At 38.6% G+C, this 144,179-nt stretch overlaps 1 long non-coding RNA gene and 1 pseudogene across 2 annotated transcripts; both read left to right on the top strand.

Annotated features, from left to right (window-relative positions):
* The first annotated feature begins 36,272 nt into the window (after positions 1-36,272).
* On the top strand, positions 36,273-129,824 carry LOC311615347. The gene is made up of 3 exons (XR_014793763.1): positions 36,273-36,319; positions 51,020-51,108; positions 129,351-129,824. It is a non-coding gene; the product is annotated as an uncharacterized lncRNA (long non-coding RNA).
* Positions 51,249-52,251, top strand: LOC311615401 (obg-like ATPase 1; annotated as a pseudogene). The gene is made up of 2 exons: positions 51,249-51,257; positions 51,362-52,251. The product of its transcript is annotated as an obg-like ATPase 1 (transcript).
* Positions 129,825-144,179: the final 14,355 nt, after the last annotated feature.

The raw sequence follows: 144,179 nt of genomic DNA, 5'->3' as shown, positions 1-144,179 counted from the left end.
ACAAGATGGCCAGCAGGGGAGGGCAGTTGGGATGGACCAGGCCTGCAAGGGAGGGCAGTTGGGGTTGTCCAGGCCAGCAGAGGAGGGAAGTTGGGGGCAAACAGGCTGGCAGGGAAGCAGTTAGACATCAATCAGGCTGGCAGGGGAGTGGTTAGAGGTTGATAAGGCTGGCAGGCATCAGCTGAGCAATCAGGAAGGCAGACAGGAGAGCAGTTGGGAGCCAGCAGTCCTGGATTGTGAGAGGGATGTCCGACTCCCTGATTAGGCCCAATCAAGGTGTCTCAGATTGGAGAGGGTGCAGGCTGGGCTGAGGGACACCCCCCCCCCACCCATGCACGAATTTCATGCACCAGGCCTCTAGTTTACTATAAAAGACTAAGGACAACCTGAATCAAATTCACACTAATAAATATTAAAATAAGAGCTCCCTGATTTCAAGATGATCAGTCTATAATTTAATAGCAAGCCAGATTTGGCCCATGGGCCACAGTTTGACAGTCCCTGCTAATAGGATGAGAGAATATTATCCTATATCGTCTCAGGTTTCTTACATTTTATATTAAATAATACAATATTAACTATAAATTGGCTATAATAATATAGAGACTACTCATTAGAGCAACCACTAAGAATAATTAAAGACATCTAAGTAAAAAATCATTAGCAAAATTAAAGTGAAATTCTAAAATATATTCAAATAATCCCATCAAATGTATTAAAATGGGAATATGTGGAAATAATTTAAAACAGATAACAAAAGTAAAATAATAAAATTGACTGCATAATAATAATAATATCAATATTAATAATTACAGTTAAGTATTAAACACAGATTAAATTGGAGATATTTTTTAATGTAAAAGAAAAAACACAGTATATGCTGTCTATAAGAGAAGCACTTTAAATATATAGATGAACTCAACTGAAAATAAACCCTGCTAAAAGTATATAAATAAAATAATAAAGACAAGAGGACTGGATTGGCTATAAAAATGTAAGATTGCCCAGCCAGCATGGCTCAGAGGTTGAGTGTTGATCTATGAATCAGGAGGTTGCAGTCTAATTCCGGGTCAGGGCACATGCTTGGATTGTGGTCTTGATCCTGTGTGTGGGGAGTGCTGGAGGAAGCTGATCAATGATTCTTACCACTGATGTTTCTATCTCTCTCTTTAATTCTCTTTTCTTCTATAAAATTAATAAAAGTACATTTTTAAAATATATCAGGTAAAATAGATTTTTAAAACAAAATGTCTTAGTCAATAAAAAAGGTATTTTATAATGACAAACTATTCAATTATCAGGAAAAAATAGCTATCATGAATATATATATGAATATTAATGGAATTTCAAAATATGTGAAGTAAAGTTTGACAAAACTAAAAGGTAAATGAACAATTTCACAATTATGGTTAGAGATTATAATACCTTTTCTCAACAATTGATTAAACAATTAGACAAAAAGTTATTAGAAAATAAATACAAGCACTAGAAAGCACCATGACCTAATTGATACATATATACAATATATACATTAATCCATAAAAATGCATGAGGCTCATTATATTCAGGAGAATTTAGCATATGTTGAAGTATAAAAAATTACTTTTAGGGATAAGGACATATATGTAATACCTTAATCAATAATTTAAAAAATATCAAAAGAGATGGACCCAATACCAAATAATAATAATAATAATAACAATAATTACTTTTAAAAGATTGAAATCATATAATAGTTTTCTGGCAAAAACAGTATTAAACCAGATATCAATATTGACAAGATACCTGAGATAGAACCAAATACTTAGAAATTAATGAACATACTTAAATAAGCCATAGATCAGAAGAAAACAGAAATAATATAAAAATATATTTTTTAAGATTTGATTTTGTATTGGTTTCAGAAGTATAGCTTAGTTTTTAAATAATCATATATATTTTTTTTCTTTTTTAAATCTTTATTGTTCATATTATTACAGATGTTCCTCTTTTTCCCCCCCTCCGTTGCTCCCCTCCACCAGGTTCCCACCCCACCCTCTGCCCTTTCCCCACCTCCCATTGTCCTCATCCATAGGTGCACAGTTTATGTTCAGTCTCTTCCCACATCCCCCTCTCCCCTTTTCCCCAAGAATCGTCAGTTCACTCCCCTTCCATACCTCTGATTCTATTATATTCAACAGTTAATATTGTTCATCAGATTTTTTTTTAATTTCCTTGGTTTTTAGATTCACTTGTTGATAGTTACGTATTTGTTATTCATAGTTTTTATCTTTGTTTACTTTCTCTTCCAAAAGGACCCCCTTCAGCAATTCATATAATTCTGGTTTGGTGGTGATGAACTCCTTTAGCTTTTTTTTATTGGTGAAGCTCTTTATCTGGCCTTCGATTCTGAGTGATAGCTTTGTTGGGTAGATTATTTTTGGCTGTAGGTTCTTACTATTCATCACCTTGAATATTTCTTGCCATTCCCTTCTGGCTTGCATGGTTTCTGTTGAGAAATCAGCTGACAATCGTATAGGTGCTCCTTTATAGGTAACTACCTGCTTTGCTCTTGCTGCTTTTAATATTCTCTCTTCGTCTTTTGCTCTTGGAATTTTAATTATGATTTGTCTTGGTGTGGTCTTCTTTGGATTCCTTTTGTTTGGAGTTCTGTGCGCTTCCTGGACTTGTAAGTCTAATTCTTTCACCAGGTGGGGGAAGTTTTCTGTCACTATTTACTTCAGTATGTTTTTGATATCTTGCTCTTTCTCATCTTCTGGGACCCCCATAATTCTGATGTTGGTTCGCTTGAAGTTGTCCCAGAGTTTTATTATATTATCTTCAACTTTCTGAATTCTCTTGCCTTCTTGCTTCTGCAGAGGAGTGTCTTCTGGCTCTTTATGTTCCAAATCTTTGACTTGATTCTTGCTTTCTTCCATTCTGTTTTTAGGACTTGTATAATAGTTTTTATTTCAGACAATGTATTCTTCATTTCTTGTTGATCCCTTATTATTTCTAGTTGATTCCTTTTCATATCCTCATAGGTCTCATTTATTTTATCGGCCTTTTCTAGGAGATTCTTGAACAACCTTATAAGTGTGGTTTTGAACTCTATATCCAGTCGCTTTTTGTCCTCCATTTCTTTCATTTGTGATCTATTTCCTGGTCTTGGCATTTTCGCAGCTTCCCTGATGGGGCAGAGTTTCAGGGTGGAGCCTACAGCCTTGGCTTCAGTCAGCCATGCCCTATGCAGCTCCTGAGTCTCAGTATTCCTCAGGGTCCTTCAGTACTAGCTGCAAGCACCTTTGAGAGTGAGGTGTCCTGGAGTTTTGCCAGCTACCAAACAGTCTAGTCTCTTCCCCAATGGGCCTGGAACTGGGGTTCAGTTCAGTTGGAAGTAGGATTGGAGGTGGCGTTCAGAGCAGTCTGGAGCCCCTGTCTCCTTCCTGCCAGGGCAATCCCGGGGCACAGCCAACCGTCCTTTCTATGCACGCAATGTGCGCGCCTCCTGGGGCTCTGCCTTTCGCCGCTCCCCCGAGGTTCCGCCTTACAGCCCAGCTACCTCTGTACCAGCCTGAATCCCCAGGGTCTGGCCTAGAACTGGGGTTCAGAGCAGTCGGAACTGGGGCTCAGCAGTCTGGAGCTTTTGTCTCCTTCCCGCTAGGAACGCCAGCCAGGCACTCAGCCTCCCCCTCCTCTCGGGCTCTGTCCTCTCCGCGCGCCACGTGTCTCCATACCTTAGGCTTTTACAGCTCCTCCACTCTTCCTTCTGGTTTTCTCCTTGCTTCTCATTGTAGGATTTCCAGTCAGTCGACTTTCCTGTAGTTCTGGGTAATGTCCATTTTATATTTTAGTTGTATTTTATTGAAATTGTTGTGTGCGGCTGCGGTTAGGTGTTTACCTGTGCAGCCATCTTGGATCCTCTCCAATAATCATATATTTTACAAAGTGTTCCCCTTGATATTTTCAGTACCCTAACTAGCACAATACATAGTTATCACAATATTATTGACTATATTTTCTATGCTTTAATTATTTCCCTATGAGTAATATAAGAATATATTTTAAATAAAATTATAATTATATGTAACTAATCAAATTTTGTGAGAATAGTTAAAGCAGCATTTGGAGGTTAATTTCTAAATCAAAAGCTAATTTTTAAAAGTCAATAAAATTTATATATATATATATATATATATATATATATATATATATATATATATATATCTAGACTGGTCATGAAAAATGAAAGAATACCAAAATAACATTCAGAAATAAGAAAAGAGGCATCATTATAGTTCCTAAAACAATAGAAGAAAAAATAAGAATAAAAATAAGAATATTATTAACAACTTCACAAAAATACATTTGACATTTTAGATAAAATGTACATATTTTTGCAATGATACAAATTACCAAAATTAACTCCAAAATAGATACATGAACTATATATATATATATATATATATATATATATATATATATATATATATAAAATTTATACAGATGTACCCTTTTCCCCCTATTGACCCCTTCTAGCCCAACTTGTACCTCTACCCTAGGCTTTTACCACTATTGTCTGTGTACATGGGTTATGCATATGTTCTTTGGTTAATCTCTTCCCACCCACCCTGCCTGCCCTCTTAGATTCATATGTCTGTTCCATGTTTCTATGACTCTAGATCTATTTTGTTCATCAGTTTATTTTTGTTTAGATTCCACATATAAGTGAGATCATATGATACTTCATATTAATGTAACTGGTGTTTCAAAACTTTTCAACAAAGAAAACTCCAGGACCACAAAAAAGATATAGCAATTATGGGATTAATAAAGGTGTTAGCTAATGCCGCAGCACTAATCATCCTATATAATAAAGAGGTAATATGCAAATTGACCATCACTCCAACATACAAGATGGCTACCCCTATGTGGTCAAAGATGGCCACCCCCATGTGGACACAAGATGGCTGCCACAAGATGGCCAGCAGGGGAGGGTAGTTGGGGGCAACCAGACCTGCAGGGGAGAGCAGTTAGGGGTGACCAGGCCAACAGTGGAGGGCTGTTGGGATAACCAGGCCAGCAGGGGAGGGTAGTAAGGGGCAATCAGGCCTGCAGCGGAGCAGTTAGGCGTCAATCAGGCTGTCACAGGAGTAGTTAGGGTGTGATCAGGCTGGCAGGCAGAAGCAGTTAGGGGCAATCAGGTAGGCAGACAGACAAGTGATTGGGAGCCAGCATTCCTGGATTATGAGAGGGATGAGGCCTGGTGGGATTGGGCCTAAATGGGCAGTTGGACAACCCTCAAGGGGTCCCAGATTGGAGACAGTGCAGGCTCCAATTTAATTTCCAAATAATTTCATGCATCGGACCTCTAGTGTGTAATATATAAGTGTGTCAAACCAATACCTTTACAGTTTAACATTATATAATGTTGTATGTCAATTATATCTCAATAAAGCTGAAAAAAGAGATAAAAACATGATGAAATTACTTTTCTGTTAAATTCAACCAAATGTTTATGTTGAAAAAGCAGTCAATGCTATAAAAATTTATTAAGAAAATAATATACTTTCAAAATATTTTTATGATTATAATATTGGTGATAAAATCAAACAATGATAGTCACTATAAGGAGAAGTAACAGACCAACATTCCCCAAGAATATAAGTGCAAAAAATGTTTAGATATATAATCATTGTTACATTGTACATGATTTATTGAATAGTTTTACTGTTACACATTTAGGAGTGACCTTAATATAAATTGGTTTTTATGTCTATTTACTTCCAGAAAGTAGGGCTATTAGTCAAAGTCATCATTTTTTGTAGTTATAACCCCAATATTTTAATAATTTACTTCTAACAATCATGTCAGTTCATTCAGTCTCTGAGACATGTTCTTGTACTTAGCTTGTTTATAAAGGTACACCAAAACTTTTTTTTTTGTCATTAGTTGGATATGGAGGTGATTAAATAAAAAATTTTGAATTAATATGTGATGCACAGAGGTCAACACAGTGAGCAAAAATGCAATAATGAAAATTATCAAATTGAATACATTTATAACATTATGACTTTACATTATCCCAGGAAGGCAAGATAGATTTATTCTAAAAATAAATAAATCAATTTTATTAACTATGTAAAGAATAAAGGAGAAATACCATATGACCATTTTAATTGATGCAAAAAAGAATTTGATTGAATTTAACACTGGTTAATGGGGGGAAAAATCTTGGAAAACTAAAAATAGAAAGGAATATCCTTAAACTGATTAGCAGTATTTACCAAAAATAAATAAACAAGCAACAACAACAAAAATCCTACATTTATATTCAGGTGAAAAACTGAATTACTTCTACCTAAATTTAGAAATCAATTAAAGGTGTCCACTCTTACAACTTATATTCAATATTGTACTATAGTTTCTTGCTAATAAAATATGTAAGAAAGAGAAATGAAGTACATTAAACTAGAAAATTATCTTTATCTGCCAAAAGCATAATCTTGAAGATAGAAAATAAGATATTTATGAAAACAAAAAAGGTCATAGAAATTTTAAGTGAATTTATAAGGTTCACCAACTACAGGTAAATGTACAAAATCAGTTTCATTTATATGAGACATTATTTCTCTCTATACTCATCTATGTGTCCCATACAATTAAGTAAATACCCCAAAAGAAATTTTGAAAAACAAAGTTATATGACTTACATTACCTGATGTTAAGATTTACTCTAAAAAGATATTTAGATTGGTATTGCCTTAAACTTAAACAAATAGACTAAGGGAACAGAATAGAATCCAGAAATGAAGTCACTAAATTTTGTCAGAGGTTACAAGGTAATTCAATGGCAAAAAGATAGTCTTGACTATTTCTCAGTAATAAGAAATAATGAACAAATAATATATGCAACAACATGGATAGATCTCAAAAATCCTACCTAATAAAAGAGTAATATGCAAATTAACCATCACTCTGCTCAACCCATGCCCACTAGCCATGCCCACCAGCCAATCAGAGCGAGTATGCAAATTAACCCCAACCAAGATGGCTGCAGCCATAGAGAGCAGTTGAGAGGCTTGGGTTTCCCCAGCAACAGAAGCCAAGCTTTCCGCCTGCCCTAGCCTGCCTGGGCCTCCACTCAAGGATACAAAGTTTCAATTATAGAAGATAAATCCCAAGAAAAATGGTGGCAGCCACTGAGCTGGAAAGAGCAGGCTAGGGTTGCCCCCAGCATCGGAAGAAGCAAAGCTTTCCACCTGCTGTGGCTGGCCTAGGCCTCCACTTAAGGCTACAAATTTTCAATTATAGAAGGTACATAAAACCAAACAGAAATGGCAGCAGCAGGAGTGAGCAGAGGGCTTGGCTCCGCTCCAGGCCACAAGTTTCAATTGTAAAAGGTAAATAATTTCCAGATTCCAGGGCCTCCGCTTGGATCACCGGGGGCATGGCCAGCCTGAAAACCACCACAGACCCCTCATTCAGGCCTCCCCATGCCCCAAGGGAACCCCCAACATGAATTAGGACAGCCTTCAGGGCAAACCAGCTAGCCCCCACCCATGCACCAGGCCTCTATCCTGTCTAATAAATGGGTTGGTCAGCATTTGGTCATGATCAGTCATTACAACCCCGGCCTTTTATATATTAGATAATACTGGAAGTCTTAGCCATAGCAACCAGACAAGAAGAAAAAATAAAAGGCATCAAAATTGGAAAGGAGTATGTGAAACTGTCATTATTCCCAGATGACATGATATTGCACATAGAAAACCCTAAAGACTCCATCAAAAAAATATTACATTTAATACATTTGGCAATGTAGCAGGATACAAAATTAACCCAGAAATGAATGGCATTTCCATACACTTACAATGAATTATCAGAAAGAAAAACTTAAAAAAAAATTAAAAAAACAATCCCATTTACTATTACAACAAAATAAGATATTTATGGATACATTTAACCAAGGAGATAAAAGATTTGTTCTCATGAAACTAAATGCTTTTTTTTTAACCTGCTTTGCTTTAATAACTAAAGATGCTGATTTTCCAAATGGTTACTATTCAAACATCATCTGATATACTAGTAGATATGGTCCCAAATGTTGAAGGGATCTTAAGGGACTACAGCTGCAGCCCCCCATAGATAACCTCTAATCCTAGTATATGCCAATTCAGCAAAATGATGGTATACTCTCATAATTAGCTCTTTCTTTATAAAAGTACCTGCATACAAAATGTTACCATTCAGCTACATCCTCTCTTGCAAATTTGAAGAAATATACTTCTCAATAATAATAGTAACTACTATTTACTGAACACTTTCATCAGGCACTGTTGTGCATTGTTTTATTTTATGCACCAAAAAATCCTATTAGATAACAGAATATAATCATATCCACTTCCCAGATGAAGAAACTGAGATTCAGAGGGATGACACAATTAGTAAGTGGCAGGACTGGGAATATACCTCAGACTGAATTGACAATAGAGCTGTCACTTATATACTAAGCTATGCTGTTTTTATGTTAAATATTCATCAAGCCCAAAGTTTAGGTTTGATTAGAAAAGGAGTTTAAATGCAGCCTCTGATATTTCTTAGTAAATTCATGAAGGGAGGAGAAAAGCAGAGGTGTGAACATACTTGGAAAATTATTTCAAATAACAAAAAAAGGGGAAACAAAGGGGGAAGGATCACTAAGAGAACCTAGTTAGCAAAATATTTACCTGGAGCCCTGGTCAGTGTGACTCAGCAGTTAGAGTATTAACCTGAACACTGAAGGGTCATGGGTTCAATTCCTGGTCAAGAGCATGTACCTGGGTTACAGGTTTGATCCACAGCCCCATTGGGGCAAGTGAAGGCATTGTGAAGGCAACCAATCAATGCGTTTCAGATACAGCAATGGTTCTCTATCCCCTTCCTCTCTCTAAATTTAATTTACAATAAATTTTAATAATAGATAATAAATAATAATGAAAATGATTTTTAAAACTTCTACCTTTAAAGATTCTACTCTTAAATAAACAATGGAACCATCATTTTAAAAAATAAGAACCCACTTCAGTTCGTGACACCTATATAAAGAAGAGTTTTTCAAGTTTTCCTGAACAGTTTTCAATATTTATTGCAAGAATAGAATACTACTAAAATTAACCTCATCCATTCAGGTATTTAACATAAATATATTCTCATTCAGAGATAAAAGGAGCTTTTCTATTAAGAACTGTTCTTATCTGGTCAAATTTCGCTAGGCAGACCATAGGAAGTTGTAGATGTTAGCACTTCCCGGATATTAGACTTTCTCCCACATCTCTGCCTGGGAACTGCCAGCTGAGTTATTGCATGTCGGAGAATTATGCAGTGTGTCTGGATTTTGAGGTTATCTGATCAGCACAGGCATTGGTGAGTAAAGTTTATTTTCCTTCCAGCCAAAGAATTATAAACTTTGAGTCTTAGGGTTGCAATAATCTAAAAGGCCATCTTGTCTAACTTCTAGTCAATGCTTGAATCACTTGAGCATCATATTCAGATTCCTATAATAAAAATAATAAAATATTAATAAAATTATTGAGTGCTTATTGTATACCAAAAATAATTTTGTATGCATCATCTTTTTAATATTTATAATAGCACTTTAAAACAAACATTATTTTACAGATGACAAAACTAAAGTCCAGAGACTTTAGATGGTTTGGCCAAGGTTACATGGAAATGGCAGAACTAAGGTTCAAATTCATGTCTATATGCAGAGTCCACACCCTTAAACAGCACATTGTCCTTCATAAGTCAATTGTTGAATATTCCATCATGGTTTTTCTGAAAATCAACTTATATTGTCAGAATACCCATATCAGTGTTAGATTTATAAAAATTGAATTACTAGAGGTTTTTCAAAATGATGGCCGAATAGACAGATCTGCCCTTTGCCTTCTCATGGAGCATATAGAAGGAACAACTAAATTGAATAACATCCACCCAGAATTGGAGAATTAGACACAGCTAGTGAGACAATCCATAGCTGGAAAGGGCAGAAGATACCTGGAGAATGTTAGAATAAGAGATCTGGGCTGGAGAGAGACATGCAACCACAAGGACAAGAGGTTCAAAAGGAACCTGCATTGCACCAAGTCCATGTCCATTGGGGGCATGCATAACACCCAACTATGGATGGGAGTGCACAGGGATGCTGACAGCCAGGGCATTTAGATATAAATCCACAGCCATGAGAGACTGAGCCCAGAAAGGCAACCTGATGAGCTGCCTGAGCCCTACAGTACCAGGGAGTAGGGGAAGGAGAGGGAGAAACTCACAATGGCACGGTTATTTTGCCTCTATTTTGTCTTTGCTTTTATTTGTTAAACCCTTTACATAGGAGCTTTCAGTTACAAATACCTAGGCTGCGGTGGAAGTGGAGGTGCAGATTTTGTAGGTTGGGAAAAGGCTGTGAAGGGGAGCAGGACAAGGATAGGTAACCAGGAACCTGTCACTGAGACATTCTATGCCTTCCAAACCTAAACAGCTATTTTTCTCTTGAAGAGCCAGCCCCTAGTGCAGCAGCCCTCAGCCTCGACCTTTGCAGAGGAAATAAGGGCTCTGAATTGCCCCAAGGAGCCCACAGGGATTGGGTTGAGTCCCACAAACTCAAATTTGTTTTCAGTCCCACAAACAAATACAGCAATACCCCCATGTATAGCCTTTGTCAGTCAGAAAAAGAAGGTTGAGTGATTAAGACTGATAGCAGGCAGACAGGCAAAGCAGGCATATTGGACCCGCCTGTTTACAACCATAGCTGTGGAGACAGACACAGAAGAGTGGTGGATCACTGGGAAATTCAACAGGGTGCTGACTACCTAACAGGAAACTGAGAAGTGGCAGACAGAACAGTAGAGTAGGGTCTTAAATCAGCCCCCATGAGGCATTAAAACTCAGTTGAAGAGAATGACACTTCACTTTCTTATTTTTTATTTTTATTTAAAAACTAGAGGCCTGACACATGAAAATTTGTGCACTGGGATGGTGTCCCTTAGCCCGGCCTGACCCCTCTCACCGGGAGCCCTTGGGGGATGCCTAAGCCACAGTCTGGCCTCTCTCTGCATGAGGCGACTGGCCCATCAGGGGAAGGCACAGCCCCCATCACCCCCTTGATCCTGCTGCCTCTGGCCTCCTTCTATGGGAGGCAACCAGGCTGATCAAGAGAAGGCGATGCCCCCATCACTCCTCTGCTGCTGCCACTGCTGGCCGCCATGGCTGCCTGAGCTTTGGCCCTAGTAGCCAATGCGGCTTGCCTGAGCCTTGGGCCGGCCCTGGCAGTGACAGCTGCTATCTGTGACCTGTCTGAACATCAGGCCATTGATGCATCTTTGTCTAGAAGGACATCCAGAAGGAAGTCAGAAGGATGTCTGGAAGACATCAACTCTAAATAGCATATTATCCTTTTATTATTATATATTTTTTCTTTATTTTTTATCTTTTATTTTCGTATTATTTTTCTTCATTTTATTTTTTTCTCATTATTTTCTTTTATCTTATTCTTTTCTTTTTTTCCACCATTTTCCTCCTCAGTTCTCCATTTTTCATCCTATTTCTCTTCTCCAGTCCCAGCTTCAGTTTTTCTCTCTTCTTTTTTACCCCTTGTTAAAAATTGATCTTCTTTATCTGCTTTATTGACGTGTTATTTTTATTATAGCCTTGGTTGGCTCACTCATATATCTAATTTCCTCTCCCCTGCTCCAAGTCCATGCACACTTCTCTTTTCTCTTTCTTCGGTAGCCAACTTTTTATGCTTTTGTTTTTCCTCTCCTCTCTTGCTCTTTTCTTCTCCTAATTGTTTAATTAGTTTCACTCACTAAACTCAAACCTATCTGTTCTCTATTTTCATTTTCCAAAAATAGATGAATAAGTAGATAGATAAATTTTAAATTGTTTTGATTTATCATTTTATTTATTTTAATTATTGAAATCAGAAACTCAATCAGAAAGGATATATGCACCCCTATGTTCATAGCAACATAATTTACAATAGCTAAGATTTGGAAACAGCGTAAGTGCCCATCAGCAGATGAGTGGATTAGAAAACTGTGGTACATCTACCCAATGGAATACTAAGCTGCTGAAAAAAGAGGGAACTCTTCCCATTTGCTACAGCATGGATGGTCATGGAGAGCATTATGCTAAGTGAAATAAGCCAGTTGGAGAAAGATAAATATCACATGATCTCACTCATTTGTGCAACATAATGAAAACATAAACTGATGAACAAAAATAGATCCAGAGACAGAAGCATCAAACAGACTTTTCATCCTCAGAGGGAAGGTGGGGAGGGGAGATAAGAGAACAACCAAAGGACTTGTATGCATACATATAAGCATAACCAAAGGACACAGAAAGTAGGGGATTAGGGCATGTGCTCAGAGGTGAGATTGGCCGGGGAGAAGTCAATAAGGGGGAAAGGAGACATATGTAATACTGTAAACAATAAAGAATTTAATAAATAAATGTATAACTAAAAAACAACAACAGCAAAAATCAGTCACCATGCCTCTATCTTCTCATTTTCTCTTTTACTCTGTAAACCAAAAAATAAAAATTAAACCTACTTTGATTTTTTTCTTTATTTATTGTTTAAAGTATTAAAATAGTAGTATATGTCTCTTTTTCTCCCCAATTGACCTTCCCCCAGCTTCCCCCCCCCCCGCCTGCATATGCCCTCACCCTCCTCACAGTGTCTTGTGTCCATAGGTTATGCTTATTTGCATGCATACATATTCTTTGATTGATCTCTTAACTTCCCCCACAGACCCCTAATCTTCCCCAGACTACTTTGATTTTTAACGTTAGTCCCCCTTTCCATGATGAGAATAAAATATATTGCTTAGCATAAAAGCCTATCTTAAAGACAATACAGGAAAATTGGGATGGAAGATAAACCTGTCATAAGCCATTATTAAATAAACTCCAAAAGTTTCATAAAGTTTACATTTCAATAGACTCAAAATCCCCTGGTTAAAATGAAGCTCTCAGTTGTTCACTGAGTTCTATAACAGATTGGCAAGACTTATTTGTCTAGATTAAAGGTATTTGTATTCAGAGCTCCTTCCCCTTTCTACCTGCTGGATAGTGACTTCTCCCAGGGCAGGGAGTGTCTTTTATTTATCTCTTTTACTTTTATTTATCTGTTTCTTTTTAAGTATTGATTTATCCTTCCAACATTCAGCATATATTTGTACTTGGCACTGGGTTGAGCACTGGATACACTTGAGAAAAAACACTCTGACTGACTGTAGTGAGGAAACCAAACTCTAAACCAACAGCTGCAATTTAAAACACAGAGTGCTTTCATAGAAGTATGTGCAGAGTACTGTAAGAACATATTGACAGAAATATTACTGGATTTCAGTCTCATGTTATTTCTCTCTCTCTCTCTCTCTCTCTCTCTCTCTCTCTCTCTCTCTCTCTCTCTCTCTCTCTCTCTCTCAAAAAAAAAAAAAAATATCCTTACTCAAGGATATGTTTCCATTGATTTTTTTTTTTTTAGAGAGAGTGGAAGAGAGAGGGAAAGACAGAAGAAATATCAATGTGAGAGAAGCACATCCATTGGTTGCTTCTTGCATGAGCCCTGACCAGGGCTGAGGCAGGGAGGAGCCTGCAATTGAGGTACATGTCCTTGGCTGTAATCAAACCCAGGATCCTTTAGTTTGCAGGCCAACACTATTCACTGAGCCAAACCAGCTAGGACTATTTGGGTGTCTCTTTCCAGATTTGATGCTGTGGGCTGGGTAGCCCAGCATGGGATTTAGCCTACACACTCCTCCAGGGAACCTTTGGACCTGAGATATCCCTCCAGAATTTCAGTTGCCACCAGTGGGATCAGGGCCAGGCCTTTTCATGTCTCTGTTCTTCCTACCAGTCTCAATGTGTCTTTTTCTATAAATCCTTGATTAAAAGACTTCTGTTAAGTTAGTCTTTAGTTGGTGTTCAGGTTGATTTTTCTTTATTTTAGTTGTAATTCCAGTTTGGCCTTGAAAGGAAGTGAGTGCAATATCCATCTACTTTGATGCCATCTTGGATCTCCCATCATCTCTCTCTCTCTTCCTCTCTCCCTTCCTCCCCCTCTCCCTCCATCCTTCCCTCCCTCCTTTCTTTCTTTCTTTCCTTCCTTCCTTCCTTCCTTCCTTCCTTCCTTCCTTCCTTCCTTCCTTCCTTCCTTCCTTCCTTCTGTTCTTTCCTTCTTTCTTTCGTAAAATATATTTTTATTAATTTCAGAGAGAAAGGGAGAGGGACACAGAGATAGAAACATCAATGATGAGCGAGAATCATTGATCAGCTTCCTCCTGAATGTCCCCAACTAGGGATCAGGCCTGCAACCCAGGCACGTGCCCTTGGTAAGAATCAAACCTGGGACCCTTCATCCCACAGGCTGACACTCTATCCACTGAGCCAAACCAGCTAGGGCTTATTTATTTGAGAGAGAGAGAGAGAAAGAGAGAGAGATCAATTTGTTGTTCCACTTTGCTGTGCATTCATTGATTGATTTTTGTATGTGCCCTGACCGAGGATTGAGCCTGCTACCTTGGTGTATCAAGATAAAGTTCTAAACAACTGAGCTACCTGGCAAGGATGACAACTATTGGTATTTTCATAGTAATTGCCTTGAATCTATGGATTGCTTTGAGTAATATGGACATTTTAACAATGGTCATTCTTCGTATTCATGTACACAGTATATACCTCCATTTATTTGTATCTTCTTCAATTTCTTTCTTCAGTGTCTTATAATTTTATGAGTACAGGTCTTTTACCTATTTTTATGTTTAATTTATTTCTACATGTTTATTTTTTAATGTAATTGTAAATGAAATTGTTTTCTTAATTGTCCTTTCTTATAGTTTATTATTGTTGTATAAAATGCAGCCAATTTCTGGATACTTTTTTGTGTCCAGCTATTTTTCTGAATTCATTTATTAGTTATAGTAGTTTTTCTTTTTGTTTGTTTGTTTGTTTGGTAGAGTATTTAGTGTTCTGTATATACAGTGTCATGTCACTTGCAAGTAATGACAGTTTTGCTTCTTCCTTTTTAATTTGGATGGGTTTATTTCTTCTTCTTGTCTAATTGTTGTGGCTAGGACTTCCAGTAATATGTTGAACTAGAGACCCGTTGCATGAATATTCGTGCAATAGGCCTTCCTTCCTTTGGCCTGCAGCATTGATTTTCCTCCGGCACCTGGGACCCAGGCCTTTGCTTCAGCCAGAGTCTGCCATCTTTGTATTCACTGCAGACTCAGGCCAGAGTCTACCTTCTTCATCTTCACTGCAGACTCCAGAGTCTGTCTTCACTGCGGCACTCCACTGCTATAGATCCCTTTGCCCCCTGCCTTTCTTCTCATAGCAGGTGTCTGGCCCCATCGGGCCCCTCCTTGCCTGGAGCAGCTGGGTGGCCGCCATTTTTTGCCATCTAATTTGCATACTCACTCTGATTGGCTATGGGTGTAGTGGAGGTATGGTCAATTTACATGTTTGTGTATTATTATGTAAGATAAGAGTGATGTGAGCAGAGGAAGTGAGTATACCTTCTACCAACTCTGCTGCCAACTTAGGTCATTTCCTCTATTTTGCCAACTGTAAAGAACTGCCATAACTGCTGAAACCAGTTTTGCTCAATGGTAGAGCGTTGATCTGTGGACTGAAGGGTCCCAGGTTCGATTCCGGTCAGGGGAATGTACATTGGTTGCGGGCACATCCCCGGTGGGGGGTGTGCAGGAGGCAGGTGGTCGATGTCTCTCTCTCATTGATGTTTCTAGCTCTCTCTCTCCCTTCCTCTCTGTAAAATATCAATAAAATATATTTTTTTTAAAAAAAAGAACTGCCATAACTTCCTATGGTTCCAAGTAATTTTCAAACTCACTTGTTCTTATTATCTAGTAGAGGATATCCTGATGTTTGCCTTTTAGGTTCCTTGTGCTCTCTTATTTCTATGCTAGAGGCCTGGTGCATGAAATTATTGCATTGGGGGGTCCCTCAGCCTGGCTTATGCCCTCTTGCAGTCTGAGAGCCCTCTTTCCTTACCACTAGCCTCCTCACTGCTCCTTACTGCTCAGCTCGCTGCTCCTTAGCGCTGCCACAGAGGTGGGAGAGGCTCCTGCCACTGCTGCTGTGCTCACCAGCCATTAGCCTAGCATCTGACTGAGTGGTGCTCCCCCTGTAGGAGCACATTGACCACCAAGAGGCAGCTCCTGTATTGAAACTCTGTCCCCTGGTGGTCAGGGCAAATCATATTGACCAGTCATTCTGGTCGTTCCACCATAATGGTCACTTAGGATTTTATTACATAGATTGCTGTGGCTTTTCTGAAGATTCATTCTGTAGAGGCCAGATTCCTTTTCTACCTGTGGCTCCTCCACTTGACTGTTGTCCTACTCTACTATGGGACAGAAATCTTCACGTACATGGCCCTATACTCTCAATTTACCCACAATGAAGATAATATCATTTTAGTATTGTGTGGGGGCAGTAAAAGCCATGCTGAACCCACTCATATATACTCTGAGGAACACGGATATGAAAGATGTCCTAATGAAAATGTTCAAAGGAAGGATAATGGTCTGATGACCTTAGACATCTTGTTCAGCATCTTTTTTTTCCCTATGAATCACCAATCCTTTGCTCTTTCACAGTTGTCCAGAAAGCAAAATTAAATAAAAGATAAACCTATCTCAGACCCAATAAAATGAATATCCGTTGTTCTCATGACTGCTTCATCCTTAACAACGTGAATCCTAAAGATGTGCATGCCCTATTTAATCTAGGAAGCTGGCTTTCTCTAATTCCCAGAAAGTTGGCCTGGCCTATTCAGTACTACTGAGTTGAATGGATAGTAGTATCATGGGATTTAATTCTGCATAGGTGGAGCTGCAGCATAAAAAGTATATGTTTATATATTAAAAGCAACAGGGACACTAAGCTGGTGCGTTAAATCAACATGCATAAGGAAAAGTGGAATTTCAGACCCTTGGTTGAACTCATATACTATCAAGAAAGGCAAATCCAAAGAGTAAGGGTCAGAGATTAATTTAAGGAACCCAAAGAAATGCAGGATGGGTCACAGGAACTAAGTAGTTAAGAAGATTGAAATAGATTGATTTAAAAGAGCAAGTTAGTGTAGATCCTTTTTTAAAAACTTCAAGAATCACTTGGGTTATCTTGATAAAATACAGATTCTGATTCAGTAGGTTGGGGCTAGAATAGAGAATTCTGGATTTCTAGCAAGGTCCCAAGTGATCCTACTGCTGCTAAGATGTGAACCACACATTTGAGTACCAAGAGTGAATGTGGACTATCCTATCTCCAAAACACTGATATGGTAATGTGGATATCAAATAACATCTTAATGGGGATGGGCAAGGAAATGTTTACATACATAAAAGCACATAGAAGTACTTAAACAATTAGACATTTTATTTTAAAATCCTTATACTTTTCTCTAACAATGAAAATAAAGTTTTTCACAAAGAAAATATTTCTATCCTGGATATCATTCAGGACTCTATAGCTTGCATGACATTATTCAGTGATGCTTTTCTTAATCCTTAATGAGCTGTTTTAAAAATGATATCTAAACTGGGACTTCCCCAGAGGATAATGAAACATCTGTTACATAGACAAGGGGCTTGTAAGCCACATTTTTAACATTAGGCTATAAAGAACAAAGCAGTTGCCCAATAACCTAACATCATAAATATATAAAATTTGTTTACATTATTATATTTGAAACACATGCAAAGTTTAATGCATATAATATAATAGTGCTTATATTCCCCTCAGCACTAAAAATTTCTTATAATAATAACTAACAATCACCTAACATTTAGCAATTTACAAATTGTTTGCACATATATTACTATATTCTATACTCACAGAAAAACTGTGAAGTAGGTGAAACAATATTAGCCCCATTTTAAGAGTGGAAAAGAAACTCAGAGAAGTCCAATGACTCATTAAAAGTTACTATTTACAGTCTGGTATCTTCATTATAAATCCAATGTAACGTCCATCAGGCATCTAAGATTGTATCGTAAAGTAAATTGTTGTACAATAAATTCCTGATTATTATTCATTTTGGTAGCATGTTTAATAATTCTCATCAAATAGGTGAAGGAATTATTGTGGGCAGAGTGAAATGCTAAACTGAGAAATATGCAATCTGCATAAGGAGTATATTACTTATTTCACCCCACTTACCAAGACAGTCGTCATGTGTAGGAATGCTGCCTTTCTTGTCAATTTCTGTTATTCTCAGTCTTTGAAACACTTTTTTTTCCCACAGAGCAAAGATTATTTTGCTTACCCGTCTACATGCGAATCCCCACCCCATTTTAAATCTTGAACTTAGTAAAGGGGTATATAGGAAACTATAAATATGCTTGTGATTCAATATCACGACATACAACTTCTATTTCTTATTTAACTTTGCCTCCCAGTTGACCTCCACTACTTTTCTTCTGACTAGTTCTTTAAGTCACTGTTAACTGCCTAGTCATCTAGGTCCTCTAGGAGTCACAAGTAGCTCCACTACCCTTTCAGATATTAGAATCCTACCTGACCTGGAGTAAAACTTTCTGATGTCAAAATTCCTGAGTGATGATGCCTGCCTAGACTACTGAGTACTAAACTGACACAATCAATCAATTTCTGATCACCATGCCTCATTAACATGTCTGGATAAACTTCCATTATTACTAAAGCCCTGATTCTGAAACTTCTGGTCTATATCTTCTATTTGTTGAACCATGCTTGCCTCAATTATGTCTTGCCTGCAAGGTCTTATCTCATGTCACTACTTAGAATTGAGGCAGAATCATTATATGCAGTTGTTGTCTTTGGAGTACAGTTCCAGATAATAAGGAGGGACATCAATAGTGAATGAAGGAAGTGAGTTCAAAGACATCTTATTGGGTTGGCCTCAACTAAGTGAGACTGTTTGCTTAATTTTATTAAATTTCTTCAAACAGCTGTATAAACTCAGTCCCAGTCATGAGTGGAAACAAGGGGGGTGAATTTCGCCAACATCTCCTATCCTCCAATAAAAAGTTCACACATTCACCCAGTTCTTCATTCTTACAGGTTGTCTGCATGAAGGCATCAAGGATAGTCTCACGGTAGTGCTCACTAGTAAGTCTCAGCCCAAGAATAGAGAGGCATACAATGAGAGTCTGGGGTGAGGTATTGTCAGATTGCACCCACATAAAGCATTTGAACCCCACACAACTGATAATCATAGTGACAGCTAGAATAATGTACAGGTGAAGCCAAGATATACAAAAGAGAAGTCTAATATACCCCAACAACTCCTGAGGATGGTCTTTTCTCCCTGTGCCTGATCCACCCAAATGCCTGAATATTGTTTAAAGTCATTTCCTTTTGTTGCTACATCTTTAATTTGCCCATATCGAACCATGTCAAATCTCTGTGTGTTAAGGCAGTAGCTGGTTACAAATGACAATGGAAAAAAACCGAATTCAAGCTTTCAGAATAAATATGTGTAACATCTTAGTTGACTTTTTAGAAAATATAGAATTCCTGTCTTGTTACACTCCCACCCCAACTACAAGCCAAGTAGAACAAATGTGAAGTTGTCCTGTTTTCTGCACAGTTAAGAAATGGGAAATTTAATTTGTGTTTACACTGATAGCAATGTTAAAACAGCTCATGCAACATTGCCTTATGAAGTATAACAGAGACATAAACACTATTCTTAAAAAGATTATTTTAGAATAAATGTATGAACTGAATCATTTACTGAAGTACTGTTTGAACAGATGGTGTGATTAACAGCTAGCATGTAAGCCATCTTGGGAGCTTAAGGAAAAGTAAACAAGTGGAACTGAAAATAATTACTTCATTCCCTCAAAATATTCATTCATTTTGCCAGAAAAATTAGAAAGTCTATGTTTTGAAGGCTGTGTTTCCTTGGGGGATTTTTTTTTTTTTAAGAGCAAGACAGTAGCTCTGCTGAGTTGAGTTCTGAATTCTCCTCTTAAAGGATGAGATGGGTCTGGGCAGCCAAGACCTTCAGCATAGTGGATCCTTCCAGGCACTATGGACACTCTTCATTCCTGTTTGTCCTGAAAAGCCTTATTTATCCATGGGAAGAGAAGGGAGTTAAGAGATGGGAACCAGTTATGTAACAGGCACCATGCTAGGAACATTACATGCACTCTTTCCTCCAAGGCTAGCACACAATGGCCCTGGGAGTCTGCTATGAGGCAATTTTCCCATATTGTGGAACTGCCATGGAGACCCTGGCTTGTTGAGTTTCAGAGCTCTTAGGAAGTACATTTGATTACAGAGGGAAGAGCATTGACCAGGTTGTCTGGAGACATGGGTATAAAAGTCTCCTCTGCTCCCATATGTCTTAAGGACAGCAGTTGTCACTGATTATGCAACTATTTTTCCAGCTTTATAATGTGGACACTGTTTTAAATGGGCTTCAAGGTCCTAACGTAGATATGAAAATAGTATGAGAATAGTAAGTTGGCTTCCCCAGCCCTATATCTAACCTCTCTCAACCGATATAAAAAAAAATGTTGGCACAGTGGTTCGGCTCTAGCCATTGTCACCCACTTGAACAAATCTCCAAGACTGGCTGACCCTTGGCAGAGCTCACTCCCTACTGCTTTCACCACAGCACACTCCATTAGTGATGACCAACCACAGGTTGTCCTAGTCTTCTTTCATTTGTATAATATTTATGGAGTGTGTAGTAATATTCTATGCACTGTGCTAGATACTGTGGAAAAAATGGTGGGCAAGAAAGACACAGTGTCTCTCCTCCCAATGTTAGACACAGTAATGGAGACACACAAGTTAACAAATAATTAAGATATAGACAGGAGAATGTGAGCATAAGAAATGGGAACAAGAGTTCTACCTGAGGAATCAAATATACTACCCTTTTGCAGCTATGTTGACACCAAGCTAAATACATTTTTTTTATCAATCACCCAGATATTTAGAATAATCCAGGTGATTCTTTCAGATTTGCTTGCCTTATATCCTGGCATTTGGTATCACTTAGATCTACATGTTGGTTTCCCAGGTCATTTATAGCTAAAAACTGCAAGGGCAACAATTAAATATTTTATGTTTCCAAAGATCTATAGAATTAATTGTGTTGGAAAGCAACTTTAGGGTTACTAATGCAAAAAATAAACTCCTCCTCTTGGACAGATTCTTGTAAATACTTCTGAACTCTTTCACATGAAGGGCTTTCTGATTGCTTCTCTGGGACCTAATCCTGGAGTCTTTGAAAAAGTTTCCCTTTGAAACTTTGAAAGCTGTGATATTGTTTTCCCTGGCAGGTATGGTTCTACCTCCTTCCCTGGACTTTGGGAGTGTTTCTCTCCATATTTAGTAAATGAGCTCCTGCTTTTGAGTTATATTTGGAATTCACTTCAGATCTTTACTATATGGACAGGAAAAATCCACTGCATGTTCTGCATTGATACTTAACATTGCTCAGCCCAAGAATTCTTTCCTGGAATATAATGATACATTGGAACATTGCTCCAGATCAATAGAGGGAACAAATTTTAGTTATACCTCAGATTCCTGTCTGCTAGAATACTTACTACTTTGTACCTCACATATTCAAATGTTACCCATAACACCCCTACCCAATTGTGTTGTTCCTACAGTAAGGTGACCAGATGTCCAGTCCTGATTTTTAAGAATTTGTCCCACGCCCCGCAGTGTTTTTAAAAAGTCCCAATTAATCTTCCCAAAAATCGGGACTTTTTTTTAAATGCCGTAGGACATAGGACAAATTGTTAAAAATCAGGACTTTCCCTCCAAAAGCGGGACATCTGGTCACCTTATCCTACAGGCAACAATCATGACCTGGTTTTTCTGAGATGCTACTACCTAGAACCAATGCATTGCATGTAGGAAGTGCTTGTTCAATATTCAGTCAATGTCCAAACTCCCAACATTATTTTATTGTGCTCTCAATCATATTTTATTGTCACATAAAGTCTGCCATAAATTATCATCAAAAGCAACTATTTACCACATATCATCAATATTATTTTATCATTTTACCTAGTAGTAAAAATATACACTCTAAATTGCTTTATTTAGAGGACTTTCGGGTTCTTAAAACATATTTTTTCATCACCAGTAATTTGTCACAAAAGTTAACTTCCGACTTTACTGACAATATCCTTCTCTTAAGGGATAAATGATTAGCGCATTATCATAGGATAACAAATGGAAATAAAGTACTGCAATAATTTCTTCTAAGTCCATAATGATTTTACTTTTAGAGTTGTTCCATTTAGTTTCCATGAAAATCTTTATATTAAATTGGTTTTTGTTTAAAAAATCAAATATGATTCACCATGTTCTTTGATAGTCTTTATATTTCTCATAAGAAACCAGCTATACTGAAATCATAGAGTTAGATGAGTTGTGAATGATTTTTCTAGTGCATGAGAAAATGCTAATGTGGGAAAGCAGGTCACAACATTGTCTATTGTGTAACCTAATGACTGAAAAGTATTAGGCATAAAAATAGAGAACCAAATGCTGTTAATGGTCATTACTAAACAGTAGATTTTTAAATAGTTTTAGTTCAATTACCCATAGTGTTCTGTGGCTTTCATTTTTTTCTGTTTTAATTGGGAAATGTTTATTTAAAATTATTATTATTTATTTATAACCATAGACTTTACAGAAGAGAAAACTAAGTCCAGGATGTTCTGACAAAACTCGGACACAAAATCTGACCTCAGGACTTTTAGACTAAGTCATTTTTTGAATTCAAATTTTGGAAAGTCATAAACTTATAAATTTATTTTTCAATTAACCTAAAAGTTGTGTAAAATAATAATTCTATGAGTTTTAAAACCCAGTAGTCATTCTAAAATCAAATAGAGAAATGTGCTTTTTAAAAATATATATTCTATTGATTTTTTTACAGAGAGGAAGGGAGAAGGATATAGAGTTAGAAACATCAATGAGAGAGAAACATTGATCAGCTGCCTCCTGCACACTCCCTACTGGGGATGTGCCCGCAACCATGGTATATGCCCTTGAGTGAAATCGAACCTGGAACCCTTCATTCAGCAGGCTGATGCTCTATCCATTGAACCAAACCGGTTAGAGCAAGGGAAATGTGATTTTGCATGAGCAATGAATACTAGACTTTGACTCTCTTTCAGTGGAAGAGTCATTTGGACACATAATTTTGTGTAAATTTGACATACTTTCTAGTTACTCCTTTCAGTCATCTGCTCTTCCCAAGTTTCCATTGACAACAGTGGATTCAATCATCCAATGATAGTTATAATCTCTGGTGCAAAAGATTAGTCTGTTTTGGAAAATTACTGGCTGTGTATCCAGGTATGAGCTAGTTTCATTTAAATAAATCTGAACTTTTACATTACAGGTGCTAATTTCTGCTAATTGCTCTCACCTCAAAATTAGATTGACAAAAATTTCACTCAAGGGTCAGGGGATATGAAAACTGGCAGGCTTAAAAGCAGCCTTCTCAGAGGACTATGAGAATGGTGTCTATGAGGTCAATAGGATATTTCCAGGCCATAATTCTATGATGTATTCAGAGAACACAAAGAATCACAAAGGAATACTTTTAGACAGAGGTTACAAGACCTGTGTATGTGTAAGGAACAACTTTTTGCAGTGACCTATAGGTTATGGGTGGTCTCTAATTAGTACAATGCAAAAAGCCAATGGAAGGTGGTAAGGTGATGTCTAGCTAGACAATATGATTTCAAGAATAATCACCATCCCTTCTAGATCAGCAACTGCTAAATTACAGTTGCCAAATTTAGTCCACTGACTATTTCTGTAAATAAAGTTTTGTTACAGTACAGCCATACCCATTTGTTTTCATAATCAATGTTATTGCTTTTGTACTACAATGAAGAGCTGAGTACTTGCAACAAAGACATATGGCTTGAAAAATCTAAAATATTCCTAATTATAGAAAAACTTGCATAAACTTGTTCTAGATCATAAAATAGAAACATTAAAAGAAATAATCCTGTGGGGGGAAAGCCAGGATAAAATGGAGTTAAAGAAATCCCAGCCCACCGTGTTTAAAGCTTAGTAATGAAAAAGCATAACATAGAGAAGGGTAGGTGAAAACTATTCCCAGACTAAAATATGCACATCTGAGGATATTTCTATAAGGGTTATTCACAAACATCTGTAGCTGATGTTAGCAAACTACAGCCTGCCAGTCTAACCTGGCCAACCATGTATTTTTTATAATATATGTTTTATTGAAACAGTCATATCAATTTGTTTATATATTTTCAATGGCTGTGGAACTATTAACAAAAAAACTTTAGTAACAGGCTAAAACATTGATCTCTTCATTTTCCCCCAAGCCCACCCCTGTCTTCTGGTATTTCTCAAATTATGACCTCTGAATCAGCTATGAGGCTATTTTTCTCCTTCCTAGATTTACCTACCCTTCTCCACCTATTCTAGTCACATTTATAGTTTTATCCATTATTTCCATAATTCTGAAAGAGCACATGAAAGAAACTTTATTTTCAGTCAATATTTTGGCCTCATAAATATATGCCATATCCCAAAATATGGGTAGCACAGCAAGCTTAAAAATTTAAACTTTTGTATTTGCTTACACAAATTTCTTCTAACATATTGATTAATTAATTGTTATGTTGGAAGAATGCCCCCATTGGCATGCCCAGGGCTCTGTTTTGTTCAAAAATTTTACCATATTATTTAGATGGAAGCCCAAAAGACAAATTTGTCAAATTTTTGATGACATGGAGAAATTATGAAGTGCTTAGGTAACGTTTTGGGTACCAGAATTTGCATTCAAAAAGACTTCAGTCAAAGGGAACTCTAAGTGAAGCTGAAAATTATGAAGCAAATAGTAAAGCTGAACCTTGATGCTAAAAGAAAATCAGTCTTCCAGGTAAAGGAAGTGGACAAATTATTTTAAGTCGTTTGTGGGGGGAAATCAGGGGTAGTGGTCTTACTTCTTTGCTAAGCATAATCATACTAAAAGCAGCTGACTAGCCTGGCAGGTGTATCTCAGTGGTTGAGTTGTAGCTCAGTGGTTGAGTGTTAACCTATGAATTAGGAGGTCACAGTTTGATTACCAATCAGGGTACATATAGAAGTTGCAAGCTCGATCCCTAGTAGGGGACATGCAGGAGGCAGTCGCTGAATGATTCTCATTGATGCTTCTATCTCTCTCTCCTCCATTCCTCTCTGAAATAAAAAAAAAAATACATATATTTTAAAAGTAACTTGTTATTGTAGGGTGATTTAGTATAAAAATTCTGCCAAAATTTATTGTTTCTTCATGTTGGACACTGGTCATTCCATGCACTCAGAAAGATGTCTAGTTCAAAGGTCCATTCTTCAAGAAGAACCTGTAAATAAATCAAGTATATTAACAGGAGTAGATCTTACTTTGTGATTGAGATGTCTTGATATTGACTATATCAACTAAGAAACTAAGGGGTTTCCTGGGACATAAAACTTTCAATGGTAAAACAGAAAATCCAGAACAAACCAGGATGATTGGTCAATCTACACTATACTTCAGCCACATATATCTCCTATCTACTCAGCAAACAGTTTCCTCTTTCTGGAACTCTCTTTCCCCAAATTTTCACATAATTCCTTTGTGTAACTTTGATCTCAATTCAAATATCACCTTCCTTAAAATAAGACATCTATGATAACAATCTTGTTCCACCACTCTCTTTCATGTTACCATTTTATTTTCTTCATAACAGTTACTACTTTCTGAGTTATTTTATTTGTTACTTGCTTCTGTCCATATCATCAAATAGAATATAAATTAAATAAGAAGAGAAACCTTGTCTGTTTTGCCCTTGAGCAACTTGAGCAGAGCTGGACACCTAGTAAGAACTCAATAAATATTTGTTGAACAGATAAACAAATAAGTGATTTTGCATGACCATGAAGCTTATAGATTGAATCCTTCCATATAAACATGAATAATCGCTGAGAAAAAAATAAGATACTTGGTAAACTTTCAGATTAGGCTATACAGATCAGTACTATAGGGCTGGACCTCATAGATTCCAATTACAAGGCAAGAAACTTACTGTCAATTAGGCCTTATGAGATCACTATTGTATATATCCAGGAGAGCTGAATCTGGGCTTTTTGCATGTTCTATGCTGTTCTTCTACAGAGAAAAATATTTTTATCTTATAAGTCTTTATCTCTGGTCATGTCATCATTGGCGAATTTAAGAAATTTGGAATTAAAAGATTTTAATATATATATCATCTTCACAGCCAACTTCCCTTTTAGAAATATTGGCCACAGAACTTCTTTCTATTATGAAATCTCAAATGATGTGGTTATTTTTTCCAAAGAGCCATATCCATTCTATCATAATTAAGTCTATAGCATCATTTCCCCTCAATGTCTTTTTCACTTTGCAAGAAATGAAATTGTCATCAAGGCAAATCCCAAATATATCAGATAGCCAGCCTTTAGCAGAATAACACCTCCATCAGAGACTGGACAACTAAAACGTAATGTAGCTTGCCTCTATGACATTTTTATAAACTTCACTAAGGAAGAATCAACCATGTCTTCCATGGAGTATTTCCTTAAGGGCACTGCAATTTCTCTTAATTTATATGTTCTTGCAGGTGTTCACTATCTTATTCTTCTTTGCATTTTTGTGGATTTATACACAAGTTTAATATATTTTTAATATAAGGGATTAAGAAGATTGCTTAAATAGAATCAGAAAGAAAATTCTTGAGGAATGAGTATCGCACTTAGAACCTTATCATCAACCCTCTGTGGAAGGAGTAACCAAGGAAAGCCCAATTTAAGGTATCAGGCCGAACGTCCTCCTCTTCTGTTGTCTTGCTAAAAAGCACCTCTCTATCAGTCAAAACCTTTATTTTTGGTGCCAAGAAATTGATGAGTAAAACTTTCAGGAGAAAAGGTTAATCAGGGTCAGATGGTGAAAAAAAGGTATGAATAAATACAATATAAAAATACCTGGATGGATAAATCCTAGAAACATACTATCAAAACTAAATCAAGAAGAAATAAAATTTAAACTAATTACAACTAATGAAATTGAAGTAGTAATAAAAAATATGTTAATAAGCAAAAGTCCTGGACTAGATGGCTTCACAGATAAATTTCATCAAACATTAAAAGAAGAACTAACATCTATCTTCCTCAAACAATTCCAAAAATTTCAAGAGGAGGGAAGACTTCCAAGCTCATTTTAGAAGGCCAGCATTATCCTAATTGCAAAACCAGAAAAAGACACTACAAAGAAGGACAATTGAAGGCCAATATCCCTGATGAATATAGATGCTAAATGCCTCAACAAAATATTAACAAATCTGATTCAGCAAAATATTAAAAAGATCATACAACATAATAAAGTAGGATTTATTCCAAGGATGCAAGATTTACAAACCAATTAATGTGATATGCCACATAAATAAAATGAAATATAAAGATCAAATAATCATATCAAATAACTCACATAAAGCATTTAAAAAAATTTAGCATCCATTTATAATAAATAAAAAAATCAGCCTAAACAGGTTTGGCTCAGTGGATAGAGCATCGGCCTGCGGACTGAAAGGTCCCAGGTTTGATTCCGGTTAAGGGCATGTACCTTGGTTGCGGGCACATCCCCAGTAGGGGGTGTGTAAGAGGCAGCTGATTGATGATTCTCTCTCATCGATGTTTCTAACTCTCTATCCCTCTCTCTTCCCCTCTGTAAAAAATTAATAAAATATATTTTTTAAAAAGCATCAGCAGCCCAGCCAGGTGTGACTAATTCCTAGTCAGGGCATATGCCCAGGTTGTGGGCTCAATTCCAAGCAGGGGGAGTGCAGGCAACAGCGAATCAATAATTCTCTATCATTGATGTTTCTATCTCTCTCTCCCTCTTCCTTACTATCTGAAATCAATAAAAAATGTATTTTTACAAAACATCAGCAAAGTGAGAATAGAGGGCACATATCTCAACATAAAAAAAAGTTATATGTAAGACCCACAGCAAACATCATACTGAATGGGGGAAAGTTAAATGTGTTTCCCTTGACAATAGGAACAAGACAGGGATGTCCATTTTCACTATTATTATTCAACATAGATCTGAAAATCCTAGATGCGCAATCAGGCAAGAAGAAGAATATCCAGGTCCATCCATGTTTTTTCAAAGGGTAAGATTTTTCTTCTTTTATTATGGCTCAGTAGCATTCCATTCTGTAAATGTACCACAACTTTTTTACCCACTCATCTACTGATGGGCACCCAGGCTGTATGTGAAATTTAATGGGAAAAATAATTTCACAAACATAATAAAAACAGAAGTGTGGATACATAAAACATACTGATAGCTGTCAGAGGGGATGGAGATTGGGGGTCTCAGAGAAAATGGTGAAGGGATTAAGCAATATATATATGGCACATAGATACAGGCAATAGCCAGAGGAAAAGTGGAGTAGAGGAAGTGGAAGTCACAAATAGAGGATGAGTGGGGACAGAAAGAGACTTGAATTTTGGTGATGAGGGATGATGCAGTATGCAGATGATGTTTTGTTGAGTTGTACATTTGAAACCTGTATGGTTTTAGTAACCAATATCACCCCAATGAATTTAATAGAAAATATGGACAAAGGACCTGAACAGACACTTCTCCAAAGAGGACATACACAGGGCCAATATGTATATTAAAAGATGCTCAACATCACTAATCATCAGAGAAATTTAAAATTAAAACCACAATGCAATATCACCTCAAGCCTGTCAGAATGGTTATCACCAATAAATAAATAAACAAGTGTTGACAAGGATATGGAGGAAAGGGAACCCTCATGTTCTGTTAGTGGGAATGCAGATTGGTGCACCCACTAAGGAAAACAGTATGGAGTTTCATAAAAAATTAAAAAGTGAACTATACTATGACCTAGCAATTCCACTTCTGTAAATATTTTCCAAGAAATCCTGAAACACTAATTCAAAAGAATATATGCGCCTCTGTGTTCATTGAAGCATTATTTACAGTAGCCAAGATTTGGAAGCAGAATAGAGAGCTAAGAAATAAACCCATACCTATATGGTCAATTAATCTTTGACAAATTATGCCAGAGCATGCAATGGGGAAAAGATGATTAACTCAATATATGTGTTGGGGAAGTGGACAGATACATGCAAAAAAACAAACACCACACACACACACACACACACACACACACACACACACACAACACAAAAAATACTATATCACCTTCTTATACTATGTATAAGAATAAACTCAAAATGAATTAAAGACTTAAATGTCAGACTTGAAGCGATAAAAATCCTAGAAATCTCAGATATCCCCAGTAGTAATATTTTTGCTGTCATCTCTGTTAGAGCAAGGGAAATAAAGGAGGAAAAATAAACAAACAAGCTGCAGCAAACCAAAAGTCTTCTGCACAGGAAAATGAACCATCAACAAAATGAAAAGGGATCCCAGTAAATAGGAGAGCATATTTTCCAAAGATATATCTGAAAAGGGGTTAATATCCAAAATTTATAAAAAGTTCATACAACTGAACACCAAAATAAACAACAAAACAAAATAAAACAAAAATAAAAACAATCCAATTTAAAAATTGGCAAATGATATGAATACAGCTTTCTCCAAAGAGGACATACAGGTGGCCTACAAACATATGAAAAGTTGCTCAATGTCACTAATCATCATAGAAATGCAAATTAAAACCACAAAAACATATTACCTCACATCTGTCAGAATGGCTATTACCAATAAATCAACAAACAAGAAATGTTGGTGAGCATGTAGAGAAAAGGAAACCCTCGTGTACTGTTGGTGGAAATGTGAATTTGTGCAGCCGCATGGAAAACAGTGTGAAGATTCCTCAAAAAAATTAAAAATGGCTTGTCTTATGACCCAGTGTTTCGTGTTTCTCCTCCTTAGTATATAACTGAAGAAATCCAAAGCACTAAATTGAAAAAAAACACAAAACAACATATGCATCCGTGTGTTCATTGCAGAATTATTAAATTAGCCAAGATATAGAAGCAATCCAAGTGCCCATTAATAGATAAGTGGAACAAAAGGCTGTGGTACATATATACAATGGAATATTACTTGGCCATAAAAATAGTGAAATCTTACTATTTGCTACAGCATGAAAGGACCCAGAAGATATCATGCTAAGTGAAATATGTCAGTCAGATAAAGACAAATACCATATGATTTCACTTATACGTGGAATCTAAAAACAATATAAATGAACAAAGTTGAAACAGACTAATAGACACAAAGAGCAAACTGGCGGGGACCAGAATTGGGGTTTGGCAGACTTGTTGAAAGAGTTGAAGAGAAGTTGAATATCTTTTCATATATTTGATGGTCATTTGTATGTCTTCGTGAGAGAGGTGTCTATTCAGATCCTCTGCCCAGTTTTTAATAAGATTGCTTGTTTGTGTGGTGTTAAGTTTTATGAGTTCTTTATATATTTTGCATATTAAAACGTTGTCGAAACTGTTGTTTGCAAATATAATCTCTCATTTATTTGGTTGCCTTTTTGTTTTGTTGTTGGTTTCTTTTCCTAGTGCAGAAACTTTTTAGTTAGACACTAGTATCCTGGTGCATGGATTCATGTACATTGAAAGGACATAAATTAGAAGATGGCCAGTGGGGCAGGACTAGGTTAGATGGGCCAGACACACCATGGAACCAACCTCCTATAGTTTCTCCCTGGTATCTGAAGAGTGACCAGGGTCCCTCCAGCAGGTGGGTCCCTTGGCCTGGCCTGTGGGGATTGGGCAAAAACCAGATCTCTAACATTGCCCGAGGAGTCCTGGAGTGTGAGAGGACACTCTACAAAGTTGCTGTCATACAGGATGTGTAAGGCAAATGCAAGTGTGCAGTAAACCAGATTTGGGGCCAAACAGTACCCCAGTAACAACATAACCCATGGCCAAAGATGAAAGTGTGCGGCCCTGAGAGGAATTGGGCTCCCTCCTCTCTGGTTTCAGGGTGCATCACCAGAGAACTGTATCTGTCAAGTCACTGCAGCTCAGCAGCTCCTATGTTGAGCATCTGCCCCCTGATGGTCAGTGCACATCATAGGCACATCATAGAGACCAGTCAGATGGTGGAAGGGACACTTAACATTAGTCTTTTATATATATATAGACAGACTAGTGGCCGAGTGCACAAAATTTGTGCACGGGGAGGTGGGGGTCCTCAGTCCAGCCTGCAACTTCTCCAATTGGGGACCCCTTGGGGGATGTCTGACTGCCTGGGATAAGGCCTAAACCGGCAGTCGGACATCCCTCTTGCAATCTGGGACTGCTGGCTCCTAACTGCTCACCTGACTGGCTGCCTGATCTCCCCTAACTGTGTCTGCCTGCCCATCTGATAGCTCCTAAACCTCCTGCCTGCCTGATCACCCCTAACTGCCCTCTCCTGCCAGCCTGACCTTGCCCCAACTTCCCTCCCCTACCGGCCTGATCTTGCCTCCCTCCCCCAACGGTCCTCCCCTGCTTGCCTGATTGCCCCTACCCCCCTGCCAGCCTGATCTTGCCTCCAACTGCCCTCTCCTGCTGGCCTGATGACCCCTAACTGCCTCTGCCTCAGCACCCACCACCATGTCTTTGTCTGGAAGGAAGTTAGACATCTAGAAGATGGCTGGTTGACCCAGTCTAATTAGCATATTAAGATTTTATTAGTATAGGTAGATTATATAGGATAGGATTGCTTAAATGGGGGGTGACTTTTTCAGTAGGAGGAGATGCTCTTTGCAGACAATAATACATAATCCCTATATCTGGAATGATAGCCAGCCATATGCACTATACTGCCAAACTGGTCATTAAAAAATTGAACTGCTTTCTTACACCTTACACGAAACACCTGTTGCCCTTAAAACCCCTCCTCAATTCCCACCTTAATTTCTGCCTTCACAGTTCAACCAAATTAGGTTCTGATTGGTCCATTTCTATGCCAATAAGTGTCACAAGCTCTGCCTCCTAGGCAGCCATTGGCTCCTTACAGTTCACCCAGATTTGGTTCTGATTGGTCAGTTTCTATGCCAGTCAGCATCTCTGGGCCTATCTCCAGGCCTGATCAGAGATGTGGCACTGATCAAGAGCCACCCCAGGCTGCTGGTGAGCAGGCTGAACTGCTGATCTCTTGAAGAGAGAGAGGTGCAGCTGCTGGCAAGGCCCCAAGAGAGAGAGAGAAGCAGGGTCTGATCCTCGAGGCTGCAGATCAGACCCTGCTTCTGTCTCTCTCAGGGCCTTGCCAGCAGCCACAGTAGCTGATGATCAGCCCCTCCTCTCTCTCTCCCAGAGAGATCAGCAGTTCAGTCAGCATGCTTGCTAGCCTCCACCCACTGGATCCTGCTGTATGCGCAGCCTGGTGTTTGGTCAAGCCTTCAATCATTATGGACCCTGGGTTGGGTTGGGTTTTTATATATTAAGATAGTCCCACTTATTTATTTTTGCCTTTACTTTCATTGGCTTTAGAGTCAAATTCATAAAATGTTCTCCATGATCAAGGTCCATAAGTTTATTCTATGTAATTTATTGTTTCAGATCTTATATTTCTAATTAATTTTTGTACATGGGACCAAACTGTAATCCAGTTTTATTCTTTTGCATGTGGCTTTCCAATTTTCCCAGTACCATTTATTGAAGAGGTTTTTTGTTTTTTTTCTCCCTGTATTTTTTTGGCTGCTTTAACAAAAATTATCTGCTCATATACATGTGGTTTTATTTCTGGGCTTTCATTCTATTCCTTTGATCTGTGCGGACACCGACAGCAGTATGGTGGGTACCAAAGGGAAGGGGGTGTGTGGAGAATGGAGGGGCCTAATATGTGGTGACAGAAGATGGTTTTACTTTGGATGGTGGACACACATTGCAACATACAGGCCTTGTATTATAGAAATGTACACTGGAAACCTATATAATCCTATTAACCAGTGTCATGCCAATAAACTTAATAAAAGTTTTTTTTAATATGTTTTTATTGATTTTTTTGAGAGCATGGAAGAGGGGTAGAGAAATAGAGAAATCAACAAGAGAAGAACATCATTGATTGGGTGCCCACTGGGGATCCAAACTGCAACCTGGGCATGTGTCCTGACCTGGAATCAAACCAGCAACCTCTTGGTTCCTGGGTTGATACTCCACCATTGAACCCCATCAGCCGGGCATTAATAAAAAAATTAAAGAAGAAGTGAGAAATTTAGCTATACAGTTGTGGATATAAAGTAAAGCATAGGAAATACAGAATAATATTGTAACAACTATGTCTGGTGCCAAGTGGATACTAGAAATTTCAGGGGTAAAACTGTGTATAGTATATGATTGCCTAACCACTATTTTGTACACCACTATTCTGATGTTGAATATAACCTGTAATTTAAATATTTTTAAATATACCAAATGGAAGAATCCACTTAGTCTCAGTGAGAGGAGCTTTTATTTCAGCAAAAAGTCATTCAAGACTTTCTCTGTACAAAGTAGTCTGCTGGAGAAAACAGAGGTAACTCAAATATGCCTGCTAAATCTAAGATCTTATAGACGCCAAAGTATATGCTTATTCTTATTTTCATTATATAAGGGCCAAAGTCCCTCAAGTTAAAAATAAATAAATAAAATACAAATTCATCTAAACTCTGTTGAACTCATAATCATACTTGGAAGTGAACTGGATTGACCAACATAGCATATCATTTGCACAACCCAGCAAGCATAAAAGTTGTTATACAATCACACTATGATGTGCATCTTGATCTCCAAAATTCCTCAATATAAATTCTTCATAACACTACCTGATCATCTAACTTTCTAGCTGGCAATTAGACAAATAAAGAACTGCACAATTAAAAAAAAAGTTTCTTTTTAAGGAAGACTAGCCCTTGTTCCATGTACTACATATTTACTGACCAGAATTATTGTTATAGGGAACATTTGCTAAAATTTTTCATCAACCAAGTTAGGACAAAAATGAACAATATTTTAATGAGCTAAATATAGCAGATGGCTCCTCCTCATCATTTTTTTCCTCTCTCCCTAATTGTGTTAGGCAACTTAATTACAAAACTGGGATATCCTCTAAGTTCCAAAAGTGGAAAGTGCTCTTCAACACAAAAGTTATGAATTCTTAAAACTCGACAAGATTATCCAAATTCCCAAACTTCCTTCTGGCATTTACATTGTGGCTTCTTTTAACACTATTTAAATGTTTTTGGTCTGTAAGTAGACTATACATTTTTGGCTAACACCATTATTTTAAAATATCTCATTGTATTCAGAAGGACATCTCTTCAATTTATTTTCAGTGGCTGGGAACAAAGCAACAGAATTTTGGATACCGCAAGAAGAACTAGCATTTTAATATTTGTACAGACAAAGAAAAAATGCATGTCATGAACTTACACATATCTTATTATTATGCTAGAAAATGATTTTTTAAGTTTTTTTGGACATCAACCTTCGATGTTTGCCTTATTACAAGCCATCTCTGTGTAAATAAAAGAAAAATACATTTAACTAGTAGAAATAAATGTGCATGATTCACCAGTGCAGTTAACTCAAGATTTTCCAGCCTTATAACTACACTGATAGAAAGATTTATTACCACAGCTGCTTGTATTAAATTTCTTTTCCTTGCAGTTGAAGGAATCAAATTTCTACTTGGAGATTAGTCATATGTGGGGGTGTCACCAACTGCAAAATGCTTCTGTTATGAATGAGGTGCACTCTGTTGCTGTCCTCCAGCCCTAAGTCAGTGAGTAATTTTCATCTCTTTATGTGTCTTTTTCCGCCTACCTTCAGAAACAAATTTTAATGACTTAGTCAAACTTTCTTTAGTTGTTACTCAAGCCTAAAACTTTAGATGGTATTGTTTTTGATAACATGATAAACTCACAAAGAAAGGTAAAATGAAATGATATTTTGACACATGTTTACAAGGATAAAATCCAAGCTGAAGGAAAGATCTAGATGGGGTGTGAAAATGGGAAGAGAACTGACATATAGTGGGTGGCTATAATTGTGATGTGCACTCTTCTAGGTTCTTCATAGAAATAAACTCATCTAATTCTTTAAACAATCTTGCAAGAGGCTATATAATACTCCCATTCTCATATGAGGAAACTGATATTCTCAAGATTGTGTAGTTATTAGTAACTGAGCCAGAATTTAAGTTTAGATCCAGTTGACTTTCTTGCTTTCTTTCTGTATTTCAACATACTGCATTTGGGATGCCCCATTAATATATAGTATGGAGAGATTTGATTCTATGTCTAAATTTAAAAATTCTGAAGGTAAAAGAGACTTTAGTGGGTTATATATTTCACCCCCGACCAAAATCACACTTTTGAAAACATGTATTCCAAAATTTGCCATTTCCCTGTTGACAATTTCTAGTAACTATTGTTTTCATGAAATCCTTTTATTTAATACAAATTTGCCATCACCCTTTAAGCTCTCATTTGGAACTATATGGAGATTGGATCTGCACATAGTAAGCTTCTGTCAATTGAAGATAGATGTCTGGACAATTGAACAAAGAGTGAGATTTTAGAATATTCATTATTTGCTTGGTCTATTTCATTTCATTTTGGCTAGGGTTGTTCTTTCATTTAATTCACCGATTACTTTAGCTACATATATTCTAGTACTTTCTAAGTTACCATTCTTAGGTGGTTTTAATGTAAAATAGAAGAAAGGGGAAAATGTTGAAAAACAAGTATTTCAAGCATTTACAAGTGAATTATTCAGCTTAAACTTAAAAATTATTACTTGTTAATTGATGGACCAATTAAATAAAGCTGGCTATCAATGTACATTTTTGGTGGGAAAATGTAGAATATTTGCTTTTTTTTTTTTTTTCAAGGATAAAGTCCATTATCTAGCTATGTCCCTTTATGAGAGTAACAATTGTGTTTAACCCAATGTTAATGATTATCTTTATTGGATAATAAGTATCTCTAATGGAAATCTCACTGTCCAAACAACTTAATCAGCCTTTTTTGATCAAATAATATTTTACAAAACAATAAAAAAGAGCCAACCTATATTTCCATCATCATATACTTGAACAGCTAAACCTAACTCAGAAAATCAACTGACACAATAATTTTAAAAAGCTCCAGAACATGAACTCAGAATATTGAGATGCTGTTTCTCTTAGTTCCTCATATAGGTAATATCATGTTTTGTCTTCTTTTCTAGTACTTGAGACAACTAAATGGGCAGTCTAAAGAGAGAAAATGCCTCTAAGGTAATTGACTCCATCCTTGGATTTTCCCAACAGCCTCAAATACAAAATACCTTCATCTTGGGACTGCTGTTTTTATACCTGGTCACAATACTTGAGTACAGCCTTATGATTGTGTTAGTGATGGGATTCTCGATTTCATACCCTCATGTAATTTTCTTGAGTAATTTATTGTCCCTTGACATATGTTACTCCACTACCGGGGAGCTGTATGTGTTGGCCCAATGACTCAGGGACTCCCCGCCATTTCCTATGCCAGCTGTTGTGCCCAGATAACTACATCCCACTTTCTGGGAGTGACAGTCTCCTCCTTGCTGCCATGGCTTATGACAGGTTTGTTGAAATTTCCAATCTCCTACATTATATCATCATTATGAACATTCAGGTTTGCATACAGTTGGCCATAGAAACCTAGGCTGGTGCCTTCTTAGTAATAGTTACACCAATTATTGCAATTACTGCTCATTATTGTGAATACAATATCATTAACCATTTTTCCTATGAGATTCAGGCCCTGCTGATGCTTGTCTGCTTAGACACCCATGCCAGCCTGATTCTGGGGCTGGTTATTAGTGTATTCATACTGCCCCTGCCCTTTAACTTTATTCTCATGCCCTACTTCCACATTGTGGATGCTATGCTGAAGATTCATTCTGTGGAGGCCAGGCTCAAAGCTTTCTCTATCTGTGGATCCCATCTAACTGTAGCCACCATATTTTATGGGAGAGTCATCTACATGAACTTGAAACTCAGTCAAAGGAATCTCAGGAAGACGGCAAATTTTTCTCAATATTTTATAGTGCAGTTACTCCCATGTTTACACCCTAAGAAATAAGGATGCAAAACGCATGCTTAGGTAGTTAGCCAAAATAAATGAAAAATCCTAATGGCTCTTTTTAAATCTCTCCAATGTGCAGGAAAAACAATGAAAATTTTGCCCATAAAATTTAACTTTATATATTTTTTTAAAATAACCACCACCAACAAACATCTTAGTGAACATTCAGTTTATGGTCACCACCAACAATTCATTAACAAGTTTACCATGAATTGTTAACATTTTTTTCAAACCACATTAACACCTAAACTCATGAATGTGCCCAAAATAGTTCAGAGAGAAAATAATTGTAGCTGTATTTTAAAAACAAATTCTACAGCCATACTAGCCTATCAGAGAGAAGTTCTTTTCTGGGGTATAAAACACAAGCTGTTTTGTGACCCAATATCTTTTTACTTGCCACACAAGGTGGATATAATTCATATATAAATCAAAAATTATACAATCATCGTATAGCATTTGCTCTTTATATCACATATTTAGTTGTCTTGGCCAATCTGAACCTAATGGAGAAAAGGTTCCATATTTAAGTAATAACATCTCATTGCAAAAGTATCTTTTTATATAAAGCACTTGATCCTTTAATGAGTGTTTTTAAATGTTATTCTAGTTTACACTTGCAATTCTTATTTTAAAGTAGTTTGAGTATTATACATATTAATAAATCTTTTTAACATTGTTTCTACAAATATTAAATTTCCATCATATCTATTTCTTTTAAAAATGTCTAAACTAAAATTTTTTTCTTCTGCCTTCTCCTATTTCTCTGCTTTCTCTTCCAGGATGTGCTTTACAAACCCCCTGGCCATTTCTACTCCTTCTCATACACATTCATGAGCTTTTGCATTTCTGCTCTACCTAGAGTCTCCATGGATAAGATTATTATTTTTTCCTTATTTCCAATTTAATAAAATGCATATTCACTTTCTATGGTAACATTTATTGTAGACTTTATATCACAGTTTATTGTTGATTCTTTTTCTCATGTTAACTTTGACTGACTCCATAATTCTTCTGTTATGCCACAGTATATTTAGAAGATAGTCATGTCTTCGAAAATTTTATTTCTTTCTACAGACTTCACTATGGTCACAACATTTTCTATCCTTGCTTTTTTCCAATAAGTCTTTTATTCCATAAGTAAATGGAGTTCAGGGCCAGGTGAAAGACTTCATCAACTACACATTGTACTTTTTTGGTAGTTCCATGTATATAATGGAAGTTATTTTGATTGTGAGCAATGTAGAAATTATTTTGATTGTAAGCTTGGATTTAAATCCACTATTTATTAGCTATGGAATCTTTGGCAAATTACTAAACTGCTCTGTGTGTCAAGTTTCCCATCCATAAAATGAAGATAATAGTACCTTTCTTATTGTGCTGTTGCAAGATTAAATTGATAATCTACATAAAGTTTTTAGAGCAGGCCGTGGCACATAGTTCAGATATGTTGAGATTTTCTTTAAAAGCTTCTAAACACTTCCATTCTTTCATTTCTTTCATCAATTCTCTTCATGCATCATCCTCTCCAGAGTATACAATAAGAAGCTTCACCAGCTCAAACTCTAATTTTAGAAATACTGTAATATCATATTTCTCCTTTGGCTCTCACTTTTATGACTTTACTTTTAATCTGGTTGACTCCTATTCCAGTTCCTCTGACCTATGCATGGTATATTTTAAGTAGAGACAGCCCCAAATTTAGGAATGAGTTATGTCCAAAAGTTAACTCATAAGTCATCAGGTTGGAACTCAGAGCACATTTTCCCCACTGGGACAGGGCAGCTACATTCCAAGGGCAGCTCACTAACACCTATTTAGGTCATCATTCTGTCACTAGTAATCCTAAAGGCCCTAGGAGAATTTCTTTAAAGTGTGTTTATTTGCAGATAAGTTTTGAGTCCCATTTGTATTCTAAAAACACAGGTACCGTTAGATGGCATTACTGTTTTAAAAAATGTACAATGAGGATCTGTGCATCCACCCTCATGCCTTGATGGTTATATAAGGAAATATGTGCAAGATATAAGAATGGGACTTTGGCTCCAGCTGGTTTGGCTCAGGGGATAGAGTGTTGGACTGCAGACTGGAAGGTCCCGGGTTCAATTCAGTCAAGGGCACATGCTCGGGTTGCCGGCTCAATCCCCAGTAGAGGATATTCAGGAGGCAGTTAATCAATGATACTCTCTCATCATTGATCTATATCTCTCCCTCTCCCTTCCTCTCTGATATCAATAAAAATATTTTTTTTAAAGAATGGGACTTCGGAGCTTCTCTAGAGACTACAAAAGTAATAACTTGCTTCTATGTATGGTTTACACACAATTCAGAGGACAGCTGATCCTCTCTTCATTTCTTTTTATGTTGTTTCCAATGTTAGATGACCTGTTAACACAATGCCTGGGCTCATTCAGTCAACAAACATTTACTCAATAGTTACTATATGTTAGGAATACAAATTGAAGTCATTTTCTGCCTCCAAAAGCCTCACATTTGAGTTGGGAAGTAAATAAGCACAGTAAAGTACTACAAATACTATGATACATATTTGTGTAAATTACAGAGATTACTTCTAACTGGGAAGTCAGGAAATATTCAATAGAAGATATTACAGCTTTAGTAGAGTCTTGAAAGAGAAGTACGATGTGAATAAGTGCAGAGGTACAAAACCCAACTTGGTGTACTTCCAGATACAGCCAACAATTTAGTTCCCACAGCAGAGGGTATGGTAAATATTTTAATAATATATAAGACTTGAAAAGAAAGCAGTAGGCCAGAGTATGTAGAGAATGTCATACTATACTAAGGAGCTTGCACTCTATAGGTCAACAAACTATGGCCTCAAGAGCGAAATCCAGCCCTTAATTTGTACAGCCCGTGAGTTAAGAATGGTTTTTAAGTTTTTAATGGATGTAGAAAAAAATCTAAGAAGACTATTTGACAAAGACTACGTGTGGCCTGCAAAACCTAAAATATTTTCAATCTGGCCTTTAACAGGAAAAAAAAATTACTGAACCCCGGTATAGGTGGTAAGTAATAATTGAAGATTTTTGAGCAGATTACTAACATATTTAAAATTGAGATTTTAAAAGCTCACTTTTAAACACAAGAAAATTTACTGAAGAAGTATAATATTGGATATAGGGTAAATTAGTGGGCTACTAACAATAATCTGAGACTTGATACAAACCTGAACTAAGGCTTTATCAATTGAGATTTTGGGGGAAAGTTGAGTCATCAGAATACCCTTTCCTTTTTCCTTTTTATATGTAATTTCATTCACATTCAATATGTATTTTCTCAGAAGCAGGGTCTTAACACAAATATAATAAGGGGCCTCAGAGGTCAAGTGATCTCATTCTCAAAATCATGCATTTCTTTCCTAACATTCAGCGAGCACAGAGAGAAATGGAGAAAGTAGAGTTAAAAGTCACATAGTTGTGTTTTATTCATATTTTTCATTCCCTGCTATGACTCAGAATAGCTTTGAGTGGCATATAAAATTGCATTTTGTTCAAACAAAATGTGTTTATTTAAAGATTTATAAATATCCTCTGGCTTATTGCATGATCTCTGAGTTCATTGATCACCTGCCACTTCTTTGGACATACTGTTGCAACTTATGCATCATGAATAGTGCCACAAAGAGCTTTAATAACATATTTCTAAAAATATTTTTAATAATGTCAGTAACTTAGTTTCTAAAGTTTTTTAAATAAAATATCATTACCCTTCCTTGTTTTAGCATATTGATTATTTCCTTTTTATCCCACATATCATAGAAACAAGCCCACAGATATAATCATTTTACAATATATACAAATATATGAAATCACTTTGCTATACACCTTAACTTTAATAAATTGGGGTGGGGGAAGAAACTCATAAATAAATGTTTTCTCAGACCATGCAAATAAGGCCTAGAATAATAATATCTAAAATTTTTCAAAGTATTTTCACAAATATTGTCTTGTTTGAACTTCACAACAATGTTAATTCACTTTACAGTTGAGCAATTCAAGGATCTGGAAGCTAAAAAGATTTGTCTAGGGTTGTATAATTGGTAAGTTGTAAAAGTAAAACTAATTTCTGACCCTATAGCTTGTAGATTTTCCATTGTGCTGCAACAGATTCAGTTTTTCTCATCAGAATCTTGTTTGTGATGCTCAATTACACTTGAGCTGTGAGATCTGTTGTTGAGTCGTGCTTTCATTTTCTGCTTGTTTTAGCAAATCCTTGTATTAGCCTATACCCTTTCCTGCATTAAAGCTTCACAAGGTATTTTCAAAACTGGCTTAAAATCACCTTAATCTATTGTATAATATTTCACACACGTGGTAATCTTCTTCTCTTCCTGCACATGAGAAAATGTCAATAGCTTTGTTTGCCTTTGCTTCTTTCCTATTTTACCCAGACTCTATCAGTCAATTACAGACATTTATCATTTGCTCTTTGATTTTCCCTATTTATCTTTTAATTTCTTTTTCTTTTTTTTCTTAATCCTCACCCAAGGATATTGTTTCCATTAATTTTTAGAGAGTGTGGAAGGGAAGGATGGAAGGAGAGAGACAGAGGGAGAGATAAGGATTGTTGCCTTCCCCATGTATCCTGACTTGAGCCAAGGATGGAACCTGCAAGGCAGGTACATGTCTTTGACCAGGAATCTAACCCTTGACCCTTCCATGCACAGACTGATGCTCTAACCACTGAGGAAAATAAGTATGGCTCTTTATTCTTTTTCTGTGTTCTCTATAAGTTTTTTTATAAAGTAAAAAATATGCTTTTCCCTTCAAAGAATTTGGCTCCATTTCTTTCCTTGAGAGCTTTCTTCAAATTATTTTTTATCTGTACCAATCCTCTCTGACAGCTTGAAATGAAAATTGGGCTTCTCTCCCCTTGACCATTCCTCATTTTTTTCAATTCCTTCTTTTATATGAATTTGTTCATCCTCCATTTACATCTGATAAATTTCCAAGCTTTTAAGAAATTAATTTCAGCTATTACCATTACATGAATAAAAAAAGTTTTTCTTCCATTTTATGTGTCAGACATCTACTCTTTCTTGCATATAAATTCTGTCAACCCTACTGGATCACTTTCCTTTTATGTAAGCATAATGCAAAGTGTTAGTATATGCTCCCAAGTAATCTTTCAAGTCTATAGTTTTGCACATAATTTTCTAAGTATTTAGCTTCACTGGTCAATTTCCAATTTTCTCTGGCCCTCTTCCTTTTTCTGAGATGTAATTGCAATATCCCTCTATTCCAAAACCACTCTATTTTATGAACAATGAAGAAAAGGCACCACATCTTTAATTTACAAACCCAAGCTGTTCTCCTCCTTAATTTACATCCTTGATCATGTCATTCAATTCAGGTCTCCTTTTTCAAAGGAAGATTTACATAATGATATTTTACAAAAAAATTCTCCTTTCTGTTGTAGTCTCTTCCTCCTTTTCAACAGCAAAAATCTCAAACAATGGACAAATACTACAAGTAAACAACAGTATGTTATAGATAGAAAGAAAGCAGATACATTATTTTTGTACAATAAGAAATGTGGATTATTTCTTTAAGAAGAATGTGAGGTATGCTTAGGAGCATAGATAAAATTTTAATAAGCAAAGTATGGTGTGGGATACGGTCATATTCCAAATGGTAAGAAAACCATATACACAAGTATATATTTTAGGTATATTTTCAGAATGACAAATTCCTTTTGGCTGAGAGATGGGATTCAAGTGTCATAAATCAGGAAAAGTAAGTTGGAGGCATGTTATAGAGCATATTATTGACATAAGAAGTTTAGATATTATTATATAGTAAAGAGTAAGCTATTAAAATTATAAAAATAAGATTAAAATAGACTCTCAAGTTACCAAAAGAGTACATGAATATGAATGAAAAATAAATCTAAAATGTTTTATTTGAGTGACTAGGAAGATAACAATACTCTTAACCAAAAAAAAAAAAAAAAAAAAAAAAAAGGAAAGAAGTAGACCTGATGGTTTTGGTTAAAGTGAAATGGGTTCAGCTTTGTATATAATTGAGCATAAGTTGCTTGAAAGCAATCCAAATCAAGTTGTTTATCAAAATCATAGATATATGCAGGTCTGGGAGACTAGAAATAGATATAAAGATGGAAAGTGTACCACATAGAAAATATACCTAAAATTATATGGATAAATGAAATGCTCAAAGAAAAAATAACAATTAAAAAACAGGATTATGCATGGAGAATACCTACACTTACTGGATAAGAAGAGAAAGAAGAAAAAAATGCATTGCATAGGAGTTAGAAGAACAATGCAGAAACTAAAATGTTATTAAAGCCAAACCAAAAAAGAATTTAGAAGTGGGTAATTGCCAATGCCAAATGTCATATTTAAGATGTTTTAGTGCACTAGCAGGTGCAGAAGCTAGATGATAGACAGAAAGTAGAGACATCAATTGTAGACTACTGTTCAGTGATGTTTGGTGATAAAGGAGGAATAAGAAATGGATAGCTCATTAATTTATCAGGGTTATGGGGAAAATATTCTTAGAATTGAAAAAAGCTCTATGTGGTTGTAGGCATAAGGAAAGGTGTTTGGTATTTGGTACAAAGCAGAATTAATGAGAGAGAGAGAGAGAGAGAGAGAGAGAGAGAGAGAGAGAGAGAGAGAGAGAGAGAGAGAGAGAGAGAGAGAAGGAGATTAGGATGCAAAGAATAGGGTAAAATTGGTAGCAATTGGTAGCATGGAAAGAGAGAACAGGTACTAAAGCTACAATAATATCATTGGAAAATGAAGAAGAGGTGAAAATCAGCTAACTATGCACATGCAGTACTTAGTTCTGGCAGAAAAGCTGGTGGAAGTTTCTTCCTCAAAGGCAGAAAATAAGTACAGGTTTAGATACAGGAAAGAGTTAAAGTTGAAAGGAGAGAAAAGAGCAAAAATTTCTTATTCCTCTTTGATCAATCTAAATCTCTATTATCCATTTCTTTATTCCTCTTACTTCTATGTCTTGGACTCCATCTTCAGGAATCCTGTAGTATTGATTTCTTGTGTGTTTGTCTCTTTCTTTCCTGCTCTGAAGATGTTTTATGTAGCAACCTTACATTGTCTTTTTTCCTTCAATATCCACTAATTTACCACTCTGGATTTTGCTGCCATTCCACTTTTACTGTTTTTCTTTAGTCCTTTCTCTATCCTTACCTAATATCTATTTTTATTCATTCCATCACATAAACCCAACATCCACACACATTAGTTCCTAAATCTCTAACTCCTTTTTTAATAGACCTTTCCTGATTATTGAAGAATATAGCTACTGATTACTGACTGCTGCCTCCCAATTACTCACCTGCCTGCCTTCCTGATTGCCCCTAACTGCTTCTGCCTGCCAGCCTTATTACCCCCTAACCACTCGCCTGCCAGTTTGATTGACGCCTAACTGCTCCCCTGCCACCATGATTGCCCCTAATTGCCCTCCCCTGCAGGCCTGGTCCCCCTAACTTCCCTCCCCTTCAGGCTTGGTCTCCCCCAATTGCCCTCCCTTACAGGCCTGGTCCCTCCCAACTGCCCTCCCCTGCTGGCCTGATCACCCACAACTGCAGGCCTGGTCCCTTCCAAATGCCCTACCCTGTTGTCTGTCTTGTGGTGGCCACATGGTATCCACATGCGGGCAGCCATCTTGTGTGTTGGAGTGATGCTCAATTTGCATATTACTCTTTTATTAGATAGGATGTCATCTATGAATATGTTATATTCATATTTTCTTAATCATGCCTCACACAACTACCTGAAAAAGTTCCAAATGAAAGAATCCCCTCAAATCCCATCACTTGAGGGGCTCATCCAAAAAAAAAAAATCCCAACAGGCAAGACCCTATAACTGCATCATGAGCAGCTGTCCCTGAAATGATATCTGCCAATTGGGTGGCTTCCAACAGAGAGTGCCCTTCAAATAACCTTTGGTATGTGGTTGTACCTTTAGTTACACCCTGTGAATGACAGAAATCCTTCCACATGGTGGCTGTCCTCAGATTGTAATAAAAATAGTTTACTGTTTTCTTCTAAACAAGTCCAATATGTTTCCTTTAATAGGAATAAAACGTTTGGGGTTCTTTCCTTAGGAATCTACTAGATTGTTGTTCAAAAGAATTATCTTTCCAGAACAAGGCTCAATTTTAAGTGATAACCTTTTTAGAGGTACAAAACAGTTAATGCATGAAAGAAGATCAAAATGTCAAGGATTTTCCAAAATTTCCCTTCAGCCTCAGATCTAAGGCACTAAATTAATGTGACCTCTGATAAGACATTATTAAGTGCTCTTGACTACGTTCTTAATCAGTCAAATATTATAGATTATCCTCTTGCCCAAGCTAAAACTTGGTTCAATGGCATTCTCCATGCTCTTATTTTCCCCATTGTACTGTGGAACAACTTGCAATTTCCACGATTTGAGGCAAAATAGGGTTGTGAGGAGAGGGAAGAAAAGTGGTCTATCAAGTACTGATCCTAACCGCATCTCTCCCTGAAATATCTACAAACCTGTTCTTACAGAGAAAAATTTTCACATAATGGAGACCTTTAAAACATGTTCAGAGTCTGCTTGGCTGTGATAGAAGGAGCAAGGAGTTTTAAATAACAAAACAGGAACACACGTTTCAATAAAAGCCAGCAGACATTCTGTTAGCCTGTAGATTTCAAGGATATTTATGACAGCAGCACCCAGTTATCTTACTATTTGAAGAACAGCATATGGAATATACAATAAAAATAATTGCCTTAGTAATTTTAATACATTCTGTAACCAATGACCGAAAAATAATCCAAAGGCTACTCTCAGGGGCAAGGACAGATAAACTATGGCAATGAGTGTCTCCACTCTAGTTATAAGAAGGGTTGTCCTGCTTTCCTGCAACCCTCAATGTTCCTTTGTCCTTGAGGCACATTAGGGTTAGACTATCACTGCCTAATATTCTTCCAGCACAGGTTATTTTATTTTATGTCCTGCTAGTATACAATGCAAAGAAACTGTGCATAGTGATGAATTTTAAGCATTTATGCACACTAGTAAACAAAACAACCTTATGTTTGTATTTCACTATAAAATGGGACCTTATGTGGCTTTTTTGCTATCCATATGATTATTTGTATATTTGTGTTTTTGCATGCATGTGCGTAAATAGCAAGTAACAAGCAAAAACAAGGCAGTGCCCTCTTGGAACTAAAGCATTTAGTTTCTACTGGGTATGATTTTATAATCACTCTGGACAGAATAATGTTGAAATTGCATAGCATTTTTACTCTAGAATCATCAAACATTTGCCAGCATCTTCCTAATCCATTGGCTTGAGTAGCTGGACCCCAGGAATCCAATTACCTGAATACTATAAAACTTACTTGTAAAGTTAGAATAAAATTGGTTGCTCTAATGTAACTAGATGGAACCAACTGGAATAGAAGGTTGTGTAAGGCTATACATGGAGGTTTCAGTGAGTATATCATTCAAACATAACTTTTGTTCAAATTTTAGGAGGTCATATATAATATTATTTAAGAAATACTAAAATATGACTGGAACCTTCAATAAAACAAAGGATGTGACACTGTAATTGAAATTATAATATTTGTTTCATCTTTAGCCTTTTGAGTACAGGAATTCACTGTGTGTCCACTTTAAAATCCAAATTGGAGAATAACTTGGTCCCCCAGAGTTTGTTCAGAAAGTCATAGATGAGGGAGTTCCATCTTCAGTCTTATATCATCATCACTTTTCAATTTCTAGTGATTGGTCAAAGTGTCTCCAGCATAGAATATTAAAAGGCAGTTAGATGAACCTATTTCGTAGTTGTTTTTATTTTTTATTTTTATTGACATGTCCCTTGTACTTTTAAAAACAATGCTGGGTAAATAGCTAAAAATAAATAACATGTGTTTACTGAGATGGCAACACTGGTAAATGAGCAAGTCTGAGGCAGAGAAGGATATGATAGATGAGGTTTTGAAATCAGATGAGAGTTTGGGGACAGTGGGTGGCAAAGAGAGTAAGGAAAATATTAGTTCCATTTTGGTAACAATTAATTTAAAGTGTCTGACAGGTATTCAAGTGGCTATATATTCAGTAACTTGTTGAATATCTATCTATACATATGAATCACAGAGAAAAGACCTGGAAATATAGGCGTGGGAATCTGCATACTAATGATAGTTGAAAGTATATGTCCCTTTTGGTTGGCTCCTTTTAAGTCTCTTCTCTTGCCCATGGTCCAGTGTGCTCTGCCTAAAAAGTTAGGCCACCATTGAGTGAATTCCTAATCAGTATTTAATCGTTTTCCTCATGACCTCTAACCCAACCCAGGTCCTAGTGGCACCATCTGATAAATCTCTCAGATGACTGATAAAATTCTCTGCATCCCACACTTCTGATACCTTCAGCTCTTAACTTACAGCAGCACAAGGGTGCCCTCCAGTGTTCAGGATGGTGCGTTCCAGGGCAAAGAAAAGAGTTAAGAACCTTTTCTTTTAAACAGCATCACTCTCACTTCTGGGGAAGTTCAGGAGCAACATGCAACTGTTAATTAAGAAGGGTTGTAGGTACTTTAAATCCTGATAGAACATGAAGAGAGTTAGGCAAGTTCCACTAATTAGGACATCGTCTTTAGTGTTATTTGTTGGATAGAATGAATAGGCACTGCACTTTAGGTTCTCAGTAAGTCTCAAGGAAAACCATAAGATGGAATAATCAGCCCTACTATTTTTTTAATATATTTTATTAATTTTTTACAGAGAGGAAGGGAGAGAGATAGAGAGTTAGAAACATCGATGAGAGAGAGTCGTCGATCAGCTGCCTCTTGCATACCTCTTATTGGGGATATGCCCGCAACCAAGGTACATGCCCTTGACCGGAATCAAACTCAGGACCCTTCAGTCCACAGGCTGACACTCTATCCACTGAGCCAAACCAGTTTTGGCAGTCCTACTATTTTTTAATAAATAATAAGCCTCAGAGTATCAATGCAGATGTGTAGAATGAGAGGAACAGAGAAACCCATGCCATGGGCCACATACTTGCCTCTGAATATGTACCAAAGCAAGGTTAAACACTTTATCCACAGGTACTACCTCCACCACTTTAAACTTCTTAGTATAATATCCAGGGTCCTAGGGTGAGAGTGGATGGTCCACCTTCCATCCTTACCTGCAAAGGGCAATGGGAAGGGTATTTCATGACATGGATTTCTGTGTGATACTCTCCGGCCTTTACACTGATAACCATGTTCCAAGGTCATCCTAGTTTAAATGTATACTCTTTTGGATAATCCATGTTGGGAGGGATAGAAATAATTGAATTGATATGCTCATGAGATAACATGTAAAAAAAATCAGTATTATCAGTGTGTTACTGCTCATACCCACTCTCGTATGTATTGCCTTTATAGATGGAGATACAAATGCCTCACTACATCCTAAGAAACCATGTTCTTTATCTTATTTTAAATTTCTGCCTTTAGTTCTAGTTATTCCCTCTATGGCCTTATACCATCTGCCACTTCTTTACTAGGATTCCAGACAAGTGTGTCACTTAGAAGAAGGCACTTTCCTTAATAAAGTAAAAATTGCATGCAAACATGATAATTCAAATGGTCCCATGGTTACATCAAGCACTTCAGTTATTCCTCTAAGCCTAAGGCCAAGTCCTTTTGATAACATATAGATAACAACTTGTGACAGAATTACATTAAGCTTCTGCACTAGTTTTATATAAGATGGAGAGTTCTGCAGCTAAATGTGGAGACAAAGAAGCAGGCCCAAAATGAAAGAACAATAGAAATCTCAAGGAAAAATTATAAATGGATGTATGCAATTTATCAGATATAGAGGTCAAAGTAAAACTTATGAGAATGCTCAAGAGCATGAAAATGGTCATATAAAACATAGAAAAGGACCAGTCAGAAATTATATATATATAATATCTGAAAAGAAAAATACACTGGAAAGAATAAAAAATAGGTTACATGGAATAGAGAATTGAAAAAGCAATTTGGAAGACAAAGTAGAAAAAAACACCAAGCAAAGCAGCAAAATGAATTTTTAAAAATGTAGTTCAAGGGACCTTTGGGACTGCATGAAGAGCAAAAACATTTGCATCTTAGGAATACCAGGAAAAAAAGATAGTGAGTTAAAAAATTTCCTAATCTTGTGAAGGGAAAAGACATACAAGTCCAGGCAGTTCAAAGAATCTTAAGCAAGATGAACCCAAAGAGGCCCATACCAATACACATCATAACTAAAGTGGCAACAGTTAACAATAAAGAATCTTAAAAGCCACAAGAGAAAGACAGTTAGATACCTGTAAGAAATCTCCCATAAGAATGTTAGCTGAGCCAAAACTGGTTTGGCTCAGTGGTAGAGCATTGGTCTGGGGACTGAAGGGTCCCGGGTTCGATTCCGGTCAAGGGCATGTACATTGGTTGCAGGCACATCCCCAATAGGGGGTGCGCAAGAGGCAGCTGGTTGATCTTTCTCTCTCATCAACATTTCTAGCTCTCTATCTCTTTCCCTTTCTCTCTGTAAAAAATCAATAAAATATATTTTAAAAAGGAATGTTAGCTGATTTCTCAATAGAAACATTTAAGTTCAGAAGTCATCCTATCTAATAAAATAGTAATATGCAAATTGAGCATCACTCCAACACAAAAGATAGTTGCCCCTATGTGGATACCAGATGGCCACCACAAGATAGCCAGCCGGGGAGGGCAGTTGGGGGCGATCAAGCCTGCAGGGGAGGGCAGTTAGGGGTAACCAGACCTGCAGTGGAGGGCAATTAGGGGCAATCAGCCTGGCAGGAAAGCAGTTAGGCATCAACCAAGCTGGCAGGGGAGTGGTTATGGGATGATCAGGCTGGCAGGCAGAAGGTGTTAGGGGCAATCAGGAAAGCAGGCAGTGAGCAGTTGGGAGGCAGCAGTCCTGAGAGGAATGTCTGACTGCCTGTTTAGGCCAAATCCTAGATTTGCATGAACTATTCAGTGATGAAAAGCAAATACCTACCATATAATCAAGACTACTTTACTCAGCAAGGCTATCGTTTAAAATTGAAAGAGAAATAATGAGCTTTCCAGACAAAAGAAGAAGAAGAACAACAACAACAACAACAAGAGGAACAAGAAGATGAACAAGAAGAGGAACAAGAAGAAAAACAAGAAGAAGAAGAAGAACAGGAAAAAACACAAAGCTAAAGGTGGCATTACCACCAAACCAACATTGCAAGAAATTTTAAAGGGAAAGTCTTCTTTAAGAATAAGAAGATAGAATAAAACAGAAGAACATAGATAAAAGAATAAAAAGGCAATAAATACGAACTTATCTTTAATAAGTTTAAATGTAAATAGTTTAAATGCTCCAATTCCAAGACAGAGGGTAGCTGAATAGATAAGAAAAACCCAATGTCTCCCAGCACCCCAGCCTCAGACTTGCCCCGCAGTTGCCCGCACCACTGGTTGCCTCAGCTCAGGACCCAGCAAGCCAGGGTATAGCCCACACAGTTTCTCTCCATATGAGCCTGGGTCCTTAGAGTCTCACCCAGAACTGGAGTTCAGAGTAGTTGGGAGCTTGTGTCTCCCTCCCAATTGAAAAAGACAACAGTATACCCAGCTGCCAGCCCCTTTCGAGTGTGTCTCCATACCTCCACACTTCACTTCTGCACCTCCTCTGGGACTTAATGTGCTTTTCTCTTTCCTTCTAGTTGTAGAATTTCTACTCAGCCAGCCTTCTCATGGTTCTGGGTGATATTGTCTTTTAGTTGTAGTTTTAATGTGGTTGTTCATGGCAGCAAGTTCAGGTGTTTACCTATGCCACCATCTTGGTTTTCTCTCCTCAGACTCATTAACTGTGACACTCAACCCCAACTATGATGTGCAAGTTGCTAAGCAGGTGCCAAAAACATGATGCTGAAATCATCCCAACAAGGTAGGTGTCTCCTGAGACATCCTTTGGATTTGCTGCTTATGAAGCTTATTGGATCTTGCACTAAAGTTGTCTGAAGCAGGCCACTCAGTGTGTTGGTCCTGGGGCCTCCATGGAGGGACTCTGGTGCAGGTCAATGCAAGATGCTGCCTGTGACTGACCCTGAACAACCTACATGGAGCTACAAGCAATCCACATCTGTGGCTGTCTTTACTGGGTTTGAGTGCATACAGGAAGAACCAAACTGTGCCCCAAGGCTGGAATTAAACCACCCCAATCATTGGAAATTGGTATTTTTGTATTGACAAACGTTTGGAACTCTACATTTGTCAATATATTCACTAACAGTCAATCATCAGCAGAAAATGTCCCCTCCTGCACTATTAATCCCAATGAGAACAGAATACCTACGCCAGATGAAAGGTTTGATTTCCTTTGCCACTATCACAAATCAGCATGCAATAATTCTGCCTTTCTGAATGTAGTTGATATTCCTGGTCTTATAAAAGGAGCTCACAATGGACAAGGTCTGGGAAATGCCTTTTTATCTCATATTAGTGCCCGTGATGGAATCGTTAATCTAACACATGCTTTTGAAAATGAGGCTATCATGCATGTTGAAGGAAGTATAGGTCCTATTCAAGATATAGAATAATACATGAAGGGTTTCAGCTTAAAGATTACTAAATGATTTGGCCCATTATAAATAAACTAGAAAATTAGTTGTAAAAGGGTGAGATTAAAAACTATAACCTGAAAATGGCATAATGTGTAAGGTTAAATCCTGGGTTATAGATAAAAAGGAACCTGTTCCCCCTATCCTAATTGGAATGAAAAAAAAAAAGATTAAAGTGCAGAAAAAAAACACACCACTTGTTTCTGACTTCAAAAGAAATTATATATTTGGTTAATCTTTATGAAAAGTACTACATTAAAAAGAAAAACAAATGGTTGATAAAAATTAAAGAGTGTGTGAACAGGTATGACCCAGGTGCCTTGGTCATTCCTTTTAGTGGGGGCCTTGGAACTCAAATTGCAAGAATTGAGTGCTGATAAGAGAAAGAAGTAAATATGACACAAAACACTTTACCAAAGATCATTAAGGCTTGGATTGCAGAACTGCAACTAGAATACCTGAGACCCTGAACACCAAAATTGCAGAACCACCCAATCCACTTCCAGTGGCCTTTTTCATACAAATGGGCTACCTTGGGTCATGGTGATGAGCTTCCCAAAAATTTTTTAAAGGTTTAAAAATCCCAAACAAGCAACGTTTTGCCTTGGTGTGCTCCTTCAACTTGCTATGCAGCCCCAATGTAGGCACCAGAGGTAGCCAACCTTGATTCACAGCTTAACCTTGCCCAGGCACCTCCAAGCTAAACACAAGTGGAAAGCATCTACAGATCACTGTGTAGCTCATACCGTGTGGCCCTAGGCCACTGAAGTGGATTGGGTGGGTCTGTAATTTTGGTGCTCAGGGAATCACCAGGGCAAGATGAATGGTGTGAATTAGGTTAATGAATACTCAGAAATGATGCCTGTATTGCTTGCAGTTAGGAGGAGGGAGGACTCGGCAAAGGAACAATGGCTTCTGCTGGCACTTTTGTCTGGGAGAAAGCTGCCCTTCCAAATCCTGCCCTAAAGCCAGACAGTTCAGTTCCTCCATGTATGAAACTTTTCAAGCTGCTGTCCCAGCACTGGAGCTCAGATTAAGTCCATTAGTGAGTAAGCACATGTGCAGGAAGCCTTCTATCTCACTCAGCCACAATTACTGCTGTTTTTTACAACCAGAAATTATTACTTCTATATTTTTATTGTGGTCATTACACAGTTGCATATATTTATTAAAAAAATCATAAACCTGTATGTTTAAAATAGGCACATTTGGTGTATATAAATTATATCTCAATAAAGTATATTTTTTAATTAGACAAAAGAATACCAAGAAATGCCCCCTCCTATTGTATAACAACAGCTCCACCTTTTCTTCATGATCAGAATAAATTTCCCCTGCCAGTTTACCAGTTTATAAGTGTTTCCTTGGGAGTAATGATATGAGCAGCCACAATTACACACACACACACACACACACACACACACACACACACACACACATCTAGTTCTCAGACCTGTACACTGTACCTTTTGTGGACAAACCTATTATGATCATTTATTTAGGGTTCTGGTAGGTGGGTCCCCATTCTTGGAAAAAAATATCTACAAGTGAGTCTTACAGATGTATGTTCAACTGGCCATTCCATCATTCTGAGCCCAGCAGTTTCTATGTAGCACAATATGTGATATTTCTAGTAGATCCCACAGTCATGTGCCCATTGTTACATCTCCTTTGTGGAGAAGCAATTCTCCTGATCTGGTGTAATATTATAAAAGACTAGGTGCCCAATGCACAAATCCGTGAACCTTGAAAGAAACTGTAGGCCACGAGGTTGTGGTTGGCATAGGAATGGGTCTCAGCCCATCCTCCATGCCACCACCTAACCCTCTCACTGCAGCCCCTGGTCCCGTCTGCCAGTAGCCCTGATCCAGCTGCTGCCGCTCCCACATGCTGATGGCTCAGAGCAATTGGGGCCAGCACCAGCAGTGGTGTGAGGAGTGCTGTCACCATCAGTGGGTGCAAGCGAAGGCTGCTATCCCGATTGTCCCTCAGGAGCAGGGAGAGGTGGAGAAAACCCCAGGAGTTATATGGGCTGGCAGCCACTGCTTACACTCACTGACTATGCCAAGAGATCGATCTAGACCTGCATCGGGCACCAGCAGCAGGTGTAAGCAGCACATGTGGTGCCGAGCAGGCCAGCACCAGCAATGGATGAGAGCAGTGGCTCCTGCGCCTGCAGTGGGTGTGAGTGGGCCCAGCACCGGCAGCAGGAGCAAGTGCTGGGCAGCACTGCAGCACGTAGAAGCAAAGAATTTTAAGTAACCACCAGAGGCTCGCTGGATGACAGTGACTGGTGCCCTTCCTTGATCTGGCGCCCCCACTCACCTTCTCCACAATGGCTGATGTCCGCTATTTCCAAGCCCTGGTGGTTAGTGCACGTCATATCGACCAGTTGTTCAGTTCTCCTGCCATTCTGTTGTTCCGCTGTTCGCTCTATTTGCATGTTAGCTTTTTATTATATAGGATCCCATGCTAGTGGGTGAAACACTCTGTAAGTCCTTGAATAGTGGTGCTAGCCGAGGCCTTTCAAGCAGGAAATGCAAATCAATACCCATAATATGCATCAATGCATTAATTCTAGTGAAAATTGTCTTTTCCAAAGATAAAGAAATTTAATGTTATTAACTTGTGCATGTATCTGGGTGGGCTTTTCTCAAAAAATGATGCCATATTAGAATATCTGCAGTGGCTCATGGTAATTTCTGATTAGACCTTTGAAGTGGCTTAATCTGCCTAGGTGAGTGAAAGCCAATGTTGTTGGACCCATGCATAGTGTCTATCCCTACTACAATGGCTTCACCATTCATGAGCCCATTATGCTAGATTAGGGTGGCCAGTGAGAGACTGACTTACTGAAAATTTTTTCTGTCAACTTTATTTCCTCTTTTGTAATGTTTTGTGATGTATGTTTTTGTAATGTATGTTCATGTGATGCAAAGAACTGCACTTCATAGATACATCTAAATTCCATTTCTTGCCCAGCCAGCATGGCTCAGTGGTTGATCATCTTCCTATGAAATGGGAGAACATGGTTGGATTCCAGGTTCGGGCATATACCTGGGTTGAGGGCTCAATCCCCATGGTGGGCATGCAGGAGGCAGCCAATCAATGATTCCCTCTCATCATGATACTTCTCTCTCTCTCTCATCCTCTCCCTTCCTCTCTGAAATCAAGAAAAATATATTGTAATAAATAAATACCATTTATCTTGTCCTTTGTTAATCTTCTGCTTCTGGAGTGCATGTATCTTAACAAAGTCTCAAAAATACTACTCATTTATTGTTCATCAGCTAATTTCAACATATTTTCATATATTGTATATACAATACAAATGTAATGTTTTGTGAAATGTCTAGATGCTCTATCTCAGTGCAGGATTATAAATGTATGTTGTTTACTATCCTAAGTGAATGCAAATTGTTTCTGATCCTCATTTCTGATAGGGACAAAATGAATGTTAAACACATAATTTACCATTTACCATGTGCTTCAGGTAATGTTAATCTGCTGAACAGAAGATACAATATTTGCCCCAGAAGCTGCAATTGAGGCTACTACTTGGTTGAATTTGTAGTAATCCATAGTCATACTTCATGTATTATTGTAGGAGCCTACTGGTGAATTAAATAGAGATATGATGAAAACAACTACCCTTGCACTTTTTAGGCCTTTAAGGTTGACATTATTCTCTGCCATTCCCCAGGAATACAATATTATTTTTTATTCAAATTTTAGTCTTGGAGCTGAGGTGGGGAAGGATCAAAGGTTTCCAATTAACCTCCATTGTGATAGCTCTTACCCTACAAAAAGACCAATGAGGTAATTCTTCCAACTATTATCTATGCCTATTTTTTCTCATGGTCATTCTAATAATACATTTAGAGACTGGGAAAATGATCACTGAGTAGGTCTGGGGCCAGTGGATTCACTGTGAATCAAACATAGAACAAGAGTTCTTCTAATACTTATTTCTCAATATGCTCCCAACTTAAAGTGCTACATGGAGGTATTTCAATTATCTTGAAATCAATACCAAGTCAGATCTTTTATCTACTAGTGTTTGAAGTATCCAGGTATTCAGTTTTCCACCTCTGTTTACAGATACCATAATAAAAAGTTGTAGGGTTCTTTGGAAAAAATTGTAAAAATCATTATAACAGTTTCTATGGTGTTTCATTATCCTTTCTCCTAGAAACTCCTCCTCTTCCATAAGTGTCTTCTGGTCTATAAACTGGCTCAAATCCAGAAACTTGGAAAGATTTTTGACTATTTATTGAGGTACTTCTGTACCCTCCTGATTACCTATTCATAGTTTCTTTTGATTATATAGATTTAGTAAGTGCCCTTGATGGCTGACTATCTTTCTTGCCCTCTATGGATACTGTGCCATATTACCCATATCTATAGATTTACAGAGGTCAGATTTGCACTCTAGCCTTGTTGCTCATTGTGATCATTTCATCTACCTTGTTTCTGACATTTAAACATCACCACTTCGCTTCTATTATTTAAAGATCCTAATACCCCAGAGCCCAGTTTCATAATAACATAATCTACCATATTTTTTTCTTCTATAAGATGCTACTTTTATCTAAAGTTGTTAAGACTGAAAATCGAGGTGCGTCTTATACAGAGTCAGCTGAAGAGGGAGCCATAGGGGTGCATAGCTGCCCATACCTTATCAAACAGGCTTCCTCCAATCATAAGCCTTATTGTTACTGATGTCAGCTAATGTCATAATTGGAGATGGAGGTAGAGAGTGACAGGGACGGGAGCATTCTGAGCCCATAAAGATGTCAAAAAATAAAAAGATAAATACCGATAAGCAATTGTGTTACTCTGCAAAATTCAAACAATGTAATCAGCTATGCAAAAGAGCATGGAAATAGAGTTGCAGAGAGACAATTTGGATCTCTCTCCACTGAGTGTATGATCAGACAATGGATAAAACAGGAAGAACAACTCCTTAAAATGCCAACAAAGAACAAGGCCTTATGAGGAAAATCAGCAAAATATTTAAAATATTGATTTCTTAATTTTGGGTTGGAAAAGTGGGGGGCATCTTATACATGGAGGCATCATGCCAGTTATTAATCTTGTGATAAGGAGAGGAGGTAAGGATAGATTCTAAAAGTGGGGGAACAGCTTGTCTTTCTGTGCTTGTTTACAAGCATCAGTATTTTACATGAAGAATTGGTCACTTCTGCAGACTCAAAATGTTCAGGGGATCTTGATATTCAGCATTTTTGTGTGTATATTAACCTTTTTATCCACATCTCATTTCTCAGGGTTTCACTCTTGAATAAGGTTTCTGACCTTGGCATAGCAGACTTGCCAGAACTGAGAATTCAACATTCTCTGCTTTGCTACTTTTATAATTAAGTACTGGGCCTGCTCTTCAGTTTTTGTCAGTCCTCAGGCTGAATTAGATGAATATTTTAATATGCTGCTGAGGAGGATCTCTGGCTTGGACACTTAGCCTTTAATTAGTGCTTGATCATGTTCAGCTTTCCAACATCTTTCTCAAAAGTATAAATAACCCCAATAATAATCATCCAATTTCTTAATATTTTAAAACATGTTAATTTATTTTAGAGAGAGAGAGAGAGAAAGGGAGAGGGAAAAAGATTAACTGCCTCTTGCATGCTCCCCCATTGGGTGTGAAATCCACATGCCAAGTATGTGCCCTGACCAGGAATTGAACCGACTTTTCAGAGCATGGGACGATGCTCAACCAACTGAGCCACACCAGCCATGGCTCTTGGTCTTTATATGAACTATTTCCCCCATATCTCTCCAATATTAAAGATGCTGTACCTATTAGTATGTGCCTTGTGTTTATATTCCATCCCAGTTTACCACCACTAAAATTTTTAACAAATGCATGATATAGGCTATCAATGTTCCCATCAGTGATGGGTTCTTTGTCAGAAGGTCAGCAAGCGTAAGGCTGAAAACCCCATTTTAGTGCTGCTTACCATGACTATTCCCAGAACTAACTACCACAAGATGGGTTTCCTAGAGTACAGATGCTGAAAAGGTAATATAAGTGTAGTATGTATATTGGGGAATGTTCTTAGCAACAATTATGAAGGAGTAGGGGAAGCAGGACTGAGGAGTGAGAAAAGCTGAACTGTGTTGCAATCACAATGAAGAACTCAGTCAACACTATAGGGAACTCTAGATCTGGGATGGACTTAAAAAATTGACACACATTGAGGCAAGGAGTCTATATACTTCTACTTCACCAGTCAATGGATATAGGCGGCTCCTGGAGTGGAAGTCATAAATTAGAACAGGTAGCTCCATTTGTCTAAAAACAATTTTTGTGGAGGAATTCATATATGAGCTATCAACATGCAAGCGTACTGGAATCTGGGATAAGTGCCTTGATCCTGAAAAGGCAAAAAATAACACATACAGCATTCAGTACAGTGTACATGTATTAATATAACAACCTGCTTAATTCCTTCTTAAGCACTCCTTTCCACAACTTTCACCTTTATACATTCCTCTAGCATCATATCCTATTCTAATTTTTTATTTATGAGTTCACTTTAACTGCTTCCATATCATATCTGAGATATTCCTGATTAATTTGGAGCCATGGAGAGGGTGTCTACCACATTATCCTAAGAAAACTTAGGAGGATAGACAGTAACAACTTCAAGTTTACCTAAGTTACCCAAGATAGGTGTCTTCCAAAGCCCTACCTTAGCAAGTACTCCATATGAGTTTGGAGTGAATCCAGCAGAGTCCCTGTCCAGAGGACCCAGTATGTTTACGTAGTAGAGTTTGGAGACTTGTCTGGTTCTAATGAGATATCTCAGTGAAGAGTATAAACTATGGTCGATGAGGGAAGCTGGAAGTCAGAGCCAGAAAAGTAGCACCTATCATTGAGGTGTAAGGCAAGGTCTTAAACATGAAAAAAAATAACCAAGGCAATAGTTTATTTGGATTTTTTTTGTTTTACAAAGAACAGCATGAGGAAGCTGTGGTCAAAAGGGCAGAACACTTAATCAAGAATCAAAAAAAAAAACTATCTAGAGAAATTTAACTCTGTCACTATTAATCATATCACGTAGCCTAATGGAAACTCACATTTTTCTCATATCTAAGGTGAGACAATGAATATAGTACCCATTTTAAGTAATTGTTGTTGGGATTTAATGAATTAGCAAATAGGGCAGTGTTTGGTTTCACAATAGAATCTGCTTTTACACAGATCTATTGTATAAGATGCTACTCCTAAGCACCATAGGCCATCTATAAAAGGAGCATTTTATTTTTTTATTCTTTATTGTTTAAAATATTATAAATATCTAATTTTTCCCCCATTAACCTCTACCTGGCCACTCCCACCTCCCAGCACATGCCCTACCCCCGCTACTGTCTGCCCATTGGTTATACTCATGTGCATGCATGCAAGTCCTTTGATTGATCTTACACCCACTTACACCTTATCCTCCCTTCCCTCTGAGGATTGATAGTTTATTCCATGCTTCCAGTGGGATTGGGCCTAAACAGGTAGTAGGACATCCTTCGAGGGGTCCCAGATTGAATAGGGTGCAGGCTACCCCCCCCATGCACGAATTTCATGCACCAGGCCTCTAGTATATATATAAACATAAACAAATAAGCTAACCTCCTTGCTCACTAAGCCTTTATTGCTCCCACTGCTTCTTAACAGTCTGTGGCTCCTCTACTGCTTACTTTTTCTAGTTTATAAACAAATTTACCCTGATTTCCAGTTCACAATCTTCCTGCTTTATGTCTGTATTCTGACTAGTGTTCTCTTTCAATTCAGAGGGGACAGGCCATTTCAAAAAAAGAGACCTGCCCTTTGGTCTTTTCCATGCCCTCAACTATTCTAGTATAAAAGAACAGTAAATGTATGCCTTCTTCTGGAAGAAGAGTGGAATTAGTCACAGACACAATTCTAATACAATCCCCAGACACAACCATGTACATGACCTTAGCTGGTCTCACTGCAAGCGTCTCCATGGAAACCAGAAAAAGTATGCATTTTGGGCAGCCTGAGGTCATGTCCCTGTGGCACATATATTTTCTACATTGAGTGATTCAGGTGAAAGTGACTCAAGTAACAGTGATGTAGGCTAAGTCCTAGATGGCCTGCTTCTCCCTAGCCAACCATCAAAGGTCGCCCTGAGGTTTCTCAATTTGCCATACTACTACCAACTGACAGAGTATTATCACAAACTTTCTTATGCTCACTATCCAAATAGCTACTACTCAAAGAGAAACAAGCTTTGAGAATTGATGGTCTATTTTCTTCATCACCCAAGCATGAAATGCACTGACCCATTCATCCATTTATAATTTGAACCATTTTGTGCTAAAATAATCTTCATAATTGTACACTGTTGATTGCACTTGCCTCTCCCTTATGTAAACATCATTCAGATTAAATTTATGAGTGTTGTAGATAGAGCCACTGTTGAGGTGATGATAACATACGGTTGTTCATCATTTTGGTCACCCTTACAAGAAGATCAACCAGCAACTATGTATAGAAAAGACTCTATTGTAGCCGAAACCGGTTTGGCTCAGTGGATAGAGCGTCAGCCTGTAGACTGAAAGGTCCTAGGTTCCATTCCAGTCAGGGGCATGTACCTTAGTTGCGGGCACATCCCCAGTCGGGGGTGTGCAGGAGGCAGCTGATCGATGATTCTCTCTCATCTATGTTTCTAGCTCTCTAACCCTCTCTCTTCCTCTCTGTAAAAAATCAATAAAATATATTTTTTTTTAAAGAAAGAAAAACTTAAAAAAAAAAAACTCTATTGTAAAACGCCCAGAACCCAAAGGTGATACTGTAGCACCTCTCTTATCCACAGAGACCAGGAAAGACTATATTAGAAGGGTAAGAGGAACAGTTTCACTTTAACTACATCACCCTTCCCCCATGCCTTGCACATTGCTGCACTGAGAAGCCTGCACCAAGGCTATGGTTTCTTCACTAAGAAAAGAAAGCCTAGGTTGTACATCCAGTTCACCCAGTATTGAAGGATAATTCCTGGAGGCCACCTCAAGTCTCCCTCATGAGGATCACTGAGGGAATTTGTGGAGCTCAACAGCTAGGGATTAAATAGACACTGAGAAAGATGGCAAGGCTTATTGCAGCCAGCACTCAGTTCATACCACTCAATAACAATTTAAAAATCCAATTTTAAAATGAGCAAAGTACCTGAATATATTTTTCTAAACAAGATATATGGATGACCAATAGGCACATGAAAATATGTTCAAAAATTATGGAAATTTAGGTCAAATTCACAATAAGATTATCACCTCACACATATGAATAGGGCTATTATAAAAAAGACGATCGATAGCCGAAACCGGTTTGGCTCAGTGGATAGAGCATCCGTCTGCGGACTGAAAGGTCCCAGGTTCGATTCCGGTCAGAGGCATGTACATTGGTTGCAGGTACATCCCCAGTGGGGGGGGAGCGGGGGGGTGCAGGAGGCAGCTGGTTGATGATTCTCTCTCATCGACGTTTCTGACTCTCTATCCCTCTCCCTTCCTCTCTGTAAAAAATCAATAAAATATATATATTTAAAAACAATAGATAAATACTGGTGAGGATATGCACAAAAGGGAATGCTTTTACACTGATGGGAATATAAATTGGAATAACCACTATGGAAAACAGTATGGCGATGCTTTGAAAATTTTAAAACAGAACTATTATTATACTAGAGGCCCAATGCACAGAATTTGTGCACGGGGGTTGTGGGGGGGTGTCCCTCGGCCCAGCTTGCACCCTCTCCAATCTGGGACCCCTCGAAGGATATCCTCTGCCAATTTACAGGGATCAGGCCTAACCCGGCAGTCAGATATTCCGCTCTCAATCTGGGACTGCTGACTCCTAACCACTCACCTGCCTGATTGCTCCTAACCATTCTGCATGCTGGCCTGCTTGCCCCCAACTGCACCCCCCACCAGCCTGCTCACCCCCAAATGTCCGCCCGCCCCCTAGCAGCCTGATCACTTCCAACTGCCCCCTGCTGTGCCAGTGTGTTCATTCCCAACTGCCCCCCTGCTGGCCTGCTTGCTTACTCCCACTGCCGCCCCCTGCTAGCCCCCAACTGCCCCCATGCTGTCCTGCTCACTCCAACCCCCCCCACTATCCTGATCATCTCCAACTGACCCCCATTAACATCCTGCTCGCCCCCAACTGGACCCCTGCTGGTCTGCTTACCCCTAATGGCCCTGCACCCCACCATCCTGATCATTCACAACTGCTATCCCATCCTGGACTGATCATCCACAACTGCCCTCCCCTCTTGACCTCTATCTGCTTCTACTTCAGCCCTGCCACCATGGCTTTGTCCAGAAGAAAGTTGGGAAGGTATCCTGGAAGGTCTCCCAGTCTAATTAGCGTATTACCCTTTTATTAGTATAGATAGAGGCCTGGTGCATGGGTGGGGGCTGGCTGGTTTACCCTGAAGGGTGTCCCAGATCAGGGGTTCCCTTGGGGTTTAGGGCAGCCTCTGTGAGGGGCTGAGGGCTGTTTTCAGGCTGGTCAAGCCCCCCAGTGGGGACCCTCACCCCATGGGAGTATGGTCAGCCTGAGTGAGGTGCTGAGGGCTGTTTTTGAGCTGGCCTCACCCCCTTCAGGGTGGGGGTCCCCACTGGGATGCCTAGCCAACCTGGGTGAAGGATTGATGGCTGTTGGCAGGTTGGCCAAGCCCCCCAGCAGGGACCCTCAACCCATGGTAGTGTGGTCAGCTTGGGTGAGAAGCTGAGGGCTATTTTCAGGCTGGCCACGTCCCTCAGTGATCCAGGCTTCCAGCACCTCCTTTTGTTCTTTTTCTTTTTTTCAGTGCCTTCTTGAGCAAAGGCCAGGTCTGGCTGGAAGCAGGTATCTGTGATTTATTTATCTTTTATAATTGAAAGTTTGTAGCCTTAAGCTGAGACCAGGGCCAGCCAGGGCATGCAGGAAGCTTGGCTTACTCCATCACCAGGGACAACCCAAGCCTGCTTGCTCCAGCTCCATGGCTACCACCATCTTTGTTGGGTTAATTTGCATATTCTCTCCTGATTACCTGGTGGGCATGGCTGGTAGGTGTAGTGGAGTGAGGTCAATTTGCATGTTTCTCTTTTATGAGTGTAGATAATCCAGCAATCCCCTTTTGGATATTTTTCAAAAGGAAATAAAATCACTGTCTTGAAGAGATACCTGCACTCCCATGTTTATTGCAGCTTATTTTCAACAGCCAAGACCTGAAAACAATCTAAGTGTCCATAGAAAGATGGATAAAGAAAATGTGGAATATAATACATAAAATGGAGTATTTAGCCATAGTAAAGAAAGAAATTCTGCCATTTACAACAACATGGATGAAACTTGAGGGCTTTATGCTAAGTGAAATAAGTCAGACAGAGAAATACAAGCACTGTATGATTTCACTTATATGTGAACTTTTTAAAAACTGAACTAACAGAAACAGAGAGTAGATTAGTGATTGCCAGAGGAATAATAGAAATGGTTAAATATGGACAAAAGGTATAAAGTTTGAGTTATAAGGTAAAAATGTAATGTACAACATGGTGACTATAGTTACCAGTACTGTACTGTATACTTGAAAATTACTAAGAGTGTATATATTAAGGTTTATTCACAAAAATGTATTTATGAAGTAATGAATTGTTAATTAACTGTATTGTAGTAATTATATATATATATATATATATATATATATATATATATATATATATATATATTAAATCCTCAATTCTTACACCTTAAACTTACACAATGTTACATGTCATTTATGTATCAATAAATACACGGTGAAGGAGAAAATGAGCCACTATTTTTTGGAAGAAAATTTTAAAATACTCAAATGATCTACAGAGACCCTGGGTGGCATACATCTAGTACAATATGTTCAAGTTATAGAAATGCATGATTCACCAACATGGAGGGCAAAGAAAACCCAGGGGAAACAAAATACCTAGGGTTGTTTTTTTTCCAATTATGGCCCCAGGGGGCCCATAGGTTATGGTTTCACTGGACTTTATTTTCATTCAGTCTAGGTCTATGTTCCACTTTATCATAGTGAATACACTGCTCAAGACTACTCTTGACCTGGGATGCCTTATTATATCAGCCAGGTTTCTTAAGGAAAACAGATATAGTCATGCTGGGAAATTTAAGACTTTAATGAAGTGATCGTTAATAAAAGTGTATGCAACATTTAGAGAAACTTACCAGATTTAGTGTAGTATTCCATTACTGACAAGAGGGAAGAGACATTACCAAGAGAGCTGAAGGGTTGGTAACTGGAATCCAGAGAGGGTCTATGTATTCAGGTAACTCGACAGGAGCTATGGCTTTTAGTAAGCAAACTGATGCCAACAATGGTTCCTCAGGGAAGGAGCCAGGGGAGTAAATACTCTCTCTTCAATTTCTCCCCACTTTCCAATGTCCTGCCTATGTCACCCATTGGACAAACCCAAGTGGGAACCAAAAGGTAAGGAAGTCCTTTGTTTTAGATTAGGGGTGTCGAACTCAATCAGAGAAGGGGCCAAAATCTAAAATCCAGCCTAAATCACGGGCCGAATGGTTTACTGAACAGTCATAAACTGACAATGTCATAAACTGACAGCGGAGTGCAGTGATGACAGCGCGGTGCGGGCCACATTGCAAGGCCTGGCGGGCTGGATTTGGCCCGCGGGCCTTGTGTTTGACACATGTGTTTTAGACAGTAGAATTCATCCTGTTTGTGTCAAGAGCAGCAAGGGGAAAGATGCAAAATAAATCTGGAAAGAAAAGTGAAAAATATCCAGCATTGCACACTCCCTAAATATGGATTACTTCTCTGGACTTCCCTGCCTCTCTGCTGCTATCATTTCACAAGCAGCTGTTAAAAGCTTGTTTTTTCACCTTGTTTCTCCCTACATTGTCTATGGTGAATTCCTCTTCCTCCTGCAGAGAAGAGAGCAGCAATATGTCTTCCTCACTTTCCAGACTTTAGTCTCTTCAGCTCACAGATGTGTTTGTTAAAACTGATTGCATACTTTAATTGGTATGTTTTGGTTTTATAATAAGAGTGACAATGTCATGAGACTTTCTACATCTGAAATAGTAGCGGAAATTAGACTAGGAATTAATTTTAAAGATAGAACTAACAGGATTTTATGAAATATTGAATGTGTAGTATTAAAGAAGACAGGAGTCAAAGATGGTTGTTTTCAGCCTGAGCAATTGGAAGAATGGAATTGCTGTTGAACTGTAATGAGACAGACAGTGGGATGATCATATTGGGGCTGAGAGAGGGGTAGAAAAATGCAGAAATGAAATCTCTTATCTTCAGAAATCTTAAATTTATTTGTTTAGATAACATTATATTACATTGATTAAATAGTTGCTACAACCCAGACACTATGTTAAACTGTATATCTGAACTGATTTATTTAATTCTCACAAAAAGCAATATGAAGTAAATACTATAATCACTATTAATTTTGAACATTAAAATATAGACTATTAGAAAGGTGATGTGACATACACAAATAATAGTAGCTGAGCGAGGTTTTGAACCAAGACTTTCTATATCCAGAACTTATGCTTATGTTAAAAGGTTTAATCTCCTCTACCACATATGAAACAGGAGTCTATAAGTGCAGCTGACCTCCTAATTCATCAAGACTGTTTTTAACTACTATTGTTTTACTATTGTGTAAAACTTTCCTGCCTAGAAGAGTTATAGTATCACTTCATCCCTTTTCACCTTTTACAGTTTTGTTTCATGCTCTCTACAGACCACATTAATCAATGACCTTGACATCTGGGCTTCTCTCTTTTTCTAAGTTCTGTTGTCCAATCCATCATCCTGAGCTCTCCATATTTTTTTATATCAACTGTAGGACTTATCTGCAAATCAATACCACTTCAGTTACCCATATTCATGCCACAGACCTTGTCATCACCAATTATTCACCCAACACGTAGCTATTCACCAACTTAGACATCTTCAGTCCCCCAACCACCCTCCATTTCGCCTTTTTTGTTAGCCTCTTCCTCTCTCACTGCTTTCCTTCCTTCCTTCCTTCCTTCCTTCCTTCCTTCCTTCCTTCCTTCCTTCCTTCCTTCCTTCCTTCCTTCCTTCCTTCCTTCCTTCCTTCCTCATTCTGAAGCCTGCAGCTGTTCACTTTGCACTATATTCACCAATACATGCAACTGCCTTTTATGCTCATCTAGGATAAAGTACATCTCCCTTTCTATAACAAACCCCAGTATTAGTATCATATCCATATTTCTTTTTTTCCTGTGTCTGAGTTTCTAGACACTGCTGAAGAAGAACAATTAACATGTCATTTGGAATTTAAGGTCTCCAAACTCAGCCGAGCCTCAATGACCTTGTCTTTTGACTTGTTTCAGGTTCCATTCAAGTACTTCGGAAGCTAATATTCCAAATGTTTGTAACTCCCTGTATGTCCCTCACCCAATTTCTAACTCCTATATTCTCACCCAATAACTTTGAATGTGGCATCATTGATATAATTAAAGTGATTAGGTATAAACTTATTCAACTTCCCTCCACATGCCACTTATTAAACTATAAACTTAGGCAGCTGCAACACCCAGTTTTGCATGATTGCATTTTCTCTTTTTCACTCTAATATATCTATTTGTCTTCCTGGTCACACCACCTTCCTTCTCTTCCAGGACTTCTATTTATTAATTATTTGCTTTATTTCCCATAATTCCAACCTATCACTCTCTATTGGCTTCTTCAATGAGAAATTTAGCTTTACTAAAATTACTCAAGTTTCATTTACTCCAAATGTACAACTTAAACATCCACAATAATAGCTTTCAGAATGTTGAAAATGTCTTCCATATTGCATTGTGATTGAATATGCTTCAGCCCAATGTTACTTGAACTCTTATAACCTTAGAGAGTGTTATATATGACTGTTTACAACTTTCCTCTTCTCTGGGCTCCATGACACCACCATCTCATGATTTTCACTCTTATCTCCTTTTCTTCTGAGTTTTCTTCTCTTTTACTGGAGTCTCTTTTTCTCCCCATTACATTGATTTTGATATTTTCACAGTCCTTACCTTTCGGAACTTCTTATCTTCTCAGGCTATAACAGATATTTTTAGCTGACTATGCTTCAAAATCCACTTGTGTAGCATTTTTTAAGAATCTAAAGAACATGCCCTAATCAGTTTCGCTCAGTGGATAGAGCATTGGCCTGTGGACTCAAGGGTTCCAGGTTCGATTCCGGTCAAGGGCATGTAACTTGCTTGTGGGTACATACCCAGTAGTAGGTGTGCAAGAGGCAGCTGATCGATGTTTCTCTCTCATTGATGTTTCTAACTCTCTATCTCTCTCCCTTCTTCTCTGTAAAAAACCAATAAAATATATATTTTTTAAATCTAAAGAACAATACTATAAATTAGCAAACAGAAACAGATACAGAAAATCAATGGATGGCTGCCAGAGGGGAGGGTAGTTGAGAAACTGGGTGAAAAAGGTTAAGGGTTGAGAAGTACAGACTGCTAGTTACAAAATAGCCACAGGTATATAAAGTATGGTGCAGAGAATATAGTCAATAACATTGTGATAAGTATGGACAACACCAGGTGGACATTAGAAATACCAGAGGGAACACTTTGTAAAGCATATGATTATCTAACTATTATTGTACAACTAAAACTAATACAAAATATTGAATGTAAACTGTAATTGAAAAAAAAAATAATGCTAACCAGACTCCATTCCTGAAAACTGTGATCAACTCACCTTTCTTTCTTTCTTCCTTCCTTTCTTTCTTCCTTCTTTTCTTCCTTCCTTTTCCCTTATTTTATTTCTTCTACCATTCCACCCAGCCTCCCTCTCATTCTCCTAAACTTTTATTCATATTATTTCTTCCTCCCTCTCTTCTACCTAAACTTATAAATATTTATTGAACACTTTCTATACATATTAGATACTGGATTTTGCACAGTGGGAATGTAACAAAGAGTAAATTTATGTACATTGCTTTATAAGACATTTAAAAAGTATCTAAAATTGAACATGAAATTCTCATTTTGTACATCAGTGAAATTTTAGTTACTCTGATCATGAGCATACATTTGAACCTAGATTGAAATGTCAAGGCTAGTGCCTGGGATGCTATCCCTCTAGTTTTTGTTTTGTTTTTTGTTTTTAAATTGGTGAAATAATGAGGCATGCGAATTATGGGGCCAATTCTGCATAGTTTGCTAAAAAGCAGAAAAGTGTAAATGTATAGTTGAAGTCTTTACCACAATTCTGAGTTTCCCACTAACAAACTCTGCAATAGAAGCAGATTTATTTCCAGGAACTTGAGAAAAATAAAAAACACAAGTAGCATGAATACCTCACACCCACTATTTTAAAAAAGCATGAAGTTACAAGTGCTGGAGAGATTATTGAAAAATTGGAAATCTTGTGCACTGTTGGTGAGAATGTAAATGGTAGAAATGCTGCACAAAATAGTAGAGTGGTTCTTTGAAAAATTAAAAACAGAACTTTATTCAGCAATCCCACTGATAGGCATATATTCAAAATAATTGAAAGAAAGGCCTTAAACAAATACTTGCACACTCATGACCACAGAAGCCTCATTTATAATTGTGACAGGTGAAAACAACCCAAGTGTTCAAAAATAGATAAATGGATAAATAAAATTCAGCATACAAATGATTGAATATTATTCAGCCTTAAAAAAAACCCCAGCCAGGGTGGCTCAGTGGCTGAGTGTCAACAGATGAACTAGGCAGTCACAGCTCGAATCCCAGGGAGCATGCAGGAGGCAGTCCATCAGTGATTCTCTCTCACATCAATATTTCTATCTTTCCCTACATCTCTCTAAAATCAATAAAAACATATTTTTAAAAAGATGTTGAAATCATTACTGTGTGCCTAGCATAGAGCACAGGATCTAGTGCAGAGCAAGCATCCAATAAATATTTGCTGAATTAATGAATTAATTAATCTGGAACAATTTTTGAAAATGACAGAACATAGATCTAAGTTTGTCATTACACAAAACACTTTCCCAAATCATTTAATTTGGCTAAACATTTTATATATAAATTGGCAAAGCTTGAACTCAAATATTTTTACCCAAAGCCCAGAGCTTTTCCTGAGTGTATATTCTGACTCATCTGATGGTTTGCCTATGGCATAAGGTGAAATATTAGGAAAAAATTTTTAATTCTCTCATTTTTTTGACCCAGGGCTAGGTAAAGTAGTCACATCTATTGAATTATTTAGCAAGATGAACAGACTTCAGCAGAATTTTATAGACCTAAAGTTGTTCTTTATCAAAGTAAATCCATTCTATATAATAAAACTCTAATATGCAAATTGATCAAACAGTGCAATGACCAGTTGCTATGATGTGCACTGACCACCAAGGGACAGATGTTCAATGCAGAAGCTTCCCCTGGTGGTCAGTGCACTCCCACAGGGGGAGCACCACCCAGCCAGAAGCCGGGCTCATGACTGGCAAGCACAGGGGAGGTAGTGGGAGTGCTAGGGACCCTTTGGGGGGTCCTGGACTGCAAGAGGGCACAGACCAAGCAGATGGATACCACCCCAGTGCACAAATGTTGTGCACCAGACCTTTAGTTCTATCATAAAATAAGATTAAAATAGCCATTATTTTAAAGCAAAGTTGTAATCAATACTAGCTGATGTATTGGATCGTCAGTATGTTAAAGAGAGTAGTACCAAGCATTGCTAAAGTCCTTACCTTTGATATTAAAAGATCATTCATTTTCCTGGGTAACTATCATAATCTTTTGAAATTGTCCTTGGTAATCTTCTGAGTATGACTTATTAAATGTATATCTATTAAATGCATGTCTCTTGTTGAATCTTTAAAGCTCAATGAAAGTGTTATTCAAGTATTTTTCCAATCAGACAATTAAATATAATGAGGCTCTAGTTAGTTTCTCAGTGGTTAGAGCATCAGCCTACAGACCAAAGGATTGTGGGTTTGATTCCTGGTTAAGGACACATATCTCCATTGCAGGTTTCCCAGCACCAGTCGGGGTGCATGCAGAGGCAACCAATTGATGTCTCTCTCTCTCCCACTCCTCCCTTCATTCCACTCTTTGTAGAAATCAATGGGAAAAACATCCTCAGGTGAGGAATATATATATCCAAAAGAATGGTAAGAAGGTATTAAAGAAATATTTGCATTTTATATAATAAAAGCCTAATATGCAAATTGTCCCCTTGACAGGAGTTCCACTGGGAGTTCGACCACTTGACAAGTCACTATCATGCCCACTGACCACCAGGGGGCAGACACTCCAACCAATGGGTTAGTTTGCTGCTAGCACCGGTGGGCTGGACTGGAAAGTGAGGTGTGAGGTGAGAGCATTCAGGAAGCTCCCAAGGTATGGCCCAAGCCCAGGGCGGAGTTGGGCAGGGGCTGGAGCCAGGAGGAAACTGAGCGGCATAGGAGGCTGCTACACGTGATCTGTGCAGCCCTCCACAGCCTGTGGCATTCTCAGTGGGCAATTTATAATCTTCAGAGCTGCTTATTTTTGTTTTTACTAACTACTCCAGGAAGTGGGTAGCACCATTACAGGGGGACGGATCAGGTGCACCTGCCCAAGGCCAAGGGGTCTCCTCGGGCTCCCAGGGATGCAGCAGAGAGAGGGGGCAGGACTGAGTCAGAGAAACCATGTCCAAAACTTGAAAGGAATCATGAGGTAGCAAGGGGCAGAGGGTGACAGCTGTGCAGGGGCCTAGAAAAGCTGCTGGGTGGGGGCAACAGAGGAGCCCGGTGCCTCTCCCATGGGACAGACTCCACATCCCTCCTTCCTGCTCCCTGTGACCTGTCACCTCAGCTCTCCTCCAAGGCCCTGCCTGGGCTCACGCTGCATAGCCTTGCCTGCACTGCTTCACCTGTTCTGTATAGCCCTGCCCTGCCCCACACAGCCCCACCCAATCTCACACAGCATTTGGGGAGCTCCACCCCTAGAGGAGAAAAGGAAAGGCTGCAAACAGGAGGTCGCAGGAGGAGGGGGCAGAGGAGGGCCTACCAAGTCAGATGGAGGGGAGGGAGGGAGAGATCCCACAGGACTGGGGACAGAGATGGGCAGGGAAGGAGGGCTGTGCAAAGCATCACCCTTTGTTGAAGTAGAAATCCTGACCCCATTTAACAGACCCCAGCAGAGTGTGTGCGTGTGTGTAGGGAGCAAAGACAAAAGAGGATGTGAGGGGACTAGATGGATGGAGAGCAGCAATGTTTGATTCATGGCCTATTTATTTTAAATTTTGTTAATGTATTTTTATTGATTTCAGAGAGGAAGGCAGAGGGAGAGAGATAGAAACATCAATGATGAGAGAGAATCTATATGCTGCCTCCCACCACCTTCTACTGGGGATTGATCCCATAACCCAGGAAGGTGCCCTTGACCAAAATCAAACCCATGAGCCTTCAGTCCACAGGCTGTGGCTCCATCCCCTGAGAAAAACCATGTAGGGCGACCAATGGCCTATTTAAAAGCATAGCATTAGGATGAGCAGAGGTCTTACCACGATGGTGTTACCTGATAATGAGAGTGTCTTTCTTTATGTTGGGGTAATCGAAACTGCAGCAAAGTAAAGACACACCTATGAAGTCTGCAAAGGGTTTCCATAAACATGATGCAATTTACTTCATGTGGCAGCTGAAGAGAGTGAGCAGAGGCCTTGGAAGAACATGAAGTCTCCAAGACCAGGGGCTGGAGGGAAAGTGTGTGCTGAGCTTTCCACACTGTGAGTTACTATATATTATATATATATATATATATATATATATATATATATATATATATATATATATATATATATATATATGGTGTCTGACTGAGTGGTTAACTGACTGGTTGCTATGATGTGCACTGACCACCAGGGGGCAGATTCTCTGACCAGTAGGTTAGCATGCTGCTGGGGTCTGGCTGATCAGGACTGGGTGACATAGGCCTGATCAGCCTTGATCACCGGCCAGGTGAGGGACCCCACCTGAGCACTAATTTCATGCACCAGGCCTCTAGTATATATATGTATATACACTGATTGGCCAGATTATTATGATCTCTGAATGCATAATCTGGCCACTCAGTGTATATCCTATATAATAAAAGGCTAATATGCAAATTGTCCCCTCGACCAGGAGTTCGACCAGCTGCAGTCAGGCTGGCCAACCACCCATGTCTCCTCACCCTGGCCAGGCTGGCTGGACACCACCCATGCACAAATTCATGCATTGGGCCTCTTAAATGTGTGTGTGTGTGTGTGTGTGTATGTGTGTCTGTGCGTGTGAGTGGCCAGATTATTATGCATTCAGAGATCATAATAATCTTGACACTCAGTGTATATACATATACATGTATATGTATATATATGTGTGTGTGTATGTATACATATATACATATATATGCATATACACTGAGTGGCCAAATTATTATTATTATGATCTCTAAATGCATAATAATCTGGCCACTCAGTGTGTGTGTGTGTGTGTGTGTGTGTATTTAGAGGCCTGGTGCATGAATTTGTGCATGGGTAGTATCCGGCCAGTCTGGGAACATGGGCAGTTGGCTGGCTTGCATATTAGTCTTTTATTATATAGGATATACACTGAGTGGCCAGATTATTATGCATTCAGAGATCATAATAATATAGCTACTCAGTGTATGCATATATATACATACATATACATATACATATGTACATATATATACATATATATGTGGCCAGAATTGAAATCAATGTCAAATCTTAAAAATAATTACTTTCATCAAATCAAATAATTATGCAAACATCAATTAAACTTCTAATATATACTGATAAATTTGCCTAGCACAGATAGAAACAAAATAAGCTTTGTGAGTATGAAGATGCTGTGCTAACTCATCATAGTATATATAAATACTTTTTATAGTTCTTGGCAAGTAGTAGGTACTAAAAATATTAACATATGTATATATTATAAAATATGACAAATTTGTGGCGCCTTCCCTTGAATATATTGCAAATAAAATATTTGAACCTCACAAGTGTCTATCTTGAACTCATGAACAAACACATGTTCCACACTTGTGCATGAACATTTGTGGAGCCACTGGACCAACACAGTAGAATGAATGAGGTATGATAAGATATGGAGAACATGTGGCTTTGTACAGAAGGGATATGGTTGTGAAAAAGAAAAGTTATTCAGGTGTATTCAGGGTTCTCACAATGCTGACTGTAAAAGTGTCCATTTCTCCAATTTATCCTTTTGGAAAAAAGAATGAGTTTGTGGAATGTGGACACTACTCATTTGCAGATTTCAAATTTCACATATTTTACATTGCTCTGTGAACTCTTTGAACCAAAGGGAGATTCTTTTAGAGTCATGACATAGTTGGTGCTTCATATATATTGTGGAATGAATAAAATTGAGTCTAATAAAATTGCTGCTCTTAGCCCCAAGAGACAACAGACTTTCAGAAAGCTCTCTATCACCATCTGGTGGTCAATAAATGCACTTGACACCCAACCCAAGAAATAGGACTTGAGGATTCAATTTTACAGATGGGTGAGAGGGGGAAAAAATGTGTGGAAAATGGGGGCGAAGGGCAGCAAGGCAAAGACTGGTTCCCACCTTTGTGTCTCTGACCTGGGACTTGGTGGGTACACTGACCCACAAGCAGGGGCCTTAGTAGCCTTTTCTCTACTTACAAAGGCAAATCTCTGGGCTGGAGCTAAGCTGAGAAAGTGACTTATTTCAAGGAGTTTAGACCATCCAAGAACTCAAAGAACAAGGCCCAAGTAAGACCCTGCCATATCTTTCTAATGGCATTGCTAAGCAATCGGAGTGGAGGTAAGGACTTGAGCTACTATGTCACAACTTCGTGAAAATAAGAGGACACAACTTCGTGAAAACAAGAGGACTTGATTTGAAAATAGCAAGATTGAGAAAACTTATGGTATTGGTCTTGAAATAGAAGGGATATGATGCCTGGGGACTTATTCAATCAATCCTTAATTTTTTTATTTGTCCTACCTGCTCATATTCCTTAAAAGAGGGGATATTTTACATTTTGTTTATTCACCAGCCATAAAAAGGAATGAAATATTGATATATGTTACTACATGAATAAACTTTTAAAACATAATGCTAAGTATAAGAAATGTTCTGCTGCTAGCCGAGGGGCAGAGACAATTGTCACATATGATATGATTTCTTATAGATAGCATTATGTTTTGAAATTTTAATCTATTTAGCAGAGACACACAAATTTCACATATGATATGATTCCATTTATATTGGTAGGAAAATCTATAGGAACAAAAGACATAAACAGGTTAGTGGCTGTCAGGGTTTGTTTTATGGATAGGGATTGGCAATGAATGCTAATGAGTATGGACCTACTTATTTGGTTATGAAAAGTTCTAGAATTAGTGGTGATTGTTGCAAAACTGAATATACTTAAAACTACTGAATCATGCACTCTAAGTGAATGAACTTTATGGTATCTGAATTATAACTCGTTTTTTAAAAGACAAGTAAGAAAATACAGGAGATACAAGGAATTTTGGGGTCACCTTGAACTTTGTGCAGAATTCTGTGTGACTGGTCAAATTTGGGGAATACTGTGGCACAGGATCTACTGGTAGAAGCTTGGCTGATGTCCCCAAGGCAGCATTTTTTTTTTTGCATGGTTTCTAAGCTTGTGGTTCTGGGTTCAAATATTTATACCAGAGGGAATGGTTTTCTACCTATGGTTGGAGGAATAAGCTTCTACTTTCTCACAGGCATTCTCAGAAAAATACTAAGAATCCGATAATATACTGTCAGGTCTGTTTCAGTCAGAACCTAGCAACAAACAACACCAAGTTTGTGTAGATAACTGAAATGAAAAAGTGTTGAGGAAATGTTAGGCACAGTTGAGGAAGCTATGCAGAAAATCCTCAGTGACTGTTTGTAATTGAAAGATCCTATATACTATGTTTAGCAAGGAAAATATAAAGACAGAGCAGTGCGTCTCCCCTCCCCCCTCTCCCCACACACAAACTGCATGGCCTGTGCAGGACTTTAGGCTGGCTTTCTGGGTGCAGCCTTCCCAAGGCTGTGGGCTTATATCTAGAGTCCCCGGCTGCCAGTCTCCCAGGGAGGAGAACTTGGTGTAGTACAATTTCCTTCTGACCCTCTAGTCCCATTTGATCGAGTCTCTCTCTCTCCTGCCCAGATCCCCAATCCTACTGTTCTCCAGTCCTTTCCATGAACAGATTGTTTCACCAGCTATGTTTAATTCGCCAATTCTGGGTGAATGTTATTCCATTCAGCTGTTTCTTCTATCTGCTCTGTGAGAAGGTGCAGGACACATCTGCGTATTTGGCTGCCATTTTGTCTCCTCCCCTCTACCCCCACCCACGCTCACCCACCGACAAACTTTTTAGGAGTCTGCAGCCAGGGAGGCTGGAGTTTTAGTGTCATAGCAGCTCTCTCCTTCAAAATGGCGTGGCCTCCGCACCAGAGCCGGCCACCCCAGGAACAATTGCAGTGGTAGCAGAGGCTGCCCGCCTAGGGGATCCTGGTCTGCCAGAGCCAAAAAAATCCTGTGGAATATAGCTCTCTCTCTCTCTCTCTCTCTCTCTCTCTCTCTCTCTCACACACACACACACACACACACACACACACACACACCCTACACGTCCACACATTCCCCTTTCGCTCTCTCACTCACTATTTTTTCTCACTGCCATCCTGTTGGCTGCCATCTTGGATCCACCTATAGATGTATTTTCTTCCCATTATAATCCTATAGGTAGGGAATATTACAATCTTTTGTACGTATACATGAGGAAACATAGTCACAGAGAGGTTAAGTCACTAGCTTAAAGTCACACAGCTAATAAGATGTTAACCATGTGCTTACCCAAGCCTACAGGACTCCTAGTTGTTGGTTGAGATATGCTGAGGTCAAGGGAGAATCTGCCCCAACAACATGAAGAAGGGAGGCAGCAGGTACAGGGAGCATAGAGGCAGCCAAAGACAGCTACATTCCTATCGGATTTTATTGGAGGAAATATTTTTCCAACACTATGATCAGGGAGGTAAGAGAATTGTAAAAGGAGAACGTTTCAGAGGTGAGCAGCAAGTGGTTTTTAGGCTTTGTTTAGTCAAAAATGTGTGACATGGAGAGCAAAGATATGTGGCCCTGGTTTGTTCTGAGATCAAATTTTACCTATTGGATGAGGGTAAATTTGACTTGTGAAAAGGTTACCCTCACCCCTACAAGAGTAGGTGCCTCAGCTTCATACCGAGACAGCCAGGTCTCTGCTGGCATCTAGTGGTCACAGGGGCATATGACATCCAACACAACACGGAATATGTGAGTAACTTCAAGTTGGAGGAGAGAATAGAGCTGGGTTCTTTTTTATATTATTGTATTTATCGGGATGACATTGCTTAATAATATTTTATAGATTTCAACTGTATAATTCTATAATGCATCATCTATATGTTGCCTTGTGTGTACACCACCCAAACTAAAGTCTTCTTCCATCATTATGTATCCACCCTTTATCCTCCTCTTCCTCCCCCACACCCTTTTCCCCTCTGGTAATCATCATACTGTTGTCTGGGTCTATGAGGGCCTTTACATTTTTGCTTAATCCCTTCCAAGCCTGTCAATCCTCCTCCCCTCTGACATCTGTCAGGCTGTTCTCTTCATCTTTGAGTCTAGAGCAGGGTTCTTAACTTGGGGGATCAGGGGAAGGGCATGAGATTCTGTGAAAATAAAATCCCTTGAATTGTATGTAAAAGCAATTCTGGTGCATTTCCCCATACATGTGGTCAGATCCACTGTGGGTTTTGTGACACATGAATTTAAGAACCACAGCTGGAAGGTCAGGAAGCCATGCCCCAGAGAGAGGCAGGCTCCAGGCTGGTGGATCCTCCCACTGTGTCATACCCCAGGGCAAAGAGACAAAAGGCAGGGCCCCAGCACTGTGTTCTCTGCTCACAAATGCAGGTAGACACTGGGTGGAACTGCACCAATAGGGACTCCCTGGTGGTCTTTAGGCCCCTTTTGCTTTCAGAGGTCCAGGGCTTCCCTGACAGAGGCCTCTTACAGCCCTTTGCCTTTTCTTGGCCATCTGGGCCTGGCCTGGACACCCTCAGAGCCTTTCTTTCACTTAGCATCCCAAGCTCCTCTCAGGACTGGCTGGTCCCCCATGCTCTCCTTCCCTCCCTTGGATTAAGCCACAGAACCCTGCTTCCTTCCCTCTCCAAAGCTGCCCTTTGGGTTCTGTTTCCTCAAAAGCACAGCTACAAAGGGGGCCACTGCCACCCCAGCTCCTCCCTTCCTGGGCCCCAGATGACCCACACATTGACCATCCTTCTTCAAGGGTTTCACTCTGGATCGGGCAGGGAAACATCCAGAGCACATACACAGCAGGGTTAGTGCACACAGGAGTCAAAAACAGCAAGAAACTTCCAGAGGTCTCCAAGTTACCATGCTGGTTGGCAGGTTCTTTCTCCCTTTGACTAAAGTGATGATACCTGGAGGACCACTTGGGCTCTTGTCCTCTACTTTCTTCTCTGAAGTTTGGATTCCCCAGCTTCAGTTTTCTGCCTTAAGGGGTAATCATGATCTGGCCTGTATATCTAGAAATGATTCAAATTGCAAGACCCATTGTGCAGTAATGGCCTCCAATTTAAATGGCAACAGCCCAGAAAAATAGGTTGAAACCACAAGAGTAAATATGAATTATACTGGGAAAGTAATTGAAAGCAAGAGGCATAAAACAAGCATTAGGTTGGTGGTTCTCATCCAGGGAATTTTTTTTAAATATTTATGTCAGGGTTCCAATCCAAACTAATAAAATTAAAAACTTGGATGTGGAGTATATGCTTTGGTATTTTTTGAAAATCTATCTGTGTGATTTAAAGGGGCAGCCAGGAGTGAGAATCATGGCACTAGGTGAACAGATTAACTTTTATTTCAAAGTGCAGTAGGTGGTCTGGTTAGGCAGTTAGTGAATGTCAGGGTGCCCTGAAAACACTGACTTAGATTTTGAATATTATGATGGTATAATAATGGCTGGTGATACAGCTCTGCTCAACCCTTTTCTGAAGTCCTTTTATAATACCTGTCCCCTGGACACCCTCATGTGGAGCCTTGAGAGTATCTATGATAATAATAGTGATGATTAGAGGTAGGAAGCCTCCTTGAAATGTGGCAGCCTCCAAGGCTCATCCTATCATCCCATATACTATCTAATCTCCGGAGTGCTAACTTGATGCACAATAATACCTCTCAGTAAAACAAAAAGACATAATGTCTTAAATGCTACTGAGACTTTTGGACTAATTTAAATGGATATTCATGGACAACAACAGAAAAGGAATTTTTTTGGTATTATTTCTCAGATTACTAGTATTACCAAGTAATGTGAGAAACAATCATTCTTATCTCCTCCATCACACCTGGGTTCAATATCTAAAGTTCAGCATTTTATCTGTATCTTCTTCTTGCCAAAGCTTCTACGTCATTCCATCCTAAGCCTTGACTTCATGTGAGGGGCTTACATTATCCTTTTCCTTGTAAATAAACAAAATATTATTTTATTACCAGTTCATGTGCAACACTACACCTACTCTTTAGTTCTCAAACCATACATAAGCCTTCCCAATTCTTAACCCTCTCTTTACCAAATATCTGCCCTTTACTTTCTCTCTGAAATACACCCTATTCCTCATCTTAGAGAAAATCACCTTTTCAGGACTTATTACCAAATAAGATATAAATCAGATATCCCTAAACCTGACATTCAAGATGCCTATAAATCTTCAACATAACTCTCATCTTCTACCCACTGAATCCCTCAGCTTTTATTGTCATTTATTTTTTAAATAAACTTTTAAAATATCTTAGAATCCTACCTAATAAAAATGCAAATTGACTGTCACACCATCACAAAGGTGGCAGCGCCCATAGCCACAAGATGGTGGTGCCCAGACCTCTCAGCCCTGCTGGAGACCCACAGTCCTTTCAGCCCAGCCAGGAGGCTGGCTGCAGGTGCACGTTGTGGCCAGACCCACCCTCAGCACCCCAACCACCTGGGCTGCCCAAGGCACAGACAAGCCTCAGATGTCAGCTTCCCAGCCTCCTAGGGCCAGCCCGAGGTATAGGCAAGCCTCGGATGGTGGCTGCCCAGCTGCCCAGGGCCACCTGAGGCTCAAGTAACCAGGGCCAGCTGAGGCTTGTGCTGCCGGCAGTAGCAGCAGCAAAGGTGTGAATAGGGCATTGCCTTCCCCTGATTGCCAGGTCGCCTCCAGTCCCTGAGGGCTCCTGGACTGTGAGAGGAGGCAGGCCGGGCTGAGGGACCCCCCCCTCCTCCAGTGCATGAATTTTCATGCATTGGGCCTCTAGTAGGTTTATATTTACAAAATGTTGCAAAGATAGTACAGAGAGTTCCCATATCTCCTTATCCATTTTCCCCTATTGTTAATATCTTATATTAGTATGGTACATTTGTCATAATTAAGGAACTGATACTGATACATTATTCATTAAAGTCCACACTTTATTCAGATCTCCTTAGTTTTTACCTAATGTCCTTTGCTCCAGGTCCCCATTTAGGATATCATATTATACTTAGTCATCATATTTCCTTGGGTTTCTCTTGTCTGTAACTGTTTCTCAGACTTTCCTTGCTTTTGATTAACTTGATCATTTTTGCAGAATTCTGGTCATGTAATTTATATAAGGTTCCTATATTGGAACTTGTCTGTTGTTTATTTTAATGATTAAATGGGAATTAGGGATTTTGAGGAGGAACATCACAGAGGTAAAGTACCATTTTTCATTATATCATATCAAGGGTTCATACTGTTGTCAACATAAGCATCCAAACCTGTAAAATTTTCTATGAGTCAAACTGATGACAATTGCCAGAAAGCAAAATTTCTACAGATTGAGAAAATGATCCAGAGAATAGTACCGTACTTTAAAATGTACAGAATTTAGTGATCTGGCCCAGTAACCAAGTGCAAAAGTATCTGTAACCTTATGATTTCATCTCTTTAGTTTTTCTTTCCCCTTTTCTTAGTAGCTTTTGTTTTTTATGTAAGCATAAGGTATATGCCAAATGTTATATGTTAAAAATTAAATACATCTATTTTTTTCTTCCCAGTCTAAAGAACTCCAAATAAAAAAGCAGTTTCAGGACACCTGCAAAATCCAAACCAGATAGTACAAAGCATTAAGAAATCACCTACTGGAGACTACACCAAAGAGTGAGCACAAAGCTGTTCTGAAACGGCTCAAGGAGGAGCAGACCCGGAAGTTAGCCATCTTGGCTGAGCAGTATGACCACAGCATTAATGAAATGCTATCCACACAAGCCGTGAGTTTGTTTTATTAAGACAAAACAATTTAGTGCCCCCATCCTTCCACACCTGATTAAAATACTAGTTGGAAGTGATAGCTCTCCTGCAGTTTGGGCTCTCAGCATTACGTGGAAGCAGGTATGATATATATAGAATTTTCACTGGTCTTTTTAGACACAAAGTTCTAAAGAGGCTTTTTGCCAGTACCTCTCAGGTCCTTAGGACATATTCCAAAAGCTCACCAGTATTAGAGCAGCAGCACCCTGGCCGGTGTGGCTTGGTTGGAACATTGCCCCATACACCAATAGGTGGCGGGCTCGATTCTTACTCAGTAACATATCCAGATTGCAGGTTTGATCCCCAGTTGGAGTACAATTGACCTGTCTTTCTCTTTCACATTGATGTTTCTTTCTCTCTCTCTCTTCCTCTCTATAAAAAAAATCAATAAAATTAAAAAACTAAAAAAGATTAGAGCAGCAACTTTGCTAAGCAGTGGGCAAAAAGTAGTACTATATTACCCAGCCAGTATGGTTCAGTGGTTGAGCATTGACCCATGCACCAGGAGGTCATTGGTCCGATTCCTGGTCTGGGCACATTTCCATATTGGAATCCAAATGGTCACATTTGAATGCATCTATAATAATAAAAGCATAATATGTTAATTAGACCGGACAACCCAATGACCTTCCGGACATCATTCAGACAAAGCCACGGCGGTGGGGACCAAGGCAGAGGTGGTTGGGGTGATCAGACAGGCAAACAGTTAGGAGCTAGCAGTCCCAGTTGAGAGAGGTATGTCTGACTGCCGTTTTAGGCTCAATTTCGCAGGAGTCCCTGTGGGATTGGGCCTAAACCGGCAGTTGGATGTCCCCCAAAGGGTCCCAGATTGCAAGAGATGCAGGCCCAACTGAGGGACCTCCCCACCCTGTGCACAAGTTTTGTGCACTGAGCCTCTAGTATAAAATATTTCCTATATAAGTTTTGTAAATTTTTCTTAAAGGCCAGAGTGTAGATATTTTAGGCTTTGTGGGCCAGAAGGCAAGATTGAGGATATTGTGTGGATACTTAAACATCAGAATCAAAGGGCATGACATAAGGGGGTTACATGAAATTCATTAGTGATAGATTAGAGAGGCAGGAGAAAGCAAAAGGGGGGAGGAGAATTTCTGATATAGGATAAAAATTAAAACTAATAGACACACACTTCTTTTAAATTAGTGGCAGTTAGCAGTCAACAATCAACATGGTAATAACAATGAGAAGATTTGTGGTCTCTGCTCTGGAAAGGCAGTTGTGCTTTGAGGCCAGTGGTGGGGGTGAAGGGGGTCAATTTGATATTCCAAAGTCACTATTATTAGGTATGTTATCATAGATGGAAAAAAAAAAGACAAGTTCAGTTAAGGTAAAGATTTATCTTTGTTAGGGAAAAATATCAGCCTGGGACATGACTACCTGCCATGAACTACTTTTAGTTAGAAATTTTCCATTGTATACCATTCTATGTGGTTACTTTAAGTATCTGAGTTTGTAAGGCTGCCATGCAGGACTCCCCTGAGCTTGTGAAGTTTAGTATGTGGCCCATTTTTCATCCGCACTGTCAATATAACTTAGTGTTAAAGTTAACTTTGATCCTTGATCACCTGGCTCGGGTAGTGTTTGCAAGTTTTCTCCACTGTGAAGCAAATTGCAAAGACTAGGTAAGTGGAAATTGAGTTCTTAAACCAAAAAAGATGGATGCCTTATGAAATATCTTTAAGCCCCAGTTTAATTGCAGATGGAAACCAAAAGCAAAATAAGAATAGTGTGAGCAGGTTTCTTCAAACTGGGCAAGAATCAAGGCAGCCATAATTTCTACCACTTTTGTTTCTTGGTAGCATTTTCCCCCACACACAAAATGGATGTGAGAAATAGGCACAAGGGCAGTGTTAAATTGCATTTCTGGAGCAACCCTGCCATCATGAGGAAATCTCTGGAAAAGCCCCACAACTTTGAATAAACTTTTAGTTTGGAATGGTCCATTCTCTGGGAGCATGGCTGGGGCCCCAAGGCTGAGCTCAGTGCCTCCACCAGAGACCCACCTGGAGTTCTGGACAAAGATAGGGTCCAGATGTAGGATTTGCCCAGTCGAGAGGCAGAATAACCAGAAGCTGCTGGAAAGTCCGTTCTAGGAAGTTATAGGTTTGGTCTTGATATCCTCCCAATATTAAATACTGGGTCAATGGGTGTTTGTCTCTTGCCCATACCCTCAGAACAAATGATGTTATTAAGCTCTGGGACTTGGGTCAAAGCACAGAGGACGCCAAGATTCCTAATAGCTTATAGCAGGACACAATATGCTTGCTGGCTGTCTCAATGACACCCAATTTGGAGCTGGGAGAGCCTGTAAAGATGTGGAACCACCCAGCCAAGACAAGAAAGGATAGCACTTCTGCTAGGAGATCAGGCTTTTCACAAATATATGAGAACCAAAAAACAAGTTTAGAATATTGAAGATGAACTCAACATTTTTAAAAGTCCTTGTCTGCCCGAGGAGATGTTACCTCACTTCATGTCTTCATACATTGCTGAAAAAGCATGAGTGTTTTTAGATATGCAAAAGTAGGTGACAACATTTTAAAACCATGTCAGAATTCCAAAGAATAAACAGTAAATGATGCTTTAAAAAGTATCCAAGATACAAAGTAGGAAAACTTGCCTTATAGTAGAAGGGAATTTGAACATTTTTTACTTCCATTTTTTAAGGTATTATATGTGTACATATCTTACCAATGCCCCCCTACTCCCATACATGCCCTCACCCCCCAGTGTTTTTCATCCATTGGTTATGCTTATATGCATACATACAAGTCGTTCGGTTGATCTATTATCTCCCCCACCCTCCCCGCTGTAATTTGACAGTCTGTTTGATGCTTTACTGCCTCTGTATCTATCTTTCTGTTCATCAGTTTATAATGTTCCTTCTTATCCACAAATGAGTGAGATCATGTGGTATTTTTCTTTCATTGACTGGTTTACAGCACTTAACATAATGCTCTCCAGTTCCATCCAGGTTGCTGCAAATGGTAAGAATTCCTTCTTTTTATGGCAGCATAGTATTCCATTGTGTAGATGTACCATAGTTTTCTGATCCAGTCATCTGCTGACAGGCACCTAGGCTATAATTTTATAGTCTGTTTGATGCTTTACTGACCCAAATTTCTAATTTTAAACACCAATCAGAAAGGATATATGCACCCCTATGTTCATAGCAGCACAATTCACCATAGCTAAGATTTGGAAATAGCCTAAATGCCCATCAGCAGATGAGTGGATTAGAAAACTATGGTACATCTACACAATGGAATACTACAGTGCTATAAAAAAGAAGGAATTCTTAGTATTTGCAGCAGCATGGATGGACCGGGAGAGCATTATGCTAAGGGAAATAAACCAGCAATGAAAGAAAAATAGCACATGATCTCACTCATTTATGGAAAATAAAGAATATTATAACCTGATGAACAAAAATATAGATATAGAGGCAGAGAAACATTGAATAGAATGTCAAATTATAGCGGGAAGGCTGGGGAGTGTGGGGGGGGTAAGAAATCAACTGAAGGACTTGTATGCATGCATATAAGCATAACCAATGGACACAAGACACTGGGAGGGGGGTGAGGGCATGTGCCAGGGGGATGGGGCCGGTAGGGGAAGCTGGGGGAAGGTCAATGGGGAAAAAATAGAGACATATGTACTACTATTTGTAATATTTTAAACAATAAAATAAGCCAGTCAGAGAAAGATAAATATCACATGATCTCACTCAACTATGGAATATAATGAACAACATAAACTGATAAACAAAAACAGATCCAGAGAAAGAGAAGCATTAATCAGGCTGTCAAGCCTCAGAGGGAAGGTAGGGGAGGGTGGGGATAAGGAGGAGAGATCAAGCAAAGGACTTGTATGCATGCATATAAGTCTAACCAATGGACACAGACAACAGGGAAGTGAGAGCATGAGTGGGGGGAGTTGGGAAGGTTATGGGGGGATGAGGACAAATATGTAATACCTTAATCAATAAAGACATTTTAAAAAATAAAATAAAATCGTCTCTGGGGGCGGAGGGGAGAGAAGATAAAAATAAATAAAAGATTCGAATGTGTAAAGGCACAAATAAAAAAGAAAAGAAAAGAAAAGAAAAGAAGAGAAGAGAAGAGAAGAGAAGAGAAGAGAAAAGAAAAGAAAAGAAGAGAAAAGAAAAGAAAAGAAGAGAAAAGAAAAGAAGAGAAAAGAAAAAATATCCTAAAATTTATGACACACAAATTAAACTAAATTGAAAGGAAATAGAATTATACAAAAATAGTTGACGACGTCAATACCCTATTTCAAATTATCGGTAGAACAGCCAGAAAGAAGATCATTAAGGAAATAGGGAATGTTATCAACATTGTGAACTGACTACACCTAACAGATAATATATTATCAGAATACATGTATTTCTCAAGTATACATGAAATATTCTCCAGAATAGACAGAATGCAATACGCCGAAACCAGTTTGGCTCAGTGGATAGAGCATCTGCCTGCAGACTGAAAGGTCCCGGGTTCGATTCCAGTCAAGGGCATGTACCTTGGTTGCTGGCACATCCCCAGTAGGGGTGTGCAAGAGGCAGCTGATTGATGATTCTCTCTTATCGATGTTTCTAACTCTCTATCTCTCTCTCTTCCTCTCTGTAAAAAATCAATAAAATATATATTTAAAAAAATAAAAATAAAAATAAAAGTCTCAATACATTTTAAAATATTGAAATTACACAAAATGTCTTCTCTGACTATAATTGAATGAAAAATCAATAACATAATGAAAACAAAAAAAAACCAAAAACTCATTGTATTAGGTAGAGTCATCCAGAGAAATAGTACCAAATATACATACACAGGTTGCCCAAACATGTACACACACTTTAACAGTTGATAGTTATTAAATGAAAATGAAGTGTATTTTAATAAACACTGCCTTTATAATTATTCAAAGTGTGTGTGTGTGTGTGTGTGTGTGTGTGTGTGTGTGTGTATTTTGGGGTATCCTGCATATATATTAGTAGTCTGGTGCACAAAATTCATGCATCTTAAAAGGGAATTAATTAGAGGAAATATTTTAATATTGCTATTTGCTCTTTCTCTATAATAGAAGTGTCAGAGATTAAATAAAATCAGTAAAATGTATATGAAAATCTTCCTCCTATCAGAATTTGGGGTGTGCTGTGGGGTCAAGGACTTGTCCTCGTCCTCCTGTGTGTACCTCGAAATCGTGCAAGACCCAGACCCAGCCGGCCCCACCCCTGTCAAACCCTGCCAGGGCAGGGGTTGCTGCTGAGGTCCCCCGTACTGGTGCCGGGGCAGGGGCCACAGTCTGAGGTCCCCAGTCAAGCCTCACTGGGCAGGGAGCTCAGCCTCAGGTCCCCCGCCCCAGCCTGGTGCCTCACAACCTCAGGTCCCTGCTGATTCTGATCGTTTATTACGGGAACCCTACCTCCACGATGGGCACAGCCATCTTGTGTTATAGGAACCCCGTCTCCACTGTGGGTGCAGCCATTTGCAATGGCATGAGGTCAATTTGCATATTGCCTCTTTATTATATACTAGAGGCCTGGTGCACAAAATTCATGCATGGTGGAGGTGTGTACCTCAGCCCAGCCTGCACCCTCTCCAATATGGGACCCCCTGAGGGATGTCCAACTGCCCTTTTAAGCCCAATCCCACCAGACATTCCTCTCACAATCCTGGACTGCTGGCCCCCAACTGCTTGCCTGCCTGCCTGCCTGCACCTTCCTGATTGCCCCTAACTGCTTCTGCCTGCCAGCCTGATCACCCCCTTTCCACTCCCCTGCCAGCCTTATATATGCCTAACTGTTCCCCTGCCAGCCTATTTGCCCCTAACTGCCCTCCCTGCAGGCCTGGTCACCACTAACTTCCCTCCCCTGCAGGCACAGTTCTCTCCAACTGCTCTCCCCTTCAGGCCTGGGTCCCCCCCAACTGTGCCTCTCTACAGGCCCAGTCACCCTCAACTTCTCTCCTATGCTGGCCTGGTCACCCATAACTGCCCTCCCCTGCTGGCCTGATTGCCCACAACTGCCCACCCTTACAGGCCTGGTCCCTCTCAACTGCTCTCCTCTGCTGGCCATCTTGTGGTGGCCATCTTGTGTCCACATGGGGGCAGGTTTTTTGACCACATGGGGGTAGCCATCCTGTGTGTTGTAGTGATGGTCAATTTGCATATTATTCTTTTATTAAATAGGATAGAGGCCTGGTGCATGGGTGGGGCTAGCTGGTTTGCCCTGAAGGGTGTCCTGGATCAGGGTGGGGGTTCTCTTGAAGTGTGGGGAAACCTGGGCTAGGGGCCTGTGGTAGTTTGCAGGCTGACCACACCCCTCAGTGACCCAAGCAGAGCCCTTGGTATCTGGGATTTATTTATCTCCTACAATTGAAACTTTGTAGCCTGGAGTGGAGCCAAGCCTTCTGCTCGCTCTGTGGAGGCAGCCATTTCTATTGGGATTTATTTATCCTCTATAATTGAAACTTTGTAGCCTTAATCAGAGGCCAAGGCAGGCCAGGGCTGCAAAAGCTTGTCTTCCTCCATTTCTGGGGGCAACCCTAGCATCCTGCTCCCTCCAGCTCCGTGGCTGCAACAATTTTTCTTAGGATTTATTTATCTTCTATCACTGAAACTTTGTAGCACTGAGTGGAGGTCTGGGCTGGCAAGGGCAAGTGGTAAGCTTGGCTTCCTCCATTGCCAGGGAATCCCAAGCCTCCCTCCTGCCCTCCCTGGCTGCAGCCATCTTGGTTTGGTTTATTTGCATATTTGCTCCTGATTGGCTGGATGTGGGTGATGGGTGTGGCTTGTGTGTAGCAGAGGTATGGTCTTTTTTTAGATAGGATGATTGTGTGTGTGTGTGTGTGTGTGTGTGTGTGTGTGTGTGTGTTATGTACTATAATATTATAAGATAATACTTGGTCAAGTAAAAAATTGAACTTGAAAAAGAGAAGATGCCTGATGGAGTGGGTGGCTTATATCTTCATTTGAAAACAAAATGCAGGTTTTCCTAATTTGAGCAAAATACAAGGCAGCCATATGTTACTGCTGTAATTGTCTCTTTATGGAGTTTTTTTAAGACCTGAAAGGTGGGAGAAGAATGCTTGGAAGCAGAACTATTTGACTTTTCTGGGATAATACTTCCATCATGCAAAAATAGCTTCATAAGCCCCAAGCCCTGAGCAGTAGCTTCATGTAAGGACTAGCAGTTGACGGAGACCAGGCCATTGGGAGGCTGAACAGTTCTGGACTCAGCCTTGTTGTGTGTGGCCTGGTATGAACAGTGGGAAAGTCTAGGTCTTGGTTAGTATATGATAGAGTAAGAGGCTAGGACCCAGGCAGCTGCTGCCAGGTTGTCCAGGCATAGGAAGTAGAAAGGTGGGGCCTCAGTTTTCTAACAGTATGGGCAGGACTTAGATCCAAGTGCAGACCCTGGGAGCATTTGTCTTGTGACTATGCCCTTTGTGAGTTTAGACAGGATGGCTATACTTGTGTAGTGGGACCTTGGTCCATTGTGATAGCTATTGTGCAGAACACAATGGATGGACTAATGCCAAGAGTACCACATGTAGCCCATGTCACTGATGAATTTGAAACACTTAAAAAATCTAGAGTACCATTGTCTGGAGGAAGAAAGAATTGTATAGAAGGAACGAGGATAAACTGACATGCCAATCTGGGCCAGAACATCTTCTAGGACTGTGGTTGGCAAACTGCGGCTCATGAGCCACATGTGGCCTGGGCGAGTCTATTTTGAAGAAGTGACATTAGAAGAAGTTTAAGTTTAAAAATTTTGACTCTCAAAAGAAATTTCAATAATTGTACTGTTGATATTTGGCTCTGTTGATTAGAGTTGTCAACCACTGTTCTAGGAGATTGGAATTGCTCAAGTGAATGAAAAACACTAATATAATGGAAGACCTTAAGAAATTCTCTGAGCCCACCAGCCAACTCTTGTGGCTTTCCAGGCTCATTGTAATACCCAGAGTTAATTTTGTCCTGACAGGACCCTGATGTCATCACAGCTCTTGCAAGGAGGGCAGAGGGACGGCTTTATTTTATTGATATTCCCCTGAGAAGTGTGGCATTATTTAGGAGTGAGAAAACCATTATTTACCTCAGGCTAGTTAGTGTTCTTCTCTGCCAGCTTCATAAGTAGTTCCTGATGAAGATTCTTTGGTGACCTTACAATATATCCATCCTTTTGGTATGGAGACCTTTAGATATCTCATGACTCATTCTTGCAGAATCAAAAGGGTGGCTAAAATATCACGAGTGCCTTTTTTCTCATGGTCTTCTTCTAACTCTCTATTGTGTCACTATCTAAATTCTTAAAAAAAGGAATTAATGTTGGTCTGGTGCTCTCCTGTGACATTCTAGTGGTTCAAGTCCTTCTTTTGGTATGACCCCTCCTAGACTCTGCTGACCCAGGTAGGCCTTCCACTTTGAAGGTAAGCTTCCATCAATTCTAGGGGAAGAGACTGGCTCTTGAGACATCCTTATCTGTGCCTAGCTTTCTTTCAGGGTGATCATGATTGAGTTCACTTACAGTGTGTGGACATTGGTAGTCAGTAATATTAGAGATCTCTAGGAAACATGTGTCAATGGCTATAGGTTCTATAAAAGAGAAAAATGACCTCTAACCTCCTCCTTCTATTTTACTACTATTACATTTGGAAAGATAAACTAGGATGTCTCCTATGGGAGAGTAGTTTGACCTAACCACATTCTTGGGAGAGTATAGCCATAAGTATGGAGACAGTGTTCCATATCCAAAGCTAGAAATATGGTTGGTCTTACTCCTCAAAATTTTTAGGCTCAAGACAGCTGTGTTCATCTCTTGTTGCCTGTATTTAATAAAGTCTATATGTTTGGCAGTGGTTAGAAGCCTAAGGCAATCCTTGGTAGAACCAAGGAGTTTCGTTGATATTTCCTTTGCAACAGTAGATAGAATGGAGGAGAAATTGATCATTATTTGTTTATGGATCCATTAATTGATATGCTCTATCCATTCACTTCTGCCCTCACAATACCTTAATTTCCTTTTCTTTGTCTTAATAGGCACAGACAGTCTCAGCTTATAATTTAGTGAGAAAATAAAACTGTTGGACATGAGGATCAAAACATAAGCTTTCAAATAACATGTAAAGGAAATAGCAAAAAATGTGTTTTATTTTATTTCTAACATTTAATAAATTGAAGAAAACATTCAAATATTTATGTATTTTATAGAGCTAATATTCACATTGGGATGCATGTTTCAAATTTTGAAAAAAACAAACAATTTCTTCCTTTCTAAAGCAATATTTTGAGGTATACTTTCAATTTTTACATGTATATATGGTGAAGGTCTGAAATATTGATAAACAAAGCTTAGTTTTGATGATAATATTCAGTGTAATATTCTCTAAAAAAAAGAAGTGCAGCACTATGATTAAATATCTTGCTCTAAACTTAACTAAGGAGGTAAAAGACCTATACATGGAAAACTACACTACACTGAAAAAAGAGATAGAGGAAGATGTAAACAGATGGAAGAACATACCATGTTCATGCATTGGTAGAATCAACATCATCAAAATGTCCATACTTCCCAAAGCAATCTATAGGTTCAATGCACTCCCAATTAAAATACCAACGGCATATTTCACTGACCTAGAAAAAACTCTTCAAAAGTTCATTTGGAACAACAAAAGACCCCGAATAGCCACAGCAATCCTGAGAAAGAAGAGTAAAGTACGAGGGATCTCAATACCAGATTTCAAGCTGTATTACAAAGCCACTGTTCTCAAAACAGTCTGGTACTGGCACAAGAGCAGACATATAGATCAATGGAATAGAATTGAGAACCCAGATATCAACCCAAATCACTATGCTCAGTTAATATTTGACAAAGGAGGCACGAATATACAATGGAGTCAAGACAGTCTCTTCAATAAATGGTGTTGGGAAAATTGGACAGATACATGCAAAAGAATGAAACTGGATCACCAACTTACACCATACACAAAAATAAACTCAAAATGGATACAGGATTTAAACATAAGATGGGAAACCATAAAAATACTAGAGGCATCCACAGGCAGCAAAATCTCAGACATATGCCAAAAGAACTTCTTCACTGATACTTCCCCTAGGGCAATGGAAGCTAAAGAGAAAATAAACAAATGGGACTATATCAAAATAAAAAGCTTTTTTACAGCAAAGGAAACCATCAACAAAACAACAAGAAAGCCCTCTGTATGGGAGAACATATTTGCAAATGTTATCACTGATAAAGGTTTAATCTCCAACGTCCACAAACAGCTTATACAACTTAATAAAAGGAAGATAAATGACCCAATTAAAAAATGGGCAATGGACCTAAATAGAATATTTTCAAAGGAAGACAGAAGGAAGGACAAAAGGCACATGAAAACATGCTCAAAGTCACTAATTATCCGAGAAATGCAAATCAGAACAACAATGCAGTACCATCTCACACCTGTCAGAATGGCCAACATCAACAAATCAACAAAGGACAAGTGTTGGCGAGGTTGCGAAGAAAAAGGAACCCTCGTGCACTGCTGGTGGGAATGCAGACTGGTGCAACCACTGTGGAGAACAGTGTGGAGTTTCCTCAAAAAACTGAAAATGGAACTCCCATTTGACCCAGTAATCCCACTCCTAGGAATATATCCCAAGAAGCTAGAAACATCAATCAGAAAGGATATATGCACCCCTATGTTCATAGCAGCAAAATCTACAATAGCTAGGATTTGGAAACATCCTAGGTGCCCATCAGCAGATGATTGGATCAAAAAACTATGGTACATTTACACAATGGAATATTATGCTGCCATAAAAAAGAAAAAATTCTCATTGTTTGCAGCAACCTGGATGGAATTGGAGAACATCATGGTGAGTGAAACAAGCCAGTCAATGAAATAGAGAAACCACATGACCTCACTCATTTATGGATGATAAAGAACATTATAAACTGAAGAACCAAAAGATAGATATAGAGACAGTAAAGCAACAAGCAGTCTGTCAAATTACAGCGGGGAGGTTGGGGAGATCTGGGGAGATAAGAGATCAACCAAAGGACTTGTATACATGCATATAAGTACAACCAATGGACACAAAACTCTGGGGAGGGAGAGTATGTACGGGAGCGGGGGGCAATGGTATATGTACAAAAATAATAATTTAATAAAAAATATATTTTTAAAAATCTTGCTCTATATAGTCAAGGAAACTAAAAGCTTACAATAAATTATTAATTAACATAAAATATAATTGAAAATATATTTAATGACATTTAAGTAGCCTCTATGTATAGGACTTGAGAAAAATGACAAACCACAAGGAAATTCCAAACAAATGATGTCATTTGAAATCCATTAACAAAATTTTTATGCACATACACAGTCACTACATCCCTGCACTAATACACTGTAAATGGAAGATCAGAATGCAATAAATAAAAATATTGAGTTACTATTGAGCTTCTGTGTTAAAGAATATACATAATTTACTTCTTCATAATTATCTGAGTTTTCATTTCTTTTCTTTTTTTAATATTTTTATGGATTTTTAGAGTAAGAGGAAGGGAAAGGAAGAAAGAGCAAAATATCCTTTTGGCTACTTCCTGCACATCCCCTACGTGGTATCAAGTCTACAACCCAGGCATGTGCCCTGACAGGGAATGGAACTGGCAACTTTTCAGTACACATGTGATGATGCCCAACCAACTGAGCCACACTGACAGGGAGAATTTTGCATGTCTTTTCCAGATGCTTATAATATTGTTAGGATTTGAGCAAAAGTAAGAAATGGTATCAAGTTTAGCATTAAAGTCCTATCAGTAACCTCATGAATATTTAATGCTTTTGGAAATTCCCCATTGCCTTATATTGTGTAAAATATCCCTGGTAGTAAATTATACTTACAGTGTAACCAGTATGGAATTGAAGAAGATTTGATATGATAGTCCATATATACATGTGTGTTTTGAACACTCCTTTGAGCAAATAGGGAAGTACGTTGATGAGGCTATATCTATTTAAATGAGATTTAAATAATGATCAATCATATATAATACTAGAGGCCTGGTGCACAAAATTGTGCACATTAAAAGGGAATTAATTAGAGGAAATATTTTAATATTGTTATTTGCCCTTTCTCTATAATAGAAGTGTCAGAGATGAAAGAAAATTAGTAAAATGAATATGAAAATCTCCCTCCTGTCACAGCCTGGGGCATGCTATGGAACCTAGAGTCAAGTCCCTGCCCACCACACGCACACACTTTGAAAACACATGAGACCCAGACCCAGCCTGCCCCACCCTCCGGGCACAACCTCAGGTACCCCAGCCTGGCACTGGGTGGGGGGCACAATCTCAGGTCCCCCATCAAGCCCCACCAGGTGGGGGGGGGGGTGCAGCCTCAGGTCCAGGGCCTGGCACTGGGGAGGGGTGTGTGGCCCATCAAGCCCCACCAGGTGGGGGACATGGCCTAAGGTCCCCCGGCCCAGCTCTGGAACAGGGGGCATGGCATGAGGTCTCCTGGCTTGGCACCGGGGCAGGGGCCGGGCCTGAGGTCCCTTGCCCCAGCCAGGTGACATGCAGCCTCAGGTCCCTGATGTTTGGTTGTGATGTTACGACATCCTGGCTAATTTGCATATCCCTCTATTATATAAATAGATTTGAATGCATGTATCTATCAAGTTGATAATGGTAGTTGCCTCAGGAAAGTAGGATTTGCAATTCAGTGTTTCTTCAAAGATTTGTGAATTCTAAGAGATTTTTCAAAAAGCTATAACATGAAGAAACTGAAGAATGTTTAATGGCATTGGATAGTGTTATGTTCTAACATTAAATGAAGAAACTATGATACAAAACCCTGAATAACTTCTGGTTAGAGTTTATACATATGTAGAGCAGTGTATAGTATATAGTGAGGTGAGCTTTCTAGGCCTTCTCATATAACTCCTGCCAGATACTTGTCAGTTATTCAACACATGAAGCAAGAGAATGGAGGACCCTGGGGTTGACTGGGTAGGAAAGCAGGTCAGAGACCACTTGGACAAGTAAATTGGAAGCTAGAGGTGATCTCCTACAGGCTTCAGGTAATTTCTTCCCCATTTTCTGCCTTGATCCACCTAATTTATCACCTGAGGTAGAAAAGTTGATAATATGTGAAAAATATAGATAAGTAATGTTGAATGAAAAGAACCTGGTGCATGTAGATTAGTTCAGGTGGAAACTTAATGTCTGAAAAATGAGATGCCTGATGAAGGTAGATCGTTTGAGACTTCAAATTGATTTTACATGGAAAAGGCTCAAAAGTGTGAGAAGCTTTCTCTGAACTGGGCAAAATAAAAGGCAGCCATGTTTTCTGGAAATTTTGTCTCTTGATGGCATTTTTTTTTTCAGACTGGAAAGCCAGGAGAAAAGGACTTTAAGACAGGGCTTGAGAGCATATCTTGAGCACTACTTCCATCATGAGGAAATAGTTTAAAACCACTATGTTGTAATGACTTCCTTCCTGTGAGGCCTGCCAGATGACATATAGCAGAAATAGCTGTGCTTGCTGAAGGTCTCATCTGCACCCAATTGTCTGGAGTCCCATTGCTTGGAAATGGAAGGGCCTGAAAATTAGTGGAACCACCAAGCTAAGCAAAAGAGTGTTAGATCTTCCAGTGGAGCAGATGTATGGGTATCCAAAACAGTGAAAATAATTAAAGATCAACCTACATTTTAAAATTCCTTGTGTGTAAAAGATGGCATTACCATGATCTTGCTTCACTTTTTTATACATGGATATTATAGCAGGTATGTTTTAAATAAACATAATTGCTTCTAGGAATGGCAAAATAGTTGGAAAATGTGACATCAATGAAGATGATGGAGTAGGAAACTTCAGATCTATGGTATATCTCTCCACATAAGCAAGTGAAAACACTCAACAAACTCTAAATAGAAGAAAATTTCCTTAACATGATAAAAGACTTTTGTGGAAAGCCCACAGCTGACAGTAGGTCAATCTTAAAAGATTGAATACTTTACCCCTAAGATTAGGAACAGGACAAGAATGCACACCTTTGTCAATTAAATTGAACATTGTATCAGAAATTTTAGCCAAGGTAATAAGGCAAGAAATATATATAAAATGTATCCAAAATAGAAAGGAAGATATAAAGTTATTCTTGTTCACAGATAACATGATTATACATAAAGAAAAGCAGAAGAAATATACCAAAATAATATTAGTGCTAATTAATAAATTCAATATTAAAAGCAACTCACAGAAATCAATTTTACAATATGAGCATGAAATTAAGAAAACAATTCAATTTACATTAATATAAAAATGAATAATATAATTTGGACAATATTTATCTAAAGAAATTAAAGACCAGTAGATTGAAAGTTACTGAACGTCATTACTTAGGTAATCTACCTAAGTAAATAAATAAATAAATAAATAAAATATATCTATATATCTATATATCTATATATCTATCTATATATCTATATCTATATCTATATCTATATCTATATCTATATCTATATCTATATCTATATCTACATATATATATATATATCTTACCTAATAATAGACAAACATGTAAATTGACCATACCCCTGCTACACCCACAGCCAGAGTGAGTATGCAAATTAATCCAACAAAGATGGTGGATTAGTTTGCATATGCAACTGTGGAGCGGATGGGAGGGATAGGACACCTGCTATGAAGAGGAGAGGGGGTGGCAGAGGGAGCTATGGGAGCAGTGCTGGACTTGCTGGTTCCCGGGTGACTGGGAGTGAAGCCTGGGGAAGAAAGGCCTATTGTTGCATGAATATCGTGAAATGGGCCTCTAGTATATATATATATTCTTAGACCATAGTTTGGAAGACTAAATATTGTTAAGATGGCAGTTCTCCCCAAAGAGATCTACATATTCTATGTAATTTCTATCATTATTCCAACAATTGTTTTTTACAGAAATGAAAAGTCTAATCCAAAAATTTGTATGGAATTACAAGAGACCTCTTCTGCAGCCAGAACAATCTAGAATAGGAAAATCCAAATTGGAGGACTCACTTCTATATTTCAAAACTTATTACAAAGCTACATTAATCAAAGCAGTGTGGTACTGGAATAAAAATTGACACGTGGGTCAATATATGTGATGAATTAACCTAAATATTATTTTTGACAAAGATGTTAAGGTCATTCAATGGGCAATGAATAGTCTCTAACAAATAGTGCTGAGACAACTGAATATCCAGACATAAAAGAATAGCTTTAGATTCCTACTTCACACTATGTGAAAAAGTCAACATGAATCTAAGTTCTAAATATAAGAGATGAAACTATAAAACTTTACAGAAAAAATATAGGGGCAAATCTTCGTGACCCTAGACTTGATAATGGTTTTCTAGATATGCCACCAACAATACATACAACAAAATAAAATATAAATAAATTTTATCAAAATTTAAAAAATCAAGATGCCACTAAACTTCCCTTGTAACAAGCTTGTCAGCCTTGCTCTGACACTTCAGTCACAGGGGACCCAAGCCCCATAACATTGGGACACCACGTGAAAGCCGGCTCTTGCCATAAGAGGCAGGTAAAGGAAACAAAAACTCACATTTATCTTTGGGTGGATTTTTCTAGTTCTTTCCAAACTGGAAAGAAATATAAGCTCTGCCCCTATGATTCCCTGTGCCTGGACCTCATTGGAGCTCACTTCTAGGCACTTCACTCTCCACGTTCTACATCAAGACGCTAACAATGTCCAAGTCTCTCCTAAGGCCTTACGCAAGTAAGCAAGGAGTTACAGATTAGAACACAAGTGTGTTCTACCTCCTTTTGGGTTGGAACCTTCCTTAATTTGTTGGAAGGAAGGAAGCTGTAATAACTTAGGGTGTTTTGAAACTTTCCTCATGGTGGCTGTACTATTCCAAATGATACCACACCCTTTCCTCAACTCTCTTCTCCTGCCCTTCCAGTAAAAACAACAACAAAGACACACACACACACACACACACACACACACACACACACACACACACACATAAATAGACACACACTACAGAGAGTAAAGAACCCAGAAAATGGTTGTCCAGTATTTGTCCAGTTACAGGAACTTGTTCACAACTTTTGCTTTTGTTTCCTGTGGGAAACAAATATCCTAATACAGATATTCCCTGAACCACGACTCCCATGGTTCAGGATTCCTCTTCGGGGTTCCGTGTTTCTGGAGAAGGCCGCACACAAATGAAGAGACTGGAAAAGAGTTAATTTGGGGAATGGGGACCAGGCGGGAGTCCACCTCTAGGGGGAGGACTACCTGATGCTCTGGCCTTTTGCCATTCCCTTTTTTTTTTTTTTTTTTTTTTTTTAGATTCTGAGACAAAGACATCCCTTAGGCAGAAAATTCCAACAACAGAAAATCAATAAGAATTTACATATGATTAAGAAATTAAAGTTGCCTCAACTACCACTATCTCAACTAAACAATGAGTTAATAGCTCTGACCATTCAGAGCCATCAAGGTTGACCAGCTCTTCATCTGAACTGCTATACTTTTGCTTTTGTTTTCCATCTGAAATGAAAATGAGGTTTTAAATAATCCATCCTCATCAGGTATCTTTGCCTTTCAGAGATTAAATTTCCACTTATATAACCTATGAATTTCTGCTTTTCTTCATTCAGCATTTTATGTCCAGTATTTTCCCTTGTCATTAAGTTTCCTGGCTCAAGGGATAAATTTGAAACATCCAAGATTAAGAAAGAGAAGAAAATGGCCGAGACTGGTTTGGCTCAATGGATAGAGCATCGGCTTGGGGACTGAAGGGACCTGGGTTCGATTCCGGGCAAGGGCATGTACCTTAGTACATGCGGACATATCTCCAGTAGGGGGTGTGCAAGAGGCAGCAGATCGATGACTCTCTCTCATCGATGTTTCTAACTCTCTATCTCTCTCACTTCCTCTCTGTACAAAATCAATAAAATATACTTAAAAAAAAGAAAGAAAGAAAGAGAAGAAAATGCTTGAAGTTCAAAGACTAGACGAGAGTACCTTTAGTCATCCTACTTATTACTGAGGCTCTTAGTGGTACTGATTCTATTTTCTGTCCTAGCATTTATATTATATTTTGTGGGATATAGGGCTCTTCTAAGCCCAACAATACAATAAGGCCCGCTTAGTGCTCTTCCCTTTATTCAAAACAATGCCAGACATGAATCGACACATTTCTATACACTCCTTTCATAATAGACATGTGAAATTTTTTTGTATCTTTAAAAGTCATCTGTCAAAAAGTTTTTTATTTTTTACTAGAAGCCCTGCATAAGAATCCATGCAACAGTAGCTCACCAGTAGCTCGCTGTCACCCTCCAAGTAGGCCCTCCAGTAGCCCCCCACCTAGCTCCCTGCTCATAGCTTGCTGCCCTACCCCCTTCTGTAGCTCTCCGCTGCCCTCTTTTAGCTCACTGCCCCACACACCTCTGATTCATGATCTAGTCTTTATGTGGTCGGTCATTACTCTTCATGGTGTAATGACCATTTGAATATTACATCTTTATTATATAGGATTGTTGACACTATTACAGATATTCCCATTTCATTCATCTTTGCCTCTTTTATCCAGCCCACATACCTGTCCTTTACCACATTGATTTCTGTGTCCAAGGACTATGCATATATGCATACATGTGTTTTTTTATGCAGAATATGCTTGTCATGTGTCTCATTTAAGATTGTAACTAAAGTACTTTCCAATTTCCTTAAATAACTGTCTCCTCCACGCCAAAAACGGTTTGGCTCAGTAGATAGAGCGTCGGCCTGCAGACTGAAAGGTCCTGGGTTTGATTCCGGTCAAGGCTATACCTTGGTTGCAGGCACATCCCCAGTAGGGAGTGTGCAAAAGGCAGCTGGTCGATGACTCTCTCATTGATGTTTCTAACTATCCCTCTCTCTTCCTCTCTGTAAAAAATCAATAAAATATATTAAAAAATAAAAAATAATAAAATAACTGTCTCCTCCTATAACTTACAATTTTTAAATTATTTGTTGATGCTTGTTGCCATTTTTAGTAGAAAATACCTTTTATTTGTAAACAGATTGAGGAAATAAAGGAACATGTCAAAATAAACTCTGGTTACTTATGATTATTCACTTGTGATTCTTTTGCTTTATACACACACTATCTTTAGATTCCTGTAGAAGATAGCTGAATTACTTAATCAGTATAAATTATTTATTAAAAAATAAAATAACATCTTACATTCTTTCAATTGGAACATGAAAATTTTTATAAATTCTTAGAAAATTCATGTTAGTTGTTTGGCACAGAAATCACTTAAAATATTAAAATATTAGGAAGTTTGCATTCTTCACTGTCCATTATTCAACAAATTTAGACGTTAATAAAAATTTACCAAATCTTACCTAATAATATATATATGCCTAAGTGACCATCTGACCATTTGACCAACCAACGGGTAGCTCTGATACACACTGAACACCAGGGGGCAGATGTTCAATGCAGGCGCTGATGAGTGGCAGTGACTTGGCAGCTGCAGTTCTTGGGTGACACACCCAGAATCAGTGAGGACGGAGCCTGATTCTGGGGTGCATCACCTGAGAACTGCCCTCTCGCAATCCAGGACCCCGTGGGATGTTGAAGAGCCAATTTCAGCTCAATTCCTGCAGGCTAGGCCTAAGGACCACACTGGTGAATAAATCCACGCACCAGGCCTATAGTAGTAAATAAAAAGGAACTTATATAACATCCAGTAAGGAATTAAAGAGAGCAGACATCAGATCAAATCCTATTATTCCTATAAATGCATTATCCAAGGAAAACTTTCATTTATGTCTTTATAAATTTTTTAAAATTAAGCAAATAGGACAGAAAATAATTACCTTATTTTACTAAATATTAATAAACAATCAAAGAACCTTCCCCAAAGACTGAGTCAATCATTAGAAAAATCAAGTCACAGAGATAGAAAGCCAAAAATGCAATAAAATAATAAATTAATACCAAACTGATTCTTTGAAAGCATCAATAAACTGCATATATCAATCTATTGTAACACTGATCAAGGAATAAAATTAATATTAATAAAATATTAATAAAGTTTGGTTTCCTTAAAGTGCAAGGTTAAGTTTGAGAAAGGAACTTCAGGCTATCTCCAGGTGAGGCTATTGGAAAATCCTCTCTCCAAAGATCAACTAAAAAGCTGTATAAAGCCGAAACCGGTTTGGCTCAGTAGATAGTCAGCCTGCGGACTGAAAGGTCCTGGGTGCGATTCCAGTCAAGGGCATGTACCTTGGTTGTGGGCACATCCCCAGTAGGGAGTGTGCAAGAGGCAGCTGATCAATGATTCTCATCCATGTTTCTAACTCTCTATCCCTCTCTCTTTCTCTGTAAAAAGTAAATAAAATATATCTTAAAAATAAAAAATAAAAATAAAAAGCAGTATAAAATGGACAAAAACATTTCTATGCTCTGGAAATTAACTAAAAGCATAAAACAATGTTATTCTTTGGTTAAGAAAAGTTGAAATCTGTGTTACTGATGCCCTTAGCTGTTCCCATCTGCCTCCTGCCAAGTTCCATTTAAAAGGAGATTCTGGAAAGGTCAAATAAAGACCCTTATAGATAAAAAGAGAATTTCTTGCTAGCAAACCTATATTACAAGAAATACCAAAGAAAGACCTTCAAGAATGTGACTTGAATTCACAAAGAGAAATGAAGAACACAGGTAATGACAAATAGATGGATTAGTATAACAGACTCTATATTTTCTTTTCATTTTTTATCTTCAATTACAAGACAAAAATCTATGTACTATAATAATAATTACACTGAATTGTTGGCTATATAACATATATAGCTATAATATGTGATAATATCAGCACAAAATTAAGGGTATGGAACAATATGGGAGAAATTTTTCTACATTTTATAGGAAGTTGGTATAATCTGATGTACAATTTGATAGGTTAAAATACATAGTGTAATCTCTAGGACAACTACTAAGAAAATAACTAAAACATAAAGTTAAAAATGAAGAGAAACTAAAATAACACTTAAAAATATGTAATAAACACAAATAAAGCAGTGAAAGAAGAATTGAGGAACAAAAGAAGGCAGGAAATATAGAAAATAAATAGTAAAATGACAAATTTATTTATTTATTTATTTTAATATATTTTATTGATTTTTTACAGAGAGGAAGGGAGAGAGATAGAGAGCTAGAAACGTCGATGAGAGAGGAACATCGACCAGCTGCTCTTGCACACCCTCTACCGGGGATGTGCCCGCAACCAACGTACATGCCCCTGACCGGAATCGAACCTGGGACCTTTCAGTCCGCAGGCCGACGCTCTACCACTGAGCCAAACCGGTTTCGGCTAAAATGACAAATTTAAATCCAACTATATGAATAACTAAATTAAATTTTAATAGTTTATGTGCCCAAATTACAAGACAGAGATAATCCGACTGAGCTTTAACAAGTAAGACCTGCCCTGACTGGTTTGGTTCAGTGGATAGAGCTAGGCTTGCAGACTGGAGGGTCCCAGGTTTGATTTGGATCAAGGGCATGTACCTTGGTTGCAGGCACATCCCCAGTAGGGGGTGTGCAGGAGGCAGCTGATCAATGTTTCTCATTGATGTTTCTAACTCTCTAACCCTCTCCTTTCCTCTCTTCAAAAAATCAATAAAATATATTTTTTAAAAAGAAAACACACATTGTATGGTTGTCACTCCTCTTACAATGTTAATGAGACTGATGATCAATGCCTAGACCCACTAATTTATAAGTGGTTGCAAAGTGTATGTTGTCTATAGTAGACACAGGTTAAATTTAAAGAAACAAATTCATTGAAAATAAAACAATGGAAAAAATATAACCTGTCAGTGATAAACATGATAGATGTAGAGTGACTACATTAATATTGAAGAAATATATTTAAGACTTCAAGATAAAAAATATGGAACACAAAGAGGAAAATTACATAATGATAACAGAGTCAATGAAAAGGGAAATATAATCATTATTTAAAATATTTTTATTGATTTCAGAGAGGAAGGTAGAAAAATAGGAACATCAATGATGAGAGAGAATCATTGATCAGCTGCCTTTTGCATGCCCCTCACTGGGGATTGAGCCCACAACCCAGGCATGTGCCCTTGATCAGAATCAAACCCAGAGCCTTTCAGTCTGCAGGCCAATACTATATCAACTGAGATAAACTAGCTCGGGTGGGAAGTATAATCATTTAAATGTATACATGCTTATACATATTTTAGATTCTCAAAATATGCAAACAGTGGCAAAAAATAAAAGAAATAGACTCCCTCTCTCTCTCTCTCTCTCTCTCTCTCTCTCTCCATATATATATATATATATATATATATATATATATATATATATATATTCTTTCTAATAAAAAAGTAGTATGCAAATTGACCATACCTCTGCTACACCCACCAGCCATGCCTACCAGCCAATCAGAGCGAGCATGCAAATTAACCCCAACCAAGATGGCTATGGCCACAGAGAGCAGGAGGGAGGCTTGGGTTTCCCAGGCAATGGAAGAAGCCAAGCTTTCCGCCTGCTCTAGCGGGCTTAAGCCTCCACTCAAGGCTACAAAGTTTCAATTATAGAAGGTAAAAAAACCCAAGCAGAAATGGTGGCAGCCATGGAGCAAGCAGAAGGCTTGGCTCCGCACCAGGCTACAAAGTTTCAATTGTAGAAGGTAAATAAATTCCAGATAACAGGGACTCTGCTTGGATCTCCAGAGGATGTGGCTGTCCTGCAAACCACCATAGGCCCCTCTCCCAGGCCGCCCCATGCCCTAAGAACTGGATTATTTGTCATACCCAGCTTCAAAGAAGGCTGGGTAATGTATTCTGGCTCATCATCATTTGCCATTGCTATCACTATGCGAGTCAAGGAGAATGGATTTAATGTGGTATTAACAGTCTTAGCCACAGCATCTTAATAGAAAATTGACACAGCAATAATTTTAAACATGTAAATATCACTGTCAGTTTTTAGCAGAGTTCCACGCCTTTCTGATCAAGCACATATGAAAGAGATGCAAGAAGAAAAATGTCACATTGTACTGGCTGCTTCTGACTATTTTATTTCCTACCTCTAGGTACTTTGGGTGCTCCAGATGTCCAATAGAAAAACCTATTTTCAGTATTTGACTTAATACACCTGGGGATAGAAAAGCCATCCTATCTAACAAAAGAGTAATATGCAAATTAACCATTACTCCTCTATTCCTATCACCCACACCCACCAGCCAATCAGAGAGATTATGCAAATCAACCCAACCAAGATGGTTGCAGCCACAGAGAGCAGGAGAGAGGCTTGGGTTTCCCTGGCAATAGAGGAAGCCAAACTTTCCACACATCCTGGCCAGCCTAGGCCTCCTCTCAAGGCTACAAAGTTTCAATTATAGAAGATAAATCCCAAGAAAAATAGCTGCATCCACAGAGCTGGAGAGAACAGGCTAGGGTTACCCGCTGGCAACAGAAGAAACCAAGCTTTCCACCTGCCCTGGCCGGCCTAGGCCTCCACTCAAGGATATAAAGTTTTAATGATAGAAGGTAAACAAATCCAAACAGAAATGGTGGCAGCCACAGAGCAAGCAGGGGGCTTGGCTCTGCTCCAGGCTACAAAGTTTCAATTGTAGAAGATAAATAAATTCCAGATACCAGGGCCTCTGTTTGGGTTGCCAGGGGGCATGGCCTGAAAACTACCACAGGCCCCTTGCCCAGGCCACCCCACATTCCAAGGGAACCCCCACCCTGATCTGGGACACCCTTTAGGGCAAACCAGCTGGTCCCCACCTGTGCACCAGGCCTCTATCCTATCTAATAAAAGAATAATATGCATATTGACCATCACTCCAACACACAGGATGGCTACCCCATGTGGTCAAAGATGACTACCCCCATGTGGACACCATATAGCCACCACAAGATGGCCAGCAGGAGAGGGCAGTTGAGAGGGACCAGGCCTGCAAGGGAGGGGAGTTGGGGGCAATCAAGCCTGCAGGGGAGGGTAGTTAGCGGTGACCAGGTCTGCAGGGGAAGGCTGTTTAGGGGTGACCAGTTCTGCAGGGGTGGGTAGTTAGGGGTGACCAGACCTGCAGGGGAGGGCAGTTAGGGGCAAACAGGCTGGCAGGGGAGTAGTTAGGGTGTGATCAGGCTGGCAGGCAGAAGTGCTTAGGGACAATCAGGAAGGTAGGCAGGTAAGCAGTTGGGAGTCAGCAATCCTGATTGTGAGAGGGATGTCCGACTGCCTGTTTGGGCCCTATCCAGGTAGGATCAGGCCTAATCAGGCAGTCGGATATCTCTCTAGGGGTCCCAGATTGGAGAGGGTGCAGGCTAGGCTGAAACACACACACCCCCTGCACAAATTTCATGCACTGGGCTCCAGTCTATATATATAAAAACCTAAGTGACCATCTGACTGTTAAGACTGTTCATCTGGTAGCTATGACATGCAATGACCACCAAGGGGCAGACTCTGACCAGTAGAGGAGGGAGCCCGATTCCATGGTTGCTGCTGGGACACTGTTGCCCTGAATCTGATTCACCCACATCTCAGATCCAGAGAGGAGGGAGCCAGATTCTGGGCTGCATCACCCGAGATCCACCTCTTACAATCCAGGACCCCTTGGGGTATGTTTGAGAGCAGGTTTTGGCCCAATCCCTGCAGGCCAGGCCAAGGGACCCCACCAGTGCATGGATCTATGCACCTGGCCTCTAGTAGAAAAATGAAAGCCTGGTACATTAAAAAAAATAAATTAAAAATTATTTTGAAACTAAGGTGAAGCTTAGAAATAAAGTTTTAGCCTTAAAGACCTATATAAGAAAAGGAGAAAGATTTTACATTAGTAATCTCATTCTCCCTTTAAGAAACTAGAAAAAATATAAGCAACTCTTTGAAGAGTTTGAACTCTAAGTCCAAAGAAGAAACAATAAAATAAATAGTAAAGATCATAGTGGAAATCAATGAAATAGAAAAGAGTAAAACAAGAGGGAAAATCAATAAAAACAAAATTGGTTTTAAGAGGAAAATAGGTCCAAAATTTGCAAATTTTTAGTTAAATCAAGAAAAGAAGACATGGCCCTAGCTAGTTTGACTCAGTGGATAGAGTGTTGGCCTATGGACCAAATGGTGTCTAGTTTGATTCCTGTCAAAGGCACATACCTTGGTTGCAGGATCCTCCCTATCCCAAGTGCTGGTTGGGGTGTCTGTAGGAGGCAACCAATAAATGTGTTTCTCTCACATCAATGTTTCTGTCTTTCCCTCTCTCTTTCACTCTCCCTAAAAATTAATGGAAAAATATACTCGGGTGAGGATTAACAGCAGAAAGAAAGAAGGAAGGAAGGAAGGAAGGAAGGAAGGAAGGAAGGAAGGAAGGAAGGAAGGAAGGAAGGAAGGAAAGAAGGGAGGGAGGCAAGAGAACATATACATATTACCAAAATCAGCAATGAAATTGAAACACCAAGAATAATCATTCCTAAATTAAAAGGCTTATAAGGAAGAATATTATAAACAATAGCTGGCAAATTAGACAACTTGGATGAAATGGAAAACATCCTAGCAAGACAAAAATAATAAAGAATTTATTCAAGAAGAAATAAAAATTCTGAACAAATCAGTCCCACTAGTAAATATTTTAAATTAGTAATATAAAATATCTCCACTAAGAAAAGCCTATATCTAAGTGGTTTATCAGGTGAATTCTATTAAATACTTTTAAAAACTATATAATACTAGTATTTCGAAACTGTTTTTAAAAATGGAAGGTAAAGAAACATTTTTCAACTCACCCTATGAGGCCAGTATTATTCTGAAACCAAAACCAGACAAAAACATCAGAAGAAAAGACTACACACCAATGTATCCTCTCATAAACATATCTCAATAGTACTTAAATATTAGAAGCTTAATCTAACATTTTAATAGGATGATATATCATGATCAAGTGGAATTTATTTCATTAAGATAAGGTTGGTTTAATGTTTAAATGTCAATTAATGTACTCCACAATATTAACAGAATAAAGGATTGAAATCACATGAATTTTTTCCGGTAGATGCAGAAAAAGTATTTCATAAAATACTGCACACATTTCTGATAAAAAGGCTCAAGAAACTGAGGATAAAATGAAACTTCTTCAATCTGATAAATGGCATATATGAAAAACCCAAAGGTAACTTAATATTAAAGAAACGTATTATTTCTCCTCAAGATTGCTAACAAGACACAGATGCTAACTTTTACCACCACTTGTTTCAATATTTTACTGGAGGTTTAAGCAAATGCAATAAGGAAAAAAAAAAGACATTAAATGCAGCTGGATTACAAAGAAAAAATTAAAACTCCTTTGTTCTAGAAAACATCGAGGAATGAACAAGAAACTACTAGAACCAATAAGTGAGTTTAGTAAATTTATTGTATAATAGTTTATATTTCTATATATTACTAATTAATCTCAAAATGGAATTAAGAATACAATTTTATTTACAATAGCATCAAAAAGAATAAATTACTTAATGTGTTTTGTCAATTTGACAAAAGAACCATGAGTTGTACACTGAAAAACTACAAAATCTTGCTAAGAGAAGTCAGAGAATGTCATGATCTCACTCCTATGTGGAATCTAAAGAACAAAAGATACTGATGAATGAAATAGACCTAGAGACATAAAAGCATGGAAAAGACTGTCGAATCTCAAAATGGAGGCAGGGGTGGGAGTGGGGTGAGGGTGGGAAGAGATCAACCAAAGAACTTATATGTATACTAGAGGTCTGGTGCACAAAATTTGTGTGCGAGTGCAGTCCCTAGGCCTGGCTGGCGGTCAAAGCGTGAGTGTCTGGCTTGGAAGAGCAGGTCCCAGCTGACCTCTGGGCCCTGGGCAGAACCTGGGCCCCTGGGAACCACCCTCTACCTGAGTCACGACACCCAAATCCCATGTGGAGATGTGGTGGGCATGGCCTGATACCATCAGCTGGGGCATAGCGTGTGCCTCTGGGCCACCCAGCAGCACCATACAGAAGCTGAGCAGGCAGTGTGCTCGCTCCTGGCTGGCCTTGCAGACCAGCTCCTATGTGAACCCACGGGGTGCCCGATTGGACCCTGTGGTCCCAGCATCTGCTGCCCTGCTCATCTGGAAGAGGTTGTGCAGCTGTCGGGTGGGCTCCTCATGGGTGCCCAGCACCTGAGAGCAGGGGCTTCTCCAGTGCATGAGCCCTGGTACCAGGGGGAATGAGAGCAAGTTCAGCAGACACCCTGCATTCTCACTGCACCTTCGTCCTCATTACTCTTACCCCCAGGTAGCTAGGGAGAGGTTGTAGGCCTCCCTGCCCAGGCATCATGGGAGGTTGGTTGCTGCCACAGCCCCCCCCCGCCCCCCCCCCCAGTTCCCCATCCCAGCCTGGGGCCCAGTTCTGATTGAGAAACGGAGGCCTGCCAGCTATAGAGAGGGACCTGGAGGTTGGCCAGTAGGCCCCATCCAGTAATTGAGGCCTGCATGCTGGGGGCAGCTCCTACATTGATCATATGCCCCCTAGTGGTCAGTACACATCATAGTGACCTAACATTCCAGTCATTCCGGTCATTCCATCATGAAGTTGCTTAGGTTTTTATATATTGATTAGAGGCCCAGTGCACAAAATTCATGCACGGGGGGGGGGGGGGGGGGGGGAGGGGGGCTTGCCTCAGTTCAGCCTGCACCCTCTCCAATCTGGGACCCCTTGGGGGATGTCTGACTGATGGTTTAGGCCCAATCCCGGCAGTTGAACATCCCTCTCACAATCTGGGACTGCTGGTTCCTAACTGCTCACCTGCCTGCCTGCCTGATTTCCCCTAACTGCTTCTGCCTGCCAGCCTGATCACCCCCTAACCACTCTCCTGTTGGCCTGATTGATCCCTAACTGCTCCCATGCTGGCCTGATCACCCCCAACTGCCCTCCCCCACCTGCCTAAGGATGCTATGGACACTGGGTTTTTATATATTAGAATACTTTTGCTATTATATTGTATTTTAAGTAATACAATTAAATGTTAGACATTTTTTCTTTATGCTTCTATTTCTCTTTCAAGATAGAATTATTATTTAATTTATTTAACTTCTAGCTTCTCATCATAGTACAACATTTCTCCAATGGATAAATGTGTTTGGGGTATGTGGCAATTCATCTGGAAGGGTTTTTTGTTTTTGTCTTTTTAAGAGTAACTGCCTCTCAGTTTTTCTCATTCCCAGTTGTTCATGGGTGATGGGTGATGGGTGCAAGTGACTTGGACATGAGTATATTTAAGTTTCACCACAAGTGTTTTCTGATTTTTCCCATGTACCACTCTGCTCTACCCCCTGGTTGAGAACCACTGAGTTTATAGCTACGGAGGCGTTCATTGAAGCCAAAACTTATGACCACAATTTAATTTAAAAAAAAAAAAAAAAGCATTTTCTTAACTAAGAAAAATCACACCTTATTTTTCCTGAAAGTAGAGTTATTTTCTGCATGAAAATAATGCCTTAAAATTTCCACAAATCTGTTTTGTAATTTTGTTCTCTACAGGATCTATGGCATTTTAAAAAGCACTATAAGAGAAATACATTTTAAAGCATCAACCAAATAGAATCATAGGAATTTTTTTCTGAGTCTTATTTTTAATGAAGTTAACATCAACATTTCTCAACACTTAGTAGTTGGTACCATATGAAAACAGATCTCTTACTCCCTTGCAAAGTTTACAGTTTCCTCATTGATACAGACCAGTCTCTTACTCCTTGTTTTTTCCTCTGTAGTCTTTGACTTCTGACATGAACGAACATTCCATTCTGCCTGTTTACAGCCTCTCTGAGATAAAGTCAGGCATCATATTTCAAGTGGCTTTTTAAGATCTGATCTTTGCTCTTTCCCACTGATTATGGTTCATACTTACCTACCTGGTTACAATGGTTCTAGGTGCATTGTGAAATATACCTTGCCTGTTCAAACAAGCTCCTAAAGTCTTTTACTTCAAACTTGATATTCTAATTCAGCCACCTTTACTGGATTTGTCTGAGATTCAAAACCAGTGCCCAGACAAACATGAATTTTGGATGGCTGGAGTTGATCTTGCCCATTCCAGTAACTATAAAAAAGAACTATAGCCGAAACCGGTTTGGCTCAGTGATAGAGCATCGGTCTGCAGACTGAAAGGTCCCAGGTTCGATTCTGGTCAGGGGCATATACGTTGGTTGCGGACACATCCCCGGTAGGGGGTGTGCAAGAGGCAGCTGGTCCATGTTTCTCTCTCATTGACGTTTCTAGCTCTCTATCTCTCTCCCTTCCTCTCTGTAAAAAATCAATAAAAATATATATATTTTAAAATTTTTAAAAAAGAACTATAACTTTTCTTAATGCCACATCATCTGACTATCAATTCCTATCCAGATAAGTGACAGTTAATTAAATCTGAAAACAATTTTCTCAAGAAGTTCAGAAAAGAGCTCAGGTCTACTGAACAACCCCATACAAAGTTGGCTACAGATAGAAGCATGTGTTTACAGGAATAAATAAGTCAGGTGTAGGTGAAGCAAGAAAGAATGAAAAGATTAAAAGAATTTAGAGTTAGATAAAAGCTTCAGAAGATCAGTAGAATCCTTCCCTCTTAAGATGAGGGATGGAATTGGGGCCAGAAATCACCCCTTAAGGCAGCAAACTAATGCAAGGGAAGACAACCTTCAAAAAAAGTAGAAGACAGGAGCCCAAGTGGTCCTCCAGGTGTCATCACTTTAGTCAAAGGGAGAAAGAACCTGCCAACCAGCATGGTAACTTGGAGACCTCTGGGAGTTTCTTGCTGTTTTTGACTCCTGTGTGCACTAACCCTGCTGTGTATGTGCTCTGGATGTTTCCCTGCCCGATCCAGAGTGAAATCCTTGAAGAAGGATGGTCAACGTGTGGGTTATCTGGGGCCCAGGAAGGGAGGAGCTGGGGTGGCAGTGGCCCCCTTTATTGCTGTGCTTTTGAGGAAACAGAACCCAAAGGGCAGAGTAGGAGGTGGCAGCTTTGGAGAGGGAAAGAAGCAGGGTTCTGTGGCTTAACCAAAGGGAGGGAAGGAGAGCATGGGGGACCAGCCAGTCCTGAAAGGAGTTTGGGATGCTAAGTGAAAGAAAGGCTCTGAGGGTGTCCAGGCCAGGCCCAGATGGCCAAGAAAAGGTGCAGGACTGCAAAAGGCCTCTGTCAGGGAAGCCCCAGACTTCTGAAAGCAAAAGGGGCTTAAAGGCCACCAGGAGGTCTCCATTGGTGCAGTTCCAACCAGTGTCTACCTGCATTTGTGAGCAGAGAACACAGTGCTGGGGCCCTGCCTTTTGTCTCTTTGCCCTGGGGTATGACACAGTGGGAGGATCCACCAGCCTGGAGCCTGCCTCTCTCTGGGGCATGGCTTCCTGACCTTCCAGCTGTGGTTCTTAAATTCATGTGTCACAAAACCCACAGTGGATCTGACCACATGTATGGGGAAATGCACCAGAATTGCTTTTACATACAATTCAAGGGATTTTATTTTCACAGAATCTCATGCCCTTCCCCTGATCCCCCAAGTTAAGAACCCTGCTCTAGACTCAAAGATGAAGAGAACAGCCTGACAGATGTCAGAGGGGAGGAGGATTGACAGGCTTGGAAGGGATTAAGCAAAAATGTAAAGGCCCTCATAGACCCAGACAACAGTATGGTGATTACCAGAGGGGAAAAGGGTGTGGAAGAGGAAGAGGAGGATAAAGGGTGGATACATAATGATGGAAGAAGACTTTAGTTTGGGTGGTGTACACACAATGCAATATATAAATGATTCATTATAGAATTATACACTTGAAATCTATAAAATATTATTAACCAATGTCACCCCGATAAATACAATAAAAGAACAACAACCCTGCTCTATTCTCTCTTCCCAACTTGCAGTTATACATTCTGCATTGGGTGTCATATGTCGCAGTGACCGCTAGATGCCGACAGAGACTTGGAAGGATGCCTTGTCTTCTCAGAGGGCTAAGAGTAAACCTTTTCACAGGTCAAGTTGGTCCTCATCTGAAATTAGAGTTCAGAAGAAACCCATATCTTTCCCTCACCTCCCACACACATTTTTGAGTGAATGAAGGCTTAAAATAACATCCTGTTAAACCCTGGGACATTCTCTTTGTGATTTCCTTCTCTGAACACACAGTGTTGAAAAAATATTTCCTCCAATAAAAACAAATAGGATAATTGCTGCGAATGTAGCTGTCTTTGGCTGCCCCTATGCTCCCTGTACCTACTAATTACCTCCCTTCTTCACATAGTAGGGGACAGGTTCGGAGGTGGGGGGCAGGTTCTCCTTTGACCTCAGCACAACTGAACCAACAATTAGGATTAGTGTAGATTTGGCTAAGTATTTATGGGTCACATCTTAGTAGCTTTGTGCCTTTGAGCTAGTGACTTAACCTCTCTGTGCCTACTAAGAGGATTATAATAGTACCTCCCTCATATGGTTATTATTAAGGGAATGAAATTAATTATTTCTAAAACAATAATGACAATACCTGACACATATTTGGTACTCAATATATGTTAACTATTTTAATTTGTTGTCTTGGAAACTCATAATAAGGTCTCAGTAATTATCTTTCTTTTTCTTTTTGCCTTTACCATTTAGAGCTCTTAGTTTTTCTTTTTTAATAAATCTTTATTGTTCATATTATTACAGTTGTTCCTCTTTTTTCCCCCCCATAGCTCCCCTTCACCCGGTTCCCACCCCACCCTCTGCCCTTACCCACCCCCTGTCCTCATCCATAGGTGTACGATTTTTCTAGTCTCTTTGCACACCCCCACACTCCCTTCCCCTTGAGAATTGTCAGTCCACTCCCTTTCTATGTCCCTGATTCTATCAGTTTATTCTGATCATCAGATTTTTTATTCACTTGATTTTTAGATTCACTTGTTGATAGATATGTATTTGTTGTCACTTTGTTGTTCATAATTTTTATCTTTACCTTTTTCTTCTTCCTCTTCTTAAAGAATACCCTCCAGCATTTCATATAATCCTGGTTTGGTGGTGATAAACTCCTTTAGCTTTTCCTTGTATTGAAGCTCTTTATCTGGCCTTCAATTCTAAATGATAACTTGGCTGGGTAGAGTAATATTGGTTATAGGTTCTTGCTGTTCATCACTTTGAATATTTCTTGCCACTCCCTTCTGGCCTGCATAGTTTCTGTTGAGAAATCAGCTGACAATCATAAGGGTACTCCCTTGTAGGTAACTAATTGTTTTTCTCTTGCTGTTTTTAATATTTTCTCTTTGTTTTTTGCCCTTGGCATTTTAAATATGATGTGTCTTGGTGTGGTCCTCCTTGAATCCCCTTTGTTTGGGGTTCTCTACACTTCCTAGACTTGTAAGTCTATTTCTTTCCCCAGGTAGGGGAAGTTTTCTGTCCTTATTTCTTCAAATAGGTTTTTAATATCTTGCTCTCTCTCTTCTTCTGGCACCCCCATAATTCGGATGTTGGTATACTTGAAGTTGTCTCAGAGGCTCCTTACACTATCTTCATATTTCTGGATTATTTTTTCTTTTTGCTTTTCCGGTTGGGTGTTTTTTGCTTCTTCATATTTCAAATCTTTGACTTGATTCTTGGGATCCTCTAGTCTGCTGTTGGATCTCTGTTTATTATTCTTTATTTCAGTCATTGTAGGCTAAATTTCTCGTTGGTCTTTTTTCATATCCTCAAGGGTCTCACTAAATTTCTTGGAGGTTTCTAGAAGATTCTTGAGTAACCTTAAAACTGTGGTTTTGAAATCTATATCCAGTCATTTGCTTTCCTCCATTTATTTCATTTGTGACCTGTTTCTTTATCTCTGCATTTTGGCTGCTTCCCTGAGTTGATAGAGTGGCTTTGTGTGCTAGGTGTCCTATAGGGCCCAGTGGCTCTCATTGAGTCTTCCCCCTGAGTGTGTCTCTAATGGATGTAAAGAGTTGTAATCTGTATGGTCTCATTCTGTCCACTGGATACACTGGCTTAGATCTCCAAAGAGGTCAAAGTCAGCCACTGCCTTTGGCCACCCAGCAGGAGCTACAGAGAGATATGCAGATTTCTCCTGTTCATTTGTGGTTTGAAGTTGCCCAGATGAAACCCAGCTGTGAAGCAATGCAAGCTGCTGTCCAGCCTTGGGCCATTTTTTTGGAGGCTCTGGGGCTCTCTAACCCAGCTGCAGTTTGTTTGATTTTAGATTGCAAAAGGTCAGAACATTCTTATGCAAAAGCCTCTGCAAACAGCTTGGGTGGGGTTGTAAATTGGGTTGGCCAGGGTTTCAGGGAATCACCAAGATGGAGAAAACAACAATGGCTGATCGTCAACCTTACTCCAAAGAATTCCCTGGGTCTTTGGGTCCTGCAGCACAATGCAGGAACAATGATCGCTGCAAGCACCTCTGAGAGAAAGCCACCCTCATGTCCTGACCCCATGGCAGACAGTCCAGTTTCTCCCAGTATGAGTCTGGCTCCCCAGAGTCTCACCAAGAACTGGAGTTTATTGCAGTCGAGACCTTGTATCTCACTCGATTGAAAATGACAACAGCGTACTCAATGGCCAGCCCTTTTCCATGCCCACACGCTTCCATACTTCCATACTTCACTTCTGTACCTCCACACCTCCTCCCAGTCTGTGTGCTTTTTCTATTTCCTTCTAGTTGTATAAATTCCACTCAGCTAGCTTTCCCATGGTTCTGAATGATATCTGTTTTGTCTTTTAGTTGTAGTTTTGAAGTGGTTTTATGAGGCAGAAAATTCAGGTGTTTTCTTATGCCCCATCTTGGTTCCTCCTCATATAAATAGAGCTCTTAGATTTTACTAAGGACTCTGTGTCTGGCTTTATCATATGTGTGTGGCAGTTAGTTGCTATATGCTTTTTTGTCTTACTTTTCTAGAAATCCCAGGTGTTGGTGACACTGCTGTTATGCTCTGAGTTGAGATAGTCTTGAAAGTATATCACTAATCTCCCAGTGTTCTCTGAGAATGTATGAGAGAATGTAGAAACTCCCTCAACCCACAATATAGATTTTTTAAATTCCCCTTTTTATGAATTTAAAAAAATGATGTAAATATTTGACTCTGGGAGCAGAGTTTTAGGGTCCATGTTTAAAATGCTGTTCTTGGGACTCTAGTTAAGCTTCTACTCAGAAGGCACAGTGCCCTACCCACTCAAGTACACTGTTCTATTTGAGAACTTACATATCTCCCAGAAACCCTCATTCAACTACTTTTCTACCCAAAAATTCAGGATTGTCTTAAATACTCTTTATGCTATGTTGAGTTGCTCATGGTCCTAGTTGAACCACAGCTATTAGAGAGGTGGAAGTGAAAGTAGTCCTATATGGGCACTTTGGCAGAAAATTAGGCACCTTCCTCCAAAATCCAGCCTGTAGGCCCTTTGGAGAGCTCACTAAAAAAAAAAAAACAACAACAACTAAGAGTTTTCAATTGTATTTTATAATCAACTAGATATATCCATACAATAACTCTTCTGTTTATAAATTAGGTAAAAATTTAAAAATAGAACTAAGTGTTTCTAATGAGTATGTCTCAAGAATAATTTCTATGAATAGAAAAAGTCCTTGCACCAGGAAGGTGCTTTCAAAAATAAGACTGATCAGATAGTGTACAATCAGGTTGAACTGTTACATTTAGTACATCTCCCAATATCTGAGTCCACCTTCCAGAAATCCCTGGCAAACTTCCAGTTTTTTTGTTATAATTGGCCAGGTCATCCATACAAACCCTCCCTTTGGAAAAAAAAAAAAAACAACTTTTAAAAACCTGAATAAAATTGAAATACCTTTTTAAGCAATTGAAAAACTAAAAAGGAAGTAAGATTGTTACTTGGCAAAAAAAAAAAAAAGGAGAATAAAAGACCTAGAAAGATAAATGAGTGTTGGAGGTCACTTTAGCCACATGAATATTTTCCAATCAGAAAATAGTTTTGATAACCTCATAAGATGAGAGAAGCACAAACCAAAGGTCAAGATGTATACAACATAGGGAATCTAACATAAGAGTCTTCCTTAAATAAGCTAGCATCCAAAAAGGCTCCATTTCCACGTTGTAGGTTGTGGCTCAGCCCTCACTCAGAATGTGATCTTAGGTTGCACTTGCCTGATATGTATGAAACCCAAGCCTTAAAATATAGTGTTGTCCTCAACTGAATGTGCCCTCAATAATATTCCAAATATTCCATGTGACAAAGGCAAATGGAGATCCTCTCTAGAGGAATGTTACTTCTCCTGATCTAAAGCTATTGCTACTGATAACTGTTAAAATATGATGGCCAAAATAACCAGGCATATAAATAACTAAGGCATCATAGGCAAGAACAAGCAGAAAAAGAGATGAGAAAGAGCCACACAAAATTTTAGTTAATGGAAGTATTAGACACAAACCAAAAAATCAACTATGCTTACAACATTTAAAGATTTTTTTTTTTTAAAGGAAAGGAAATTCCACTTCTGGTCAGTGAGGAGGAATTTAGTCTCATGCCTGAACAACCAAAAATTACATATAAATGAAACAGTGATTATCATGACACTGGATATCAGTTTACATGGGATAGTGACTCTTAAAGGTGGACAAAAAATGTGTATTCACCACAATTATACCAGCTTACTGCCTTGAAGAATTTCCAGCCCTCATTGGTAAAGCCTGATGGATTCCCTGAGTTAATAAGATGGAAAGGAGTGTTAAGAAGAATGAAGCGGCTAAAGTTTGCTAGCAGAGTACTAGGGAGGGGATTTCATGGAAAGAAAACTTAGGAGATCTGCTAGGATATATATGTGTGGTATGTGAAACTAACCAAGACTATAAAAAATGTTATGCAAAAGGATTAAAGGGAACAGCACCCAACACTCATACAGGGCCAAGAATAGAATCCATTCTTACCTGCCAGACTTGAAAATATTTTTAAAAATCAGGAGCATTGGATAGATTACTCAGAAAGTTCTTTCTGTAGTTGTGGGGAATAATTTAGTTAACCCTGCACTAAGCATGGTTGTGCTGCTACCTAACAAATTCAAAGAATCAAACTTTTCCCAGGTAACTAAACTGTATTCTCATAAAAATGTCAAAGTATTTTGAGAAATACAAAAATATCCAGTATTCAACAAGTAACAATATCTGTTATCCCAAAAAACGTTACAGGCATGCAAAGAATCAGGTCAATATCACCTGTAATGAGGGAGAAATCAATTCAAATTGACCTGAATCTGATAGGGATGTTAGCAATAATCTAGGCAGAAAAGAAAATTAAAACAATATAACTGTATGACTGTGTTCAAAAGCATGAAAGGCATAAAAGACATAAAAGAGACCAAATCAAAATTTTATAGATGACTTCTAGTTTCAACGTATTGTGGTCAGAGAATATGGTATGATTTCAATCTTCTTAAATTTGTTGAGGCTAGTTTTGTGACCCAGCACATTGTCTATCCTTGACAATGGTCCATGTGCACTGGAGAGAAAAATTCCCTTTCTTATTAGAAATCAACTGTAAAAAGCAAGTAAAGAAACCCACAAATATGTGGATATTAAACAACATACATCTAAAAATTACTGGGTCAAATAAAAAGTAAAAGGTGAGATTAAAAGATATATAGAATCATCCAAGAGAGGCAAATCAAAAAGGACAATGTGGTACCATCTCACATCTGTCAGAATATGTATCATCAACAAATCAACAAAGGACAAGTGCTGGAGAGGATGTGGAGAAATAGGAACCCTTGAGCACTGCTGATGGCAATGCAGACTGGTGCAGCCACTGTGAAGAACAGTATGTAGTTTCCTCAAAAAACTAAACATGGAACTCCCATTTGACCCAGTGATCCCACTTTTAGGAATATATCCCAAGAAAATAGAAACAATCAGAAAGGAAATATGCACCCCTATGTTCATAGCAGCACAATTTAACATAGCTAATATTTGGAAACAGCCTAAGTGCCCATCAGCAGATGAGTGGATTAAAAAACAGTGGCACAATTACACAATGGAATACTACGGTGCTGTAAAAAAGAAGGGATTCTTACCATTTGCAACAGCATGGATGGAAGTGAATGTGTTATGCCAGCACAGCCAAGGGTTCGGGGTGCCTGAGCAGGGGCAACAAAGGATGGAGAAATGATAAACAAAGAGAAAAAGCTGGGTCTAGGTGGATCTTCTGTGCCTGGCTGAGGCCACAGAACAGATCCAGTCTGCAAAACTGAGGCTTTATTTATAATCAGGGACAAACAAGGTAATCTACAATGTTGTTGTAAGTTTCACTTGTTTTGGCAGCACTTGCTGCCCCTCCCACAGCCAACTAGATACTCAGGAAAGATCTAGGTAGCAGATACAAGCTCAAGCTTAACTATGATTAGAGAACTGTGCCCTCCAAGCTCGGACTTGTTTGTGACTTTGCCAGCAGGTCAGTCCGAGGCTTAACCCTATAACCTCTTCCTACAAGTGAAGAGCATTATGTTAAGTGAAATAAGCCAGTCAGTGAAAGATAAATACCACGTAACCTCACTCATTTGTGGAATATAAAGATTATAAACTGTTGAACAAAAATAGAAACAGAGGTAAAGAAACATGGAGCAGACTCAAACTACACCAAGAAGGCAGCGGAGGGGAGAAGGAGGTAAGAGATCAACCAAAGGACTTGTAGGCATACATATAAGCACAACAAATGAACGCAAGACACTGGGGAGTGGGCTATGAGGGCAAGTGCTGGGGTTAGGGGAGACCTGGGGGAGGTCAATGGGGGGGAAAAGGAGACATGTGTACAACTATTTGTAATGCCTTAAACAATAAAATAAAAATAAAATAAAATAAAAACTGTGGTACATCTACACAATGGAATACTATGCTGTAGTAAAAAAGAAGAAATTCTTATCATTTGCAGCAGTATGGATGGAACTGGAGAGCATTATTGCTAGCTGAAATAAGCCAGGCAATGAAAGAAAAATGTCACATGATCTCACTCATTTGTGGAATATAATTAACAACATAAACTGATGAACAAAGACAGATCCAGAGACAGAGAAGCATCTATCAGACCATCAATCCTCAGAGGGAAGGTAGGGGAGGGTGGGGGTAAGGGGGAGAAATCAACCAAAGGACTTTTATGCATGCATATAAGCCTGACCAATGGACACAGACACCAGGGGGGTGGGGCAGGAGTAGGGGGGTGGTTGGGGAGAGCAATGAAGGGATAAGGCACATATGTAACACCTTAATCAATAAAGAAAAAAATAATTTATATTAAAAAAAAAAAGATAGTGTCAACCTGGCCAGTGTTCTCAGTGCTTGCGCATCAACCTATGAACCGGGTCAGGGCATATGCCTAGGTTGAGGGCTTGGTAGGGGGCATGCAGGAGGCAGCCTATCAATGATTCTATAATCATTAGTGTTTCTATCTCTCTCTTCCTCTCCCTTCCTCTCTGAAATCAATAAAAATATATTTTATAAAAGATATACACTGAGTGGCCAGATTATTATGACCACCCGATCAGTACTTCGTTGAGCCGCATATTGCTGTAATTCTTCTCGGCATTGACTCCAAGAGATGTTGAATGGGATGCAAGGAATCTGACACAGTGCCTAATGAATAACACTGTTCAGTTCTGTGAGATTTGATGGTTGTGAAACCAGTTGCCTGATAGCTCTTTTAACTTCATTCCACAAATGCTCAATTGGAGTGAGATCTGGTGATTGTGGGGGCCACCTAAGCAAGGTAAAGTCTCCCTCATGTTCCTGAAACCACTCCTGCACAATACAAGCACCATGGCATGGCTCATTGTCTTTTTGGAAGAAGCCATCTCCATTGGGATACGCCATCAACATGATAGGATGAACTTGATCAGCAAGAATCCTTAGGTATGTTGTGCTATTCAGACGTTGTCCCACATGAATTAAAGGGCCCAAATCATGCCAGAAAAACATGCCCCAAACCATAACACTTCCCCCACCAACTTGAAGGGTTGTACTCATGATGTGGGGTGCATACTTTCATGCTGTTTCCATGAAATTCTCACTCTTCCATCCGCATGATGCAACTGGAAATGTGATTAATTAGACCACATGGCTTTTTTTGCAATGCTCAACTGCCCAATCCTTGTGTTTCTGTGTGAATTGGAGACATTTTTATCTTGGTAACTGCAGACAGAAAAGGCATTTGAACAGACCTACAGCTTCCATATCCCAAGCTAATTTACCTACAAACATCAGGTGTTCATAATAATCTGGCCATTCGGTATATATATATTAGAGGCCCAGTGCATGAATTCGTGCATGGCTGGGGTCCAGCCATTCTGGCCAGGGGGAGGGGACATGGGTGGTTGGCCAGTCTGCCTGCTGGTTGAACTCCTGGTCGAGGGGGCAATTTACATATTAGCCTATTATTATATAGGATATATGCTGAGTAGCCAGATTATTATTTGTTCAGAGATTTTAATAATCTGGCCACTTAGTATATTTTGTTCATTAGATTCCACATATGAATGAGATCATGTGATATTTTTCTTTCTTTGACTGGCTTATTTCACTTAGCATAATAATCTCCAGGTCCACCCATGCTGTCACAAAAGGTTAGAGGTCCTTCTTCTTTATAGCTGCATAGTATTCCATTGTATAAATGTGCCACAGCTCTTTTATCCACTGATGTACTAAGGAGCATTTAGGCTGTTTCCAGATCTTAGCTATTGTCAATAATGTTGCTTTGAATATAGGGATGAATATATTCTTTCTGATTGGAGTATCAGAATCCTTAGGATATATTCCCAGAAATGGAATCACTGGGTCAGACAACAGTTCCATGTTTAATTTTTTAAGAAAACACCATACTGACTTTCATAGTGGCTGCACCAATCTGCATTCCCACCAGCAGTATACTAAGGTTCCTTTTTCTTCATATTCTCACCAGTGCTTGCTTTTTGTTGATTTGTTGATGGTAGCCATTCTGGCAGGTGTGATGATTAGTGACAATTAGCATTTTTCATATGTCTCTTGGCCATCTGTATGTCCTCTTTGGAGAAGTGTCTATTCATGCCCTTTGCCCATTTTTAATTGGATTGTCCGTCTGCCTTTTGTTAAGTAGTATAATTTCTTTATATATTTTGGAAATTAACCCCCTATCAGAGGTATCATTGGAAAATGTGTTTTCCCATAGAGTGGGTTATAGTTTCATTTTGATGATGGTTTCTTTTGCTGTGCAGAAGCTTTTGAATTTGATGTAGTCACATTTGTTTATTTTTCCCTTTGTTTATCTTCCCTATGAGATGTATTGGTGAAAATTCTGCTAGGTGACATGTCTGAGATTTTTTTAAAAATATATATTTTATTGATATTTTACAAAGAGGAGGAAGGAAGAGAGATAGAGAGCTAGAAACATCGATGAGAGAGAAACATCGACCAGCTGCCTCCTGCACACCCCCTACCGGGGATGTGCCCACAACCAATGTACATGCCCTTGACCGGAATTGAACCTGGGACCCTTCAGTGCGCAGACCGACGCTCTACCACTGAGCCAAACCGGTTTCGGCAATGTCTGAGATTTTGATGCCTATGTTTTCTTCTAGGATTTTTTACTTATATTTAAGGTTTTTTATCCATTTTGAGTTTATTCCTGTGTAAGTTTGGTGTAACTTTGTGGTCTATTTTCATTTTATTTTTTTGCATTTACCACTCTCACCACTTTTATTCAATGTACTTCTGAAAGTCCTAGCCGGAGCAATCAGGCAAGATAAAGAAATAAAAGGCATCCAAATTGGTTATGTAATAAAAGTATCACTTTTTGCTGATGACATGATTCTATACATAGAAAACCCTAAATACTCCACCAGAACACTATTAGAAACAATAAATAAATATAATAAAATTACATGATATAAAATAAATGTACAAAAAAACCACTGAATTTCTATATACTAACAATTAAATTTCAGAAAAAAAGTTAAAAAACTAATTTCTTTTGCAATTGCAACTAAAATAATAAAATACCTGGTAATAAACTTAAAGGATGTGAAGGATATGTACACTGAAAACTACAAAGCATTATTACAAGATATTTAAAGAGACACAATGAAATGGAAAGATATTCTGTATTCATGGATAAGAAGAATCAAAATAATTAAAGTGTCCATATCACCCAAAGTAATATACTGATTTAATGTAATCTACATAAAAATACTAATGTCATTTTTTAAATAAATGGAAAAAAAAACCTATCATCAGACTAGTATGGAACCACAGAAGACCTCCAATAGCCAAAGAATTCTGAGAAAAAATAACAAAGCCAGAGGTATTACACTACTTGATGTCAAATTACCAGTATACTACAGAATGATAATCAAAACAGCATGTTATTGGCAGAAAAATGGACACATAGACCAATGAGACAGAATTGAAAGTCAAAAAAAAACCAAACAAACAAACAAAAAAAAACATCAGATGTATAATGGGCAAGTAATTTTTGGCAAGAATTCAAAAAACACACATTGGAGAAAAGAAAACATCTTCAATAAATGGTGCAGGGAAAATTGGAAAGCCACATGCAAAATAATGAAACCAAAGTTTGTCCCTATGTACAAAAATTAATTATTAATGGATCAAAGACCTAAATATAAGATATGAAACAATAAATTTCATATAAGAAAACAGAGGTACTAAACTCATGGACCTTGGTTTTAGCGAAGATTTTATGAATTTGACCCCAAAGGCAAGGTAAATAAGGCAAAAATAAATTGGACAGTCTGGGCAAAATGTACAAATTCCTAGAAACATAAGATCTGCCAAAACTGAATCAAGAGGAAGCAGAAAGCCTGAATAGACTGATTATAACTTATAAAATTGAAGCAATAATAATAATAATAATAAAAACACACACCAAGCAAACAAAGGTCCTGGACTGGATGGCTTCACAGGGAGTATTACTGAACATTAAAAAAGAACTAAAACCAATCCTTCTCAGACTATTCCAAAAAAAATTCAAGAGAAAGGAAGGCTTCCAAGCTCTTTCTATGAAGTCAGCATTATCCTAACCCCAAAACCAGATAAAGATATTATAAAGAAAGCAAAATGCAGGCCATTGTCCTTGATGAACATAGATGCTAAAATCCTCAACAAAATATTAGCAAATTAGATCCAGCAACATACAGAAAAGATCTATACCATGATAAAGTGGGATTATTCCAGGGATGCAAGGCTAGTATAATATTCACAAATCAATATATGTGATATAATATATAAACAAAATGAAAGATAAAGATCACATGATCACATCCATAGAAACAGAAAAAGCATTTGATAAAATCCAGCACACATACTATATAATAAACAGGTAACATGCAAATGGACTGTCATTCCAACACACAAGATGGCAGCCCCATGTGGACACAAGCTAGCCAGCAGCAGAAAGAAGTTGGGAGGAATCAGGCCTGCAAGGGAGGGCAGTTAGGGGTGACCAGGCTGGCAGAGGAGGGCAGTTGGGGGCAATCAGGCCTGAAAAAAAGGACAGTTGGGGGGGACCCAAGCCTGCAGGGGAGGGCACTTAAGGGTGACCAGGCGAGCAGGAGAGGGCAGTTAGGGGTGACTGGGCCAGCAGGGGAGGGCAGTTAGGGGCAAACAGGTCTTCAGGGGAGTGCAGTTGGGAAGAACAAGGCCTGAAGGGGAGGGCAGTTGGGGGGACCAGGCCTGCAGAGGAGGTCAGTTGGGGGTGACCAGGTCAGTAGGGGAGGAGTTAGGAGTGACCAGGCCTGCAGGAGAGGGCAGCTAGGAGTGACCAGGCCGACAGGGAAACAATTAGGAGCTGATCAGGTTGGCAAGGGAATGGTTAGGAGGTGATCAGGTTGGCAGGCAGAAGCGGTTAGGGACAATCAGGCAGGCAGGCAGGTGAGTGGTTGGGAGCCAGCAGTCCTGGATTGTGAGATCAGGCCTAAATGGGCAGTCGGACATCCCTTGAGGGGTCCCAGATTGGAGAGGGTGCAGGCTGCACTGAGGGACACCCCCCCCTCCGTGCACTAATTTCATGCACCGGGCCTCTAGTTTATGATAAAAAGTCTCAGCAAAGTGGGAATAGAGTGATCATACCTCAACATAATAAAGGCTATATATGAAAAACCTGAAGCAAACATGATACTCAATGGGCAAAAACTAAAAGTGTTTTCTTTAAGATCAAGATCAAGTCAGGGATGCGTGTGCCCTAACTGATTTGTCTCAGTAGATAGAACATTGGCCTGTGGACTCAATAATATTTGAAGGCATCAGGTTCAATTCCTGTCAAAGGCATATACCTTGGTTGCAGGCACATACCCAGTAGGGAGTGTGCAGGAGTCAGCTGATCAATGTTTCTCTCTCATCAATATTTCTAACTCTCTATCCATCTCCTTTCCTCTCTGTGAAAAATCAATAAAATATTTTTTTTCAAAAACAGGGATGTCTGCTTTCACCATTCTTATACAACAGAGTATTGGAAGTCCTATCCATAGTGAAGAGATGAGAAAAAGAAATAAAAGGCATTCAAATTAGATAGGAGGAAGTAAAACTGTTATTATTTGCAGATGACATGATATTGGACATAGAAAACCTTAAAAACTCCACCAAAAAAACCTACCAGATTTAATATATGAATTCAGCAAAGTAGCAGAATACAAAATTAATACTCAGAAATCAGGGCATTTTTGCATACCAACAATGAACTATCAGAAAGGGAAACTAAGAAAACAATTCCAGTTACTATTGCAACAACAACAACAAAAATAAGGTAACTAGGAATCAATTTAACCAAGAAGATAAAAAAACCTATACTACTTCTCCAAAATTTTAAGGCTATGAAAGACAAAGAAAAATTGATGAATTGCTAAGGAGACCAAGTTAAAAAAATCAACAACAACAAAAAAAAAAACATACCAATGGAATGCAACTCATGATCCAAAATTTTATTTTCTGATAAAGAACATTATTGAGATAATTGGTAAGATGTAAATAAGGTCTTTAGATGAGCTAATAGTACTATGTCAATTTCTTGTATTTTTGTAATTGTGCTATGGTTTTTAAAGAGAATGGGTGATCTTTCTTTTAAGAAATATAAACTGGCAACCACCAATTTGGAAGTTCGGGGGCTCAGTGGAAAATGTTAAACGACTAAAAAGTACAACTTAGTAGTTACAAAATGGTCACAGAAATGTAAAGTGCAGCAAAGGGAATGTAGTCAATGGTGTATTGTGATGATCAGGTATGGTGCCATGTGGGTGCTTGAGTTGACAGGTGGATCATTTTATAGATTGTATAGTTGTCTGGATTGTGTTGTACACCTTAAATTAATGTAAAATGGTGTTTAATGTCAACTGTAATTGAAAAATAAAATTTAAAAAGAACTATAAGCTTAAGTATTATGTCTGCAACTTACTTTTTAATGATTCAGAAAAAAATAATATACACATACATACATACATACATACAGAGATAGAATAATAAAACAAATGTAATCAAATAACCTTTTAGTATTGCTGATAAGCATAAAGAAATTATTTGTAGTATGATTCCAACTTTTTATAGGTCCAAAATTAGTTTTAAAAGATTTTTAAATAGCCATCATGCTTTATAAAATGGGATTGTTGCGTTAAAATTATTATTTTTCTAGAAACAATATATTTACACATTCCTGTATTATCTTCCTATGAAATATGTGTCATCTACAAAGAGTAAAATAGTAACTTCACAGTGGAGAAACATGACATACATTACTAAAAGAATATGTCCAATGTTAACATAATACTGGAATAAAATAGTACTGTGTCCCTCCTGATACTGTGCAATGAGAGAGAAACAAAATAACTTCTGTGGCACCCCTGATCAAAACAAAGAATAGAATAACCTGAATGTAATCATGAAACATCACATGACCCCAAATTTAGAGAACATTCTCAGAAATAACTGATCTGTATTCTTAAAAAATTTAAAACTTATAAAAAATAAAGAAGTGTTTCAGATTAAATAAGGGTAAAGAGACATCACAAACAAATGCTGCACACAATTCTGGACAATAAATTGGAAAGTCTGTGGAAGGGTATACTATTTTTGTACTATTTTGCAAATTTTCTGGATGAAATAATTTTAAAATGAATCTGAAGGCATTCTATGCTCTGAAGTTATTTAATTAATATTGAGGTAATGTTATTTTATTTTTTAAATATGTTTTTTATTGATTTCAGATAGGAAGGGAGAGGGAGAGAGAAAAACATCAATGATGAGAGAGAATCATTGACTGATTGCCTCTTGCACGACCACCACTGGGGATGGAGCCTGCAACCCAGGCATTTGCCCTTGACCTGAATCAAACCAGGGACCCTTCAGGCTGCAGGCCAATGCTCTATCCACTGAGCCAAACCAGCAAGGGCAAAGTAATGTTATTTTTGAGGGTTTTGTAGAATTCTACCATGAAGCTTTCTAAATCTGATATAATTTATTGGAGAGAAGGAGATCCTTATCTAAATTTATTTATTTTATTTTGCTATTGGTCTACTAGACTTTCTGTCTCTACTGTAGTCAATTAAGTTAAATATAATTTTTAAATTATCCAATTTTTAAAAAATTACAGAGTTGGACAAAATAGTTTCTCTTCTGGGTTAAGAAATAGGTATTTATTTTTCATGAGCTTGTTGGCTGATTGAGCGATTTTTCTGGTTTGGATTATCTAAGATGCTTTCTGAGGTCAGTTGGCAATGGAGCTGAAAAATATTTGAAGGCCTCATTCACATACCTAGTGATTGGCAGGCTATTGACTAAAGCATCTTAGTTCTCTACTTGGCCTCATCATTAAGTAATTTCAGACTCATTCATATGAAGATAGTCTCAAGGTTTCAAACTCAGCAAGAGAGAGAAAGCAATAATTAATAAACACTTTGAATGAATCACATTTGTTAAAGCACCACTAACCAAAGCAAGTCATATGGTCCACAATCATTTCAAGAAGTGAATTAATAGGCTAAACTTTTTGACAAGTTTGAACTTCTTGAGAGAATGGCACAAAGTACATTGCCAAGATACATGTCATTAGGAATGGGAATAATTTGTGTTAATTTTGCAATCTACACTTTACTTGAGTATTGAAAGCCTTCTCTAAAGTGGATATATTCTGGTGGGTATTTAAATAGGACATAAATACCTTATACTATATGCCCAATATAAGAGGTCCATATACATATATATTTATTCTCCATACTTTTTAGGTATCAATCTTCTAATATTGCTCTTTTCAAGCCTTTAGCCAGTTGGTCAAGCTATTAACTACTGTCCATGAATAGATCCATATTCTAGGCCATTTATTCTTCAAGCAACCACTTTGAGTTCTGAATAGCAGTGTTATTTCATTGCTAACCCTGACAGATGAGGCAATGGATCATCCACCCACTTCTGGCTGGTTACAGCAAATCATGCAGATCTGTATGTAAACCAATTCTATTCTTTTCTTTCCCTGTTAATTGGTCATAGGAAACTTTATGAAGGCTGAAGGAAAAGCAGTGAAGCATGTATCAGGGAAGTTTGAGCCATCTGCTCATGTAGTTTACTAATGTCTTCTATACTTATTCAGCTTTGTTCTTATATACAATTTTCATTTTACAATGGAATAATGCTATATATACATGAAATTTTATGATTTGGTGGTTTAACAACACAAACTTCATGATGGGAAATCCAGGTTAAATAGTTATCTAGTATTTCATAATCCAACGTTTAATCTCTACTAGGTCACAGTAGCAAGTTTTTCTAATAGAGAGCTGCTGACAAAGGCATGTGTTACTCAAAAACTCTAGGGGTCTGTGCAGTAATTCTCCAATTAGGGTTTACTCCAGGCTGTACTGAGCAATTCTGTTGACCACAGACACTTGGACAATTCTAATACTTTTAGGTTTGCTGAAGCATAACAACCAAATAGTAGGCCAGTTTTTATTACAGTCTGGCTATGCTGCATAACTTCTCTTTCTTTTGGCCTAACTAAAAATAACAATATTATAGACTTGCTGGTAAATGGGTTGGAGCAGCACACCTGAGTGTAGTTTCTGCTCTCTAAAAAATCCAGAGAAACCGGTACAGCGTTCTTATTTCAGGTCAATGGACCGACAATATCTTAACTAATGAGACAGGTGCCTACGTTTTATGGGGTTTGTCTCTCGTGCTCTGGTGTGCATGCATCTTAGTAAGGTATTAAGAGTGCCTTTTATTTTCTGTTCATCAGCTCCAGTTAGCATATGTAATCATGGTAAGAATTCTGTGCAATGACCTGTGTGATAACAAAATGATGATGACCACTCTAGACTATCTTGTGACAAAGAAGGAAAATTGACATAGTAAGAAAGTGAAGGGGAAACAAGATGGCGGCATAGGTAAACAGTTAAACTGCTGCATCACACAACAATTTCAAAACTACAACTAAAAGACAAAACATCTATCACCCAGAACCACTGGAAAGCTGTCTGAAAGTTCTACAAATAGAAGGAAAGAGAAAAGAGCATTGAGACATGCACAAGCACTGAAAAGCTGAGGTATACAGGTGCATGAATCAGGCTGGGGTGGGTGACTGGCTGCACTGCTTTTTTGAACCCAAAGGGAGACAAGCTCCTGATTAATCTGAACTCCAGTTTCTGGGAAGATGCTGGGGACCCAAACTCCTACGGGGAGAAGCTGGACTGTCTGCCATCAGGTCAGAAAGTGAGGGTGGCTTTCTTGCAGAGATGCATGCAGCAATCATTGTTGACTGTGCTAGGGCGCAAGATGCCAGGACAGGGAAACTCAGAAACACAGAGATGGCTGACTGGCAGCCATTGTTGTTTGCCCCGCCCTAGCCTAGTGACTCTAAGACGATGCCCTGCACAATCTACAATCCTATCCAAGCTCTGTGAAGTGGCTTTTGCATATAAATGGCCTGCCTTATCGCAGCTTAACCTAACAAACTGCATCTCTGGTCAGACAGCTCCAAAACCTCCAAACCCCAATCAAAGAGGAGAAAACTATAGCTCTCACTGTAGCTCCTGCTGGGTGGCCTCAGACAGTAGCTGACCTGCACCCAATTGGAGATCCAGAAACCAGTGTACCTCGTGGTCAGTGTGAGACGACACCAGATTTCAACTGCTTACATCCATAAGTGACACATTCAAGAGGCAGACTCAGTGAGCACCAAAGCCCCACTGAAACAAGTCCTGCCCCATAAGCATGTCTTCAGCACAGCCGTTCTTCCATCATAGACACAGCAGGTCCTCACAATCAATTGGCCTGGAGGTCAATTCCTCTTAATGTACCAATAGCAATCAAGTCTTAATTACACCAAGACTTTGCACTTAGCCCACAAAGGAGTTCACCAAGTGTGTCCACCACAGGTGATAGGAGAGGCTGAACCACTGAGCCCTAAAGGTAACCTACCACAGAAAACCAATCCATCAACACAGGAAAGCAATAAAATGCAGAGACAAAGAAACATGTCACAAATGAAAATGGAGGAAAGCAAACTAGTGGACATAGAATTCAAAACCACGTTTTTAAGGTTACTCAAGAATCTTCTAAAAATCATTTTTTTTTTTTGGCACTTAGAGACAAAGGTAATACATGTCTTGATATTTAGAATTACAACAGCATAATATACAATTATCCCAAACAAACTTACAAACTAATTATTTGAATGTCTGACAGCAATTTAAAAAGGACATGAAAGGATTTAATACCTTCCACTGTGTAGAGGGCCCCTGGGAAGGCACTTGAGCATTCTATATTGGCCTCTCTTACACTTTTGGCCAAGAGGGACCCTTTTCTCACAATCCAATTGCCCACAGCTGTTGCCTGAGCTTTCTGTTCATGCCGAGGTTGAAGCCCCATGGTGGCTGGTACCATGGATCTTTCTCTTGCCCAGTAGGGTGAGCTGGGCCCTCCCTGAAGAAGAAACCTGGGTTCCCCAAGATATGTGATAAGTCCCAGGGCCCTGCCAGCAGGCAAGGGGACCCCAAGGTAGGTGCTGGGCATAGAAGCCATGGGGGCATTGGATACCAAGGAGACAGAACTGAACCTCACATTACCCTAGTTGGCCCTGGAGGATGACTGGTTAGCCAGAGATGGGTAAGATTCCTCAGGAAGGAACAACCTAAGACAGGCACAGTCATAGAGGGGCCTCAGGAGAGAACTTGGGGGTCAACAGAGGTGGGGCACAGACCCTCAGCCTGCAACTTTGTAGGGGCCAGAACCCTCACCCCTTCTGAGAGAGGTCTCCTGCCCCCATGGCTGCTTTACTTCCCATGCCCAGCTAAAATCAGGACCTAGGTAACAGACAGATACTTGGCCAACAGCAGCTGCCCTCTCACTGTACAAGACTTATTTGAGTTGTCTTGTACCCATCATGCGGGGAAGTGGGTTTTTGATATCTAAATCCAGCCTAGCACCAGGAATGCTCAGGGCCTACTCAGGAAGGCAAATAATCCTTTCCTCTAATATTTACAGGGTAAAGTAAGATGGTTGTTAGAGTATTAAATTTGACAGTAAAATAGTAGTCAAGTTTTCAGATTAATTTAAATTGGCTAATTGAAATAAGTGAATATCCTTGAAAGAATTTATTGTACTGGACACAAAGCTGTTCTTAAAGTGTTAACTAAAATTTTTATTGGTAGCTCAGTTCATGGTAAAATTGTGCAATAAGCCAGTCATATTTTAGTGCAAAAAATTAAAATTTAAAAGCTATCAAGACTACATTATAAAATTTCCAAAAGCCTCCTAATATTTAAATAAAAAAGGTGGGATAGTAGAAGAATATAATGTAAGGAAAAATATCCTATAAGTAAATTATATATAGAAAATTTTTCTTTAGGAAATTAACTTTCATTTGTAATGCTAACAGCAAGACACCCATGACAAACACATATGGTGTCAAAACAAGCCAAAGGAAAATCGTTTGGTCAAAAAATGAAAAAAGATCGCAAGTCAGATTTATAGAAAATATTCCTTTATTAACTTTTGGTTGAGAATATGTTTGTGTATTTTCAGAAAACATCTCTGAGATCATGTGGATTCCTGCAACAGAGAGGAATTGACAGGACTACTCCAGCCATGGAGACAGAAGAGAAACAGTCCAGAGATGGAAGATGCTGACCACGCCTTGCCAAACTAGCAGTCAGCAGCTGTGGATCACTGCAGGTTGCCCAGGACCAAACCAGAGAGAGTCAGACCTGCATTACCACCATCCAGAACTGAAATATCATTGCTGACATGTGCACATAAGGAACTGCTTGACATTGAAATTGGGACTCAAAAGAACTGTTGGCCCAGAAAGAAACTCACTACAGATTGGTTCATTTGCCTCTCAGCATAACCATTATTGCTTTCCTCAGTTTTGGTTCTTATAAGTGTATTTCTAGTATCACATGATCTCACTCATCTAGGGGAAATAATGAACAACATAAACTGATGAACAAAAACAGACCTTTAGACAGGGAAGCATCTATCAGACTGTCAAATCTCAGTGGGAATGTAGCGGAGGGTGGAGATAAGGGGGAGAGATCAACCAAAGGACCTGTGTGCATGCATATGAGCCTAAACAGTGGTCACAGACAACAGGGGGTGGGGGCATGTGTGAAGAGGGATTTGGGATGGAAATGGGGGAATGAGGACAAATATGTGATACCTTAATCAATAAAGGAATTTTAAAAAAAAAGAATCTTCTAAAAACCACCAAGAAACTTAATGGGACCTCAGAGGAGCTTAGTCAGACCTTCAAGGACCTTAATGAGAATAACAAAAAAAAAAAAAAGAAAGAAAAAAAAAATGGAAAAGGACAGTAAGAAATTAAGCATTCACTGTCTAAAATAAAGAATATACAGAAATTTAACTGTACATCAAAGGACCCCAAGTATCAAACCAAATATCTGAAATATGAGGAAACAAAAAATACCCAATCAGAAAAACAAAAGGAAAAAAGAACCCAGAAATATGAAGATAGTGTAAGGAGCCTATGGGACAACTTTCAGAGTATCAAATCCAAATTATTAGGGTGCCAGAAGAAGAGAGAGAGAAAGATATTGAAACAACCTATTAGAAGAAATAATGACAGAAAACTTCCCACACCTGGTGGAAGAAATAGACTTACAAATACAGGAAGTGCACAGAACCCAAAACAAGAGGACCACACCAAGACACGTCATAATTAAAATGCCAAGGGCAAAAGACAAAGAGAAAATCTTGAAAGCAGCAAGAGAAAAAAACAGTTAGTTACCTTCAAGGGAGTACCCATACAACTGTCAGCTGATTTTTCAACATAAACTATGCAGGCCAGAAAATATTCAAAATGATGAATAGCAAGAACCTACAACCAAGATTATCCTACCCAGCAAAGCTATCATTTAGAATTGAAGATCAGATAAAGAACTTCAAAGACAAGAAAAAGATAAAGGAGTTCATAACCACCAAACCAGGATTATATGAAATGCTGAAGGGTATTCTTTAAGAAGAGGGAGAAGCTGGAACCAGTTTGTCTCAGTGGATAGAGCATCAGCCTGTGGACTGAAGGGTCTTTGGTTCAAGGGCATGTACCTTGGTTGTGGGCACATCCCCGGGGGGAGGGGGGTGCAGGAGGCAGGTGATAGATGATTCTCTCTCATAAATGTTTCTGGCTCTCTATCCCTCTCTCTTCCTCTCTGTGAAAAATCAATAAAATTTATTTTTTAAAAAGAACAGGAAGAAGAAAAAGGTTAAGATAAAAATTATGAACAACATAATGACAATAAATACATGCCTACCAACAAGTGAATCTAAAAATCAAGTGAATAAAAAATCTGATGAACAAAATGGACTGATAAATATAATAGAATCAAGGACATAGAAAGAGAGTGCACTGACAATTCTCAGGGGGGAGGGCATGTGAGGGGTGCGGGAAGAGATTGGATAAAAATCATACACCTATGGATGAAGACAGTGGCGGGGGGGGGGGGGGGGGAGGTAAGTGCGTGGGGTGGGGAATCAGATGGAGGGGAGCTATGGGAGGAAAAAAAGAGGAACAGCTGTAATAATTAGAACAATAAAGACTTATTTTAAATTAAAAAAAGAAAGTGAAGGAGGTTCTCTGGAAAATAGACTTATCATCTGTTGATGGGGATAGAGGTTGGCCATTTTGGTAGATTAATATCTACACACTCCCTGATGAAGAAGTCATTGTTTCTTCAGACTTAGTTAAAGGTGTCTAAAGAAGGCTCACATTAGCCAAAACCGGTTTGGCTCAATGGATAGAGCGTCGGCTTGGGGACTGAAAGGTCCCGGGTTCGATTCCGGTCAAGGGCATGTACCTTGGTTGCGGGCATATCCCCAGTAGGGGGTGTGCAAGAGGCAATTGATCAATGACTCTCTATCATTGATGTTTCTAACTCTCTATCTCTCTCCCTTCCTCTCTGTACAAAAATCAATAAAATATATTAAAAATAAATAAATAAATAAACAAATAAAGAAGGCTCATATTAGAAGAGGCATTCTTGATTTCCGGGGATGCATGTGTGGCTGAGACCAGATCTTGGAATGCCTTAAGGAAGCCTGAGGAGTTAGTTCCTCCTTCAACAGGGACCCCATGCATAAATCTACATATGCCTCTTTTGTGCACCCCTTACACTTCGTACATGACTTTATAATATAGTATTTCCCATGTGGTCCAGGTCTTGGAAAGCAGGGAAGAGTGGTATCCGTATGACCAGTGCTACTACCCTGTTTCCCAGAAAATAAGACAGTGTCTTATATTAATTTTTTCTCCCAAAGTTGTGCTAGGTCTTATTTTCAGGGGATGTCTTATTTTCAGTGAAACACGGTAGTAGAACATAACCACGTTGCTGTGTGAATTTCCCCAGGCATTCACATTGATATGGGGTCTTGAGAGGTCTGCCAAAAAAATAAGTCCAACTCTCCTATTCTCAAACTAACTATAGGCTGTCTCTAGGCCAAAAGCTACAAATAGTCTTTTTGCTTCTTCCTTAGTCCTCTGATCACAAGAACTTTGCTCCTGGACTTGCTGTGCTGGGGGTAGTGAACCAGACCCTATTTCTGGAAGTCCTTCTAAACCAGTGACTTTGATTCCTAAGGGAAGAGAGAGATCTGAGCAGCTGACCCTAATCATAACCCTTCCTACACTTTAAGAATACTCAGCTCATCTTTTTTTCTCTCTCTTTTTTTTTTTTTCCTGAATAGTCTCACATGGCTGGAACCTATTCATTACTATTAACTTTAAGATTTCAGAGGCATCATCTGGAACTTCTTTTCTTCATATTTCTAATTTGTTTTTGGAAATTATCTTTTTCTTTTTTTAGTCCTCACCCAATGATATGTTTATTGATTTTGAGAGAGAAAGAGAGAGAGAGAGAGAGAGAGAGAGAGAGAGAGAGAGAGAGAGAGAGAGAGAGAGAGATCAGCTGTCTTGTAGGCGCCCCAACTGGGGATCCAACTCACAATCTAGGTATGTGCCTTGACTAGAAACGGAACCTCAACATTTTGTTGTATATTAATAGAACGATGCTCCAACCAGCTGAGTCACCCAGGTAGGGCTTTTAAAAACACTTTTAAAGAAAATATAGAATCTCTATCTAATAGCAAACTCTCCCCTCTATGCCTAGAGACAAGGGGAACAAATTCAGAGAAGTTCTTCTGTTTTCTACACAGTGAAGAAATTGAGAATTCAAGATGTATTTACATTGATAGCACAATAAAATAAGTCATGCTACATTGCCAAATGAAGGATAACAGAAACATAAACATTGTCTTTAAAAAGATTCTCTTAGAAGAAAGGTATGACTCCAATAATTTACTGAAATGCTGTTTGAACAGATGGTGTGATTAACAGCTAACATGCAAGCCATCTTTGGAGCTTATGAAAAAGTAAACAAGTAGAGATGAAAAGAAATCACTTTATTCTTCCCAAAGGTTATTTCATTTATTTTACTAGTAAAATTGGAAATTCTGTGTTTTGAAGATTTTGTCTCCTTGGGGATGTTAGAAGTGACTGGGGAGGAGAGTTTCTTAGAGTAAGACCACATTGGTAGAGGGTTGAGTTCTGAATTCTCCTCCTAAAGGATGAGATGGGTCTGAGTTGCTGAGAACCTTAGCATAGTGGATCCTTCCAAAGCACTAAGGACACTGCATTTCTATGTCCTGAAAAACCTTATGTGTCCATGGGAAGAGAAGAAAGATAAGAGTTGGGAACCAGTTATGTAACTTGCATTCTGCTAGGAATATTACATGCACTCTTTCCTCCAAGGCTAGTTCACAATGGCCCTGGAAGTCATGCTACAAGGCAATTTTCCCATATTGGGATAGTTTCACAAGGCCACTCAGATCCTTCCTTTGTAGAGCTGCCATTAAAGCCCTGACCTATTGAGTTTCAGAGCTCTTAGGAGAGGCAGCTGACTTCAGAGGGAAGAGCACTGACAAGGATCTCTGGAGACATAAGTATGAAAGTCCCCTCTGCTTATAGGTGCCTTAGGGACACGAGCTGTTCACATTCGTATCATAGTTTCTCCAGCTTTACAATGTGGGCACTGTAGGAAATGGGTTCCAAGGTCCTCATACAGGTTTTCTTTCCTTTTTTTTCTTCTCCTCCTCCCGTTCCCCCTCCTCCTCCTCCTCCTCCTCCTCCTCCTCCTCCTCCTCCTCCTCCTCCTCCTCCTCTTCTTCCTCCTCCTTCTTTTTTTTCTCATACAGATTTGAAAATGGTATCAGAATAGTGAGTTGTCTTTCTCATCTTACCTTCTTCAACTGATATAAGGAAAAGGTGTTTGCAGAGTAGTGTGGCTCTAGCCATGTCACCCACTTGAACAAATCTCCAAGAGACTGGGAAACCTGGGCAGAATTCTCCCCCTGATACCTTTACCACAGCACACTCCATTAGTGATGGCAAATCACAGATTGTCCTAGTGCTCTTTCATTTGTATAATATTTATTGAGTGTGTAGTAATAGTCCATGTTTTGTGCTAAATACTGTGAAAACAATGGTGAGCAAAAAGGACACAGTGCCTCTCCTCCCAATATTAGACCCAGTGGTGGAGACACACAAGTGAACAAATAATTAAGATATAATGAACAGCATAAACTGATGAACAAACACAGATCCAGAGACAGAGAAATATCAATCAGACCATCAAACCTTAGAGGGAAGGTAGGGGAGGGACGGGGTAAGGGAAGATATCAACCAAAGGACTTGTATGCATGCATATAAGCCTAACCAATGGACACAGACAACAGGGGCGTGAGGTCATGAGTGGGGGTTTGGGGGAGATAATGGGGAGATAAGGACACATATGTGATACTTTAATCAATAAATACATTTTTAAAAAGATATAGATAGAGGCATGTGAGCATAATAAAAGGGAATGAGAGTTCTGAGTAATCAAATATGTTACCCTACTGTAGTTATGTTGACACCAAGCCAAATACATTTATGAGCAAACATCCAGATATTTAGAATCATCCAAGTGACTGATTCAGATTTGTTTGCCCTTTGTCCTGACATTTGGTACCATATAGCTATATATATGTTGGTTTCCCATACTATTTATAGCCAAAAATTGCTAGGAGGAAACTGAGTCTTTTATGTCTCCAAAGATCTGCATAATTAATTACAGAGGAAAACAACTTTAGTGTTAGCAATCCAGAAATAAAAACCTCTTGGGCAGGTTCTTGTAAATACTTCTGAACTCTTTCATGTGAAGGGCCTTCTAATTGCCTCTCTTGGACCTAATCCTAAAGGCTTTGAAATAGATTTTTTCCCTTTGCAATTTTGAAATCTTTGCCAGCAGGTGTGGTTCCACCTCTTTCCTTGGACTTTTTAATAAATGGACTTTAGGAGTGTTTCTATCCCTATTTAGTAAAGGGATTCCTGTTTTTGAGTTATATTTGGAAATCACTTCAGGTCTTTACTAAATGTACAGAATAAGCCTACTCCATGTTCTGCATTGACACATGACATTGTTCAGCCCAATAATTCTTTCCTGGAGTGGAGTGGAATTGTCTATTGGAACATTGCTCGAGATCAACAGAAGGAAGAAAGTTATGTAACACCTCAGATTCCTGTCTGCTAGGACACTTACTACTTTATACCTCAACTTATAGCCACATGTATCCAAGTGTCACCCCTCACCCCCCACCACCCAACTATGAGTTCCTGCAGTCAGCTACAGTGGTTTGGTTTTTGCTGGGATGTGATGTACCTAGGCCCAATGTTTTGTATGTAGGAGGTGCTGGTTCAATGTTAGGCCAATGCCCAAACTCCCAACATTATTTTATTGTGCTCTAAACTAAAAGAAATTAAATAGAGATCTCAAAGAGATATCTGTACTCCCATGTTCAAGGAAGTGTTATTCACCATAGCCAAGAAAGTAATATAAACAACTTAAATGTCCATTTACAGATGAATAAACAAGTGATATCTATACTAATAATAGAGGAATATGCAAATTGGCCAGGATACTTTCATGTAACGACCAATCAGGGTGGGGCCATGGCCTAGAGCTCTCAGCATGCCTGTGCCAGAGTCTGAAGAGCATGACGATGAAGGGAGAGCAGATAGGCTGTTATGGGGATCAGGCCAGGAGTGGAGAGCAGATAGGTAGGACAATCAGGCAAGGTGGAGAAAGCAGTTAGGGGGATCAGGCCAACAAGGGAGAACAGTTAGGGCCATCAGGCTGGCAGGGGAACAGTTAGGGATATCAGGTAAGCAAGAAGGTGAGCAATTAGGAGCCAGTGGTTCTGGATTGTGAGAGAGATCCCAGATTGGAGAGGGTGCAGGCTGAGCTGAGGGTCTCCCCCAGCCTCCGTGCATGAATTTCATGCACCAGGCCTCTAGTATAAGAGTATTTACTATGCAGCCATGAGAAAGAAGGAAATGTTAAGTGAAATAAATAAGACAGAAAAAGACAAATACGGTATGATCTTACTTATATGTAAAATCTAAAAATGCTAAACTCATCAAGAGTAGAATGGTGGTTGCACAGGACTGGGAGGTAGGGAAAATGCAGAGGTGTAAGACAAAGGGTCCACCTTCCAGTTTTAAGATGAATAAATTATGGGGATCTAGTTTACAACATGATGACTATACTTAGCAATACTGATTATATTTTTAAAAGTTGCTAAGACAGATCTTAAATGTTCTCGTAATAAAAAAGAAATGATAATTATGTGAGGTAATAAAAGTGTTAACTAACCCTACTATAATAATAATTTTGCAACATATATGTGTATCAATTCATCACATTGCCCTCCTTAAACTTATACAATGTTATATGACAATTACTTATCAATAAATCTGGAAAAAAGTACAAAAATTTTGTGAAAACCTCCCCATAGCACTAAACACTTACTATGTGAGAAGATAATGCGTAAATCAAACACCACCCAGGCAGAGGAACTCTCTTAGAAGAAGATCAGATCTTGTTTCCCCATAATCATTCTTGAAGTAACTATTCTTAGAAATTCTCAGTAAACATATTAGGATCAAAGTGAACATCACACTTCACCCTTGATTTTATGAACCTTGATTTAATAGACTTCAGATTTAAATCGACAACATTTCCATTCCATATGTCATGTGTGAAAATTAACACTCTGTTAATTTTAAAATGCTTTTAACCTAGATTTGCTTATAATAAAATTAACAGATTATTTATTTGTTATTAATTCACTATTGTTTTTAACAAATTTTAGCCAATAGGCCATGTGCTGGAAAAAACACTGCAGTAATCTCACTGACATAAATAAATATTACATATCTACAATCATAGTCCATATATTTAAATCCAAGAGTTACCACTTGTAAACAATGTTCAGTGAATGATTAACACTTGATCACACCATACGGCACACAGTAATTGGATCTGATGTCATGGATGGTGACTGTGTAGCAGTTTTAAGGCCTGTAGGCAGATGTTCCAAAAGGCGCTAAGCTACACTCTAACCCCAACCATTCTGTTTACTCCAGGTGACTAACGAATTCACGCATTTATTAGACCTATTCAGTATAAGTGTAAAATTACAGTAATAGATATAGAAAAGTTTTCTATGAAATTAAACTGTTCATACATGTTCATTTTAATTACACAAACCTGTCTACATAAGTAAAAATAGGTAAACTAATTTGCCAATCTTTTATTTTAACATATGCATTCAGCAAATCTACTTTATTATATAAAGAACTCTCAGCTTTAACGGAAAACTCCTGGCCTGAATTAGTCCATTATATCAAGGTTTTATTGTAGTTTTAGTTAGGTAAATGTAGCAACCGTCTAGTCTTCTACAACCTTTGTATTCTCTCCACTATTCCCAACCCCTGTTTGTATTAGAAAACTCAATTGCAAAACAGGGACATGTTCCTTTTAGTACCTAAGATGGAAACCTTACTCTCAGACTGAGACTATGAATTGTTAAATCATCACAAGACTTTCCATAGTTGCACTTCAATTGTGGATTATTTTTAATATGAATATTTGGGACTCTCAGTGGACTAGACTATTTTTGCAAATATGAATATTTTAACAGTTTGTCCATATAATCAACAAGACCTCTTCTTAATTTATTATTCTGTGGTGGGATCAAGGAAACAGTATCTTGAACACTACAAGCAGAAATATCATTTTAATGTTGTTGTGTGTTTTTTTTGTTTATTTGTTTGTGTTTTTGTTTGTTTGTATTTTGAGAGCACAGTTCTCTCTTTTTTACGTATTGATTTTAGAGAGAGGAAAGGGGGAGAGACAGACAGAGAGAGAGAGAGAAATATCAATGTGAGAAACATTGATCGCTTGTCTTCTACATGGTCCCTGGCTGGGGATCAAATTTGCAACCTGGATATGTGCCCCAACCAAGAATTGAATCTGCCACATTTTGGTATACAGAATGATACTCCAAAAAACTGAACCACACCAGCCAGGACAGAAATACATTTGTAATATTTGTACAGAGAAAGAAAAACTGCATATCATGTACTGCCATCTATATTATTATCATGGATACTAGAAAATGAATAATCTCTGATGGTCTTCTGACACGGAGTGTTTAATGGTAGCCTCATTACAACCATCTCTTTGTGTACATAAAAGACAAATATATTTAAACAAATAGAAACAAATGTGCATGATCCACCAGCACAGTTAACTCAATATTTTCCAGACTTATAACCTCACTGATAGAAGATTTATCACCACAGCTGCCTGTGTTAAACTTCTTTTCCTGCAGTTGAGGGAATCAAATTTCTTCTCCAGGATTAGTCATTTGTGGGGGTGTCTCCAACTACAAAATCCTTCTCTTATGAATGAGGTGCACTTCTCTGTTGCTGTCCTCCAGCCGTAATTTTCATCTCTTTTTGTGTCGGTCCCACTTATACACAAATTGTTTTGACTTACACAATCAAGATTTTTCTTTAGTTATTTTTAAAACCTAGTACTTCAGGTTGATTTATTTGATGATAATGCGGTAAGCTCATAAGGAAGAATAGCATGAAATGACATTTTGGCACATGTTCACATGGATGAAATCTGAGCAGATGAAAAATTCTACATAGAGGTGAAAGTGGAAAGGGATTTAACATTTCTTGGGTGGCTATAAATGTGCCAAGTACTGTGCTAAGTTCTTTTTTTTTTAATTGAAATTATCTCATTTTATTCTTGTGGCAATTCTGCAAGCAGTTAAGTGATATCCCCATTTCATGTATGAGGAAATCAACTTTTTTTATTAAATATATTTTTTAATTAAACTATTATTTTTGTACATATACCATTGCCCTCCCACCCATATATACCCTCCATCCCCAGAGTTTTGTGTCAATTGGTTGTACTTATATGCATGTATACAAGTCCTTTGGATGATCTCTTATCTCCCGCAGATCCTCCTCCCCACTGTAATTTGACAATCTGCTTATTGCTTTACTGTCTCTATATCTATCTTTTGGTTCTTCAGTTTATAATGTTCTTTATCATCCATAAATGAGTGAGGTCATGTGGTGTCTGTCTTTCATTGACTGGCTTATTTCACTCAGCATGATGCTCTCCAATTCCATCCAGGTTGCTGCAAACGATGGCTGCATAATATTTTTTATGGCTGCATAATATTCCATTGTGTAAATGTACCATAGTTTTTGGATCCAATCATCTGCTGACGGGCACCTAGGATGTTTCCAAATCCTAGCTATTGTAAATTGTGCTTCTATGAACATAGGGGTGCATATATCCTTTCTGATTGGTGTTTCTAGCTTCTTGGGATATATTCCTAGGAGTGGGATTACTGGGTCAAATGGAAGTTCCATTTTCAGAAAATGGAACTTCCATTTGACCCAGTAATCCCACTGTTCTCCAGGGGATTACTGGGATTACTTCCATTTGACCCAGTAATCCCACTGAACTTCCATTTGACCCAGTAATCCCACTGTTCCATACTGTTCTCCATAGTGGCTGCACCAGTCTACATTCCTACCAGCAGAGTTTTCTTTTTCGCCGCAACCTCGCCAACACTTGTCATTTGTTGATATGTTGATGTTGGCCATTCTGACAGGTGTGAAATGGTACTGCATTGTTGTTTTGATTAGCATCTCTCAGATAATTAGTGACTTTGAGCATGTTTTCATGTGCCTCTTGGCCTTCCTTCTGTCTTCTTTTGAGAAGATTCTATTCAGATCCATTGCCAATTTTTTAATTGGGTCATTTATCTTCCTTTTATTAAGTGGTATAAGCTGTCTGTAGATGATGGAGATTAACCCTTTATCAGTGATAGCATTTGCAAATATGTTTTGTTGATGGTTTCCTTTGCTGTAAAAAAGCTTTTTATTTTGATATAGTCCCATTTGTTTATTTTCTCTTTAGCTTCCATTGCCCTAGGGGAAGTATCAGTGAAGAAGTTCTTTTGGCATATGTCTGAGATTTTGCTGCCTGTGGATGCCTCTAGTATTTTTATGGTTTCCCGTCTTATGTTTAAATCTTGTATCCATTTTGAGTTTATTTTTGTGTATGGTGTGAGTTGGTGATCCAGTTTCATTCTTTTGCATGTATCTGTCCAATTTTCCCAACACCATTTATTGAAGAGACTGTCTTGACTCCATTGTATGTTCGTGCCTCCTTTGTCAAATATTAACTGAGCATAGTGATTTGGGTTGATATCTGGGTTCTCAATTCTATTCCATTGATCTATATGTCTGTTCTTGTGCCAGTACCAGGCTGTTTGAGAACAGTGGCTTTGTAATACAGCTTGAAATCTGGTATTGAGATCCCTCCTACTTTACTCTTCTTTCTCAGGATTGCTGTGGCTATTCGGGGTCTTTTGTTGTTCCAAATGAACTTTTGAAGAGTTTTTTCTAGGTCAGTGAAATATGCCATTGATATTTTAATGGGGAGTGCATCGAACCTATAGATTGCTTTGTGAAGTATGGACATTTTGATGCTGTTGATTCTACCAATCCATGAACATGGTATGTTCTTCCATCTGTTTACATCTTCCTCTATCTCTTTTTTCAGTGTCGTGTAGTTTTCCATGTATAGGTCTTTTACCTCCTTAGTTAAGTTTATTCCAAAGTATCTTAATTTTTTTGGTGCGATGGTAAATGGGATTGCCTTTTTAGTCTCTGTTTCAGCAAGTTCACTATTGGTGTATAGAAATGCCATAGATTTCTTGGCGTTCATTTTGAATCCTGCTACATTGCCAAATTCATTTATTAAGTCAATTAGTTTTTTAATGGAGTCTTTTGGTTTTTTTTATGTACAATATCATGTCATCTGCAACTAAGGATAACTTTACTTCTTCTTTTCCAATTTGGATGCCTTTTATATCCTCTTCTTGTCTAATTGCAATGGCTAGTATTCCCAGTACTACGTCAAACAGGAGTGGTGAGAGTGGGCAACCCTGTCTTGTTCCTGTTCTTAGAGGGAATGGTTTTAGTTTTTGCCCATTGAGTATGATGTTGGCTGTGGGTTTATCATATATAGCTTTTATTATGTTGAGGTATGATCCTTGTACTCCCACCTTGTTGAGAGTTTTTATCAGGAAAGGGTGTTGGATTTTATCAAATGCTTTTTCTGCATCAATTGATATGACTATATGATTTTTATCTTTCAGTTTGTTTATGTAATGTAACACGTTCATTGATTTGCGGATATTGTACCATCCTTGCATTCCTGGAATAAATCCTACTTGGTTGTGGTGTCTGATCTTTGTGATGCTCCGCTGGAGCTGATTTGCTAGAATTTTGTTGAGGATTTTGGCATCTATGTTCATGAGGGATATTGGCCTATAATTCTCTTTCATTGAGTTGTCTTTATATGGTTTTGGTATTAGAGTGATGCTGGCTTCATAGAAGGAGTTTGGAAGTGTTCCTTCCTCTTGGATTTTTTGGAATAGTCTGAGGAGGATAGGTTTTAGTTCTTCCTTGAATGTTTGGTAAAACTCTCCTGTGAAGCCATCTGGCCCTGGGCTTTTGTTTGCTGGAAGCTTTTTGATGACTGTTTCAATTTCTTCCCAAGTTACTGTTCTATTGAGATTTATAGATTCTTCCTGATTGAGTTTTTGATGGTTGTATTTCTCTAGGAATATGTCCATTTCCTCCAGGTTGTTCAGTTTGTTGGAATAGAGTTGTTCATAATATTTTGTAACAATCCTTTGTATTTTGGAGGGGTCTGTTGTTATTTCACCTCTTTAATTTCTGATTTTGTTTATTTGGGACCTCTCTCTTTGTTTCTTGGTTAGCCTGGCTAGAGGTTCATCTATCTTGTTTATCCTTCAAAGAACCAGCTCCTGGTTTTGTTGATCTTATGTATTGTTTCTTTGGTCTCTATGTCTTTTATCTCTGCTCTAATTTTTGTTATTTCCTTTCTTCTGCTTACACTGGGCTTTTCTTGTTGTTCTTTTTCTAACTCTTTGAGTTGTAGAGTTAGCTCATTTGTTACCATTTTTTCTAGTTTTTTGCAATAGGCTTGTAGGGATATGAACTTGACTCTCAAAACTGCTTTTGCTGTGTCCCATAGGTTTTGGATTGTTGTGTTTTCATTGTCATTTGTTTCCAGGATGTTTTTAATTTCTTCCTTGATTTCTCTGGTAACCCAGTCCTTGTTTAATAGCATGCTGTTTAGTTTCTATGTGTTTGATTTCTTTGGATTATTTTTATTGTAGTTAATTTCCAGTTTTATGCCATTATGATCTGAGAAGATGCTTGATATGATTTCTATCTTCTTGAATTTGAAGACTTTGCCTTTGTCCCAACATGTGGTCTATCTTTGAGAATGTCCCATGTGCTCTTGAGAAGAATGTGTCGATATATTCTGTGGCTTTGGGGTGGAATGTTCTGAAGATGTCTATTAATCCCATCTGGTCTAATGAGTCATTTAGGATTGATATTTCTTTGCTGATTTTTTGTTTTGATAATTTGTCAAAGGATGACAGTTGGGTATTAAAATCTCCTACTATGATTGTATTGCTATTAATCTCTCCCTTAATGTCCTCCAGCAGTTTTTTAATGTATTTGGGTGCTCCTGTATTGGGTGAATATATATTTACCAGGGTTATTTCTTCTTGTTGGATTGCTCCCTTTAGTATTGTGAAGAGGCCTTCATTACCTCTTGTTTTGTCCTTCACTTTGAGGTCTAATTTCTCTGATATAAGTATTGCTACCCCATTTTCATTTGCCTGGAAAACCTTTTTCCATCCCTTCATCCTCAGTCTGTGTGCGTCTTGTTTTCTGAAGTGGGTTTCTTGTAGACAACAGATATATGGGTCTTGTTTTCTTATCCAATCTGTTACCCTATGTCTTTAGATTGGAGCATTTAATCCATTTACATTTACAGTTATTATTGATAGGTATTTATTTGAAGCCATTTTTATTATATACTCCTGTGTTCCTTCTTTGCTTCGTATTTCTTTATTATTACAGTAGACCTTTAGCATTTCTTGGATTGCTGGTTTTTTGGAGATAAATTCCTTTAGTCTTTTTTTGTCTGTGAAGCTCCTGATTTCACCTTCAATTTTGATTGATAGCCTTGGTGGGTACAGTATTCTTGGATTTAGACCCTTCCTTTACATGGCTTTGTATATTTCATCTCATTCCCTTCTGGCCTGATAAGTTTCTGTTGAGAAATCAGTTGTTAGTCTGATGGGGGTTCCTTTATATGTAACTTTCTGTCTCTCTCTGGCTGCTTTTAAGATTCTTACTTTGTCGTTGGTGTTTGCCAATTTAATTATAATATGCCTTGGCGTCGGTCTTCTGGGATTCATTTTGCTTGGGACTCTGGGAGAATCTTGGATTTGTGTGGGTTTTTTCTTCTCTATCTCTGGAAAGTTTTCTGTCATTATTTCTTGAAATACGTTTTCCATGTCTACCTCAGTTTCCTTTCCTTCTGGAACCCCTATTATTTGGATATTGTTTTGTTTTGCATTGTCCCAAAGCTCCCATAGGCTCTCCTCCTGCTTTTTAATTTTTTTTTTCTAGAAGCTGCTCTAATTGGGTATTTTTTTTCATCTTGTCTTCTATAATAGCTCACTGATGCAGTCCTCTGCTTCTTCTAGTCTGCTCCCGATGCTTTTTATTGAGTTCTTCATAGTAGCAATGTCATTTTTCATTTCTTCTTGAGTCATCTTCATTTCCTCTTGGTTTTTCTTCATTTCCTCTTGGGTCTTACCCATATTGTCAAATTTGTCTTCCATTGTTTTTAGCCATCTTATGATCATTACTCTGAATTCTTGCTCTGGTAGGTTGCTTGCCTCTAACTCGTTTACTTCCTTTTCTGGTGATGCCTGTTTTTCTTTCATTTGTGGGCTGTTTCTTTGTCTCCCCATGGTCTCTCTTTTCAGGATATTTCTCTCCTGCATTGATTTAAAGGTACAAAA

The sequence above is a fragment of the Pipistrellus hanaki genome, assembly GCF_964339955.1.
Source record: "Pipistrellus hanaki genome assembly, chromosome: X".
Classification (NCBI taxonomy): Eukaryota; Metazoa; Chordata; class Mammalia; order Chiroptera; family Vespertilionidae; genus Pipistrellus; species Pipistrellus hanaki.
This window is presented reverse-complemented; position numbering and strand designations above follow the sequence as displayed.